General features: G+C 36.2%; 3 protein-coding genes across 5 annotated transcripts; 1 reads left to right on the plus strand and 2 right to left on the minus strand.

Moving 5' to 3' along the window:
- Window positions 1–10,836: 10,836 nt before the first annotated feature.
- LOC131034572 (short-chain dehydrogenase reductase 2a) lies at window positions 10,837–12,119 on the plus strand. Its single transcript, XM_057966110.2, has 2 exons — window positions 10,837–10,908; window positions 10,993–12,119. Exons 1-2 carry the CDS (start codon window positions 10,883–10,885, stop codon window positions 11,771–11,773), a joined length of 807 nt encoding a protein of 268 aa, XP_057822093.1. The 5' UTR covers window positions 10,837–10,882; the 3' UTR covers window positions 11,774–12,119.
- Window positions 12,120–27,589: 15,470 nt separating this feature from the next.
- On the minus strand, window positions 27,590–28,881 carry LOC131034570 (uncharacterized). Its single transcript, XM_057966106.2, has one exon. The coding sequence runs from the start codon at window positions 28,855–28,857 to the stop codon at window positions 27,913–27,915; it is 945 nt and encodes a 314-aa protein (XP_057822089.1). The 5' UTR covers window positions 28,858–28,881; the 3' UTR covers window positions 27,590–27,912.
- A 38,090-nt stretch (window positions 28,882–66,971) lies between these two features.
- On the minus strand, window positions 66,972–118,322 carry LOC131034550 (uncharacterized). Of its 3 annotated transcripts, XM_057966062.2 has the most exons (10): window positions 117,447–118,319; window positions 112,931–114,196; window positions 94,798–95,961; window positions 94,488–94,529; window positions 93,384–93,460; window positions 74,900–74,984; window positions 74,680–74,763; window positions 74,475–74,576; window positions 74,261–74,359; window positions 66,972–67,421 (listed from the first exon to the last, which is right to left on the minus strand). In XM_057966062.2, exons 1-10 carry the CDS (start codon window positions 118,152–118,154, stop codon window positions 67,314–67,316), a joined length of 3,735 nt encoding a protein of 1,244 aa, XP_057822045.2. In that variant the 5' UTR covers window positions 118,155–118,319; the 3' UTR covers window positions 66,972–67,313. The 3 variants fall into 3 exon arrangements, 2 of the variants coding, with proteins under 2 accessions (XP_057822045.2, XP_059077492.1); XM_059221509.1 differs by lacking the exons at window positions 66,972–67,421; window positions 74,261–74,359; window positions 74,475–74,576; window positions 74,680–74,763 and having other exon boundaries at window positions 93,373–93,460; window positions 117,447–118,322; XR_009103808.2 differs by lacking the exons at window positions 66,972–67,421; window positions 74,261–74,359; window positions 74,475–74,576; window positions 74,680–74,763; window positions 74,900–74,984 and having other exon boundaries at window positions 94,488–94,583; window positions 117,447–118,321.
- Window positions 118,323–142,377: the final 24,055 nt, after the last annotated feature.

The following is a 142,377-nucleotide window of genomic DNA, read 5'->3' on the forward strand; positions in this document are numbered from 1 at the left end:
GTTTTTGTATTTTCTACTTTTTCACTATTTTTGGATTTTCTATTTTTTCGTTGTTTTTGGATTTTCTTCTTTTAGACATAAAACTTTTTTAGATGCATGCTATTGATGGGTTCCTCGAGTTGATCCCCGTCTAGCATTGATAGCTGATAGGCTCCTAACCCAAATGTTGTTGTGACCACAAATGGACCCAACCAATTTGGTTCAAATTTCCCTTTCTTTTCTCGATCTAACTGGTTGCGTGGACTTTCCTTTAGCACTAGTTCCCCAACTTGAAAGGCTCTTGGTTTGACCTTCTGATTATAACTCTGACACATTGTTTGTTGATACACCTTCAAATGATCAAAGGCATTTTGTCATCGTTCATGGATCAATTCTAGCTCTTGCAACCTAGATACTCGTTGTTCTTCATCTAGGATAAGGCCTTTTAATGATACTCGTAGAGAAGGTATCTCTACTTCTATTGGCAGTATTGCTTTTGATCCATAGACAAGAGAGAAAGGTGTGGCTCTTGTTGGTGTACGGATATTAGTATGGTATGACCATAGAGAAGGGTTCAATTGAATATGTCAATCTCTGTCAGCATCATTTACTGTCTTTTTGAGGATTTTTAAAATTATTTTGTTTAATGCTTCTGCTTGTTCATTCCCTTATGGTTAGTAGGGTCTGCAGAATCTACGATGGATCTAAAATTTCTCACAAAGCTCTTGTACATCCCGGTTCTTGAACGGTCGCCCATTATTAGTGATAATGGTCATGGGTATGCCATAGAGACATATGATGTAGTTCAAGATAAATGCAGCAATTTGTTTTCATGTGATATTTGTGAGCGGTACCGCCTCAATCCATTTTGTAAAATATTTTGTAGCTACAAGGATGAATCTGTGACCATTGGATGAAGGGGGATTTATCTTTCCTACTAGATCAAGACCCCATTGGCAAAAAGGCCAAGAGGTTGCCAAAGAATGAAGCTCTTGTGCTGGTACATGAATTAAACTACCATGGATCTGACATTGTTTGCATGTTTTAGCTATCTAAAAAGAATCTCATTCCATAGTTGGCCAATAATAGCTCAAGCGTATGAGTTTTTTCGAAAGGGTAAGACCACTTGAATGAGTGCCACAAATGTCGTTATGGACTTCATTTAAAGCCTTCTCATATTCTTCTTACTCGAGACATCTTAAGAGAGTACCATCCAGACCTCGTTTAAAAAGGGTATCCGCGACAAGAGTATAATGGGAAGATTAGAGAATGAAATTTCTCTTTTGGTTCTTTGAAAAGTCAAGAGGGAGGGTGTTATCTTTCAGGTATGTATAAATTTGGCCATAGCGGGAGGAATCATGCCCAACAAGGTGATAGATCAACTCTTCCACCAGGAATTTGTAACACTCTTGATTTTCCTGTGTCTGAAGTAGAGAAGCAAGTGTTGCCATGGCATCTGCTGCTTTGTTGTCATTTCTCATAATCTGCTCAAAAGTAATTTCTACAAAATACTTCTTGAAATTATCTACCATCTTTTTATAAGGCATTAGTTTGTCATCCTTGGTTTGATAATAGTCATTAATTTGATTGATGATGAGTTGAGAGTCTCCAAAAACTTGTAATTGTGTGATGTTCCATTCTATGGCCATCCTGATTCCTATGACCAAAGCTTCATATTCTATTATATTGTTGGTGCATGGAAAACTCAATTTATATGTCTTTGGAATTGTGTGACCTTGTGGTGTGATGAATAAAATGCATGCTCCTAATCCATGCTAGGTATGTGAACCATCAAAGTAGAACCGCCATGTCTGTTTGATGACTGTGAGTATATCAGCATCTGGATATTCAATGTTTAAGGGATGATCATCTTGAAGTGGTGCTTCAGCCAGCTGGTCTGCAATAACTTGTCCCTTGATAGCTTTTCAGTCCACATATTCAATATCAAATTCACCCAGGATCATGACCCATTTTGCTAATCTTCCTGTTAATGTCGCCTTACCAAGCAAATACTTTAATGGATCTATTTTAGCAATTAGTTTGATGGAGTGAGAGAGTAGATAGTATCACAACTTTTGGGAAACGAATACTACTACTAAGCATGCTTTGTCAGTTGGTGAATAATTGAGTTCGTATCCCATTAATGTTCTGCTGATGTAGTAAATAGCTTGTTCTTTTCCTTCATTATCTCGTTGTGCGAGCAGAACTCCTAATGATACTCGTGTGGTTGATACATATAGTAACAACAACTTTCCTTGAATTGGTGACATTAGAACTGGTGGTTGCATGAGATATTCCTTGATTTTGTTGAATGCTTCTTCACATTGATTGTCCCATTTGAAATGAATATTCTTATGCAATAGATGTGTAAATGGTTGACACTTATCTGCTAACTGAGCAACAAATCTTCTAATTGATTGAAATATTCCTTGAAGTGATCTGAGTTGACTAATATTCTTGGGAGATGTCATTTTCATGATTGCTTTAACTTTAGCCGGATCTACTTCTATATCTCTAGTTGAAACAATGTATCCCAATAGCTTACTTGAAGTGACACCAAAGGCACATTTCTTAGGATTGAGCCTTAGCTTTTATTTTTATAATTGATCAAAGATCTTTTCTAGTATTTCTATAGGTTCCTCTCCATTGAATGATTTTTCCAATATGTCATCCACATAGTCTTCCATGAATGTATGCATCATGTCATGGAATATTGTTGTCATGGCTCTCTGATATGTAGCACCTGCATTCTTTAATCCAAATGACATGACGTTCCAGCAAAAAGTACCCCATGGACACATGAAAGCTATCTTTTCTTGATCTTCTAGAGCTATTTTAATCTGATTATATCCCGAGAAACCATCCATTAGAGAAAACATGGAATGTCCAGCAATTAAATCGACAATGATGTCAATATTAGGCAAAGGAAAGTCATCCTTTGGACATGCATTATTGATATCTCTGAAGTCTATGCATACTCTGATACTTTTATTTGGTTTAGAAACATGAACTATGTTTGATACCCATTGAGGATATGCTACAGGTCTGATGAATCCCATGTCCAGTAATTTCTTCAGTTTTGTTTTGACAAGGAGAGCTATATGAGGATGCATCTTTCTCAATTTTTGTTTTACGGGTTTATATCCTGGAGTGACATTTAGGTGATGCATTATAAGATCTAGATCCAACCCTGGCATGTATGCATATGACCAGACGAAATCAATTTGTCGTCTTTTGAAAAATTCTAAATATTTCTGCTTTTCTTGTTCTGATAGAGAGTTTGTCGGATGTAGAACCTTTGGTTTATCTGGTGTGCCAATGTTAACTGCCTCTGTTGGTTCAATTAGTATAGATGATCTCTCTTGATATTACTTAGGTGAGGTTTCAAATCTCCCATCTTCTAGCACCTCAAGGAGGTTTTCACCATTAGATGTGTCCTTTCTTTTTAGTTTTCTTTGGTCTAATGTTGCCAATAAATGGTTTTTAGCATTAGACCTGATATTTTTTTTCTCTATTTTTACTTTTGCGATTGGGAGATTCGGCACCCACTTGACTGGAAGATGTGTTGGTGAAATCCTTGGTGGAAGTTGTTGTAGGTTCAATTCCATTGAGGTGTAAGGCTATAGTGTGGTCATTAGGAAAGGTATCAATTTCAGTATGTCCTTCATTATCCTAGTCAATAAGTTTAGGATGTATTAAAGGTAAGGGGTCTTCAAGTTGAGATGTTTCAAAGGCATTAAGGGTCATGATAGAAACATTAAAGTCTTCAATATGTATTTCAATGTCTAGGATGATACTCTTGTCAGAATGGCCTCTCGCAAGTAGTTCCCGGTCGTCCTCGATTAAATCCAAGTTGACCGAATGTGATTCTAATTCAAGTGATCTAGTTCCTAACATTTGTCCTACATACGCATGGCCTACATCTTCTTCATAGCAGGTTTCTTCAGCTAATTGTTCAGAATGATAGGAATCCCATTCCCATTCATTGGAATCTGTCTCACTAGCATCCTGTAATTTGCAGATTTGTTCATATAGCTTTTGGTTTGTTTCTTTTGTTTTCCTTGCTATCTCTTTTCTTCTCTCATATTCAGCTTCCTCTAGGCTGGTATTTAGTTATGTTAGTCTTGATGTTAGTTATCCTTTCTTTATAGTACCTTCTTGTCTATTTTAATTGGGAGTTGACTCTACTTGGGAAGTGCCTTTATTTTGTCTTTCTTGCTGATTAGAAGCTCTCTCTTTTTGTGATCTTATGTTTTCTTGTTCTTGTTGTTTAGCAGAGGCTTCTTCTCTTTCGATTGCAAGTTGCTCTTGTCTTTTGTCATGTTCATCTTTTTGCTGCCTACAAGATGTTTCTTCTTGTGGAGTAATTTGTCCATACCCTAAGCCTGATTTTTCTATAGCCTATTGAGTATGAGGTTGTATGGGTTCTGAGATACCTTCTTTTCTTTTTCCTACAAGACCTATTCCAGTGTATCCCATTTTCTGAAATATGTTAAACCCTTTTCCAAATTTGTTTGTGGGTATTCTGACATTATTGTTGTTTTGTTGAACTTGTTCATCTTTATATAGTCATTGTAGCACATCTTTGTCATGTGTTTCCTCAGATAATGTCCCAGCACTAACAAATGCTCCATCAAATATTGGAAGAGGTTTTACAACTGGTTGTTGTTTTGAGTTTGGTTGTTTACCATAAGATTTAGGAGAAAGTGGTAACTGTGACAGTGAATATTCCCCATTCCCTCGATCCCTTAGGTGTATCTATTTTTCAAAACTTGACAAGATTAAGGAAAATGATTTTTCCTTAGATTGTGTGCTTGAAGACGATGCCTCTCTATTATGCAAAACAGTGACCTCTTGTGCTAGTTTCAAATTACTACAATATTGGAAAGGATTTGATTCTGCTCAAATTGTGATTTCTTTCCCATTGTACGGAAACTTCAGGAACTGGTGATAAGTTGAAGGAATAGCTTGTATGTCATGAATCCATGGTCTTCCCAAAAGTATGTTGTATGATAAATCCAGGTCTAGGACTTGGCATGTTGTATCTTTCTGCAAGGGTCCTACTCTGATGGGTAGTACCACAATTCCTTTGGAGGAACGTTCTTCTTCATCATATGCTTTGATTGCGATCTTTTTACGGGGATCAACTGCATCTTCAAAATAACCTAAAGCACGAACAAGACTTAATGAGCAAATATTCAAGCCAGCTCCTCCATCTATTAGGATAGGTTTAACGTGAGTTTTATGAATAAGGACTTCAATATGCAATGGAGGGTTATGGGGATGTTACAAAGACAAGTCATCTTCTTCTGTGAATGATAAGCAATGAGGAGTTGTGAGGTGTCCCACCATGATTTGGAATTGATCTACATCAAGATCTTTGGATACCGTTGTATCTACTAGCGCTCTTTCTAAGATTTCTTTATGTGCAGGTGAAAGTTTTAAAAGTTCTAAAATTGATATTTGTGCAGGAGTTTTCTATAATTGATCCACTAGACTATATTATTTTGAAGTGCATGACGTGTCAGTTGTAGGACCCAGCAAAACAAATTTAGCTTTACTTCTCGTGATAGCATGAGCGGGTTCTTGTTGTTGCTTCACTTTGACCACAATCACATTAACCACATTATCATAAGTATAAGCATAGTTCACATTTTTTTTACCTTTGCCATTATGTGTTGTTGATGATTCACCCTTCTCATAATTAGGAAGTGGAGTTTGAAAGTTATGTGTGATTCGTTTGTCTTATGCCCATCCACAGTTATGATGCCATTGTCAATCAAATCTTGGATGACATGTTTTAACCACTGACAATCATCTGTTTGGTGTCCTTTGTTTTGATGGAACTCACAATAATGGTTGTCATTCCACCAAGTGGATTTTACCTTGGGTTCAAAGTTTCTTGCTTCTGGCAAGGTAATCAATTTGTTTGCAAGAAGTGTTTTTAAGGCTGACCCAAGTGGTTCACCAATGTTAGTAAATTTCCTGCAAAAGAAATTGTTAAAAGATGATTTTTGTTTATTATTATCTTATTGAACTGTTGTTGTGTGATTTGATAGATTGAAAACCGGTTGCTTTGGTTTCACATTATTATTTACCACTATCCCATCATTGACGATGTTTCGATTTCTATTCCAAAATTTGGGTTTATCATTGTTGGTATTGTTGTTGGGAGGAGGATTAACTCCTTCTTTGTATATCTTTAACTCCCCCTTCTTTACCATAGCTTCCTCCATCCTGATTCCATTATCAATCATCTTTTCAAAACTTGAATGACAGTGCATTTTTAGGTTATAACTCTTTTGTGTGTTTAGATTGTCAATGAATATGTCCATCTTTTAATATTCTGGCACCGTACGAGGATATCGTGCAGCTAATCGTCTCCATCTCTGTAAAAATGTCATGAAAGGTTATCCACTCTTTTGTTTGGTGTTACACAAGTCTAGCATTGTGACCTCATGTTGTATATTGTAAGAGTGTTGTGAAAAAAACTTGTCCACCAATTTTGAGAATGATCTAATTTTGGGTGGAAGTTTCGAGAACCATTCCATAGCTTGTCCACTTAAGCTCTTTGGAAATAACCTCATTAAGTATGTGTCCTCATGTTCAAACACCATGCTCATCGTGCAAAATTCTCTTATATAATCTTGGGGATCAGAGCTTCCATTATATTGTCATATCTAGGAGTTTCACAATTTGTAGGAAAAGGTATCACGTTGATACTTCTGTCAAACGGATAAGGACAAATTTCTTGAAGCAAATACCTCTTAGTAGTTCCCCTTTGTATATCTTGAATTTAAGTTTGAAGCATTTGTATCTACTGCGTGAGAGCTAAGAGAGGATCGTCAACATGATTTCTTCTTGTATCATCACGATCCCTCCTTGTGTCATCATTAGGTCTTCGTGTGTACTCATTAGTTCTTGTGTCATCATGATTCCTTCTTGTGTCATCATTAGTTCTTTGTGCATCCTCATTAGTTCTTCTCATGTCCTCATGAGTTCTTGTATCATCAGGAATTCTTGTGTCATCCTTTTTACGACTAAAAATTTCTTCGTTTTGTTCATTGTCATCGTAAGTGTCACTTGATCCTCCCCTTGGTCTTAAATTGTTTACGTCAAAATCTTGGGGGATCGTAGCACCAGATTTTGCTAACATTAGGAAGTATTATTCTTTTTCACCCTCCAATATTTTCTCCATGAATTTATCAAATTTAGGATCTAGTTTGATTTCTCTGATGTGTTGATCTATTATCTCTTCTTCTTGTATTTCATTTTTGTGTGTCATTCCCTCATGATCTTCTGCCATTTCAAGCGTTTCTATTTATGTTTCTTCGATCTTTCGTCTCTGAGCCCTAGTTAAAACAGGCATACACGTGTTCTGAATGTTTTGTGAGGTTTCAATTTTTTATAATGTGCCCCAATAAGTGATCAATTGTTGAGGTAAATATGATAGATTGATAAGACACGAAATGGTCACCAAAGTATTTGCGAGTTTGCAAGTTTTTCTATCTTAGTTTGGAGTGTGAATTATGTGATTGTTTATATGACCAAGTTCAATAGGAACGATATATCCTATGATAGAGAATGAAGTCGTGCAATCGCGATTGAGGCCTATAGCCCGACAAGGTACCGAAACAAGATGTAGTCACGCAAGCATGATTGAGACCGTGAGGCCCTACAAAATGCCCGATATGAGAGATCTCAAAGAGAGAACTCAAATAACTCCGTCCTCTGAGACTTTAATCCTGAGAGGCGTATTTATTATAGTGGGTCGGAATGCTTAGGTCTAGCTATAGTCACTTGGGTCATTCTCACAAGGTGATTACTTTTTCCCACTGTGATAGGCCCGCTAAAGGAACACAAATCTCAAACTCGAAAAGCTTCAAGGGTCGAGATTTATGATTGTCTATAAAGACAAGAGCATACTCTTCTACCTTTTAGACTCTTCTCAAACATGAAAAACAGATTTTTTCATTTACCATATCGCAATTTAAGTGCCTAGAAAACTTAAGAATACACAAAGTTTAGTTGAATCTCATCAGGCAACCTGCAAAAACAATGAATCAGTAGTCATATATTTTTTTAGCGACAAGCGTGTTCTTGGACAAACATCCTGCAAAAACTAGTTAGGCTGTGAAAAATCTCAAAACAGATCAGGGTTAGCATTAGCATCATCAAAATTCAATCAAGAAAAACCCTAAAATGTAATCTATTTCTGATACGAGAAAGCAGAAACTCATATGATCTTTCTCACCTAGCCATACGAGAATTCTCACCTAATCGTACGACAAAGAAAATAATATCGTACTGTGAAGAAAATAATGTCGTACGAGATTCTGTAGAATGTATGGACAGAATCTCGAAGATGAGAATTTGATGATCTGCAAGGCCAAAAATTGAGTTTCGGGCCCCACTGTGGCCGCCAATTAATGTTTGCGTGAAATCTGGAATCTGCATCTGCAACACAGACACTCAATAGATCATTACATGCATGGTTAGTTGATCAAAATCAATAAATGTAAAACCATGACAAATCGACCTATTGCCTCCTAAAAGATGTGAGTATAGATATGCTCTCAGATTTGTCTAGGCAATACCAGTGACTTGACTACACCAAGATGGAGGATTAACAAAATAAGCTACATGATTAATCTAAGATGCTAATTACATTGGATGATTGAGATAAAATTGCCTATAGTACTGATGCTAAAACTATGAATGCAAGGGATCTTTATTACTCCAAAATGAGCGGTATTTATAGGAATTCCAAGCCCAAAGTTGAGGTGGCAGGAATCGACAGTCCATATTTGATCTGAAGATATCAAGGGTTAAGATTGAAGAAGTTGGAGAAGAGGTTGGAGGAAGGGATACTTGTCATCTCTATGGTTACAAGTGTCAAGGAACCTTTCTCATGAGAGGGCAAGTGTCCAAGGGAGGAGACATGTGGTAAAAGTGTCATGTGTCTCAAGGGGAGAATATCCAACCCTTAAGAGGTTATGATGCGCAAGATAGGATAGGGTTAGTTAAACCCAGGATTAGATAGAATGGGTTAGCTTAAAGGGTGGTTAGAAGTTAGGAGCCATGTGCTCATATTTGAATTTAGAAATTCAAATATTAGGAAAAGATAATTAATTTCAACAAATCATGATTTGATTTGTTTTAACTAATTATGAGATTAGAAGAGTGAATTAAAAATGGGGGGAATTATTGAAATGAACTTAATGAATAAATCCTTAGATTTATTTATAAGTAGACTGAATGTGGAAATTAATCAAATTATTTGTGAATTCAATGAACTATTTTCAAACCATTTTTAGGTGTATACAATAATAATATTAAAATTTTGACAATGTTAAATACTAATTTAAAAATCTTTAAATAATATAGTAAATCTTTTGACGAGTAGTGTTGAGAAAAGTTTAACCTTGAAGCATCTATATTTAAATGTTAAAACATAAAATGTTTTTCGTTAATAAGGAAAAAAAAAAAATGTATTGCATCTAATTCATGTCAATCAGTAAAATATATAACACAATGCTTAGTTAAACAATATTGTAACAATAATAATTTTTGCATTTAATAAAAACTAGATATGCAGAGTAAAGATTTTGCAAGAAATAGAATATATCAAAATAGAATTAAACTCAATTTTATACGTTTGATATTTATAATTTAATAATATGTTTGGTATTTATAATCTTATGTATATGTATGATATTTACAATTTTATGTATATGTTTAATATTTATAAAAAATCAAGTAACTTTATTATCCATTGCATTGTCAAACGATAGAAGGAAAAACTAGTCACTATTATATAATAGTAAAATGAGTCAACCTATTTTAATTCTTCTCAATAGAATAATATATAAAGCAATTTATGTACTTTGAAATAAATTTGAAAAAATATAAACATTAGAAAATTTGAATAGTTAATTCTAATTGATTGATACTTTGACATTTAATAAATCTAAATGAATACATTCGTGTCAATAGATTTGAGTGGACAAGTCCTTTTCGTCAAGTGAAGGAGAAACGTGCAATCTTTTCATAATTGAAGGTACTCAGTAGGCCATGTGCACTTGTTTAACATTTTTAATGCACCACAGCGGCTCAATTCATTCTTGTTTGCCCAAATTTAGTTAAAAATCAACCAATCTTCTTTGATTGGGGGCATTAGCTTTTTACACTCTATCTTACTGAAGTTTTTCCAAGTCCTTAGTATATGGCTGATAGCTACGATAGACTGCTAAAATTTTGCCTCCTAGTCTATACGGATGTATAGTGGAATTTGTTATGCTGATGTGATTTCTTTTATAACTCCACCGTCCACTCAGTCACCCACTTCACTCTTTTTTTTTCAATATTTTCCTATTGTTTTCTTCAAATAATATAAGTCATTTTAGTGACTGAGATACTTAAAAGTAGTTTTAACCAGTTTAGGGGACTGTTTTGGCTATGAAGTCTTTATGTTTAATCTTTAATCAATATTCCATTTTATGTCTTTATCATCAAGCTATGGTGTAATCTGAAAATACATTTGCTGGCTCTATCACATTTTAACATTTTTCAATCTGAATTTAAGTTTATTCATATCCACAAGCATCTCTTCATATCTGAAGATATTTTACAATGATAATAAAAGAATGGAGTGTTGAAAAAAACTCTTATCTTTTATCTTAAATTTAATAGTCATTTAAAGTCAACAATAAATAAATGTATTTAAGATATTTATACTAACTTTTTCCCTTCTTTCTTAAAAAATCCCACCAAACTTGGTTTGCTTTTAATGGAAATTTTGGTGAGTGATCATACTATAAGTAAGTATGATACCTTACAGTTAACTTCATCCCATCTCAAATTCTAAAGCTTACTCACTCATAAGCTTATCAGAGGAAGAACAATGGCTACCTCTGCTCTAAAGGGAAGGTAATAGCTTAATTTTTTTTTCCTTTTACTTCAATTCATCTTATTTCATGATAACAGTGAAGTCTGTCTGGTTTCAAAATGCAGATTGGAGGGAAAAGTTGCAATAATAACAGGAGGAGCAGCAGGCATTGGAGAAGCCACGGTTCGGCTGTTCACCCAAAATGGAGGCAAAGTGATAATAGCAGACATTAAAGACAATGAAGGTCAAAAGCTTGCTGAATCTGTGTCTGAGTGGGCAACTTATATTCACTGTGATGTGAGCAAAGAGGAGGACGTGAGAGCAGCAGTGGATTTGGCCATGCAAAAGCATGGGCAATTAGACATTATGTTCAACAATGCAGGTAAGGGAGATGGGCATAAAAGCAGTGTTGCAGATTATGAGATGGAGCAGTTTGAAGCCACCATGAATGTGAACGTAAAAGGAGTGATGCATGGCATTAAACATGCAGCTCGTGTGATGATACCCAACAGAAAAGGGTGCATAATTTCCACAGCCAGTATTGCAGGGATGATGGGAGGCATTGCACCATATGCTTACACTGCCTCAAAACATGCAATAATTGGGCTGACTAAGAATGGTGCAGCAGAGCTTGGGAAGTATGGTATCAGAGTGAATTGTGTTTCTCCTTCTCTGATTGCAACTGGGATTTTAATGGAGTTTGTAGGGACAGAAGATAAGGGTGCAGTGGAGGCTTGGGGTACAAGTGTAGGCAACTTGAAGGGAGTGGTTCTTAAGGCAGAGGATGTTGCAGAGGCTGCTATGTTTTTGGCCAGTGATGAATCTAGATATGTCAGTGGCCATAATCTTCTTGTGGATGGAGGTTTCACAGTTGTCAACCATGACTGGGGATTGTATAGGATATAAGGGATTTGGATGGATATTCAGTTCTTAGGATTTTATAGCAGTGGATTACAAGTCTGTGGATCAATAATACGATTACATTTATATGTTTTAATGTTTTTTTAAGTATGCTTTGGAATTGTTATCAGCCAGCTAAAACCCTCATCCCCCAGGTTCAGGGTGTCTGTTTTTGGGATAGTATCTTGCTATCTTTTTTCTTGTGTTGGTCAGGGTTGCTGATGTTTTATGTCTATCTATTTGGGCAGCCTTATCTGTTGGGTTCCAGTCCCTGGTTCTCTTTTGTAAGGGGTTTCGGGTCCCCTCAAAACCTGTTTTTACCTTAATCGAAAACAATAGTAATTAAATGATCTATATGCTGAATTCTTATTTTTATTGATTTTTCATTAAACAAAAATGACTATTTTTGTCAATTAGTCAGTTATATGTGTGGATGGTTTTAAAAAATAGAAATAAAAATCATCATATGATAAGGTGGATTTAACTTTCTCAAAATTATTTGATCTTCTTTTGAGGTGTAAATATTGGGCAATGAGGAGGTATATACTCACATTGAAAAAGAAATATCTCACATCACCATAATTCTTGTGTTTTTGCCTCGTGACTTGAAGGGTATACTTAGAACCAATTTTATTGAAATGTATTGTAAAATTTTTCTTTTAGTTTTCTAGTTATAAGGATAACAAGTTTGTTCTTTTTCTTTGACTTAGCAACAACATAGGTTTAAGGCTTCTACTATCCATAATAATATCAGATTAAATCAATTGATTGTGTTCATCTAAATTGTTCATCTTATTGAAAGTCAAATTGTCAACCTTAAACTTGTAAAGAATTGGTAACTCTATTGGTAGATCAATTAAGGAACCTAGAATAACATTTAGAAAGGTCTTGGTTCAAGCCCTAACAAGTCTATTGTAGGTATACATGTGTATAAACGGCTAGCAATTGGCCTTATGCGAGCAAAATTTATAGTCAAGTTTTAGATGTTACATTTTACTAGGGATGGTGTACATAAACGAATCAATTGTGTGCTATTTTTTTTAATTATAAATATTTATGTTGAGTTGTTGCTAAAGAGGTTTTGAGAATTGAACTGGCAATGTAAGGATCTGTGATCTAGCATACCATCAAGATGGGCATTTCTCTTGTTAAGTGAGGTCATTTTTAGATTGTTAAATAAGGTGATCGAGCTCTTCTTTCTAGGAATTCATGGGATCTTCAAACCCCTATTCTCTTTGCATTCTCTCTTTTTGATTGCTTGATTTTGAATTTTTTTAATGTCGATTTAAATTTTTTTATTTAAAGGCTTCTCATTTGGTGGGAGATTCTTGTAGTTTTTACTAGAAAGACATTAGTTGTTGGTTTATAGGGGGAGTCTAGAGTCACGTGTCACCCGTGCTTCTATCCTCGTTGATCATCCTTGTTCTTTAGAGGAGGTTGATGTTCTAGCTTGAGGATATGATCTTAGAGGGGTTTATTCAATTTCTAGTTGATATCAATTATTAGAAGAGAAAATGGTTTCAAGGATTTCCCATGGTGGAAAACTTTTGGAATTGGCCCAAGTGTAATTTATCTCTTTGGTTACTTTGTCAAAATAGTTTTCTTACTTGAGATAATATAAAAGAGAGAGGATTTCAAGACTCTATAAATGTGGTCTTTGTGGGATTAGAAGAAATGTGTTCTTTGTGAGATTATGAGGAATGTGTCTCATCTTTTCTTTTAGTGTCCCTTCTTTGAGGGTCTTTGGAGGTGCTAAAATTTCTCTTAGTGTCCTAAAATTTCTCTTGATTAATTACTTCTAGGTTCAATAGAGTTGTTCCAAGCTCATTTAGTGAATATAGTGGTGAAAAAGGAGATAATATTGAGTGGGTAGCAACAATAATGATAAGATGGTAGATTAGGGTATGCAAGCAAAGATAACATGGTGGGTAATGATGATGACAAATATCTACAAAGAAGGTAAGGATAGGAAAGAAAAAATTTGATTGTTCAAAGAGAGTCAACATTCAAGAATTATCCATATCATCCTTCCCCTTGATGCTTAATGGAGGATGAGTTCCCAATGAGTGGCATGACACACCCTCTAGCTCCACATGAAACGCTTTTGACCCAGAGCTATGAACCGATGAGCATAGTGGCCCAATAAGGGTTTGAACCTTGGTGGCCGCTTCACCAACGAAGTGTTTTAACCACAACACTACACGTCCAAAGATGATTTCATGTTTGACTTGATTTTTGCTTGACTATATTGATTGTTCTTTTTTTTCTTGGTTTTCCTTGCCTTGTTAATAATGACTTGTGAATTGAAAATTAATGATTTAGATGAAATTTAAACAAATAAATGGATGGACAAATTAAATATAAGAAATAAATAATTAATTGATGTTTGTATATTTTCCCAAGTGAAAATGTCATCCAATTAGCTAATTGAAAATAACAAGAATGATCATAAATATATTATGAGCAAACTAATATTTTCTAGTTGAATTGTGTTGATTGAAAATAATTGTGTTGTTGATACCATTCGTGGTGTTTGATTAAAAAATAAATCACTACTAAAATGAATCTAAGATATATAATTAATCTATGCTAATCTAATTAACAAAATAAATAAATTCTATCTAATTGATACTAAATCTATAATTTGTAGTAGTGAATGAATGTTATAGAATTGAACAAATAGAAGATAGCTTTTCTACTCTATTTGCTATTCCAATTTAACCTTACCAAAGAAATTTTTTAATAATTTGAAAGCAAAGAATAGATATTCTAACTTAACTTTTCCATTTAGCAAACTAGTTTAATAATTTAAAAGAAATAATTGAAACTTCACACCTAGGATCTATTGACAATCCAAGTTGTTGCTTGTGGCATATATGTTAGAGATTCAAATTTTATAATCTTACCTCCTATACGACTTTGGGTAATCCACTTGATGGAAGAAGCAAGGGAGGATGGGAAACGAAACAACTAGGTAAATGGTCTAGAGTGTTGTAGATGTTGTGAAAAAAACTTTTAAGCTACAAGGTAACTATGGAGAAAGCCTAAAGGTTGTGTAGAGCATGGATGTAGTAAGAAAATTGTGGAATTTAAATTTAAAGATAAATCAAGAATTAACCTTCTCAAACAATTATTAATAGGTTAATTAATGAAAGCTAGAAAATAAGGAGAAGGGACATCTCGCCTCCATTAGCTTACTCTAATAGATTAATCAATGAAAGCTAGAAAATAAGGAGAGGAGCATGTCGCCTCCATTAGCTTACTCTAATAGGTTAATTAGGTTAATTAATGAAGGGTAGAAAGTAAGGAGCAGTTCGCTATTCCTCCCACCAACTTTACATTAACCCCCCACCCATCCTAGGTATATTGCGTTACCAGATTGTAGAGTGGCTATCACGTTATATTAAACTCTTTTGTTTTTTTCTACTCACCCACGCACACATACCTTGTGCTGCCTTTCTTTTCATTGCTTCACGCATTCTACCTAGTGGCTTCTTACAAGCAATAGATTGACGTATGAGAATGATAGGTGTAAATGTGTAACGGACAAGAATTATTAAGTGTACTCTTACAAACCTTTTGCATTGAGTTGGCCTGAGCTACAGGTGTGGTATGCTGCCTTAAATCAGAGCATTGGGAGGGAAATGTTGCTAAGTTACAGGTACTTGGGAATGCAAAATTTCTTCCTTAGCTTGCATCTATTGTTATTCCAGAGTTGGATCAATCAATCAATCAATCGCCTGCTTCTCTATGTCAAAAAACTAAAAAACTTTCATAACGTTGCCTATTGTTCATCATTCTTCGGATTTGGTTTCCATAAGTTTTTTTTTTTCAATATCTTTGCAGAAAATATCAATCGTGAAACACAACTTGTAACCTTAGTAAAGCTCAAGCATCATGTCATCATGTGTTGTTTTCTTTGTTATGCCTAAATTCATGTGGTATCATATTGAGTTAGAATAGAGGACATCTAAGATTAGTCACATTAAAGATAATCTATGAGACAACAGATTTTGTTATTTTTGCATTGTGAAATGTCGATCTTTCTGTAATTTAGTTTAATAATAAGCTCTCCCATTTTCTCCATCTAATCTCCTTTAATAAATCTTAAAAAGTGATTGTCTGTCAATCACTTCTACAGCTAAAATAAAGTGCATTTCAGTTTTATACCAAAGAGATGTGAATTGGTGTCAATTGTACATCCCTCTCTTCCCAAACTTTTTTTTTAACCTTTATTTCACACCAAAAGAATGTTAAAATAACATTCTCCAGCTCTATCAGCTCATCTTAAAATTGATTATGAAATTTGTGCTGCTTAGCATTGTCCTGGCCTGTCATATTCTCAAGCTTCAAGCAGTGATGTTTTCCCAATGTTATCACCACCTGCACACATAAATTAGTTTAAGATTTAGATTTTTTGGGTAGCAGCGGCACAATTTTTGACAAGGATTGTAGGCCATCTAAAACTTTCTTTGTAATTTGTTTAGTTTATATAATATTTTAGATTATATTTTGTAATTTATTTTTAGTATTCAATATCAGTATAGCATTTGTTAACTACTTTTTTTTAAAAAGTGTTAATTAGCATACTATCATCTTATTATGGTCAATGAATTTCACATCTATAACATAAAAGAAATGGAAAATTAGTGTAGGCTAATCTAACAACATGTATATACATAAGCATAATTAATTTAGATTAATAAATATTTAGAGACATGTAATTTGGTTATTATTTTCTGATTATTGTAATAGTTAAAATGTAGAAAGTAAATACAAAATAATGATCTTTTTAATAATTTGTGATCAAAGCATGAAAGAAAATTGAAAAGACATATGACATTCAAATATCTCAAGGTCTAAAATGGAAGTTCTCAATTTGTTATTCACCTTGAGATCAAAATATTTTACTTCTTTTGTGTAGGGTTGAGCCTAAGCATTAGGGTCAAATACATGATCATGAATGCCTTGTACCTATAGACTTGATTCTGCAACATATCAATCTTTTTTTTTCTTGCGTGGTTCACTTTTGCTTCTTCTACCTTTCTTGATATTTGAAGAGGACCGATATTTAAAAATATTTTGGAAGAGCTATTGTCATTTCATAAATGAACAAGTTCTCTTTAGTCAACACACAAAAATATCCCTATAAGACTGAAAAAACACTCTTGCAATATACATATACTCCTTGAATGTTCATGCAAATCTAGTTTTTTTATTGCATCAATTGAATTTTGTAATGCAAATGAATGCTTAGAGGAGAAAGGAGAGCATTGGTTAATTACATGAATGCATTGAATGCCTTTAAATACAAGAATATAAAACAAAAAATCACACAGCAAATTTGTGTTCAAATAGTTCTTGGAAGGAAAGGATTTGATATGAATCAATTAAATTTGATTTTGTTCTTTGAATTTGAAAGGGTCAAGTTTAGGAGTCAAGGTTAAACTCATGACCACAAACTTGATTTGGGACCAAAAATGAGACAAATCAAGGTGGATAACATACATACATATGTGGGGACTGAATTGGGTTTTCCCTGAGGAGATTCGGGATTGTTTCAGAAGCTAGCATTATTCTACCAACAACATCACCATAAGAAATCTTTGGAAGTTTTTTTTTGCCCATATCCTTTGGGGGATATGGAAAAAGAGGAATAATAGAATATTTAGGAATGATATTAACACCTCTGAAGTGATGTGGGCCAAGATAAAAAATAATTGTGTAGAGAATGTGATGGCCAGGGGGGTGCATTGTTGTAGCAATAAGGAGAATTTTGAAGTTCTCAAAAGCTGGAATATCCCAGCCTCCATGGACACCAATATCAACCAAATCAATAGAAGAATGAGTTGCTGGTCTTTTCCCCCTGATGATTGGTTTAAGGCCAACTTTGACGGTGCGACGAAAGGGAACCAGGGACCTGCTAGTTGTGGTGGTGTTATCAGGAATGGGGCTGGCTTTTGTACTGGGGCGGTCGCCTATCCCTTGGGAATTCAAACCAATCATTTGGCGGAAGCTATGGGCACCCTTCAATCAATTAAATTAGCCTATAATATGGGGGTCAACAAGTTATGGTTAGAAGGTGACTCAAAAAACATTATTAACTGCCTCCTAGGTAAACACCAACCTTCATGGACGATTAAAAACATCATTGAGTCCGCCAGGGAGTTGCTTCAGGGGTTTAAAAAATGCCATATCTCCCATGTTTACAGAGAGGCCAATAGGTGTGTTGATTGGGCTGCCAATGAGGCAGTACGGAGCAAGCAAATTATAACCTGGAATGGCGAAGGGGAGCTACCATGTGCGGCACGTGATATCTTAACTTATGAGAGATTGCATGGTAAGCAGGGTCAGATTTGAAATCATTTCCCATGGTGTAAGGAGAGGTCGTGGCAGTAGGAGCTGGTTTTGTATGTAGTCGAGAAGGAGGTACAGTTATCATTGCAAGATCACTTCTTATGCTTTATGGGTATTTTTCTCCCTCTCAAGCAAAAGTATTAGAAACTCCCACAGAATTCTTGTGGTTACTCACAAAAATTTTATTGCGGAGAAAGGCATCTGTTGGAAATTACAGACGATGGATATCAATAACATAATGGGTGGAAAACAAAAGAGAACGGAGGCTACCACCATTGATAAATGGAGGAATCATCCACAGGTCCGGGCGGTACTTCAAGCTGCCAAGATGACTGATTTCATGGGGCGCATGCAGGAGAAATGACCCGAAATTACGAGAATCTTCAAGAAGGGCTAGAATAAAGGCACTTTAACCATAGGCAACAGAAAGGTCAAGGTGACTAAAACTATGATCGTGGAGGCAACAGGTCTTCTGATGGACGGCATCAAGTTCTACACGGATAGAAATATTTCAGACACTGCCGTGAAAAAAATTCCGAAGGATGAGGAGGAGAAAGCTAGACTAGTGAAGGGCAGCCATACCTACTTCTCGCCAAAGGTAATTAAATTAATTTGTCGAAGGGTTTTGCTTGCTATAATGGAATTTATCACTCTCAATGGTAGATACACTAGGGTTTACAGCTACCATTTTGTCTGTCTTAATCACTTTAGGTATAAAGATAAAATTTATATTCCATATTATCTTTTTTGCGCCCTTAATACTGGGATCAAGGATGCAATATCCAATCCCAATATCGACCCAGCAATGCATGAAGGTTTGATGGTGATTCTGTATAATCACATCAAGAACACTATCATCCAACTGAATATAGTTGAGGTCTCTGAGTTGGAAGAGGATCTCGATGACTCTGATGATGAAGAAGGCGAAGGCTATGACATGGAGGCAGAGACAAAGGACGACCTCCAAATTGTTGGGTCGAGCAGAAAAAAAAGAAAAATAGAGCATGGGAAACAGAACAAAGGGTCAGCCAAAAAGAAGCAGAGAGGGGAGGATGAGGATAGCTGGTATGAGGAGGATAATGAGACTGATATCGACATGGATACTGAAAGCGACGAGGTCCAAACCCTCATGAGCTAGAATTAGAAAAGGAAGACTCCTAAAACAAAGGATGTGGGAATCAAGAATCGATCGCCTCTCACGACTAATTCTAAGGATAAGGGCTTGATGGGGGAGGATACGACCATGAAAGAAGCTCAGAGCTCTGATGTTAGGGAGGTGGGACTGGAAGTGAATCTTGAGACGACAGGTGACAAGACCCAGGAAGAGCATCACCTGGATATTGACCTTTGTATCAACAATGGCATGGATAGCTTCAAACAGGTGTTCCTATGGATGAAAAAGGAAATCACTGGCATTAAAACCAAGCAAGCCCAGGAAGTAGGAAAAATTGAGATTCTACAAGCTTTAGGCTTGGGTAAATTCAATTCCCTCTGTGATTGTCTCAGCGATCATCAATTCCCTCCGGGTGTTCCTATTGGTAATGCAAAGGAGATCATCAATGCTAATCGCAATAGTTTTCTTAGCCTGCAGAAAAGAGCAGGGGCCACTGAAAAAAGACTTGATGGAGTTGAGAACACACTAAAAAAAATTGGTGAGCAAAGTCATAAGATTCTTAAGGCTACCTCGGCTAGTATGAAGGCTCTTATCAGTAAGCTTGAGAATGACCATGGGGATAAGGCTTCGGCGGGCATTATTGAAGTGAAGGAAGATACCCCAGAAGATAAGGAGATAGGGCTTGGGAGAAGAACGCGGGCAAGCACTAGAAAGATGCAAAGTCATAGCAAGGAAATTGAGGAAATCAAGCAAGTGGCTAATAAAATGGAACGGCTGGAGTTGGAAGCTATTGAAATGCTTCAGAACTTAACCTAAATTTGTGCTCTTTTTGTTAGTCCTTTTGATTTTTTATTAGCTAACTCTAGTTTGCTAGCGTTATGCTCGTCAGCTGTCTTTTTCTTTGGTGTTGTCTTTTGTGTTTTGTTGCGCTTTAATGTAAATCTTTTGGTTCTAATGGGTTTCAGGGGCCCATCAAAACCTGTTTTCCCATATTCAAAAACATACATACATGGACATGTGTGCATCCATGAGTGTAATAAATGTATGGATAAGGAGAATCTATGGGAATTGGTGCAATATTTAGATAAGTAGCATGGGTAAGTGCACAAAGATGGTGGTCAAAAAGGGGGGGTATAAGTGGACACTTTTTTTTCTGAAATCAGGTGAACCTGAACTTGGAGGCAAAATTTGAAAGTCATCCACTCAAGATATGAAGATAATCAAACAACAAATATTGTAGTAATCTAAATCTAGTTTCCAAACTACTAAATTTTTTCAAAATTGGATAAGATTAAGGGGGTCAAATCCTTCACGCACGAAAAACAGACCCTGATTTTTTCAGAAAAACATAACATAGTGTTTGACATGCGCATCAAAAAAGTCATATTTAGATTTAGTATTTTGACAAATCCTTTGGTAGAAAGATAGTTAAGAGTGAGCACTAGAAGATGTGTAATTTTTTGTAATTTTTTGTTGAGTATTTGTTTTTATGATTTTTTCGATCGAGCACATCTTGAAAATTAGGTACCTGTTCATGCGTGAAGCATAAGTTGCACTAAAAAAATCGAAAATGCAAATTTATTTTTTTTAAATTTTAAAGAATCAAGTTCACTATAATAATATATAATTTTTTTAAAATTTGGATAATTATATCAAAAGTTATTAAAAAAATGGTGCACGTATGTCTGTGACAAGTATGGAGACACTGGTAAAAGAAATTCAATAATAATATGTTATTGTTGTTCAAATTTTAAAAAAATTATATGGTTAGAAATCTCAGAAGATGGGTGAAAATATGGTGGAAATTTTAGGAATACCCACTTGATGATGTGTAAACCTGATGATGCCAAAGTCGAGAAACCAAGTTGATAAAATAAAAACGCCAAAAAGGAGGGAAATGGAGGGAAATCAAACTTCCAAACTGTAGCTTTGTCATCCAGGCCTATTTCCAAGCCTAAACAGACAAAAGTGTGTACGTGGTACCTATGGTATAAAAAGCCCATACGAGGTACTTATGGTGTAAGAAGCGCGTACGTTCTATCTTAACTATAAAAAGCGCATACACGCTATTTTTACTATAAAAAGCGTGTACGCGCTATTTTTACTATAAAAAGCGCGTACACACTATTTTTACTATAAAAAGCGCGTACGCGCTATTTGTACTATAAAAAGCGCGTACGCACTATTTTTACTATAAATAGCGTGTACAGGCTAAGTTTGTTTAAATTTTGGGAGTGTGTATAATATATATATATATATATATATATAATATGTGTATATACATATAATATATAATTTGTATATAATATAAAAAATAAAAAATATATAATATATATATATATATGTATATAATAATATATAATATATTAAATATATATACACACATATGTGTGTATGTATGTGTATTGTCTCCCTCTCTCCCCCTCTCAAGCGTGTACAAGGTCTCTCTCTCTCTCTCTCTCTCTCTCTCTCTCTCTCTCTCTCTCTCTCTCTCTCTCTCTCTCTCTCCAATATATCTTCTTCTTGTTTGCATATATATAAGGTGATAAGAAGATTGACAAGGTGGTCGGTTTTCTTTTTTTTTTTAAAGAAGATAGGATATAAAATAGAACGTTTGAAGAAAATGAACGTATTGGTTTCTTTGGATCATGTGGATGTATTGGTTGGATAATATTTATGGGTCGTATGGTGTACTAAGGGGTCATATGGTGTATTATGATCCCTTAAGTATCGTTATGAGTCATATGGTGTTCTATGATCCCTTAGGACACCATATGACCCCTTAGGACTCGATATGGTGTCGTTATGGGTCATATGGTATTCTATGACCCCTTAGGATACCATATGATCCCTTACATGTCATTAGAGGTCATATTGTTTCCTAAGAGGTCATATGGTGTCCTATGACCCCTTAAAACACCATATGACCCCTTAACACACCATAGAACCCATAAAGACACCATATGGTGTCCTAAGGGTTCATAGAATGCCATATGACCCCTCAGGACACCATACAACCCATAACAACACCATATGGTATCCTAAAGGGTCATTTGGTGTTTTATGACCCCTTAGGACACTATTTGGTGTCATTATAGGTCCTATGGTGTGCTAAGGGATCATATAGTGTCCTATGACCCCTTAGGATACCATATGACCCCTTAGATGTTGTTAGGGATCGTATTGCGTTCTAAGTATCATATGGTGTCCTATGACCCATTAGGACACCATATGGTATCGTTATGTGTCTTATGTTATCGTATGACCTCTAGGACACCTTATGACCACTTAGGACACCATATGGTGTCATTAGGGGTCATATGGTGTCCTAAGGGGTCATATGGTCTCCTACGACCCCTTAGGACACTATTTGACCCCTAAGGACTCCATATGGTGTCATTATGGATCGTATGGTGTCCTAAGAGATCATATAGTGTTTTATGACCCCTTAGGACACCATTTGGTGTCATTATGGGTTGTATGGTGTGCTAAGGGGTCATATGGTGTCTTATGACCCCTTGCGACTCCATATGACCTCTTACGTGTTGTTATGGGTCATATGGTGTCCTAACGGGTCATATGGTGTTCTATGATCCCTTAAGACTCCATATGGTGTCATTATGGGTCATATGGTGTCCTAAAGGGTCATATGGTATTCTATGACCTCCTAGGACACCATATGATCCATTAGGTGTCATTAGAGGTCATATTGTTTCCTAAGAGGTCATATGGTGTCTTATGACCCCTTATGACACCATATGACCCCTTAAGACACCATACGACCCATAACGACATCATATGGTGTCCTAAGGGGTCATAGGATGCCATATGATCCCTCAAGATACCATATGACCCATAACACCACCATATGGTGCCCAAAAGGGTTGTATGGTGTTATATGACCCCTTAAGACACTATTTGGCATCATTATAGGTCCTATGGTATTCTAAGGGATCATATAGTGTCCTATGACCCCTTAGATGTTGTTAGGCGTCGTATTGTGTTCTAAGGGTCATATGGTGTCCAATGACCCATTGGACACCATATGGTATCGTTATGTGTCTTATGGTGTCGTATGACCCCTAGGACACCTTGTGACCACTTAGGACACCATATGGTGTCATTAGGGGTCATATGGTGTCCTAAGGGGTCATATGGTCTCCTACAACCCCTTAGGACACTATTTGACCCCTTAGGACTCCATATGGTGTCGTTATCAGTCGTATGGTGTCCTAAGAGGTCATATAGTGTTTTATGACCCCTTAGGATACCAATTGGTGTCATTATGGGTCGTATGGTGTGCTAAGGGGTCATATGGTGTCTTATGACCCCTTAGGACTCCATATGACCTCTTATGTGTTGTTATGGGTCATATGGTGTCCTATGACCCCTTAGGACACATGCATGGATCCCTAGGATACCATATGACCCCTGAGAATACCTTTTGACCCTAGAGAGGGAGAGAGGGGGAGGAGAGGGAGGCAATGGGAGAGAGATACACCTAAGAGAGAAGGAGAGTGAGATAGAGGCTGAGAGGGAGAGACAAGAGATAAATGAGAGAGAGAGAGAGAGGGAAATAGAGGGAGAGATAGAGATAGAGAGAAACATAGAGAAGGGGAGAGAGAGGGAGAGAGAGAGAGAGAGAGAGAGAGAGAGAGAGAGAGAGAGGGGGGGGGGGGGGTGGATAGAGGGATTGGGAGAGAAAGAGAGACCTAAGAGGTGAAGGGAGGAAAGGTGAGAGAGAGAGATAGAGAGGGTGAGAGATAGAGAGAGTCTGAGTGAGAGGGAGGAAGGGGTGGAAGGATATTACAAGAGACTAGAGAGAGAGAGGTGCGAAGAGAGGGAGAGAGGGAGAGAGTGAGAAAGAGAGGTAATGAGAAAGGGAGAGAGGAGGGGAGAGGGAGAGAATGACAGAGAGACACCTGAGAGAGAGAGAGAGTTAACTGAAAAATAGAAAGGGAGGTGGGGAAGTAGGGAGAGAGTGGGAAAGAGACACACTTGACAGAGGAGGAGAGTGAGATAGAGAGATAGAGGCAGATAGGGAGAGAGACTTAAGAGAAAAAGAATGGGAGAGAGAGAGAGAGAGAGAGAGAGAGAGAGAGAGAGAGAGGTAAAGGTTGATAGCGAGAGATGTGATAGAGAGAAGGAGAGAGACAAGAGAAAAAGAAATGGAGTGAGAGGGGGAGAGAGAAAGAGAGTTAGAGGGAAAGAAATACTTGACAAAGGAAGAGAAAGGGAGGGGGAGGGAGAGGGAGAGAAGAGAGAGAGACACTTAAGAGAGGGGGAGAGAGTGAGAGATAGAGATATTTGAGAGAGGGAGAGAAAGAGAGGGATATATGAAAGAGAGAAAGAGGGTGAGGGAGATGAGAAAGAGACGGAGAGATACCCGAGAGAGGGAAGAAAGCAGAGAGGGAGATGCCTAAGAGACAAAAAGGTAGCGGTTAAGGAAGAGAGAGGGGGAATGTAGGGAAGAGATGAGAGACATAATGTTGATATGAGCATGCTGATTACTGAAATTTGACTAAGTCTGAAATTTATAAGAATACTCAAAAAACTAGAATCTGCATTATAACTCTTAGAGATCTGGAACCTCTCTCAAACATCCTGACAGAACCACGTACGCGGTTAGTATGCTTTAAACCGCGTGCATGGTTAGTATGTTTCAAACTGCGCACGCGGTTTAGCTTTGGTTAGGCTCGGCAAAACGAGCCTAAACGCGTACGAGGTTCTTTAAATTTGAAATACCACGTGCGTGTTTTGGTGTTTTTCATTTTTTTTTTTGGTGTGTCCACCTTTCTGACCACCATCTTTGTGCACTTACCCGCATAGGATGAGAGATTTAACTTTTATATAAAAATATACATTATTATTCAATATAATTTAATTTATCAAAATAATCTCCCCAAAATAAATTAGAAATTAAACAAAAAATACATGACGATAATTTATATTCTAATTTTTGTGTATTATTTTCTTATTTATTTATAATTCTAATTTTATATTTGTTATGATAGTTAGTATTTAGTTAAAATATTATTATTTATATTTATCTTTTACTTAATTTTCTAGTATTTTAAAGATTTAGATAATAATTTAATAACATACAGTTTTTATTATTTTAAATATGATTTAGTTTTGAAAATTTTATTATTGATTTATAAATTTATTATAAAAAATATAGATTTTTCATTTTTATTTATAATTCTAATTTTATATTATTTTAATATATATTTTATTGTAATTCATGTTTTATTAAAATAAGTTATGCAGATTTTGAATATTCAATCATATTCAATATATTTTTTGTTACATGTTTCAAATTGTTTTTTTTTTATACTTGAGACAATTATATTTTCGTCACATGAGACAAAATATTTTGGTCATAGATTGATTATTCTTGTTGGTAATCTCACATTATTATCTCACGTGAAATACATATTATCATATACAAGTATCTCATTTGATTTCTATGCTTGGTAATAATTTGTACATTTTTATAATCATATACAATTTTTATATGAAATCTATGTACTTTGGGTATTTGTAGGAAAGACTTATGGTAAAGCATTATGCACTACATTCCATAAAATTGTGAATTTCAACATGATTTCTTATCAAAAGATATAATCTTTAAAAAAGTAGGAAAGAATTATGGTAAAACATTATGTACTACATTTCAAAAAATTGTGAATTTCAACATGATTTCTTATCAAAAAGATATTATCTTAAAAAAAAGGTTAGATTCAAACAATTTTTAACAAACTTTAGGAATACAATTACATCATATGAGAACAAGTGGATTCTCATGGGTCAAACAATTATTTAACTGAGTGTTGAGGATTGTGCAATATTTGATATATATTTATATTTCATAAATAATATAGTCATGCTTCACAGTATAAAATATTGAATTCATTGACCACAATAATTATACATACATGACATACAAAATCACATATGTAAATGATAATCACGTGAACAAATTGATTATTAAATTGGACATCATGTAATGTTGAAACACAAATTTGAGTTCGGTGTTGGCTTAGTAACATTAAGATAATTGATTGCTAGAGTTGTTATCTGATTTTGTTGTCAGACATTAATAATCCAAGGTTTGTCCATATTATACACATATTACAAGAGGCAATCATACGCAAATCCCCATCATGTTAACCATTTATAAGTCAAAAGCATCAATATTGGAAAGGGTCACAATAGATATGTCATGGAGAGATGGCTAGTTTGACATTAATTATTATCTATTAAGTTAAATCTCTCCAACTCATTGATAATATCATGACTATTCTTATTTGAACAAACTCTAAGATCAAAATGAAAACTATATTAATAGAAAAAATGAAAAATTCTTACTTGTAGTCCTTGTCTCTAAACCAACACTTAAAAGGAAATATCTAAAACATGATTGTTTTGCTTGTGATTGGTTGTGATAAATTAACATGATATTATTAACATAATGTGGTAATCTTTGTACTTGTAATTAAATATCTCTTTTACTTGTTTTAAATTATTGTATTTATGTAAAAAATATTACTAATATGATACTTTGTTCACACAATTAATTATAATTTGATTTCTCAATATGATCTCTTCTAAGGCATGATCACAAGATTCAAATATTTTCATGTTGTTAGAAAATATGTTTTGGTTGTCATTTGAATATCTTGAACATTTTTTATGGATCCATGTTTATATTGTATACATTGTTCATATTGAAATTGCATAAAAGTAAATTGTGATGATAAGAAATCATTAAATATTTAAATACATTTAAGAAGTGACCATGCATCTAACAATATGTATAGCATATAGAATAGACAAATATAATTTGTTTTAATTTCTAAGAATAATACATTTTTAACATGACATATTATAGAATGTATCTATAAAACTAGTGTTATTAGAAATATATATGTCTTAAAAAGAAATTTATGAATTAATCATTTTTATGATCAATAATTATTACATCACTTTTAAGTATCTTTAAAAATGACTATCAATATTAAAAAGAAATTTATGAATTGATCAAACATTTTTATAATCAATAATTATTATATCACTTTTAAATATCTTTAAAAATGACTATCAATATTAATAAATTATCATATATTTCAAATTACTTCATTCTTAGAGAATCATTAAAAAACTCAAAACATTTTCCTTGAATCATGAAAAACTTTTAATAACACTTGAAAATACTATCAAATAATTGATATGCACAAAAATCTGTAACCTTATTGACCAAAAACTATATGAAATAACTCTACTAAAAATAAAACATATAATATTTAACCAACATAATAATAAATATTTATATTGATAAAAGACTGTTTTTAAGTATTTTACAACTCCATTACAAACCAAGTGAACTAGTTGTTTGGACCACCAAACAACAAAACATAGCCACCAATTAAATCAAAATAAATTGATTTGAGACTCACTTATTGTTGTTTTCAAATTCTCATATTGCTGAGCTAATGAAAAATTTACTGCACAAATACAAAGAAGCCCTCCATTGCAAAAGTATACACAAAAACATTTTCCAAAGTTCCAAACAAACAAAGAATCCTGAAACACCATCCAAATGATCGTACAAACTATGTACACACCAAATAAAACTACAAACAACTGATGAATGATTGTAAACCAGCAAACATCATCTTTCTATACCCAAATTCTCTTCATCATGGTCAATCACCAAATCCATAGAGCTCTGTGAATGTCCCCCCTGCTCCTCACCCATCTCAAACACCTTATTATCAACTCCATTAACAGGCTTATAAATACCATTTTCACCATAGAATCTCAACATGCTGATATACATGCCCATTGTGAACATAAGCAGGAAGGCCAAATACCAACTGAACTGCAAATTAGCCAGAGCTTTAGCCCTGAGGGTGGCCTTTTCATCCAAACAGAAGACAGCACCATGACCCAAATCCCAATCATGCTGCATTTCACAGCCCTCTGGAATACAGGCAGGAATCCAGAGCATAAAAGCCATGTGTAAGAGCCACAATCCCTGAAATAGAATTGACACAGACCTCACCATGGAAGCCACAAAACTATAGGGGAGCTGAAGCTCCAAAACAATAGACAAGAGACCCACCATGATAATAAGCTGTAGAAGCCAGTGATAGTGGCCCTCTAGTCCCATGTGATCAGTGGAGTGCTGGTGGAATATGAACAACTCCTGACTAAAGACGAGGGCTGCTATGACATGGAGCATTCCCTCTGCCATGTGTAACTTGTGGGTTTCCATGTAGATAGCCACAGTGGCATAGAGGATGAAAAAAAATGATATGGTGGAGTGCTCAAAGTTCTTAAGGTGTACTACAGGGATGGACCAGTCCTCTGCTAGAGGCTGGTGTTTTGCTGGCATTATGAACAGCTCTAAGGAAATGGATAGGCATGAGCCTGCTATGATGCCTAGCAGCTCCAGATACTTGAGGAATCTGCCTTTAAATCTGGTTGGAAACCATGTTCTTGTTCTAAAGTCCCATGGGCATGTCACATAGTTTCTGATTGTGTTGAACAGATGCCACAGTCCTATGAACATAAACCCTAATCCAGGATACACATGCCCTAAGAAAGAACCCATGACAGGAATCCTAAGAATCTGATACTGTACAGTGACTTTAGCTATACACCCACAAATTTATTCATTCTTGGGCGATAATTCCAAGTGGGTATGTGATCATAGAGTGAACTTCTGAATCAGGTGATGGAAGGAAGCGTGACGAAATCTTGATATAGGTTTTAAGATTTTGTTTTGTTTATTCCAGCACTCAAATTCTTTTAGCTTCATACTTGTTTATATTTCTCAAAGAGTTCAGGGTGAATATATCAAATGCACAGGCTGTTTATAACGATGCCCACAGATTATGGTAAATAAACTAGTTTGTAGAAATCACCAGAGTCAAATTCGTTTCACTTCAACAGACCCAATAAGCTTATCTATAAGTCTTTCTTTCTCATCCACTCTGCAACTCACCAACTAACCTAAACATCTTTTCTATACGCATTAATTGGATTATTAGCTTTCCAAGGAAATAAGTAATATAATATTGTTTACTTAATATAAGATAACATTGTATATGCGAGGAAGGTGACATGGACCATCATTCAAGTTGAATTTATTAACAATAAACAATTTTAATACATGCAAATACAATTGCTTGCTAGTTTTCATTTCCTGCTAACTTTTAAAATATTTATGAAATAGATAACTTAAAAATGATTATTATTTTTGGTGAAGAAACTTTCAATCTTGTCATTTTATTTTCTTAGTTTGCATTTATTTTGGCTTTGTCATTTATATATATTCATTTTGTCTTATTTTATTTATGATATGGTGTGATCTTGAAATCTATTTAATAGTTTTTGCTATAGTTTTGATTAAGTAAAAACAGGTTTTTGAAAGGAACCCGAACCTTTTACATAGCAAGAGAGCCAAAGAACTAAAAAAAACCGTGCCTGATCACTTCAAAAACAAAAAAGGATCTCAACACACATAACATGAAGAACTAGAAAAAGACAACGAAAGGAAAACAAAAAGACAGCACTAAGACAGCGACCGAGACTGAGACCGAGACCGAGACAGCTAGATATTTTTCATGATATCTTCAGCGTGGACCACCATCTGTTTCATGTTGTCTGCAAAGGTCTTCACATCATCCAACTCTCGACCTTTGATGTCGCCCTTATTCCTGGTATTGGCTCTGGTCCTCTTCTCGTGACCTTTTTTGTCCAGCTAATCCTTGTCGCCTTCTTTCTCTTTGATGTTATCAAATCTGATAATCAAAATGTTCATGTTGTCCACCAAGGCTTTGAGAATCTGGAAGTTCTGTTCAACTATCTTCTTTACAGTGAGTTCCATCCTGTCAATTCTGCTACCCAAATTGTTCATAGCAATTTCCATCCCTTTCACCTCCTTATTTTCTGCCATCTCCTTAACCTTATTTTCAATTGCAATAATTTTACTCACCATGCTTTCAATGGCTTCAGCATTATTAATTGCCATTGCCAACTCTTTAACATTTTCAGTCAGGGGTTTGTCGCCTATCGTGGCTCTTTTGACAACATTCATATCTTTCTTCAGACTGCCAATGTCTTTCACCATTGTGTTGACGGTATCACAGAAACCCTTAATACTCTCATCTTCTCCAACACAATCCCTAGATTTACCCCTTTTGTCCTCTTTATCCTCTTTCTACAGACCTTGAGTGTTCAAATCCTCATTGTTGCCCACAACCGGCATCTCTTCCCCCTCTTTACCATGCCCATCATCATTTTTATTCTCCTCTGCCTCTTCATCAGAATTAATCAAAATTTGATTAATATCTTTGTTCCCTCGCTTGTTGATGTTCTTCTTCCTCTGGGTTTGCTTTCCGATGCCTTTCCCTTTCTTATTTTTGATGAATTTACCTTCAAAGGACTCGGCCTCAGACTCCGAAATATCTGAATCCACCACAATCCTTTTCCTCTTAGCCTTGTTCCTCCCCTTTTTACTTGGCTCCTCTGAATCACCTTCAGTCTCCGAGTCGAAGTTAAAACCACTAACCTCACTCTCTGTGTCCTCATCTCTTGCATTTTTACCTTTAATAGGTTTTTCAATGCATTTACCTTTCAGCACTTTATAAACAAGAGCCATAAGACCCTGGTGAAGAGCATGGTCACCCTTGGGATCTTTCTGTATCTCTTTGATAGTATGGTCCATGGAGCATGCAAGATAATATGGCAAGCTCACCTTTTCCCCATGGCGAAAATGGTTGAGCAAAACAAAGTGGTGTCTGTAAGCTCTCGTGAACCTGCCATCCAAAGTTATATAGGTAATTGTAGCAAATAAAACGAACCTCCATGGCATGCATATACGTTTTGGGGAGTGATAGGAGTTGTCGACCTTCACCATTTTCTTCTTCTCACCTTCCGTGATAGGAAATTTGTTCGCTGCCTTATCAGAGATGCTACGGTCTCTATAAAATTTTATACCCTCTGTCATCATCCTTGTGGCTTCAGGAATAATCTCCTCATCCACAGTCATCATCTGGGTCCCCATCAAAATTTTGCCATTCTTCCAATTCTGGATAAAGTGTTTAGTGACCGTAGGATCTTTCCCACTAAGCCTCTCCATAAACACACTTAGACCCCCCTCCTGAAGAATTTCCCAAACTTCCCTATTCTTCCTCCATTCCAAGCAAGAGGTAGGTTCGAACCTTTTTTTATTCCCTCCCATTTTTCCTTCACAATCCCTGAATTTCCTTCTCTCGGCTCTGATTCTTCTTCTCTGGTTTTTGTAGTTGCCCTAAAAAACAGCCCTGAATCCATGCCAAGCAATTATGAAAAGACACTTAAATAAATGCACATCACCTCAGTTGTAAACTTGCTTCCAAATAAGTGGAAGAGGCATTTATAAATTATGGTTGATGGTGCCACGTTGCCTCGTCTGGATATGGTCCAAATAGAGCAAGGATTTCGCTTCACATGCGAGTTCGCTCTCACCATTAATAGTTATGATTTCCTCTGTTTGACAAGCCAGGTTAGCGGCCCAGTCAGCACACGAGTTTGCTTCCCTGTACACGTGTGTAAAAACACACATTTCAAATGTCTCACTTATTTTCTTTTTTGCTTTAATAGCATTTTTTATTGACCATGATGGCGGGAACTTCTTGTTCAAATAGTTGATTATATTCAATGAGTCTCCTTCACACCAGACTCTGGTGCAATTAACTTCCTTTGCTAGGACCATCCCGTGATAAGCTGCCATAGCCTCAACAACATGATTTGTCGGATTTCCTATAGGTATGCATTTAATAATTTTGCATTTTCCCTGTTCGTCCCTTAGGACCACACCACATCCCGCAATACCAGGATTACCCTTCGAGGCTCCATCAAAGTTGATTTTCATCCAACCATTGGGAGGACATTCTCATATCACACCCTCTCTATGAACATGATCACTACCTTTTAATCTCCACTTCTTGAAGATTATTTGATCATTCTTGTCTTGAGGCTTAGCAATACCACCTATGATATTCATATTTTCCAATATACTTCTTTTTATTTTCTCAAACACAATTTGATCCTTAGACATCTTCTCTCTGAATACTCTTCCATTTCTCTCTTTCCATATACCCCAGCACATATGGGGTAAAGCCAATTTCCACAACAAAATAGTGGATTTATTCCTTGATGGGTGTTGCCAAGAATTAAAAACCTCTTGAACTGAATCCGGGAAACTCCAACTGATATTGAAGTGATCTAGACATCTTCCCCAGACAACAGTAGAGAAGGAACAATGAAAGAGCGGGTGGTTGATGGTCTCCTCATTCTGCATACAAAGAAAACAAACACTAGGCATGCACATACCTCTTTTCCTGAGGTTATCAATAGTTAGAATTTTATCTTGAAGGGTTGTCCAGAAGAAAATATTAATTTTAGGGGTTAGGCCTTTCACCCAAACCTTATCCCAACAAGGACTCTCCATTTTAGAAAACTGCTGATAATAAAGAGAGGCCACAGTGAATTTACCATTTGCTGTGAGTTTCCAAATTAATTGATCTCCATCTTCCACCACCACCATGGAATTCATAATTTTGTTCAAACTTCCCAAGGAAGGATCAACTTGAGATAAATCCTTCCACTGTCCATCTTGCCAGTAGTCACCCACCATAGATCCATATTTTTCCTTGCACTGGTTCTGAAATCTACTCCACTTAGGACTTTCACTCAAAGGCGACTCGAGCAACCAGGAGTCTTCCCAGAATTTGATAAGGTTCTTTTTCCCCATCTTCCATTTCACACTTTTGGCAATTAGATCTCTTGCTCTAGACACATTTTTCCAGATATTGGATCCAATTGGGATATCTTCCGCATTGAGGAAGCTTAAAAGTGTAGGATAATGCCTTTTGTACTTGTTGTCCCATATCAATTTCCATTCTCCCTGGTTGTTATACCCTCTCCAAATCTGCTTGTCCATAAGGAATTCATTCATGTCTCTTATTCTTCTTAGACCCAGACCTCCCTTTCTTATTGGCTTGCAAACCTTGTCCCACACAATCAAATTCATTCTCTTCTTCTCCTCAACCCATGTCCACAAAAAAGTTCTTTGGATCTTTTCAATAGCCTCTGCATACTTGGCAGGAATTCTAAAAAGACTGATGGCATAAAAAGGAATACTTTGAAGAGTTGATTTCAACAGTTGAACCTTACCAGCTTTGCTAAGGAGAGAGCCCCTCCAACCAGCTAACTTCTTGTGGAATTTGTCCACCAAAGCTCCCCAAAAAGTATCAGGAGGATCTTGGCATAAGGGGAGCCCCAAATAGGAAGCAGGAAGACTCCCTAGTTGACACCCCAATATATTGTTTATTTTTATCTTTCTTCTCTCCGGAGTATTGATGAAATAAACAAAGCTTTTAGACCAATTAATAAGTTGCCCAGTAGCTTACCCATAATTGTCCAATGCTTTCTTTAAACTCTTAGAATCCTGCACTGAAGCCTTCTCCATAATTATAGATTCATCCACAAACTGTTGATGGGCGAAAACTTGATCCGCTGAAGATGGTTTCAATCCATAAAACTCCCCCTTCTCAATCAGTTTTCCAATGCATCTCCCCAAACATTCCACCATGATAATAAAAATAACCAGAGATAGAGGATCTCCCTGTCTAAGTCCTCTTGAGGACTTGAAAAAAGGAGAAGGAGACCCATTAATTAAGACAGAAAAAGAAGCCGAATAGACTAATTGCCTAACAAGACTAATACTTCTAGAGCAAAAACCAAAAGCTGAGAGAACTTTCATCATTAAATCCCAGTCCACTCTATCGTAGGCTTTGGATAAGTCAAGCTTCAGAAGAAAGCCTTCTTTTTTAGCACTAGACAAAGAATGAATGTTTTCATGGACCGAAATTATCGAATCCAAGATTTGTCTTCCAGGGACAAAACCACTTTGCTCAGGAGAAATGATAGAGGGAAGCAACTTCAGGATTCTAGAGGTCAGAACCTTAGAGATAATCTTGTATAGAGAGTTGCACAGGCTTATAGGTCTGAAAAGATCCATGGAATCGGCTCCAATCTTTTTGGGGATAAGAGCAATAAAAGTGCCATTTATCTCTTTCAAAATTCTTTTAGCGCCAAAGAACTCTTTCACAGCCCTGGAAACATCGTCTCCAACAATATGTCAATACATTTGAAAAAAGACAATGGGAAAACCATCTGGTCCTGGTGCCTTGTTACCTTCAAAGGAGTTGACAGCTTTCAGAATCTCATTATTGGAAGGGATAGCAATCAGGTAAGAGTTCTGATCAGCCTCCAGGATAGTTGGAATACAATCCATTAGGTTCTTTTGAGACTGCAGATCCAAATTCTGATCCTTAGCAAGGAGGTTGGAGAAGAACTCCATGGCAACCTTTCTCATAGATTCTTCCTCTTCAACACTTCTACCATTAACTTTAATCTATGATATCCTATTGATGGCCTTATGTTTTAAAGTGGACATATGAAAGTATTTAGTGTTTCTGTCCCCTTCCTTCAACCATACATTTCTAGACCTTTTTTTCCAGAAAGTTTCTTCTTTTGCAATTATATCATGATATCTCATAAGAATTTCATCTTCAGCTTCTCTTGAAGTATTAGTATATCCATTATTCTGAATCTCATCCTGAAAATATTTAAGCTCAAAAAGAATAGTATCTTTCGAAGCAAAGATATTTCCGAAGCATTCCTTATTCCACCTTTTAATATTTTCTTTCACAAACTTCAACTTTTTTACCACTTTATACATAGCGTTACCTTCAATTCTGACCTACCACCATTCCTTGATTTTGCTTTCCATATCTGGGTGTTTAGTCCACATTCTCTCAAATCTGTAAGGGAAGTGTCTTCTTCTATTCTTGGCATCAGCCGTGAAGGATATAGGATAGTGATCTGATCCTGCCCTTATGTGAGCAGATAAAGAACAAAAGTAAAGATTAAACCAATCCATAGAGATAAGAGCTCTATCAAGTCTGACCTGAATTAAGTCCTCACCGCTCCTTCTATTAGTCCAGGTGTATTTAACTCCTTGCAAATCCAGGTCATGCAGTACATTATTATTGATAAAGTCCATTAAATCCAATCTGTTGTCCAGATTGGTTTGGCTCCCTCCCTTTTTCTCGTTTTCCTTCAAAGGGGTATTGAAGTCCCCCATAATCATCCAACCATCTTCAGCAAACCTACTTCTTAACAAGGTTAATTTTTTCCAAAAATCACTTCTGCCAGTCTTAGTGTTAGGAGAATACACATTAGTTAAGACCCATGATGTTCTATCTTTCAAATGCTTAAATATGATACAAGCCAGATTGTTGTCCTGAATCAGCACTTCTCCCTCTACAGTGTTTTTATTCCAGAAAGTAACAATACCTCCCGAGGCACCTTCTGAACTACCACCGCTAACTCCTCCATTACTAAATATTTTCAATCCATCTACCTTATCTTTTGACATTTTGGTTTCTTGAATCAAAAAAATATCCGGGTTTTTCTCTCTAATCATACTTTTTATTAAATCATGTTTGTGAGGATTATTCAATCCTCGAATATTCCAAGAGATGATCTTCATGATTTTTTAGAAATACCTGCCTCAAAGATGGTTCTTTGAGTCCCATCTGCTATGTTCTTGCTTGTTTCCACAGTCCTCTTCTTTGCATTTGAATATCTTCCTGGAGAATTATGTTGAGCTCCCACATCCCCAAGTCCGCTTCTGGTATTTCTGGTTGATGTACTATTGTTGTTGTTGTTGTTGTTATTCTTTTTTTTGTTCTTAATCTTTCTTTTATCCTCCATTACTTCTTCTTCCTGCTTTGATTGAGTGCTTAGAATCTTTTGTTTAAGACCAAGACCTAGGACAATGGCATGAGATTAGTAATCATTCATGTTTCACTTGAAATCATATCAACACACATTATCTACATTAAAGTGTGTGAACTACAACATTCTCATGTACTATACTATGCATTGTGTCTTTGATCTTGTGTGTCTTCATTCTTATTATATAAACAAATGGAACTTGACTACTATCAAGGAAGCAAACGTATTTCCCTCTACCATATAAATTCTCTTAATTTTTTATTTAGTACCACAATCTTCTAAGAGTAGTTACAAACAAAGATGAATAGGTCTCAACTAGCTCATATTAGAAAAGAACATAAATGTGTAGAGGAAAAACATTAAGAGACTAAATTGGAAGCATGCCCTAGTACTAAATAGGGCTAGATTCATCATAGTTGGACAAGTACTAGTACAATTTGAAGAATCTAAATATGATCATTATGCATGCTTTAGTTTAGGGTAATTATACAATGATGGTGGACCAAAAAGTGGCTAGTTATGTATTTTAAGTTATAAAGAATTTACACTTCTAAAATGTTATTGAGCCTTAACACACATGCATTTGTTATGGTGTGTACACATTATAATGAATACATATTTTGTTAAATTAAAACTCTATTTTAGCTTGTCTTCATGTTCTATATATTGTGCACACATTATATAACTTTGTAATGCATGTTCTTTATGCACGTTATAATTCAAATTATAAAAATCTTGTTCATTATGATTTGATTTTCAAACATGAGCCTCGGGCTACATATTGAGCTCCCAAATCCATATTTTGTATATAAAAACATGTACAAATTTCCCCATCATCAAGTTTACTTATTTAAGAATGAAATTCCATGAAACCCCACCATAACATCAATCTACTGTGTCACAACAATGAAAAGTGTGATGATGTTGTAGATTATTTTTGGATAATTCACAAAGCTCTGCAACTCTCCCGCTCTGCAACTCTCCCGCCCGTTTTGAGTTTGATTTTGTGTGCCTGGATGTCCGCCCCTCTGGGGAGGCCCCCCCTCCTCTACTAGATCCAATGCCCGATTCCACAGTCGGAGCGCATGCCTCTGGGCCTGTTGTGGGGTCCCCACGTTCTGCGGACCATACGAAAGAAAATGACAATCTTCACACCCTTTCCACTTCTCCAAGTCTGATTGATTCTGGATCGAAAGGGGAGGAAAGGAATATACCCCATCCCGGACCGAAAACTTCTACTGGTCAAACAGATAAGGATACTGTGGAGGCGAATCCCAAGTCTAGCTGGAAGAATGCCCTCCTTGGGTCAACAAATTTGATCCCTCTTGATGTTGTGGCCTCCTTCTCCCAAACGGAAGACGGAATGGAAATCAAACTCCCGGACAACCTAATGGACAGAATCGCCACCTCCCTTCACTTGGCAATAGTTGGTCATTTCTTCTCCTTCCGACCTTCTATCGACATGGTCAGGCGTTGGGCAAAATCACGCTGGAAGCTTAAAGGAAGCCTGGAGGTTTCAGCCATGTCAGGGGGACTCTTTCTATTCAAATTTATCACTGAGGAGGATCTGATTTATGTCCTGTCAGGGTCCTGGGCTTATGGAAATCACTTCCTAACCATGGCTAAATGGAAAGCTGGTTTTGACCCCTCTGCAGAACTAAACCACATGGCCCCAGTGTGGGTTAGGCTACCTGGACTCCCTCTGGAGTTCTGGGACGAACAAATCTTCCGCTGGATGGGAAACTCGTTTTGCTACTTTGTTGCAGCAGACTCGGTCACTCTCAACAAGTCCAAGTTGGTGTATGCTCGCTTTTGTGTCAATGTTATGATTAACAAAGGCCTCCCAAACTTTATCTCCCTAAAGTCCAAATGGGGAAAATGGTCCCAAGCCATTGTTTACAAAAATGCCACCCTGTACTACTAGAAGTGTAATACTCAAGGGCATTCCTATACTAATTGTAAAGCCCCTGTGGTAGCAGAACCCAAGATCAAGAATAAAGCCATCTGGGCTGAACCCATCAACCCTGGTGACCCGTCATCCTCGGCCCCTCCTGAGTCGACTACTGAGAATGTTATTCCTGAAGATTACCAGCACACAGACAAGATCCTTGAGATCTTAAAATCCCCATTGGACCCAGTCAAAAACCCTAACTACCCGCTAGAAGAGGGGGAGATCCCTCAGGCAATAGCCCTCATCATGTCCCCCATCCCCCACCCTTCTGCTTCCCCCTCACCCCATGCCCTCCTTGACCCCACCCCAGCTGTGGTTAAACCTCTCAAGATTGGAAGTATCTTACCCACCACTTCAACCCCTTCCTCCCCTACAGCTGGGGATGGAGAGGAGTACTCTGGAAACTCCCTGGCAACTCCACTGAAAGTATCCCCCCTGTGTTCTCCTCGGATGGATAATGAAGAATGGATAACCTAGAAGAAGAAAGTCAAAGCCAAGAAAGTTGATGTAGGGGGAAATGAAAGCAAAGTTGGGAGACCTATAGTAAGAGTCCTGAGACACAAGGTTATGGCAAGGGACATTGCAAAGGGCAGACAACTGACCCTGGATGGACTTAGCAAAAGTAAGAAATGAGGTTCCTCTCTTAGAACATAAGGGGTCTGAACAACCCCCAGAAGCAGTTCGCCATAAAACAACTCATTTTTTAGATGAAAATCGACATCTGTCTAATTCAAGAAGTTAAGATGCCTTCCCAAACCTTCGCTGCGATTGCTGGCAAACCTTGGCCTGGAGCGGACTACCTGTATGTTGACGCCTTGGCTGCGTCTGGAGATATTGCTACCCTATGGAATCCCATTAAAATAAAAGGCAAGCTATTCGCTAGCTCCCAAAATTTCCTAGCGGTTTCTCTCCACTATGGTGATCTTTGCTGGCAGATGTTCAACATCTATGCTCCCAACTCTAGGGCGGGAAGACGGATCCTGTGGGAGGAAATCTCTAATATCATTATGACTAATCAGAAGGACCGGTTTATGCTCACTGGGGATTTCAATACCCCCCTCTACCCTTCCGAGAAGTGTGGTGGCCTCGAGGATTTCTCTAACAGCATGAGCGATCTAGCCAGCTTCATCAATGCTTCAAACCTAGTGGATATTGACCTTCAGGGTGCCCCCTTCACTTGGTCGAATAATAGGAAAGGCAAACACCTCATCCAAGTCAGGTTGGATAGATTCCTGATCTCCACCAACTGGGATTTGGGAATGAGCTCCTTCCTGAAAACCCTCCCAAGGATGGCGTCTAATCACAACCCCCTTCTTCTCCATTGGAAAGACAGACCCTACCAGGGTCCCCCCCCTTCCGCTATGAAATCATGTGGGCATCCCATCCTGACTTCAGGGATTTGGTTAGAGGTTGGTGGTCCAAGCCGTTCCAAGGGACTGCCATGTTCGGGATTATGGAGAAACTAAAGTTAATCAACAGGGAAGTCAAAGGGTGGAATAGGAACACCTTTGGAGACATCTTTAAAAGAAAAAAGGACCTGGGATCCAGACTGGAACAACTTCAAATTTTAATGGCTACTAGTAACCCCCTGGACCCCATTTTGAAGGAGGAGGAAGATTGTCGCAGAAGATGGAAAAACATCCTTGCAAGGGAGGAAGTGTACTAGAAACAAAGATCCAGGATCCAGTGGTTGAAAGAAGGGGACAGAAATTCTGCTTTCTTCCATAGATCGGCTTCTAACCACAAGAGGAGGAACTACATCAAAAGTATTAAAGATGAAACTGGCCAGGAGATTTCTGATGACTCTCTAATTGGACAGAACGCGGTGGACTTTTCCACCAGTCTGTATGTGGACGATGGAACGGCTTCACCGCTCTAGGACTGCCTCATTAGTGAACTGTCGATGGCCATTGAGGAGGATGACAACCGGCAACTCCTATCCCCCATCTCTACTGAGGAAGTTCACAGGGCGGTCTTTGCTATGGGAGCTTATAAAACACCGGGCCCAGATGGTTTCCCCCCGGCCTTCTTCCAGGACTTTTGGGATATTGTTAGCTATGATGTTACTAAATCTGTCCAAGATTTCTTCTAAACTGGGAGATTGCTAAAAAAGATCAACAACACTTTCATTGTCCTCGTCCCCAAGACCACCACTCCCAGCTGCCTGAAGGAGTATCAGCCCATAAGCCTCTGCAATACCATTTACAAGATTCTCTCCAAGGTCCTTGTAAACAGAATTAAACCCTTCCTGGAAAAATTTATCAGTGCGTCTCAGAAAGGCTTTGTCCCGAGACAGCAAATTCAAGATGCTGCCATTACAACTCATGAGATAATCCATTCCATGGATAGGAGCAAATTACCAAGTATGGCCTTTAAACTTGATATATCAAAAGCTTATGACAAGGTTAATTGGGAATTTCTTTTCAAAGTGCTCCTAAAACTGGGATTCAACCAAAAAATGGTGAGTATGATTTGTGAATGTGTTACCACGGTCCAATTCTCAGTCCTGATTATTGGGACTCCTAGGGGAGGCTTCAAAGCTAAGAAGGGTATCCGATAGGGCGACCCCTTATCCCCTTATCTTTTTATCATGATAGCTGAAGTCCTAAACAGAAATGTGACTTATCTAGTCACCAACGGTAGGCTCCAAGGATTCAAAGCGGCCTCCACGCTCCCCCCTACTAATATCCAGCAGTTCGTGGATGACACTTTCCTTTTTGGTAGAACTTTTGTCATTGAGGCTAAAGGATGGAAGACTCTTCTGAAGGACTATGCCAAGGCGTCGGGACAATGCATCAACTATGAGAAGAGTAATCTCTACTTCTTCAACACTCCAAATGACCTCCAACTCAAAATCCTCTCCATCCTCGGATGCAAAATAGCTACTCTCGCGGGGACCTACCTGGGGCTCCCTCTCACGGTCAAGGAAGTCACCCCCACCTTCTGGAACTCTATCTTGGAAAGAATGTAGAAAAAGCTAGCGAGATGGAAAGGGAAATTTCTCAGTAGCGCGGGGAAGCTCCAGCTCCTCACAGCCTCCCTATAGGAAATTCCGGTCTACTTCCTCTCCATGTTCAAAATATCAGGGACCATGGGTGAAAAACTTGAAAAAATTCAAAAAAACTTTTTATGGACTGGCTTAGAGGAAAAAAAACGCTTGGCTCTGGTCAACTGGGATACTGTTTGTTTACCCAAATCTCTGGGAGGTTTGGGTATACGAAAGATCAATACCCTCAATAAGGCGCTAATTGCCAAGGTGGGATGGACCTTGGCTAAAGGGGAGGCGGACTAGTGCAACATCATCAAAGCTAAGTATCTGGACCGGGAGCATTTCTGTTATAATAAGAATACTACTGACCTTCCCCAAGGCTCCAAATTATGGAACAACATCCTAAAGAATAGAGTGATGGTCAGAGAAGGTTTGAAGTGGCAACTTGGAGATGGCAAAAAGGTGAGATTCTGGGAGGAATTTTGGACGGAGGATAGACCGTTAATCAACACTCACTTCCATCAAATCAGGAACCATTTCAAGGCTATCCTGGGGGATTATGTTGCGGATTATTTGGTCCCAGGAAGTGGCTGGAAGGACTTAGTCCCCACCTGCAGCAATCAACCGAACCTGGTCCCCCTAGCTCAGGAGTTGCAACTCTTATTGCTAAAAGCTAGAATTCTCATGACCACGATCGAAGACAACTTCATCTGGAAAGAGACACAATCGGGCCAGTTCTCAATCAAATCTGGTTACTCTCAGCTCCTAAAACACCCTGTGGATGCGGAAGGTTGGAAGAAAGTCTGGAACCCTCAGTTAATTCCCAAAATTAATTTCTTTTGGTGGTCCCTCATGCATGGTAAAATCCTCACGCTTGATAACTTGAAAAAGAGGGGATTCCATCTCCCCAATAGATGCAGCTTATGCAAAAAGGATGAGGAATCTATTGAGCAACTTTTTATTCTATGTCCCTTTGCGGCTCACATTTGGTCTATCACTCTTCAGAAATGTGGTCTGTGTTGGGTCTTCCACAAGAATATAAAAAAATTTGTGTTTGACTGGACCCCCCCTTCCCATCATCCCCTCATCATTCAACTTTGGAAACAAATTCCTCCGTACATCTGCTGGGCTTTGTGGAAGGAGAGAAACAACAGAATTTTCAGAGACACTGAGACCCCTCCGGACTCTGTTGCCCTCACCTGCTTTAAGTTGTTGTCTAAGAATCTAGAAGCTACAAAATGGAAAATCCCCCCCTATCCTCCTGATGAGACGGATAAGAAGATCACTGGCGGTTGGAAGCTCCCCCTGGCTTCGATCGTTTCAACAACAGCACCAAGAAAAAGAGACAGATGACTAGGTGGTCTTCCCCCAGAATTCACTGGTTTAAATTGAATTTTGATGGCTCTACTCAATGCAACAGTCAGGTTGGTGGTGGAGTCATCAGGGATCATCTAGGGAACATGGTTGCAGCTTATGCTGGCAACCTCAGTGAAAGTTCGGTCACTCAAGTTGAGGGAATGGCCCTCCTCTAGGGGCTGAAAATGGCTAACGACATAGGAATAAAGCATCAAGAAATCGAAGGAGACTCTCAAGTTATTATCAACTCTATCAAAGGGAATGCTTCAGCTGGATGGAGAGTGGAACCCATTCTGAGGGATATCAGGCACTTGCTGGTCAAAATGGAGGACTTCACCATAGAAAACATCTTCAGAGAAGGAAATAGAGCGGTGGATTCCATGGCGGCTGAAGGAAGGCTGCAGATGGGCTTACGATGCTGGAGGGACCCCAATCTGCTGCCAATCACTATTAAGGAAATCCTGGATAAGGAAAAAGCCTTGTGCTAGGAAAGGACTAACCCTTCCGCCCAATGATGAAGGAAAATGTGTTAATTTTTTCAAATTGGCGCAGAGATCCCGCCAATTTCTACCACAGATGGACACATAGCAGAGGTATGCGGAGTCATTACTACCACAGGGGACGAATTTATAAAAAAAGGGCTGACATCGGGAATGATTACCATTCAATTATGACTCGGACGGTGCCAACTGGCGACAGCAAAGGTGGCGCTGGGGAGCTGTCAACTCACATTGGCCCGAGTAAAGGCTCACACACTCCGAGTAGATCTCCGGCCAGAGATATCTACGAGACCTTAAAGGATAATAATCACTATGATTATTACGACCATTTAACCCAAGTCTGGCACATTTTCCCTAACTATTTCGTCTTGAGTTTGCTTCAGCTCTGCATTCTGGCTTTCTGTCATTTTCAAACAGAGAAGCTGGAGGATTCTAAAATGGGGGGGACAGGCTTAGACTGGAACCCAACAAAGTTGAGGAGTTCAAAGCCAAACTAGCGGCCTGGTTCATGTGCACCGAAGGAGGCATTGACAAATTCATGGAGAATATGAAGGACAACGACGAGAGACTCTCTAAATAATTTGTGTCCTCCTGGGAGGATAGAAGGGTGACTGTGGGGGGAATCTCCTTCGAAATAAACGAAGAGGTTATAGCCCAGGCTACGGGCCTCTCAATGGAGGGCAGAAAATGGAAAAAACAGAGCCGCATTGCGAACTCCACCAGCCTTAACCAGTTTTTCTGCCACGGCAAGAACCCTATCAAGAGGGTCAAAGGCTTTAACAGAGAGGAACTCCCGCACCCTTGGGACGAAGTCTGCTACATAGTGATGAAGTATTTTATGCTCGAAGGCAGGTATGGCATTTTCTACTACTACCACCTCCCCTTCCTGAACCATTTGAGGAACAAAGACCTCATTTCTATTCTGTTCTTTTTATTGCACTCGATGGATGCTAACATTAAAGATATAGCTGATGCTAAAAAGAAAGGAAAAGACTTTCCTATCCTGCACCAGGGCCTTATGCTCTGCCTTTTCAACTTCCACCTCGCCCTCTGCCTGCCCCGTTCCATTTTTGTGCAGAATGTCGGCCCCTCGACCCAACCTCTGGCCATTAATAATTCAAGCCCCCATTGCACGAAACTTGGCTCCTCCAGCAAGAAAACCAAGAATCACTCCCCGGAGGAGGTTAGAACCCCTAAAAAAGTTAAAATCCAAGAAATTGATTCGGACCTGAACATTACCGAAGACGCCAACACGCCCCGCCGCTCTAGCAGATTGGCCTCTAAACCCTCTGATAAATACCTAAGAGACCCCTCCTCCTCGCACGACATGGGCAACTTCATTCTAACTGATAAAACCCCTCAAGCCCAGCACAAACATTCCCCCCTTTCTGTGAGCTCAACCCATGTTTCCGAAAGCCCGGCCGCCTCTATGAGTCCGGAACCAGCCAATTTCCCTTCTCCGACCTTCAGGATTGAGAAAATGTTGGTTGTTGAAGAGGCCAGTAGTGTGAAGGAAGAAGATCCCAACCTGGCAAAGCTCGGGAAAAAGATAGAAGCCCTCTCTGACAACCTGCAGGTGATTACTAGCAGACTAGAGGCGACGGAGTCCAAGATGCATGATGTGTCTAAATTCGCTTTGAATGTCATGAGATGCTCGGCCACTACTCTGTGCCTTTTGCAGGATAGCGCGGACAAAGGTAAAGGCAAGGAGGACGAGGACTTTAAAGGCCTGTTCAAGTTCCTCACTAAGGAATGGGCTAAGAAGTTGCTCCCTAAGAAGAGTCGTGGGAAAAAGAATTAATTTTCTGCATGTGGAGAATTTTTTTGTCTATGCGGTGTAGTAGGCTAGATAGGTCTAGTTTCGGCTTATGTTTATATTTTAATGCTTATAGCCCTGCGTGGAACTGGAAGTATACTCTGACTGGTAGTATTTTATTGCTGATAAACTCTCGTAAGATGGTTTTTGTTTTTGATAGAGGTAAAAGGCTGCTTCTGTGCTGATTGTTTGCAGACAATGGTCCTTCCATTGTTCTCTTAATTGTACCCATGGGTCAGCCCCCTCGTTTTTGGCTGCTTTTATTATCAAAAACATCAATCTACTTCTTAACTAAATTCGAACCATATAATTTTTTTATAGTCTAGATAAATATAGATATTTATATTTATTTAATTTTAGTGATGTTTCATTACCCCTCTCCCCCTCCCCTCTACCCACATATTTTTTAAATAAATTTATTTAATTTAAAAATATATATATTCTACACTTTATTTTCTATATATTAAAAAAAAAAAATCATTGTTTTCGTGAAGTTAGGTGATGTGCACATTTAGTGATTAATATTAGGATGCATCCACTTTGAAATCGCAATAAAAATCAATACAAATAGATACTTTATAACTTTTCATAGTTTTAGTATCTTTACACCTATTGGTTTTAAAAAATACTTAATAAAACAAAAAATGGGGGAGATGCACACTATATCCTATATTTTATTTCAAGGATAAAAACATGACCAATTTTGTGTGAATCGTTTATTTAGATCCTCTTAATCTTAAAACCATAATAAGAATTTATAATACTTTAGGTTAGCATTTGTTTTTGGTTAACGCCAAGTCCTAAGGCTCCTACCTAGACAAGGATAAAGTAACCAAATTATCACATAGGATAAAGTAACCAAATTATCACATAGGTAAACCTATGCTCAAATTTGGGATTTGAAAGGCTAATGGACAAGAGGGATAGTAGATCTCTTCTCCACTTTGAGCCCTACCAAGCTTGGGAGGGCATTCCTAGAGTTATTTAAATAAGATACAACAAATTGAAAGAACTCTCTCACAAAGATGACTTTGTGGTTTTCCTTCATAACAATTCTTTGCAAAGAGTTCTTATACATATGATTTCTAGATCTTTTTTATTGGGAAACTAAATTTAATAATAAAATAAATAATATAAATGGTTAAAGATTCTTATAGCTAAAATAATTTTAAGAACTTCCAACATCTTACAACCACCCTCTAATGACCTAATCAATTACAAATTCATAATATTTTGGGTATAAATTTATAATGACTATGCACAATTGTGGACACCTAAAAATGTCTTATTGATCATGTACTAATTATTCGTCCTATTAGTTAAATAATTCTTAAATTATTTAATTAATCTAATTAATCTTATTCTTTTGACTTAATCATCATCATCCATCTCATTAATTAATCAATTTCTATCATTTAATCAATTCATCATTAACCTCCTTCTCAAATATTAATTAAATATTAATTATGATTTATTCCTTAATTAAATATTTTTTATTATTTAATTAATCTCATTTCTAAATGATTAAATAATTTCATTTAAATTATTTAATTAATTAACTTATTCCTCCAATTCCCCAGATTCAAATTTCAACTCATTTCATCTAATTCCAATTTCCCAAATTCACATTTCACCAAATCTGAATTTCAATGAATTTCAATAAATCTCATTTGCATTTCGTCATTTGAAAATCAAAATGAAAATGAATTCCAATTCAATCTCCTACAGCACATGTTGAAAATCATGATTGATTGATCAAATCGGTTAACTAATCAGTTAACTCAGTTAACTCTCCAATCTCCCCTTTTCATTCCAAATCACCTTTTCTGACTAATCAATCAATTCAATCTTCTCCTCAATCAATTTAGTCAACTGGATAATCAATTCAGTCATCTCCCTAATCAATTGAGTCAACTATCCAATCAATTGAGTTACCTTTTCAATCAATCCACTTAACTGATCAATCAAAATCAATTATCTATCAATCAATACTTCAGATCTATTTCTACCCCCATCTCACCTGAAAATCTATAAATTCAACCTCACTTCACATCAATTTTGGCTAGAATCACATAATCACTATCTTCAAAATAATTGTCTATCTTATGTAGGAAATCCCAATGCAACACCTGAGAGCCACCTACATACACAATTTGGAGAAGAGAAATGGAAGCTTTGTTGAATCAATTGAGGGAGTTTAATTAGAATTTTGTTATTCAATTGATTTAAGCATTATTTCATTGTCATTTAGGAGTATTTCTAATTATATTAGAGTTGTGATTCGCTCTTATAATCTGATTATTTTATGATTAATTTTACCCCTCAAAACAACAATAATAGGACAAGTGAAACTAAAACAAATAAAATGTTTTAAAATGACTTTTTGTTGCAAATATGAGTTTGTGTTGTCATTAATGTCAAACTTGTTGGTTTGATGTCAGACTTGTTGATCTAGATTTGTAACTTGGAAATATTCCTTGGTCTAGATGTGGTTTAGTATAATGCAATTACAGTGGGTGAGTATTGTGAGCATGCGGATGTGTGGAGCCTATTTGTAAATTTTGTAGAAGGTATGTAAGGTGTATAATGAGATTTTTAGAGTGTTTGTGATGACCTCCGAGGTCCAAAGTTGTTATTCAACTAAGTGTGACTATTCTAGTGAACACTCTGTTAAGTCGGTTTTTTATTCAGATTGTGGTAGATAAGTTTCATGTGTTCATCTAGTTGTAATATGATGTCAATTAATGTAAATTTCAATTATATCTTAATTTTTAAGTGCTCATGTGATCTATAGTTGAAAACATTTCTGATCTGAGGACCGGTTGGTACTATAATAGAGTAATAGTGAACATGAATGTGTTGCATTCCTATGCTTGCTAGTATTTGGTGATGTGGCTCAATGATTTAGTATTCTGGGTATTTGTCGATGCCATCTTGGACATTTGTAGGTATCTCTAGTGGTTCACATTGTATTTGGAGTCAATTGGGTGGGTATGCTTTAACCATGTTATCTTTTAGAGCCGACATATGATGTTTTGGTCTGTGTGGTTGAATAGGAGTTATTGTAGAATGGTCTGGAAGGTGTGTCAACATGGTGTGATACCTCACACATTTCATTTGTCTTCCACGTTTCCTTGGAGGTTATTTTTGGGCCAATTGTTCTTGATTTACACACTACATCTAGTTAGGCCAACCTAATTGATGTTATTTTGATTCTGGATGGTATATAAAGGATGGAATCATTTTGGAGATTGAGGTATGAGTTGAATGTGTAGTGTGAAGTGTTTGTGAAGCAGTGCAATGTTTTGCAAGTACAGTTGTCCGACAATGAAGGGAGTTTTAGAATTGTTTTAATAGAGAACTTTAATTAGCATATTAGTGGCAAATGCCACCCGAGTATATGGAACCCTTATATCCAACCCACTTTTCATGTGGAGATAGTCACATGGCTCAAACACTCAAATAATGAAGAGACACGGGGAAGGGCTTACACATATTCCAAACATAGAGTGTACACACAATACATGAATAACACTCACCATACATGAATCACACATGTCATACATGATCATAGAGAAACATCAACGTAGAAAGGTGCCCAACAAAAATAAGTAACCAACAAATGAAAGAGATCAATATCAAGGGGCGACACTAAACAAGAAGAGGACACCATACCAATGAGCAACATGAAATTTCCAAGAATCATAATATCAAGAAGCCAATATGAAAATGAGGAGGCCAATAAACTATGCATTTTATTCAAATACTATGACTTAGATACTAGAGTTCAAAGTATAGGGAGTCTCATCATATGTGATTGAATGGATGGAACCACATGAAATGGAGTAGTTCTCTCATATAGATGAGGAGACTCGATCATGTTAGATAAACGCCCCACAAATGGCTAGGCCTTCTCAATACATCCTTAGCCTATACAAGAACTCAAGGATGAAAGGGGAATCCAATTATCTTATTTATTATTTTTTCCTAGTGTTATAATTAAGTTTTCACTTGAATTAGTCTCACTCTCTAATGAATTTCCCTGGTGACCACTTTGGCCCCAACCCATATTGAGAACCACCCCCATGACCCATTCTAGTACCTAATCCTAAGTCTCATCTTGTTCTACACGAATGACGAAAGTAAATCAAACTCAACAACAATGAAATATCATATGATCTTCCAATCCAAAACTCAAGGCACAATTGCCCAATGTATCACCGATATTGGCATTTGATGCTCAAAAGACCATTACATCATGTAAATGAATTTGATTCCATCCAAATTTGAAATCTCATATATGATTTCTAATATTCCACATAAGAATATCACATTAACAATATCAAATTTCACCTTTCATCATATCATAGAAGTTCCAATAACCAAGAAATAATGTGCATTCAACATTAATGGACCTTCAAGAACACTCAAAAATCAAAATGTAAGAGACCAAATTCCAAGGATACATTTTGGTTCCTATGCACCCAATAACATAAATCCGTATTTCATGCATTCAATCTAAATTTTGATAGCGTAACATTTTCTAGGGAAAGTTTTTGAGAAATTCATCAAAATAATTGTTTAAATCACTAAAATAATTTGTTTTAAACTAAAGAAATAATTCAACAAAATACAAAAGTCAATGAATCTATTTTGCATTAAAAAAATGAGAGAATATGGAGAAAATGATTTCCTTGCCTCAAACTTGATCAAAAACTTCAAAGGTGTAGACCTTTTCACAAAGAAACTGATAGAATAAATCCTTTGGATAACAAGGAGAATCCACCAAAAAAATCCATTGATATCCTACCCGCAAAAATTGTCCCAATAGATCTCCCATAATAACAAAACCAAATTGGAAAGATAGGAGGGTTTTGGGAGAGAAAAAGCTAAGTCTAAAACTGACTCTCTTTTTCCCAATTTAAAACTCAATTTACTATTCATGCCACTTAAAACAATTAAAATTAAATAACACTTCTAAATTCTCATAAGGCACATTTTAACACTTAAATATCAAATCATAACTAAAAACCATTTAAACTCATTTATATATTAAAATCAACAATAAAATGCAACTTGAGCCTATATGCACAAGCAAACTTTACGAGTTGACCACACAAGATGATTGGGTTTAACAACCATTACCAACTATGATAACTGAGGTTTAGACTAATTAACGCATGGAAATCACCCTTAATATGGTACAATAGTTATGCTCTGGGGATATTTTGGCTAGTGTGTTATCTCATGCTAACCACCGTTAGGGAAGGGTGTACTCAGACCAAGCTAAACACAAACTAAGGTAGTCACTTCAACAGTTAATAGTCCAACACATCATCCACTCTCAAGGTCCTACTCAAGAACCAGTAATGGTTCTAGAAGAGTCTACTAGCCACCAATTTTAACCAAGAACAACATAAAAGCTTTAAAACCTTACCTCACCATGAGTTAGCAAAACAAAAAATTGAGTTATCTACGGTCTCTTCTTTGTTAGAGGCACTAAACCTTTATGGCTATAACTAAAAAGTAAGGGAATTGGATTATCCCACAAGGCTAAGAAGTGTCACCATACTCATCCTAAGCATGCTAAGCATGCTTCACTTCCAAAAAAAGTCTCATTTCCTCAACATCGTTCTAGAATAGTAAGAATTTCCTTAACATATGATATTGGGAAATAGGGTTCACTAGTTTATGCATGCAAACTAGGAATCAAACCTATTTCATAACAATCACATTTAAAAGGAGAATGGACTCAATAGGCTCAACCTCAAAATTATTAAGAAAGGGTTGAGCACAAGGTGAATTCAGTACTCCTTGATTGAGTTGAATGTGATTATTGAAATGATATGAATCGAATGCAAGAACTAGGGCTGATAATGAAAATTCGACAATGATCAACATGCACAGATTGTTTTAAAATAGATATGAAGACATGAAGTACATATTTGGAAATGGGAAGCAAAGAGGAACCTATGGCTGAAATTTAGACTCGAAAATCTGGGATAGAGATTCTAGGGGCTCCTATCCCAAAATTGTCAAATGCGGACCCAAAAAAATAGTTTTAGAATTAGAATGTCGCTCTAAGTATCCCCTAAAATTTGGTCAAATATGTGTTGGACAAGGATGCTAGCAACCCTGTCCAAGTGTTTTTGCTTCTTCAAAATTAGGTCATGTGTGTCTCAATTTTCTCTTTTCAGATCTATATTTATTGTCTCCAGATATTGTCACCTACAAACATAAGAGGAAAAAATATTGTTGGGTTGATGGAGTCTGCCTAGGTCAAACCTTAGGTTTGGAATTAACCCTATGATGAATTGAAATGAAATGGAAAGTGTGGCTTATTAGGGCAAAGGTTAGATCTTATATTGAAATTCTTGAATAGAAATTCTTGATTGAAATGATTATACCTTAAATTGATGATGTGATGCTCTTAGGATAAGTCCTTCATGTGTTGATAGAATAACACAATAAATCATCATGAAATCCATCATGAAATCATAATTAAAGATTACTTGTTGTAGATAGTTGCTCCTTGAATCATAATCATTTCACTTTGGAATTATAGCATCATGATGAGAGGTGATGAGAGAAATGAAGATGATGAAATGAATTAGGAGTAATATCTTATATAGGAATCTCAAAGTAAAAACACATTTTCGCAGACTAAAAATAATCATTTTTTTGCATTAGGGATAGTTATAGAAGTGGAAAGATCGGCTCTTTGACCTCTCAAAATTTGAGCCAAAAATTGTCGGACATGGATGCTAAGCATCCCCGTCCTAACAAAATAGGCCCAAATTTTTATGGTTCCGAGATAATACAATCCTGATTTTAAAACTATAATTTATATGAAAAGTTAATGTGTTTAAGTGGGAGGAAGAGTGCATCAAACTTTAAAATGATATAGGAGCCATATAAGAAGAAAATGGAATAAGATAAAGAGCATACTTAAAATAAGGGCCCAAATAATAAAGTGTTGATGTAATAAAGTGAAATAGGAGTCAATATTGAATTAAATATTAATTCAAAGTAATAAAAGGTCCTATAATGCATAGAGGAATGGGAAATACTAAAATAGGTGCTACAACAATGTGAAATTGGACTCCATAATTAAAGGAGTACAATTTACAATACTACATTTAACCCCCACTTTAGCGGAGTATGATCTTATACCCATACTCACAGTAAAGTAGAAATGAAGAGAAAGGGCATCTGAGAGAAAGACAATCTAGGGATATGAGAATACTAAGTTTGAGAGGTGATCAAGCCCCCAAGCATATAATCCTATCAATTTGTGCAAGTAATCTTCATATATACACAAAGCAGACAACTTTAGTACTATTTAACAAAAGGTTCCAAGTCAACTAGTTGAAGAGACCTCAATTTTAAAATGTCTCAACTTCTAATATCATTCTCAGCATGTTATTACAAGAGCACAAGTGGTCTTATAGAAAGAACAAGGATGTACACATATTGAGAAGACAAGAAACCATGATTCGACAACTAGAAAGGTATTTTACGCTACAAGTTCATGGAGAAGAGAGAAAGAAAGGAAATATGGATTCCATTGGCTAGCAAGTGTGTTATGCTAGGTGATCCATGGAAGGACAATTTCCATAGGACAACAAGTTGTGTTATGTTGTGTGATCCATGTGAAAAAGGAAGGAGATTCAAAAAGTCTAGCACGTTGTGTTATGCTCGTCACATTCTCGTTGACCATCTTAAAAAAGAAAGATTGCCAAACAAAACATGTTGTTTGTAAGTAAATATACTGCAAAATGGGTGTTGTAGTGACACCAGGATGAGGGTCCATAAAATTGGACAAGGATAACCAAACAAAGCATTGTTTCTAAGGAAATACTACTATAAAATGGGTGCTACAGTGACACTAGGACAAGGGTTTGCAAGATTGAACAAGGATTGGGGAGGCCAAACATATCCCCCCCATTAGGATGTCAACATAGTATTATGTTGATGTCTTAAGGTAGAAAAGAACAAGGATAAACACCTTCATCACCGAGGAGATATCCTTTAAGAAACCATGTACATACACTCCAAGCTAAAGAGGCCTCAACTCTTTGTGAACTCTTTTAAGCAAGGAAGATATAACTGTAAAAGAGATATCTAACAACAAGTGTAAAGGGGTCTTTTTTAGGGATGCATGGTTAGAGGAGGAAGATATATACCTCTAAAAAGAAAGGAGATCCTAAATAAAGATGACATCTTTGAAAGGTGAAGGAGAGCAAGAATGCACACCTTCCCTATTGCAAGGAAAAAGTGTATTCCTAGTGAAATATTGCACACATTCTATCACTAAGGAGAGATGATCATAAAAGACATATAATTTCAAGAAACGAATAAGTCCTAACCAAGGAGCGCGCATGTACTCACATGAAGGATAATTCTATGCAAGAAAGGACATACTATTATAAAAGATGCAACTCAACAAAGGAAAAGTGAATTCTTAGAAAGAAGGAATGATTGAAAAACTATTCTTGACCCCCAAGCGTAGAGACAAGAATAAATAGGCTATTGCATTGTTCACTAGATCTTATTGCACCAAAAATTGAACCACCATGAATGACAATGAGCCCCCAAAAGATAAGCTTCCAATGTCACATATTAAGGAGCAACATAATAAGAACTTAGATGTTTTTAGAATGGTCATGAAAAAGATTCCACTTATTGTTACTTGTAATTTTACGAGTACCAGAATGAATGAATTGTTGAATGTTAGTATGCAAAGCGAGGAGGTTGTTGGTGAAGGTCATGGGGTTCAACTTTACAATCAATCAATTTTATGAATATCCTGTAATCAATAGTCACTGTGAGGAAATATCCCTTCACGGCATTTCTACAAACAGTTTCCATGCATCGAACATTCCTCCACATTGAGATAATTAAAAATGTTGTATCCTTCATGCTTTAAATCATGTTTACATTTGCCCCAATTGGCACAGACAAGGAGTACTACTCATTTATCTTTGAAATTTTTAACTCAGCTTATCTCATATTCAATTTTTAACTTTCACAATTTACTGGCATCGGATTTTTAGAATCCACAACTTCTGGCATTCACTTTTCAAAACTCACAACTAGTTAAGAGTTGTGGATTTCAATTTCACAATACATAATCGCTTCTACATTCATAATTTGCAATTCACAACCTCTTAACATTTGATTTTTCAAGGTCACAACTAGTTGTGAATTGTGATTTTGGATTGCACAATGTTTTGTTTTTTTAATTTTAAAGTTTTTTAAGAAATGAACTTATTAATTTTAATTTTAATTTTACTCACTTCTTTTTACCCTCTTTCTGAAACTTGTCATAATTTTTTACTGAAAGGGAGTTTGGGCTTGAAATTTTTACCAGGCATCAAAGGGATTCAGACAATCATAAGACAAGAGAATTTATTCATGATGAGGTATTAAATAATGAGCTGTTTTTAAAAAATATTAAAATTAAAATCGCGTGAATGGTGAGGTGGCAAGTTGCGAAAATTGGTCTCGTAAATCAAAATGATAAAGTCACACATTGGATTCAATACAAAAGCTCAAAATTTGAGTGTTTTAAAACTAGGGCAACAATCACAAAAGCCATCTTTTGATCTAATCATTATTCTAACTAATCAACATTCAAATATAGTACATTCCCTGTGATGTACTCCTTGCACATACTATTAGGGATTCGCAATGAACATGATAGAGAACAAAACTTAACACAAAATATAAGCAGTAATATAAACAATCTAAATAGCCACCATGAAATTTAAAAAGAAAAACCCAATTGGGAGAATCATCAATTCTAACATTAAGTCATAAAATGTTGACAATTTCAACAATAAATAAAGTGTGACAAGGGTCACAAAATAGATCTGGATTGAAGATTTTGGTGACTAGACCACATATAAGGTTTAAAAATTTAATGCTAGCCCAAAAAATGCATGTAACAATTCATAAATAAACAAAATAAACCATCAAACATGAAACATATCACATAACAAAGTGACTAGCATTAGCCATATTTGAGGGAGTAACCGTTATGTGACACCCAAAAAAGTAGCATCCCAAATGTGTTAGAGAACATACCCAAGCACGCCAAACAAATGAGTCATCTACAACTCCAATACTATGCAACAATACATGCAGTTATGCATTCATTTCAATTTGTAAACATTCATGTTTTTCAATGCAATGCAACCACTTCATTATGCAAGGAGACATATGCAGGGATTTTCTATCACATCCACAGGGAATATTCTTACTGCATGGATCAGGTTCACTTAGAGTACTACATTTACAAGCAAAATTATGATCACAATGATATGATACACACAGACACCTTTAGCACATGCTTGCAACACAAAGCCAATACCAGACATCTTATGGTTCTAATATAAGGGCATTTTTCACATTAACAAATAAAAGGGGTGACTAACATTCAGCCACATAGAGACTTCCCACACAAGGAACATGCTTATACTCACATCACGAATCACTATTACAAGGACTGTGATATAATGATATTCACATCAACAAGGACAACTCAACAAATGAACTTTGCCACATCAACACAACGCCACTATGATGAAAAATACTCCTTAGAACATTATATTGTACACTATGCAAGGTAGGAGCTACACAAGACCATGGACCACAATTAGAAGATATACATGATCCAAATGTCTAACCACAACTAACTTCTTTACAATGTTGTAATTTTTTGAATCCCTCAGACACTCAAAGAAGTGCAACAAAGAAAAATGCAAATCGGAGACATAAGTCACTAACCCAATTGATTTATTATGATGATTCACACATTTTCACTTATTAACATTTCATTTCACATATACAACAATGCATTATCACCAAAATTGATGCATTGTGCACTTGATGCAAGTACCACAAACATGAGTCAATTAAATCTCTTTCACATTTAAATATAACACTTACAATACAATACACAATTCTCTATTAGGAGCCAATCAATAGGCACTCAAGTCAAATTAGATAGAATAATCAACCACATCATCCCAAAAGGGAACACAAAAGCAAATATACCACTCAAGGGCCACTAGGCATCTATGCTAAGCAAGAATTGAACATTAAGGTGACTGTCACGCTAGAGGACACTCGTCAACACATGTGAGGGCCTAATGACCCTTAACAACATACACTCATCAAACATATTATGCTAGGTCAAACAAGGAAACAAAACAATTATCACCAAAAGCAACCAAACACTTCCAACCACACAAAGACGCAACGAGAGCTCGCACACAAGGATAAATGCACCAATAATTAGTCATTAGCCATCTCAAGAGGCTCTCATAGGGGATATCCATCCTTATTTGTTAAGTACAAAAGGATATACAAAGTACCTTCCCTCCACCACAAGCTACTTGGGTTAGTTCATATTGAACTCACAAAATGCCACGTAAGGCACCCAAGCAACAAGCTAAATAATCAACTTACAACATGAACATTGTGCAACTATGTGTCAACAACTTCAAGGGCAATGACATAGCCAGAGATCCCAATGCTACAACCTACACTCTGATACTAGATGTAATGCCCTGCAAAGGAACCCCTGAGGATTTGAGCTAAAATAAATAAGAATGCATGGAATAATTTTGTTTGAAACATTTAAGTTTAACACGTGTCACATAGAAGAACAATACCCCAAATCTCGAACATATGACAACTTGTTGACATGCAAAAATGCACAAGTGGAAGACTTAAACTATGAAACATCTATTGATCATAGGGAAAGGTCTCCAAACACATGAAGAAAGGTCTATAAGATGATTCAACACATGCAAGGCCTTCCACAAACATACAAGACTCTACTTTGTAAATGAGACCTTCTCCTAGGTCCTAGGTGTTACGAATAAGCTTTAAAAAGTATCAACTCACACATGAACACCATCGATGATGAATCCTATAGTTGTCACTATTTCACTTATTTACTTCTAGTTTTATCAGATTTTTTATATCCTTTAACTACATCTCGAACCATACTTTTATCCAAATAATGATATATATGACATGTGAATATATGAATAAGCTATGATAATTTCTATGGTTGATATACTGTCAATATGTCATAAATGATGAGTAATGTGGATAAATGGTTATTTTGAGAAGCTAAAATGCATCTCAATGGATCTCAGTCAATTCACAACCAAAGGAGATCTTGTAGGGTTGCCTGCATGGGCGATGTCAAAGGCATCACAAATCATAATGTGGTTGAAATGAAGATTATGTTGACTTTGCCTTGTCAAATAAATGCAAGGAAGGATAGTAGGAGTCTTTAGAATAATGAAGTTATGCTTCATAAATATGCATAAATCATTTCTTGCAAGTTGTTAATTTTCCATTGTCATTTGAATAAGGGGGGCGATTTAGAATAGGCGACTCATGGTAGAAATAGTTGTTATTTCAGTTTTCATTGGAATAAGTTGTCCTTATCATTAGGAGGGATTGAATCGTGTCTTAGTTAGTTTTGGATAATTAATTTTTTTACTCCCATATATTATTACAAAAAATAAATTATGCTTCAGTTAACCTCCCCTCTCTTATTTAGTTTTATCATCGGTGATCAAACACATATGTAATACAAATGATATATGTACCTAAAAATTTGTGTTGTTAAGAACATTATTGTTGCTATTATTATGCATTAATTGGTATGAATAAAGTATTGCATTCTGATTCAAAAAGTATGATTATTTCTCGAGGTTATACCCACCTTAAAAGAAAGGGCCACTTGAGGTAGTGTTACTCTATCTTTCTCTTCTTCATTAATTTCATTAATGCAAGCATTAGTTATAATATTGAATCATTAATAAGGCTTATTTAGTTCATATGTTCTATTAATATAGTTAATGATTAAGAATCCAGGTTCCAGACGATTCATTACATTGTTACCCATAACCACTGCTAAGTCGTTTATCAAGTTACCTACAGCAACTATTGTATAGATATAATTTCAATTATAAATCTCTTTATGCTTTCATTAGTTAGTATTTTCCTTTATGCAATCGATAGACAGCTCAAGAGTCCTTTGTTGCACATATAGTGCCAACATCATCCAAACATATACATCCCTGGTCGATAATTAAATGAGCCTCTACTTAAGACACTAGGTTACTTTGTGTGGGATTAGTTGCCTAATTGAGCTGAGTGTATTGATTTATTGCACCAATTGTTTGTACCTAGTAGAGACTAGATAACCGATATAACTACCAATTAATAGACACAGCTCAACTCACTTGAAACACAAGGACACCTCAGAGGTTCCCTAGACACACCAAGCTATAACTCACATCTTCAGTGAGGTCAAATTAACCCTATGGGACTCCAAAACCTTATTTGACAACCTAACTGGATAGGGGCACCCACAAGTGACTAGGATGCCTTGTTGGGACACTAACACATGAGGGGGACACTACCACAACATGCCTTATTCCTTTGGACATTCCACATACCAAAATATGCGGCATAGTCCAATTTCTACATTGCAGTCCTTTGTTACTAGTTTATTGCATTTTAGTCCTCTTGACTGGTGTGAAAGGTGGTGAAAAAATTGGATACATAGTACGGTTCCCTAGACATCATAGGCACATTGGTGTGATCAAAATACCTTTACGACACCTAAGCAACACAAAAATGGCAAAGGGTGTGAAGATGAAGTGTCAAACAACATCTTTAGTCACTACCTGACACCTATGCACAAAGAAGATGATGGGGAAGACCCTAATCGCCTCCAATACAACCTAATCTCCTCTAACAAGATCCTAGCACACTCAAACATGTCTCCACTACACTTACACATCCCTACAAGGCTTTATAAGACTTTCTAGAATGTATTAAATTGACCCAGATTGACTCTAATCCATTCTAAACTTCACAAAACTAGGCAAGACTTCATGACAACTTTGAGAGGAAAATAAATCACCATTCTAGACTACACATGACACCTCTAGATTCATTTTAACCACCAATTAAAGTGTTCCTTAGCCAAGATAAAACATTGAGCATAAGTAAGATAGCATAACTAATCATGTTTGATACCAACACTGACATACGTAATTTATTCTAATCGTTTCCAATATCTATGATTACAGCTATCTCCATAAGGAGTGTTCAATTATACAATGTCATGATATCAATATACATATGTTACATTTTCTTGCAAGGATGGATACAAAATCATGAGAAAGGGAGAGAGATGGAATCCACTTGAAGTCAATCCTCAAAGCCAAATACTCTGGTCCCCAATAATGGTTTGCAAGGCCACTCAACTATGTGGAACCCTTAGGTCTACTCAATCGTGCTCATGGATATAATCACACAACCCAAATACTCTAAAAATGAAGACATATGGGAAAAGGCTTACATATATTCCAAACATGGAGCATACATGTAGTACATGAATAACACTCATCATACATGAATCACACATGTCATACATGATCATAGAGAAACATCAAGGTATAAAGGTGCCCAACAAAAATAACTCACCATCAAATGAAAGAGGTCAACATCGAGGAGAAACACTAAACAAGAAGGCACCATATCATTGAGAAACACCAAAATTGCCATGAAGTACAATATTAAGAAGCCAACATTGAAATGAGGCTCGGGTCAATAAACCATAGGTGCTAATCAACTACTAGGACTTAGACACTAGAATGACAAGAATAGGGAGTGTCACCATGTGCGCTCGAAGGGATCGAACCACATGAAACTAAGTAGTCCTCTCATACAGATGAGGAGACTCGGTCATGCCAAATCAATACCCCATGGACAACTAGGCCTTCCTAGTGAATCCTTAGCCTATACATATGCTCAAGGAATTCAATGGGAATCCAATTATATATATTTTTTTTTTACCCCAATGTTTTAATTAATTTTTAACTTGAATTACGCTCACTCTCCAAAGAGTTACCCTAGTAGCCAGTTTGGGACCTAGCTCCCATTGAGAGCCACTCTCATGACCCATTCTAGTACCTAATCCTAAGGCTAATCTCATTTTGCAAGAATGAGAACAGTAAATCAAAGTCAACAACAATGAAATATAGTATGATATTCCAATCCAATACTCAATGCGCAATTCCCCAATATATCATCACTATTCGCATTTTTTGCCCAAAAGATCAAACTATCATATAACATCATGTAAACAAATCCAATTCAATTTGAATTCAAAATTTCATATAAAATTTCCAATATGCCACATAAGAATATCACATTAACAATATCAAATTTCACCTTTCATCATATCATAGAAGTACCAATAACCAAGGAGTAATGCACATTCACCATTAATAGACCTTCAAGAACGCTCAAAAATCAAAATGCAAAAGTCCAAAATCCAAGGATACGCTTTTGGTTCCTATGCATCCAATAAGAGACATACTTTCAAATCCATATTTCATACATTCAATCTAAATTTTGACAATATAACATTTCCTAGGGCACACTTTTAAAAAATTCATCAAAACAATTGTTTAAATCACTAAAAAGAATTGGTTTAAACTAAAAAAATGATTCAGCACATCATACAAGTCAAATGAATCCATTTTGTATAAAAAAGAATACGTAAATATGGAGAAGTCTATTTCCTTACCTCGAACTTGAGCAAAAACTTCAAAGATGAAGATCTTTTTACAAAAAAAAATAATAGCATGAATCCTTTGAACAACAAGGAGAATCCATCAAAACAAATCAATTGAGCTCCTATCCATAAAAATCTTCCCAATAGATCTCCCATAATGACAAAACCAAAATGGAAAGATATGAGGGTTTTGGGAGAGTAAAAATTGAAAAATAAGCTAAGTCTAAAAATGACTCAATTTACTATTCACCTCACTTAAAATAATTAAAAAATATATAATTAAATAACATTTCTAAATTCCCAAAAGGCTCCATTAGCCTAATTATACATTTGCCAACACGATGAATACACATAATGCATGTTTTAACATTGAAATGTTAAATTATAACTAAAAACCATTTAAACTCATTTATGTATTAAAATTGGCGATAAAATGAAACTTAAGCCTATATCCACAAACAAACTTTACAAGTTGATCGCACAAGACAATTGGGTTTTTCGGCCATTACCAACTTCGATAGACTGGGTTGATACTAATAAACATATGGAAATCACCCTTAATAAGGTATGATGGGTATGTTTTGGGGGCATTTTCACTAGTGTGTTATCTCCTATTAACCAATATTAGGAAAAGCTATGCATAGATCTAGGGGGCCAGGTGGACTCAACACCCAATACTTGCATCACTCAACAAATGTCACAGGAACCAATACATATACAGCATAGCCGAAGTGCATATAAATATTCCTTGATTAGAGTTAACATCATTAACATAGTTAGTACATCATAACATTATCATCCCATCATGAGCAAAATCAATCACTAAATCTAACATGTGTAATCAACTACGACGATGAGCATATAATATCTAGAACAAAATAAAATATCATAATATAAGACTTGTTACATTTTAGTAACTTATCAAGTTAATATTTCAACATTAACATTAATACTTCAAATTATGATAATTCAAAACACAATATTAATCTATCTCAACACACATCTCAAAGCCAAAATCACAATTAATCGCATTTAACCAATACTTATAGATTTAATATCAAAATTAGGTACAATACCACACCACATTAGTCTCATGAGTATCATCATCATGGAATACATTATTTCCCCACATGCACTTGACCCAATAATACATCCATGCAAACCAAGGTAAGACATAAAACACCCAAAACAAATTGAAGTAGATCACAAGTCAAGCTCTCCAAAGAAAGGCACACATGCACAACATAGCGTCTCTAAAAACATGATCACATCATAACAAGATATCCACATCTTTAAACTGCAATGAAAGGGGCACTACACTTGCCTACATTTCCCTCCAAAATAGGAAATTTAAATTCTCTCATTTCTTTTATATGTAACCTCATTTACCTCATTTGATAAACTAAATCAATCATTTCTTTATTAGCCATCAATTTGCATTTGATTGTTGTTTCAATTTTCTCCCTAGCAAATCATACACTTGTGAAGTCAATAATTATTTGTGCTTGTGGATAATGTGAGGACCATAAGATTTAGTTTTACAATTAATTGCATTCCCTGGAATGCTAGCTTGTTTAGTACAAGGACAAGTGGAAAGAAATATGTTAATTTGTATCAAAATTTAGAACTTAGGAATCCAAGGGTCTTACGGATAACTTTTGCAAACAATGATACATCAAAATGTAAATGGATAAAAGGAGTAAAATATGATTTTTGTGATCTAGAAGTATGATCTTGTAACCACCAAGTGGTAGAAAGGATTAGTAATGCTAGCTCCTAAATATTTATATATATCTAGAAACTATTGTCACTTCACCAAAATTGTTAAAAAAAAATCAATGTAACCAAAAAAAATTTGTTGGATTAGATTATATGATGAGGGGAGATTATTACAATAGGTGGTAGGAGAATACACTTTCTATGGTTATAAATTGGAAAAGGAAAAATCATGATCCAAGCAATTTCAATATGTCAAGGTTAGGGACTTCAAAGGAGTAAGTTGCAAATCAATAGAACTAAAGACATATTTCTTTATGTTTTTTTAATCAAGAAAACAACAAAACAAGGGTGTTGGCCCTCAAGACAAGAGCCCATAGGCAACAAGAGAGATAAAAAAAAGGGGGTGCAAACCTCGAATAAAACAAGGTCGAACAAGCCAAGAGAAAAACTAGCTAGACCATCAACAACCCAAAACCCAAATCAAGGATGGGGGGAAACACCTTAGCCTTATCAAGGAGGGATTTGGGGGAGGGGAGAAGACTCCCCTTCTGCCTATGACAAACCATAGTCCAATAAATACTGTTATTTGGACCATCAAAGGAAAGATCAAGCGGAGAGGACCTCGCAAGGTTGCACTCAACAACACCAGCAGGCTGCTATTGTAGTAGAACAACATTAGGAGTAGAATTAGTAGGAGTAGATCAAAGCTGCAAAATAGGAGCAATAGGAGTTGGATCCACATGGACGGAAGAATCCATAATAGGAGAAGCAAGAGGATTGACAGCAGCTTCAACAATAGAAGGACACACAACATCATCCTCGGAGGAGACCTCATCCTCTTGAGAGGAGCCAACAAAATCAGAATCAACAATATAGACAAGCAAATGAGCAGTTGTAGCATCCTTTCATCAAGTAGAAACACCCTTGTGACGCGAAAGAGAGCAATCCAAAGTTAAATAACCCATTGAGAAGCATTTCCAACAGCAAAAAGGGAGGCCCTCAAAATCCAATGGTTAAGTCCAAGGCCTATCCCCAACCATTAGAACCACATCACCAGGAAGAGGTGAAGAGATGTCAATATCGATTAAGATGCGGGCAAAGGTGGAGTGGCCCATGGAAAATGTGGCATCATCAGCCTTCAAGAAATGGCCAATAGAGTTACCAATGGCTTCGCAGCAAGAATGCTCCCAAAAATGAAGTGGAAGATTAGGGAGGCAAACCCATACTAGATGAACATTAATTGGTTTAGTAAGAGGGTTAAAAGAAGTTGTCCAGGGCTTAACAAAGAGAGAGTGAACTCCCCAAGACCACAACTTGCCCAATACCAACTCACAATCAGAAGAAGAAGCAAAAGAAGCAATGAAAAAGCCTTTAGCACAAGAAAAAAGCTCAATGATATGAGCAACCAAAAGCTTCTAGAAATCACTCACCCAATGATGGAGGTCCAAGAGAGAAGGCCAAAACCCATTGAATCTACACACTAATGCATAGCTTTGATAGAAACTTGTATTTTTGTATTTATAAATTAAAATGACTTAATAAATGACCTTTTATTTATAGCTTAAAAGTTATAAAAATAATAAACTTTTAAAACTTTATTAAGTTATAAACTAAATAAATAATTTAAAGAATTAGCTAGAGATGATAAAGCATATATGTTTAAGGCAAGATTATAGTGCAAAAGGATACTTTTCCTAGGGACTTCTCATTCTAAGTATCTCTATAGAAGTAGAGAGACTTTGGGCTTTCCTTTTGATTTTTAATGAAAAATAATATTATAGAATAGGAGCCAATGTATTTATTATTTATGTTGTAGGATTTTCTTATGATTAATTTATAGTTATTCTCTAATATATTGTAATCTGATGAATAAAAAAAGTCTCATTGAAATAGTGAATGTAACATTAGGTGTTTTTAGATTTATGAATGTGAAAAATCTAAGCAATTTTTTATTTTCTTATGTCAAAAAGCATTTACTCATTCAAGCCTATTCAAATCATATCTATGTTTTTCTTTTCTTTTATTTCAATTTGAGTCTATGTGTCTTTTATACTTTTTAGTTAATATTATAACTCTACGACATAAAATTATATCATATTAGGGAGCTACCTCTCTCAAATGTAGAGGAACATCACTAATCCATTAGCAATTCCTTGAACTATTAGAATGCTTGTTGCAGTAAAATGTCACAATGACAATTTTTTTTACCAAGTTACCTCTTGCACACTTACAAGACAAAAGAAAGAAAGAAAAAAAAAATAGTATAAACCATGTAAAGGTTCTCTTGCAATATTTGTAGGAGATAATCTACAATTTCATTTAATTGAGTTTTGTGTTATTTAGGGCAATAAATTTGAGTTTCAAAAGAAAGAGAACAAGAATACATGAAATTTAGAAGAGCTACAACATATTGAGAATGAAAATAGCAGAACCAATAATTGTTTTCACATACATAAGTAGGACTGTATGCATGTCATACATAACGAAAAAAAATGAAAAGATACTTTGTGAAAGATTCGCAAAGTTTTTAAATGTCTATGTCGTTAAACTAATAAACCACAACACTCAAGTTAGCAAGTGTAATTATAGGAATACATTCCATCCCTAAAATTTAATCAAATCTCATATCAATAGTCATAGCAGTGATTAATTTAAGAATGCCAAACATAATGTAACATGATATCATAGCATCAAAAATAAAACATGCTTCAATAATTCATGAAAAATCAATATATTTTCTATATTTTGATGAAAAGATACTTTGTAAAAGATTTGCAAAAGAAATTCAAATCTATGTTAATCAACTAATCAAACATGATCCTCAATTTAAAAGTGTAACTAAAAGAATACATTACATTCATAAAAATGCATCTAAAAATCATGTAAGAAATCATAGCATTAATGACTATACATAACAAATTTTCCTTCATTGAATCCCAAGAATACACTTATAAGTAGAATAAAAGCCCTAAATTATAGTTTTACATTTACCCTAGCTTCGACACAAAATGAATGACAACCTAGATTCTAACTTTTTTCAATTTCCTATTCATGTATCTAAGTCACCCATGATCATTGCATTACAAACCATTAGGACTTATGCATAGTTAAAAGGGAGGCACACATTACTTACATGTTTTGAAATTCTTCCTACGTCTAATCACTTTCATATGAAAGAATTAATGGCCTATAAATATTAGCATGATAGGAGATAGGTGCATCTAGATAGCACAAGCTTTTCATTACTACTTGCAACTCATTTAGCTTCTCCCTAATCTCTTTGGTGTCCCTTTTAATCTTTGCAAGGTTCACATGCTCGCTATTAAAAGCATTGGAAAAAATAAGATCTATTACACCTTGATATTTTAGTAAATTGACACTTAAAAGCAAGATATTAGAGGTTGTGTGCAATCCTTCAACTTAGATTATGCTTAACTATGAAGAACTAGTCTATAAGAAAGCCTATTTCCTTTTAGCTCTTAGATTCATTTACAGATATCATATCATACTACCACATGTTCTAATAAATCCTCACGTAAATCAATACTTTAGAACCTGTTGAATCGCCAATAACTTGCAGTAGTTATGCTTTGATTTTACTTTGATCTTATAGGACATTCAAATGTACTCTTGGAAGAATTAATGAATAAAGAATCAGATAATATTAAATATAGATACTATTTCATGATTCCATTCTTGACTTAGTCAACATTAGTAGTCATGATTTAATAAAACATGGAATTCGTCAAGTTTTTCTTTGAGGCATCTACCCATTTTCTCACATTATTTGTTGTTGAAATCTCCAAGCATAATATACTTTGTATTAATGGTATACTTGCTTCATTTGGTAGACCCAATGAATCCATTTGTCTCTAATCTCAAGTATTATTTCCCTCTTTACTTGTTCTCTTCTAATAGATTTATTACTGATCTTCTTAAGAAACATCTGTAAGTTTTCACACATCTTGAAAATGCTTTCGAGTCTTACAATAGAAGATGCCATAAATGATTTATGTTAATTTAGCCTTGGAAGCTTTAACTTATGCCTTACCTTCTTCCTTCTCTTCCTTAGCATCCTACAACGACAATTCTAATTCCCTTGTCATCATTTCATTGATAGGGGATAGTAATTGGGAATAAGTGTTAAAAAGTAGAAAGCTCTTCTATGAGAACCTATAATTTTTCATTTAACTTGTCATGAGAAAATCCAATCTTATTAACTCAAGTTTTAATCTCATGCTTTCTTCTTCTCTTCTATTATAGTTGGTGGTTTCATAACTAAATTGGGTAAGTGTGGACTGCCCAAATTACATTCGAATTCAATGAGTCGATACATGCACAAATATTAACTCAAGTTTTAATCTCCTGCCTTCTTCTTCTCTTCTATTATAGTTGGTGGTTTCATGCACTACCCAATTTAGTTATGATTCAATGAGTCGATACATACCCAAACTACCCTCGTTGGCCCATAATGATTGTTTATACCAGTGTGTTACTACCTTATTGTCACGGGTGCCGGCACTTTGTCATTGGCAACCCATTTTGGCAAAAGTTTGTACTACATTTGTCTTGACATCATAGCTGTCAGCATTTTCAATGAACAGACGTTAGTGACTCGGTTGTAGAGCAATTGAATATGGTTCAACGAATACGAGACGATATAAGGTTTCCCTCCATCAACATCAGACGTTCATTGCCGATGCCTCTGGTTGTGGATGTGAACATTTATTTTATTGCCTCATTCAAAAGCCATAAAAACTAATATTTATTTTTTCAATTTATGTTATTTGTTACAGCAATAAGACTCTCTTAAAAAGAAAAATACTCTTAAAATCCAATCATAATGCATTTAAACAATGTTTGTTGAAATGGAATGTTTGTTTGAAAAAGGAATAATACAATTTCACAGAGAAAACTTCATGGAGTAGAATTAATTCTTTATTTTGATTGTGCAAAATAAGTTAAGTAATTGAAATACATGAGAGCCATATGGTATACCTGCCTGCCGACAGGAACAAAAAAAGATCATAGAATAGATGGTCAAATATCTGTATTTTTAGTTTGGTTGATAACGAATTTGTCAGACATCATATATGGAATGTTACACTGTTTCCCATTGCAACAATTGCCTATACAAATACTCAGGTGGCCCAAAAAAATGTGGCTTCAATCTGAACAAACACGGTATATATTTTGAAAAGATTCACAAATGACACTTATAGCAAATGTCCACTGCTTTAGAGTGTGACATATTGAGTAGAGCTAGAGATCTTTCTGTATTTTTTGCAAAAAATGAAGTGTTTCAGTATATGCTGAATCTGTACGACTAATGGGCTTGCATGAGTTAACATGATCTGTTCCGTCTAGCACCTGCAACATACAACAAAAACATGAGATCAAAACATATAATTCTCAAATCTGCTGTATTTTTTGTTCTATTGGTCACATCCTTAGATATGGCAATTCACTTCCACTCAATTTTTTTCATACAGTAAGCCACGTAATTCTTGATTCAATTTTTCGAGCAACAAAAGTTTAACGCATTTGATAAAATTCATGTGATTCAAGACCTGTCTACTTCAAACTATGTCAAAGTCCTAGCTACTGAAAATATGCTTCCTAAAGTTAAACTTACAAGTATCAAAATGCAACCCTGCACAACTAAATTTCCTGCTCCATGTTATATCCCAGTCTAAAAATGTTACAAGAGAGGTTAAACCAAGACCGTGAAAATAAAACAAAAAATGCACTTTCTGGACAACTTGGCCTTCAGTAATAACAAGAAATTTGAACATATACATAAGTAAAATTCCACCGTAAAATGAACAATACAGTCTAGAAACCGCTTTAATTTGCTGAAGCTCAGATGTCCTCCACCAAAGAAGCCAATTAGTGGCAAGCAAATTATTGCAGAACATAAGCAAAAGAAAAGAAAGGAGAATGTACATGGAAACTATTTTGTATTTATATTATGTTGCACAAACAGATATTGTGTATCCTTGCACTCGAGGGTTATGAATGAACTCCCTTAAAGCATGATTGAGCTGCACTATATTGTTATTGAATCTCAAGAACAATACAAGGAAAACTGAATTCAAACAATCTATCAGAATTATGCATATTTAATCGTACAAGACATGTCAAATGGTAGCACAAATGAGGTAATTTTATTGATAATTGATGGTCAAAATTAAAAATGCTTTGATGTCAGGCATGCAACCGCTGTGTTACTACCTTATTCAACTTCACTTACCATCTAAGGAAAGGCATTATTCATTAATAACTTAATAAACTCCAATTAAGAAGCGAAATGAACATGGGCACTGATATTGTTACACCCCACTTTTTGGCTTGCAGTTACTTTTAACCTTTATGTTACTATGTAAGTAATCATGCATGCAAGGATGATTTTGCTTAAAACTGATGTGAAGATATAAACATAATGTAATTGGAACGTCTTTTATTAAAGATCAGAGAATCATGATGTTTATTATTATTGATTAATATGGATGATGTCATGGCTAACGATGGATTAACTATCGTCATGGTTTTCCTGAGTTCACCACACACATACATGTAGCTTTTACATTGAATTGGGGTATGTGGTTAAGTTTACTACGTTGTTGTAGAGGTGACCTTGATTTTTGTGTGCAAGTCGTAAGTCTAGGTTATATTCTTAGTACGTTTATGACTTGACCCTAGTTTTGTCTAATGATGATTTCCTTATCATGGTCTTTATTTTTGTTATTTTATGAAATATCAAATTTGATATTATTATTATTTATTGCTTATGTATTCAAAATAAAATGAAATATATATTTAATTTACAATGGCATTGATGTCAAACCTAAAATGTTCTAAGTTACTCAAATTACAGATTATAATAGAGCCAAAAATTACAACTTTCTATATGCATAGGCATAGCTAACCATATGAGCATATCATTTGAATTTATTTTTGCAGTTTCTTATTGCTCATCTTCGTGCCATTGAATAATGTCAACGCGTTTATAGCAGTTGCTATAATCTTGAGCAATTTATGACCAAACCGTTTTCAGATTATGGGAGGTTATTTTGTTTTGATAAGCTTCCACGTTGGGCATTAATGAACACAGTATGAGCTGTGTGGGGACAGAGTGGTGTGGGAATTTTGGGGAAGTTTTTTTGTTTCCTTTGTTATATACCAATCTCATGTTGGTATTGTTATCACGTTTTTTCCTTTGAGTTTACTGTTTTTCTCTTTTGAGCGTTTAAGAGAGGTTTTGGGAGTATTTCCAATTGGTGTGTGAGGACTTCCAGCTTGCAACAGATAAGATTTTCCCTTTGACTTTCTGTCATAAGAGTATACTCCACGTGGGTGTTTCGGAGCAGTCTTTTTTGTGATGTTTTGAGTTTTAACAAAGAAAGCTGCATGAGATAATGAGAAAGGTTTTTAGTTTTCTTTAAAATAAGTTGATGCGCTGGTATACATGCACAAGAGCATTAAGGGCTTAATCAGTTATGATTTTGCTATCAGGATTCAACTGTGTAGTTTTAGAGTCAAACTCATTGGCCTATGTTTCATTAGTACTGGATCACAAGAACCCATCTCTCATGAGAATGTATGGTACACTTAGCACTCATTGCACCTAGCTGATGCTCACAGAGGTGAAGCATTGGGCCTTCCCAGGAGGACACCCATCCCAGTACTACTCCAACTTGAACGTTCTTAACCTTGGGTGGAGTTTCCCCCCAAGGTTAAGCACACTTAGCTTGCTAACCCATTTGCAAAACCTTCCGCAAGTGTTGTGCCTTATGAACCATTCATTATAGAACCTCGTTAGTTTAGTCGGTGTTAATTTGCAGGAATGGATGCTCAAATCGTGAGTAGAATACTTTTTGTCAGTTGTGGGGCTGTGCATAGAAGCCAACAGGCATGTATGTTGCTTGGTGCTGAGCAACCTGCATTGTGGGTTTAGTCAACTAGCTCGTGGAACAGAAGTAGCTGTGCGTGGGAGATTGTTGCTTGTTTTCCAGTGCAATCCTTCATCTCTGCTAGCAATTACCAGGCATGTACTCTATTGGTTTCCCTGTCAATAACTTGGTAACATTATTATGACTGCAAGAATTTATTTTCAGAAGCTATATATATAAGAAATCCATTTAGTCAGTCTTATTTTTATGATATTATTGACATCAGGTTCCTAAAAGAGTGAATGAATTTCATGAGGAATAGCTGTATAAAACTTCATTGTTTTCATTTACTCAGCTAGTTTAAAATGAGTGATAATATTCTCATATAACTAAAGTATAGAAACCTGACTATTATTTATATATTTATATGTATGTGTGTGTGTATGTGTGGATATATAAACATGAATAGAGTTTATTATGGTCTACTGTGAATAAAAAATGCATGAGAATCATAAACACTTGAATGGTTTATGGCCGCGAGTAAACTGTTTATAATTAGAGTTTAATTTTATGGCATAGCATCCGTATTAACATGGTTTTTGTTGGCAGAAGAATTAGTTAAAGTATTATACATTTAATGGCTTTGTAAGATATAATCTTTTATAAAATCAGTAAGAAAACATATGAGAAACCAAAGTTGCATGGATACGGATACGACCCCCATTATGGATACGACTGGATACGCCATTCTTAAAAAAGACATACACATCTATTCAACACAATTTTCTAAGTTATTCGAGGAGATTTTCATTACTTTAAAAGCAATATAGACACATAATTGCAACATAAATAATGATAAGTTGATTTAACATTTTACAATATGCAAAAATTGTAGAGTTGCATTGGAAGATAACCCAAAAAATGGGTCACTGAAATAGAAAAACATTTCATTTGTCTTTCTCATTTTGTGTAGGTTTTGTTTATACCATTTTTTTTTGTAGGTTTTGTTTGTACCATTTTTTTTAAATGCATGAATGAAGTTTTTTAAAATTAAATTTAGGAAGATCTATGTCAAATTTTGAAAAAATCAAATCACATAGTATCCAGCATGGTTGGAAATCAAGGTTTTTTGGCCAAGCTTGGGTACAATATTTGACATGTATTCAGGCGTATCCGGGCTGTATTAGATACGTATCCGTTTCGGATACAGGGATACGCGTGCCCAGGGAGAGACAAAGGAGTTTCCGGCTACTCTGTGAGAAACCAGAAATGTTTAACAAAGTTATTGTTAATTCACTTTGAAAAAGATTGAAGCTCCTAGCTATTAGCTTCTACAAGTTGTGAAAATCCACCAGAGTTGGTCGCAAATCATGAGTCCTTGATCGGAAGGTGAATTCGCCTGAATATAATATAACCTACAAATGAGATTAAATGCTTTTATGTTTTGATACTTGGGAGCTTATTACACTTTGAGACTTTGAGTCAATAATGAGGACATAAATGTGTGGCAGTGACCAAGACCCATAAGATGCGAGTATGCATAATGGGAGTTCTTTGTCACTAGTATGAATTCATTGACTTGATCGTTTACCGACTTACGGACAAAATAATGTTTAGTCTAAATTCTATTTAAAAGATAGACGAATAGTCAAATGAGTCAACTATTTGACAAACCTTAAGATGATTGTTGTTTCCAAGTCAAGTCAGAGGTGTGTGAACATATGACTACATTTCTTTTAGAAGTTCATTTATTTTGAAGCTTTGGCCAAAGTGATGCAATAGTATCTGCTTGCATTTAGTTGGTTCGCTATGTCCCAAAGTGCATAATCTAGCCAAATTGGTCATACTAAGTTAGAGGATTGTCTAAGGTTGTATGGTCGATTGGGTTATGTAGGGCATAGCATTAGGACTCAAATGGCATGTACTTGTCGGTTCCTTTGTTTATACTCTTTGTGAAGGGTAGGGGCACTTCTAAATGGAAGGCATGCAAGGGACCACCAGTTTGTGGTCGGAGGAGAAGCGCTTTGGTGATGCTCTCCCTCCTACAAATGACTCACCAAGACTTGTAAAACAGAACAAAATTCCAGATACAGTAGTTTCTAAAACACTTTCTTATGTAATTGTGAGCATATTGCTTAATGCAAAGTATGTATGTAATTTGAAAGAAAAGAAAATGATATTTATTTTATTGTTGAAATGTTGTATATCATTTCCTTGTAACAAATGTCTTTCCATTTTTATATTGATCATGTGAAATAAATGATATATGAAAGGAAAAAAAAAATTCTCTTAATTTTCTTAGAATATGATTATTTACTTTTCCGATAAGTAATTTTCAAGTTGGTAGATGTTGTTACAGATATACTATTACAAAACCCCCTCTGCTCTGCTATGCCATAAGCGATATATGTATAGATGTATAGAGAATAAGCATGCCACTATGAAAGATTCAAAAATTTCTCTTTGATGTATAATCATTTGTCTTCTAACTTAATGTATGAGTAAGATTAGATCAATTGGATCATCTGACCTAGCTTATGGTTTAGGTTTTCCATTGTGATCACATCTTACTAGGTGGCCAAGCCAATAAAGATGCTTGAACCACTTTGGATTGTGATTTATTTAAATTTTGACAACACAAATTGTCTTCGAACTTTGTTTTGATGTTTGTGACAGCCGAAAATGTGTTTAAGACTAGATGCTGGTTGGGACCCTGTGGTAAGGTTTGAGGTGTTCGCAACTAATTTGCCCAATGTTGATGCCAACTTAAAGAGTGTGTATGGACCATTACAGAAATTAATCATTTAAGAAGCAGGTAAATTTGTACAAGAGTTAAGTGATAATTCAGGCAAAAGCTTGTAGCTCCATCCAGTTAAAAAAAACACTTCTACCCTTCTGCAATTTCATCTTCTTCACTAGTTTGTTCTTCTCCACACAACCAACATTTTATTTTTGTTCTAATATCCAAACATAAGTTTCTTCAACCCTCAATCATTCAATCGAAAAAAATCAAAAGAAAAAGAACAATAAAAAATCTGAGCTATGGGAAAATGAAAAAGAAAGGAGGAACTTTCATTACAAATTGGAGCATTCTTCCTCTGAATGATTGCTAGTACTTCTTTTGTGTAGCTCTTTACAAACTCAAATTTTGCACCTAAAGTTCTTGTTTTGGCACCATGAACTCATCATTCCCATGCTGCATGGGTTGGGTTGGATGTTAGTTTAGTGAGAATTAGGTATCCATGTTATATGGTTTTTTGGGGGAAAAAAAGAAACTTAAAATTGCAAAATAATCTTATAAGCCAACAGGGACCTTGCCCAAACTATTCCCATTCATTCTGAGTAAAGCCTAATGCCTGTGACAGAAATCAGGAGCATTCCCCATCAATCCATGTCTTAGATGTCCATGAAGAATAAAAACACACATCCCAAAACGCTGGGAATATGTTCTGTTGACAACTATTTGGCACTTTCCCAATGATGTTTACAAAATGACTTTTCTACAAAATGGAGAATCTCCACAAGCATTAAGTAATTTTGAATATTTAGTCCATCAAATTTATTTCACGTGTCCTACAAGTGAGTTCTCTTATACTTCGGTTTTACTCATAAAAGTTGGGGGACCTCAAACTTAATCACTTTCTAGACTATATGTTACAAAAATACTTTCCCACTGACATGAAATGGCCTTGACATTTTTGTAGCCTTGTTTTTTATATCTACATTATTGTATCATTTTCCAATCAGCAACTTTCCTGCAGTTGAAGCCAAGTTGTTTCAGAGTTTCTCCTTGCAGTGATGTATTCAGCTCTATAGTTTCTCTAGTTATTCATGGGATACACGATACTAAGTCAAACTTGTTAGTGAAATTTGAGGCTGACCTCTTAGCAAACCTGAATTCATTTGCAACAAGATTTGAAGTCATATCAAACACACCTGTTTCCATATGCAGTTAATAATTAAACTGATATCCATTCCTGTAGAATAATCTAAAATTTTAAGAATATAAAGCGCAAATACTTTTCCTCTGTTTTCTTTATAGCTGAATAACAATTTCAAACTTAATGACTTGGATTTGTAGCAAGTATTGCACCTTTATAAGTGGGAACATCATATTTATCATTGATACCCATTGCAGAAAAGGATATTTAGTGTATAATTTATAAACTATAAATACTTCGATCTCTGGTGAAATTTTAAATATTAATCCATTCTTGAGCATAATACATCATCTTTATTTTACCTTCGTACAAATAGCTGCACCTACATTTAAGTACAACCTGCAATTTCAATAACAAGTAAAGTTCTATGACATACCACAAGTTCACCAAATCCAGGATATGCAGATTCAATTGGTACAACTTCCATACGAAAGGCCCATCCTCCATATCCCTCGACTAGAGGAGTTACTTTAGTCTAGAAAGAAATCAAATATTGAACACAAACATCAGAGCAGAATTCCTATACTTTCAAACCTGTGAAAATTACAGATACAACAGAAGAATATACAGGAAGAGCGTTATTAAGTCACCTCACTAAAACTCAGAACTTGAAGACCACTTTTGTTATGAAGCTGGCGGACAAAGCGGTTAAGCTCTTCTAATCTTGGAGATCCACTCCTTAACTCTACTATCTGAAGCATTCATGTCAGCACAATGAATGATAATTTCAGATATATAGCATGTGTCACATAAGCCTACCACCAAACACCAAAAAAGTTAAGAAACAATGCTGACCGAAGGAGCTGGGCGAAGAACAAGGCCCATCCGCCATGGCATATCTGCAAGCTTACTACCAAAATGTGGACAGCTGTAAAATACCTGACAAGGTAAAGAAAATTTAGCTTCTTTACATCTCAGCCTCGAAAAGTAAATTATATGGAATTCAATAGTATAATCAACACAACACACTCTTAACCCTAAACACAGCCAGTCATCAGGATTTGGTGCCACTCACAATTCCAGAGGTGTTGTTAACAAGCTTTGTAAGATTCTGCTTTCCCGCTTGAAATAGCATCTGTTTAACAACTAAGCCTCCCATGCTACAGCCAACATGACACAATACATCAATAATTTAACAAATGGATAGGCGAACAAAATCACTTAAGTAAGAACCAATCAGAGGCCAAATTATCTACTGAAGTGCTACTGAGCTACACACTAGGGAAAAAAATAAATATGCATAAAATGTTTGTGAAAGAAATATTACACAGAAATGATGGCAGAAAAAGGGAAGCGATTAATTATATGTCCTACTAAAGTTGTGTAGATAAAATTGTGACCCAAAAAGACAATGCTAGGCACTGATACTAATTAGGTTCAGGTTAATGATAAGACTGATTCCTCTTGAAGCACATGAAGATACGTGACACTATGAATGTCACAAATATTTATTATTTAAACCCATTGATCAAGATGGATTATCCGGTATCAAATCTATATACAAGTTCCAAATAAAACTAATTTTGTCTTGATTAGTTGTGTCTTCAATAATGTACATGTGACAATAAGTGTGTTTCAGAAAGTGTAAAAATCTGGTGACTTCCATAAATAATGTAGGTGTCAATAAACTGAGTTTTCAAAACAATTTGCATTATTAGACAATGGATACAATCAACAGATGTGTTTACATATTATATTTCAGTTGGTAGCTTTGAACCCTCCTTAAAAGGTTTGACTTTCTCCTTGTGAGCAAAACTTAGCTTTTAATTATTTTAGCATTTAAACTTTCATTGAAATATTTCTTCAACCATCTAAATAGGAAAATATCTAGGTTATTTTGTTCCAATACAACCCTGCCTACACTCCTCCATAGGATACATTAAATATGTCAGGTATCTTAGATGTCACTATTCATCTTTATCCTATTTTTTCCACATAATCGTATGTATTCCTCATTATATATATTAGGTACCTATAGCCTGCAAATCTTGAATGCATGCATGACTATCCAAATTAGTTTGAGTTTTAACAACCTTGAAAATGATTTTGTCCACTCTGAGAAGTGCTTACAAGTCGAACAGTATTCCTCAACTTTATGAACTTCCTACATCAAGCTCAATCTAGTAAGTTATCAATACCAGTAAATCAGCTACAGTTGCTCTAACATATATCTTAAGAACCAAAAATACAGTTCCAAAGATATTATAAACTTCTGTTTTCCCATTTGAAATAGCATTTATTTAAAGTCTAGACATCCCATGCTGCATCACAACTTGATCTGTCAGCGGGGTTAAAAAAAAACAAACGGGACAACTGAACCAAGAAGGGCAATCAAAAAAAAATTAACCTAAAAAATTTGGTAAGATGGCTCCCAAAACTCCATCTTCTCCTGGACATGATCAGATTTGTTGCAGTCCTCTGGCAATTCCTTCCACTGAACTCAGTCTCCCTTGTCCCCTTTCTGCAGAGACTGTCAATAAGAATGCTTCTGAGTTTTCCACACTTGCAGTGTGGGACTTGAAGAAAGACACACACTTATACCAAGAGAGGGGGTGAATCAGTATAAGACAACTTTTCACTTATTAAAACTTTAGCAATCACAGAGCAGTGATCAAAAACATCCACACAAGTAAGATCTAATAATAGAGAACACAAGATGCACAAACTATTTACATGGAAACCCTTGAAGGAGAAAACCACAGCAAAATACTGCTTATATTTGAATCTTCTTACAACTTTGTAGGCACCAACCCACAAGAGACACCGATCCCCTCCACTAAGCAGCTCAGCAAGAGACACCAATCTCTTTGAATGAGAGGCGCCAACCTCCCGATCTCTCAAAATAGAAAGCACCAACCTTCAAAATGCAATATAATAATATGTTTGTGACTTCTTGGATCTACCCCAAGTCACCTTAAAAAACTGCTCACAAGTTCATCAAAATCGATTTTAAAGGTCTGCTCTCAAATCTGCAAAATATCTCCACTCAGATCTGCAATATGATCTTCAATAAATGCTCATGAATGTGAAATAAATCTTCACAGAAACCTGCACTAAACACTCTCCAAGTCTTCACAACGTACACTTACAAATCTTGCATATTTTCACTATAGAATCTTCACAAAATGAGATCAAATTAATCTCATAAATCTGCTCACATAAGTAATGTAGATCTGCTGTTATATTCTCTTGACTCTGCCTTTCATACATCTGAAAAATATGCTTGAACACTATGTTTTTGTCCACCAAAAGACCTCTATTTAAACCCCACACTATGCCTCTTCATCCAATGGTCATGCCTCCTCAATGAGGTTGGCCAGCAGCACTTAATTTATATTTATATTTTTATTGCCTTATTCCCTTTCACAAGGTGAGTGCTAGGCTCTAGGGAGGTTGTCCCTCTTTTGGGACTATTCAAAAATATTAAAAAAATAATAATTTACACCCTTTCAAAAGGAGCAGCACCTATGAAGGGGTCGTCCTAAATTATAATATAATTTTTGCATCTTTTATTTAATCATTTCATTTTGGACATTACACTTTGATAATTAAATTTCCTATCTTGATTAATGAAATCTCGATTTTGGTGCGCACCATAAATTTGGCACAATACCTCCATCTACTATGCCACTGATTTTGCCCTTTGACATCAATGACAATAATCCAACAGGACCATCCAAACCTACTGAATTCACATTTTCTTAGTTACCAGGACACAATATGGGAGGTGGCTATGGGTACCAATACATCGTTTTTAGAAAAAAATATATATGGGTCCTTGGATACGCCAATTTTTTGTAGAATATGTAATTTGCTGTAATTAAAAAATAATGCCTTTAACTCTTATAACTCAAAACAGTTAAAGTTCCAAACATTGACCTTTCAAGTTTAAATACACAATCTAATATTAAAAATAGTGTCAACTTTCAAGACTCTTTGACTCAAGAGTTCATACTACATATTCAAATATTGATACACACAAAAAAAACACAAATCGGAAATCTAAATTATCATATTATGCCATTTAATGGATGAAGTTCCAATCCTACTCAGCTATGAAGTGAGCTATGAATGTAGACTAGATTCTCCACCATCTTTGACCCTAATCATTTCCTCTCCAACAAATGAATGAAACCATAAGTATCCAATTCCTCTCACAAGATGAAGAGCGGACTACTTGTGAGAACAATCTTATTGCAATTTGGGCGTTTCACCTCCATGGCTCCACCACCACTCTAAAGGGTCTTTCTCTGCACATATATCATATAAGGCTTCCATAGGAAAAATACACCTTGTCTGTAATGTCCCCCTATCTAATCTATTTCAATATACTAAAATTGATTGATATTCTTCAATTAGTTATTTAACAAGTTCTTATTTATTTTCTTCATTAAATGATTAATTTCATTACTCATGGTTCTTAATATAGATATCAGAACCTGCTACTACTTCAGTTTTAAGGGAGAAAGGTCTATGTATGTTACCAAAGCGCTAAGAGACCAAATACAATAGGTTCCCTCAAAGTTTACAGATCCAAGCCCTTACCTATCTTGGGTCTATACCCTCAAGGCTTATGGGTCGCTGGTCCCCACCCTATCTTGGGACTTAACCTATTGCTTGGATTTAGACTGCCCCTCCTTGGAACATCTCATCCCCATCTTCTTAAATACTGACAGTAATAACATGAATGAAACTATAAGTATACTAACTTCTCATGTATAATAAATAGATATGAAATTAAGTATGACTGTCATACATATTGCAGTCTATATTAGTATTAGTATTACTATTAAATTCTGCATAAGAACATTATCAAGCATCATATATTAAGCACATCCTCATGCATGCCACCAAAAGTAAGGATGTTACTGCCTATAACTTAATAACAATTCTGAACTGATTTGATCTGATCTAATCGATGGTGATCTCACTGGATCCTTTTGAATCCTTTCCTTTATATCTCTCAATGTGAGGGAGAGGTCACACCTCTTCATCATGTATGCCCTTTGGCAAGAGACACACTCTTGCACCATTAGCACCCTTTGAAAGAGTGCAACTCTTTATTATTTCTGCCTTTTGAAAGGGACACAACCTTTCATAATCAGATCTGCACTTCTTATTTAAATCAGATCTGCACTTCTGATTTTCAAATTGTCCCCCTCTCAAATGAGGTTCTCTTCTCCCTTTTATATCTCATTGTTGAGGGAGTCGCAACTTTTCCTTCCATGTCTTTTGACCATTCATTAACTTAATTAAATTTAATTATATTCTTTTATATTTTACTTTAATTTTTTTTATTCTTTTGTATTTTAATTTTATTATTATTATTGTTAAATTATATTTCAAAGTAGGGACATTACATTGTCCTAATAATTGAAGCATCCTCACCTTAGCCATAAACCTCTTCATTACCTATCTATCCTCACATGGAGACCTCTTCTTGGTCACTTTGTATCATTCCACTCAGAATTTAAGACATAGGCAACCAAATGAAGGGGCTTCTTAAGTTTGTTCCATCTTCCATGTACCCTTTCTTCTATCAAAAACAATATAGAGAAAGGTCCCCGACATCTGTTATTTTCTTAATTGTTTCACACATTGAATCCACTTCCTAAATTTCTCCCAAACATGGCTTGTCTAAAATTTTATTGCCTCACAAATGGTTTGATAAAGTCAATAAATTTAACATTGGCCCAAAAATGGTAATCAAGGACCATTTCTCTCACCTCAACTTGCCTATCTAATGTAGATTATCCTTGAGCTGCCTATGCATCACTGACTAACATGGAACTTAAAGCTCTTTTGACTACATAAAGACCATCAAGAATCATAAAATAAGAAGCAAATCATGTACTATTATGGTTTGAGGAGTTCCACCTTGGCAAATTTTCAATAAACGGGTCATGTATAGTGATGATTACATATGAACATTTATATTTTTATGCCCTTTTCAATAACTTTTGAGATTCATTGAAACTTACCAATATCTTTGAGTGCATTGATTAATGATTGCATAAAACATGGTGTCTAATATATATGTCTGTACCTTTTTGTACCAACAAAACTCATTTCTTTACAAATAGGGGCAGCATCTATAACAATATAGACTAAATGTAAGGCCTCGCCTCCCAAATGGCCTCACATAGTTGTTCTTAAGAAACTCTAAATGTTTTTCTTAAATTGAACAATCAATTCCCATAAAAAAATGATACTATTTGCTGCATGTTAGCCTAATATTAATTAGTGCGCAATTTCTAGCATTGGTCCACCATCCATCACAATGTTCCATCGCTATTTAGACCGCACTCTTTTCATTGGTGTAGTTTATTGCTCTAGTCACATTTTTATTTATCAATCAAAGTAGAATGAAGCTTCTCATACCCACGTGGGCTATAACCTATTGACACATTGTTAATGCCTTGGAACATCTCCTCACAATAAAGTGAGCGAATAACATTACACAATATTCCATTTGCATAAAAGACGTGCAATTGATGCATCAATTAAATCTTGACCATGTAAATCAGATAATTTTCCAATGGGGTTTGTGCTACCCATAGTTCGAGGACTCGCCGAGTACTCTACAAACTCAAAAATCTTATTTTCTGGATGAGCTGAATCGACCAAACTCACAAGCCAAGTCTGGACGTGTATTCAGCCGAATGTTGGTCCAAGTCTCAAGCTTGAACCCCCAAATCCTGAACTATGCCAAAACACCCAGCCGCAATTTTTAAGTCAAAGATCATTATTTTTTTATCATTTTGCTCTTATTTGCCCATTTCACCCAGCAAAACATCAACCTAGCAAGAAGACAATTTGACGAGAATTTTCAAGTATCAAAAGTTGATCAAATCATCAAACAAGTATCTAGTATTCTCTTCTTTTTTTGTTCACTTGATTTGAAAATCATAAAAAACTTGAAAATTAGGAGAAAAGCAGTCAAAAGTGAGCGAATAACATCTCCTCACAATAAAGTGAGCGAATAACATTACACAATATTCCATTTGCGTAAAAGACGTGCAATTGATGCATCAATTAAATCTTGACCATGTAAATCAGATAATTTTCCAATGGGGTTTGTGCTACCCATAGTTCGAGGGCTCGCCGAGTACTCTACAAACTCAAAAATCTTTTTTTCTGGATGAGCTGAATCGACCAAACTCACAAGCCAAGTCTGGACGAGTATTCAGCCGAATGTTGGTCCAAGTCTCAAGCTTGAACCCCCAAATCCTGAGCTATGCCAAAACACCCAGCCGCGATTTTTAAGTCAAATATCATTATTTTTTTATCATTTTGCTCTTATTTGCCCATTTCACCCAGCAAAACATCAACCTAGCAAGAAGACAATTTGACAAGAGAATTTTCAAGTATCAAAAGTTGATCAAATCATCAAACAAGTATCTAGTATTCTCTTCTTTTTTTGTTCACTTGATTTGAAAATCATAAAAAACTTGAAAATTAGGAGAAAAGCTGTCAAAAAAAAATTCATTTCCCCTCATCCCTTATTTCTTAACACTTAGAGCTTCTAATTGGATTCCTTTTTTTTTTTTTAATGCTTATCATTTTTCTGCTTGCCATTTTTTTGCAAACCCCCACTGATTTTTTTTCTATGTTGAAACAACAATGTCAAGTTCAACACAAATGAATGGTAAAAAAGTTCTTACATAAAGTATGGGACACTGGGAGTTATCAAGGGCCAAGTCACTTGTAACGAATGCAAGCAGCCTATGACGAGGAATTAATAGATTTAAATACCAACTTGCTAAAATACCTGGACAAAATGTAAGGCATGCCCTAAGGTGTCTATTTTTTTAAATAAATGCTTATCATTTTACTTGTTGCTGATTTTTTGCAAAACTCTAATAATTTTTTTTTCTATGTTAAAACAGAAATGTCAAGTTCAACACAAATGAATGGTAAAAAAGATCCTGCATGGAAGTTTGGGACACTGGGAGCAATCAAGAGCCAAGTCACTTGTGGTGAATGCAAGCAACCTATTGGGGACAAAGTAATAGATTAAAATACCACCTTGCTTAAATACCTAGACAAAATGTGAAGGCATGTTCTAAGGAGTACGAAGAGGTTACTAGAGAAATGAATTCCCTACTTGCTGAGTACAGAATAAAAAAGATGTAAAAGCAAAAAAGACAAAGGAAGCAATAGCAATAGTGATGAAGCAAAATATATCTACACCTACAGATTCCTTTGTTACCCCAATTCCAAGCAATCACCACCCACATTCCTCTATTGGTGAGAGTCTCGAGGGTTCTATTCCTTCTTCTAGCCAAATTCCTTCATCATCACCAAATTTCTTTGTTCCATGCAGTTTTCTAGGAGCACAACCCTCACTTGAAGATACTGCTTGGAATAAAGAAAAACACCATGAGGCCAGGATGGCAGTAGCAAACTTTTGGTACTATAATAATTAAACCTTCAATGTGGCGAGCAGCTTATATTGGGTAGGGTTGGTGAATGCATTAACAGTTCTCAGTAAGGGGTTTATGACTCCAACAACTAAACAATTGAGTGTGCAATTGCTAGAAGAGGCCATAAAAAATACAAGGCTTGTAGTTGATGATCAAAAGAAAGTATGGCAGAAAAAAGGCTACAGCATCTTATTAGAGGGATGAATGTATGGACAAGATAACTCTCCTTAACATTTTAGTGGGCATCTAATGGCACATTGGTCTTTAAGTCTATAGATGCCTCCATGAAGTCAAAAATGCTGAGACTTCAAGCAAATGTTTGCATCTGATGCTTGTTTGGAGTCTCCATTTTCCAAAAACATTGAAGAGGAGAAAAGTGCGAGAAAAAAATTTGTAAACTTATTCATCAAAATTGGAGAGGCGCCGACAACAAATACAAACATAAACGTTATACAAAGTAATCTATTTGCTGTTTTTTTGAGAGGTTAATTTTGTAATAATTTCAAATTTGTTTTCAATTTCTTAGGTGACACAACCTTTGGTTAGGATTCTTTGAACAGTGAATGGAGACGACGTGCTGATAGGTTTCCATTATGAGGCATGGATAAGGCCATTATGCATTACTATGGTTGAAACAAAAAAAAGAATCATTTGACACATCATTGATCACAGATGGACAAACCAACTCCACTAGCCGATACATGCCTTGGCCTACTACCTAAACCCAAAGTTCTTCTTTGATACATTTAAAGCTAATTAGGAGGTCATGGCAGATGTTTTTTCATGCATTGGTAAGATGGTGCCAAATGTTGAGATAAGACACAAAGTTCTTGATGAGATGGAGGTGATATTTATTGAATCTGATTTACTATATCTTATTTATGAATTTGGCAATATTGACACTCTAGAAACATCCATTTTACATACATAATAATTAAATTGATATATTTCAAGGTCTACAAATGTGTGATGGGGAGACTCTTTTCGTCAACTCAAGCTATTCAAAAAGAGAATAAAAGAATCTTTTAATTTTTAGTTCAATAATACAAGTATAAAATAGAAACTTGATCATTATATTTTTTATAATTTACTTAATTCTTTATTCTTAAAATGCTTTTGTAGATTTATAGTGCTATCACACCAAATGTTCAAAGGCTAGCCATTTGTGCTTTGTCCCGGCCTTACAATGTGTCTAGGTGTGAACACAATTGGAGCCTATTTGAGAAACAAATTGATCAAAGAGTGCCTCAATACTATTATATTCATTTGGTACAACTTTCGCCTTAGAACTAGAAAGGTGGAGAGCACTTCACATGATTCCATCAACTTGGATGACATTGATCCTTATGGTGAAAGGATTGTTGATGAACAAGATGATGTCTTCCTTACTGATGAAGATCTTGCAAATTGGAGAAAACAACAAAAGCAGCGAAAATTGGATACAGTGGAGAAAATGAAGACATTTTTTAAAAAACAATCTATAATCACATATTGACTTATTTTCTAGTTGAAGGCTTGAAAAATTAAGTTATACTAGGAGGGGAAAGAGGGAGATGTATTTTATTTTTATTTTTTTTTCATATTGACATGTCATCGTATTTAAACAATTATAAGTTTATAATGCCATTTTATACATTTGAAACTATGAAATTTCAAAATTTGAGAGTTTGAGGATCATATGACGAGTAATGTTTGAATTGAGACTAATTGTTAGTCAAATTAGACTTTTATATTATCGTAATGCATTAAAAAAAAATTGTGTAATTATAAGGGTTTTTTTTTTGCCACACCCATGTGAAGTCCCGCTCTGAGTCAAAATTTTGGGCTACCGAGTTGAGTCCGAGACTGATTTTTTGAACTGTGGTGCTACCAATGTGCAGTGTCTTGTGAGAAAAACCTACATCTTGTTGTCACATCTCTAGAAGACACATCCATCTTTCTCTTGATGTTAAGTCTCACTTTTCCCTATGATAAAGCATGAGTGTTCAAATAAGGCACTTTCTTGTAAATCCTTTTCTTTGTTTTTGAAAGAGGGGTAAAAATTTATTGAATCAGGAAAAACGGTACAAAACAAAGGCCCAAAAGCCCAACAGAGAGAACAGAGTTAAAAAAACCACTAAAAAGCGACCCCAAAAGGGACCCCACTAATCCGCCATGTCTTCCCTAACAATCTTCTCCAGATCTCGAGTATACTTCGAGGACAATTGGCCCCAATTTCCAACATTCCAACCATCTAACCCTTTCGAAGCCTACTTAGCCAAACAATCTACAACCCTATTCCACTCATGTGGAACATAACAAAAGGAAACAGATTCCACAGAGTCTTTCAACCAAAGGATCTAACGTCCCACCACTACCAAATGCCAATCAACATCATCCATCCTCTGGTTGTTCAACACATCCACAACAATTTGGGAATCAGACTCACAAATGATCTTGCCCCATCCCAAAGCACATCCTCTTTCAAGAGCCAAAAGAACAGCAAGAGCTTCCATGTAGTTGTTGTTTTGATGGCCCTTATACATCGAAAAGAAAAAAAATGACATTGCCAAAACTATCCTGACCAACTCCTCCAACTCCTGCGTGCCCCAGATTTCCTCTAGAAGATCCATTAGTATTGATTTTAAGGGTCCCCGTAGGAGGACAGTACCACTTACCATTTTGTTGGGCCTTCTGCTTAGCACGACGACATCTAACTTTTTGTCTCCTAGAAAGGCCATCACTAAAATTCTCACCAAAAATATTCAAATTTTGAACATGCAAATCTTCAAGATCTGCATGCTCAAAAGATCACATTTAGCCATCATAGTTTTGTGTGCTCCACCAACATCCTCTTATCTTGAAAAAACTATGGTTTCTTTCTAACCACATTTGCCAAATAATGAAACAAAGCCCAATATCCCATGCCACCTAAAGGAAGGAAGGAAGTCTTAGCAAGAGGTCAGCCCAAACTTTTCCAAAAATCAACCAAAAAGTTGGCATGGACATAGGCATATTTCCAAACTCCCACCACTAGTGCCACATATCCCTGGAAAAAGAATACTAGAAAAAGAGATGCGAGCAAGTCTCCTCACCTTTTCTACACAAAACACAAACAGAAGGCCCCTAAAATCCTCTCTTCCGAAGATTCTCCCAAGTGAGACATTTGTTCTAAGCAACTAAACCACAAGAAAAAATTACACTTAGGCCAAGCCATATCATACCAAACATGCTTCCCCCAAGACACATTTGCCCTGCCAAAAGCCAAATTATCCAGTTCCTGATAACCCGAAGCCATTACAAACATACCCTTCGAGTTGGGGGCCCAGGCAAGAAGATTCGCTCCATTGACAGAATTACACGTTCTATTAGCCAAGATACCAAAGAGCTCCTGTCGATCTTCAACTGAGCCTCCAAGAGGCCACTCATGCGGTTCTTTCCATCTAGCCACTTCTCCTTGCCCCACTCTCATGACCACTTTAAAATCCTCAACTCTACTCCATCCAGGTTCAAGAAAGCTATTGCAAAGAGCCCGCAAATGAGGAAATTGAGATAGGCTAGGAGGAATCCATCCCATGAACCCATCTAGCCACTTCTCCTTGCCCCACTCTCATGACCACTTTAAAATCCTCAACTCTACTCCATCCAGGTTCAAGAAAGCTATTGCAAAGAGCCCGCAAATGAGGAAATTGAGATAGGCTAGGAGGAATCCATCCCATGAACCCTTCCATAACAAAACATCAGCGCCCTTGTTACAAATCCAAAACAGCCCTTGCTTAATTAATTGTGCTCTTCTCATAAGAGTATGCTAGATCATAGATCCACTTCCCTGCATATCATACTGAGGAACTGCCTTTCCCTCCACTCCCCCCAAATATTTTATATTGAGGATTTTAGCCTATCGTTGATCCTGATTGATACACCATGTCCAAAAAAGTTTAGCAGCCAAAGCACAACCATTCATACCAACATGCCGCAAACCTCGACCACTCTACCAGCAATTGAGAGCCACCTATTAGTCCAATGATTAAACTTACACTGAAAACTATTCAAAAGTTCTTGCCAAAGCCCCCAAGCAAACGACTTGTTAAAAGAGGAACTCCAAGGTAGACAAAAGGAAGAGCACCAATTTGAAATCTCAAAATTCTAGCAATCCTAGCCTAAATGGGAACGGAGGAATTTTAAAAAAGAAGATAAAGGATTTCCCTTCATTAATTTTCTGACCAAAGGCTTTCAAAAAAATATCTAGAGTCTTTCTAAAATTGGCAGCCTCACTGATTTTGGCAACACCTATTAAAGCAGTATCATCCACAAATTGAAGATGAGAAGAATGAGGAAGACCATGACCCCAGTTCCAACCCTAATTCAAGCCTTGTCTGACCATACATTTGATAAATTTTCCCAACCCTTCAGCCATTAAGATGAAAAGGTGCAGGGAGAGAGGGTCACCATATCGAAGACCTCTTGTAGCCCCAAATAACTCTGTGGGCTCACTATTAATGAGAACTGCAAAAGAGGTGGAAGTGATGCAACTCATCACCCAACTAATCCATTCAATTCCAAAACCAAAGGTAGTGAGCACTTTATGCAAAAAGCTCCAATTGACTCTATCACAATCTTTGGCCATGTCCAATTTTATAAATATAGCCTTCTCCTTAGAGATGGCCATAGAATGCAAAGTTTTTGCTGCTATTATAATCCCATCTAAAATTTGTCTTCCAGCCACAAAACCCCCTTGCTCTTCGGAGACCAATTTATTCAGCCATGGCTTGAGTCTTGCTGCAATCAACTTCGTGATTATTTTATGTCACATTACAAAGAGCTATAAGTCTAAAAGAATCAAGCGAATTTGCTCCTTCCTTTTTTGGAATAAGTGCAAGAAAAGTAGCATTCAAAGCTTTGAGCATCTATTTGTTCCTAAAAGACTCCTGAATTACCTCAAAGAGATCCATCTTAATCATATTCTACAATTCTTGATAAAATTATATGGCAAATCCATCAGGCCCTAGAGCTTTACCCTTCTTCAAGCCAAAAACCACCACTTCAACTTCATTTAAAGAAATAGGACGAATGAGATCAACATTCGTCTCATTGGAAACTACAGAAGTAATACAGCCCAGCACAAGCTCTTCTCCTCCCTGGTAGGCATAGAATCCTCAGTAAACAAACCCATAAAGAATCCAGTGGCTTCTTGAATAACCTCCGATGAAATGAGTGAAGTAATTGAGCTCCCATGTCTTCTATCCTTAGCAATATTATAAAAAAACTTTGCATTTTTTGTCACCTTCCTGTAATCAATACACCCAAGCCTTTTGCTTCCAATAAATCTCTTCTCGAAGCACCCTTTCCTCCAACTCTTTAACCGTTGCAGCTTCGTATGTAAAGCATCCGAGAGACCTTGATCTCTAATTTGGTGAGTGATAAAATCAACCCGAGCCTGAGCATTCCTTTTAGCCAAGAAAATATTGTCAAAGCTCACCCTATTCCACCTTTTGAGCTTATACTTAATATATTGCAATTGCTTAACAAAGGAATACATTGCAGTTCTGTAGGCAGGCTTCCCCTCATTCCACCAGACAAACATTAGATCCTAAAGGGATGGCTCACAGAGCCACATAAGTTGAAACTTGAAAAAGTGATTCATTGACACTTGGAATCTAGTAGCAGAGAACATGATCGGCCAATGGTCACATCCTCTCCAATCCAAAATCTTTGAGCAAGTATTCCAGCTATCCTCAACCCAAAAGCAAGAGAACAAAAATCTGTCCAATCTTTCAACTATACCCTCCACTCCACATCTTCTATTAATCCAAGTAAACACTGCATTGGTGGGTCTAACATCAAATACCCTCAAGAATTCAATATTGCTCCTCAAAAGCCCTACCGAAGGATCCAACCTAGGATTTCCTCGCCTTTCCTCTTCCAAACTTGAAATAGCATTAAAATCTCCTGCCAAAATCCAAGGGAAAAGAGGCACAAGAGAGAGAACAAATCTTATATGTGACCAAAGCAAAGACTTTCCCATAAAATCAATTGGGGCATAAACATTAGAGAAAAGAAGAGTCTCGCCAAATTCATAGCTTCTAGCCACCAAAGAGATAGAAGACCTGCTAATAATCCACCAAAGTGGGACAATCTTACGTGGATCCCACAAGAAAGCCATACCTCTAGAATTTCCTTGAGCCCCAATGCACTAACAATGACGTTTAGGCCAAATTTTAGGCACCTTACCAAACATACCTTACTAAAAACCACATCGGGAGGATAAGAAAACAATCAATTCTCAAATAGCCTTTTGTTTAGGGATGCTATTCAACTCCCTATCATTCTATGAAAGAATGATCATTTCTAGGATGGAGAAAAGTGGGAATCAATGGGCTTAACAGAACCAGATTCCACTAAGGTCTCACCTACTAACTTCACCTTTTCTTGATCCTTCTTCCTCCCCACCTTCTGGGTCCTCTCAGGAATGCCTTTTTTGAGGGCTTTTTGATGAATTTCCCACCCAAGAGGGGTACCCTTACTTTTACTACTCACTTGTAAATCCTTCTCCATAGTAGATTCAATACATATTAGACTTAAGCCTTCTTTGCTCACGAATTCCCCATTTACCCCCACAACACCTAAGTTCCCCAAAGGTAAATCAATGTCCATTTGTCCACCTAGAGCTTCCTCATGCGGACCGGCCTGAGAATTATTTCCATGTTCCCCAACTAAATCCCCTGCCTCCAAAAGTTCCTGACCCATGGGAAGATTTGCTATAGCCCCATCAAACTGATCAAGTTCATCCGAGCATCAAATCTATTGAAAACCTCATTAGATTGCCTATCATGTAGGGTTCTCTTCTAACCTCTTCCCCCATTACCAGTTTTAACCGGGACGAAACCCATCTTGTCCTCGAACATAAAACCTTCATCTACCAATCATGTGAGTTTGAAGCCCCTAGCATTGAATGTTGGGGATGGCCCTAGTAAGTGTGCCATGTGGACCCAAATTTCATTGGCTAATTAATAGATTCATCCTTATCACCACTCTAGCAATAATTTTCTGAAAGCCTTACTACAACTTACCCAAAATCTATAAGTAGGAGCCTTCCTCCCTCATTCAAACCACCCACAATTAAGCTTTCAATCTTGATTCAATTGTTTATTGTGTCATATCATCTTGTTGGTGCTTTCAGAGTGCTTGTTGAAGCTTGGAATCCTAGCTTTGAAGTGCTTTCTTGGAGTCTAGTTCTTTCCCTCTTGTAGCTCCCTCTTTGTTACCCTTGCCATATCGTTAAGTTGATGTCTTTTCTCTTCCATAACAATAGAATCCAATTTCCCTTTCCATTGTTGCATACTCTCCCTTTCTATCCCCCATAGCTTTCATTTTGATTCCCACTCCCTCCTTTCCTTCTCCTTGATCTTTTCTCTTCATTTCCATACCCTAAGGTTTTAGCTTTGTCACTTGGTTTTACATATTTCCATTCTCCTTAGACAACTTATTGTCTTGTTTCCATTGCCCTAACAACGTTACATTTGTTTCACCAAAGTTAGTTAATGTGGACTTGTGTTGAAAAACCCACTAAGTTACTAAGGAAGGCAAACTCCCCCATAATGCTTTCTTTTACAAACTTTGTGGTTTTGCAAGTATTTCTAAAGCTAATTAATGACAAGTACCTACAAATGAAATGTATTGCAAATCATACGAAGCTGCAATGAAAATTTTGTAGTTGGAGTCATTTGCTAACCCCCTCCGCCCCGCCTAACAAGAAACACTAGCACTCCCCAGCCATAAATCAACTCATGGGAGCCGCTTTCTCTCTCAGAAAATCCCTCACTATCTCTTGATCGTTTCTACTTTTGACCATTTCTACATATTGCATCCTCTTTATGTTTTTTTGTCAATTTAGGTTGACTTCCCTAGTCCATTTTCAGTCAAATTGTCTTCTTTTCTAATCAATTCCTCACTATTTTTGCAGATTCTGTGCAAAAAACCTGCAGGATATGATACCGCTCTGTCTGCTCTTCATTCCCGATTTGTGTGTTATTCAGGAGCCTCAAAACCAGGTCTGCCCCATTAGGGTACATTAGCTACCCCCTATAGCAAAATAGTATTTGTAGCTCCCACATTTAGCCTATAGACCAATTAAAGTTTGGTATTGCAAGTATTTCAAGTTTTCTATTTGTGTTGTCAGAGAGTGTTGACATAGAGGCCACATCACTCATGGGATTTCTCTCCTTGTAATATAAACTTTATTTTGTAGTAATAAAATGAGATCTACATTTGGGGCTGAGCTTTTTAATTTACAGAAGTTTTTCCAGGAAATGTTGTCATATATCTTCTTTCTTCTGTTCTTTGTTTCAGTTTTATAAGTCTGATTTCTGATTTAGATCAGCAGGTTACAATGTGATTTTATATATCTATTTGCAGATCAAACAAGTTAAAATCAACAGTCTGTCACCTCCTTTGCATTTGTCTTTTCTGACTTGTCTATGGGTTATTCAAATTGGATTTCATCCCCTAGTTTAATTTATCTTAGCTAGTTGTTGGAGTTACGTTTAAGACTCCAACTTGCAATTGTAGCATGTTGTGCCTTCCACACCCATTGACCTATTTTGCTATGTTGCCAGATCTGTAATGTCCCCTAATATTTTAATACATTCCTAGTCGAAAGTAAGACTAGAATATTAATTATTTTATATTAGAATCCATCAACTAATATAAATTAATTAATAATTTATTAATATTAAAATTAATTACTTTATATTAGAGTTTTCACATAACTAATATAAATTAATTAATAAATAATTAAAACTTATACTAATAAGTTTTTCGGTGGCGTAAGTTTCTTTACAGGGATCATACCTGTATTTGCACCTACTTGAACGAGGATGCGGGAGGAAGGAGCATGGGGTTTTTTTTTGGAAATTGAAAGTAAGTGATTTGTAAGAAAGAAATTTGAATTATTTTCCTTTCGACAGTTCATACTGTCCTATTGGATTAATTGTTTCATAGTATGCATTCGCAGAGGCATGGAAGTATAATATCCAGTTGAAATGTTCTCAAAGCCGAATACAAACTAAGATGTGAAGGTTGCCGTATATGGAAATAATAAACCGAAGGAATAATAAACCGAAGGCTTTGCCAGTAACCACTTTGCTGTATTGGAGTTGCCACGATGTATGAGATGGCATCAGAAATTCATGTTCAAAGACTCCACAAAACGGCGACGACATCCCTTCATTATTTCACTGTATCATCAGGATTCTATGAGACCACACGGGAAATGTTCTGAAAACTCCGTTGGAACAATCGGATAGCAAGTTCACATTCGATTGGGATCAATATTACTTGTTTTTGTGCGTATCATCCTCTGCTGTTTCCAGGCACAGACGAATGGTCTTACTCAAGATTGTATGGAACTGAATGAAATGATATTGGGAAAGTTGTGTAACAGAAAAGCATATTACATATAAACCGTTGACATGCCTACAGGTGCAATAACGATCCTTTACTCTGTTATTCTGAAACTTTGTGTCTAATTTAAATTTTCCATTGTTTCGAGTATTGAGTATATAAATTCCAGTCTGGTTCAATTTTCTGAGCAGTATTTTCTTCGAATAGAATTGGATAATAGTTTTGAACAAATCAGATAAGAATTATTGTACATCAATGGGAATAATTGAAGTATTTAATTATTACCACATCTGGAGTGTATTGATTGTTTGAAGTCTAAATATTGAGGAATAATGGCCTGTGAAATTAACTTGGATTAAGTTTCTGAATCGGTTGTATCACATTTAAATTGGTTACATAATTTCTCATTGTCAGTCTGAAATAGATTGGTTCAGGAAGGGTTCTTTACAAAATCAGAATCGGGTACATGGGTATGATATGGCAGTACAGCACAAAAAAAAATTGGGAGACAAGGACACTTGGATACATTTGTACAAAAATCATATAAAAATCATAAATATTTATATTAAAAAATAAAAAATATTAACTATATATATATATATATATATATATATATGAAAATATTACAATATAAATTTTATATTATCTTTAAATTATAATTTTATTATATAATTTTTAATATATACTAATATATAATAGTTTAAATGAGCAGGATTGAAGCTTATATGAGACAGAAGATGTTGGTAAATTTTAATTCAATGACATCAATACCTGCTCATATCAAGATGATGGCATTGCATTTGCAACAATAACTGTATGTTATGGGTGCATCATAGACAAAGTTCAGTTGAACTTGAACTAGGGCGATTAAGCGTCATCCCAACTTTTTGTTCAAAGAATGTAAATAGAAATTATATTATGAATCTTCTTCTGTATCATTCTGAATGAAAAACATAATAAATATGAACATACAATTCCTAATTGTAATTCAACACTAATTGTATTCTGTCTACGAAGTTCTACGTGTACAGCTTGGGTCATTTCTGACATTGGATCTTCCCATTAGCATTCAAGAATCAGGAAGACCAACCCACAACGGGCGAAATCTGAAAATAGGTGTTTCATGGTTTAGGTGGATCACACAGCTCAGTTTACTCCTGATCTTGGTAATGAGATCAAATCCTGAAGGTGTACAAACTTTTAACAGTAGCTACAAGATAAACGTAGCAAAGTCTACTCATTCCCACATAAAGTCACATACACAGAAGAAACATGCTGCGAGGGCTAGGAACTAAAAAATTAACATTACAATACTATAATTTGTGCAGTATAATTATTCACAACAATTAACAGTAACACTATATAAAAAGTATTTTTAACTTAGAATATTTCCTTCAAATATGCACTTGTGTTTGCCAATCAAACAAGTCTTGCCCAGCAATACACTCTGTTTTGAACTTTTAACCTTTTTTTTGCAAATTACCTATTTTCTAGGAACAGAAAAAAAAAAAAAGTTAATGAAGATTTGCCCTAGTGAAGCAAATATTTATTAGAGTTTATGCCAAAGCAAGCATGATTATCACATTCTTCTAGATGTAAAGCACCACTAATGCAATAAGCATACAAATCTGAAAATACAACGAGAACATAAAGGAGAGAATCTATAGACTGAAAATAAGACCTTAAGACAACCTGTGAGTGACAAATACGACAGGCCGTTCTCCAATACCAGCTGCAACCAATTTCTTCAGCAACATTAGGCTCACTTCCTGTTGACACCAGAAAGCAAATGAAGTGAGATTGTATTTTATGTTGTGTCAATTTTCTCTACTGATATCCATTTATTATAGACATTGATACATCTCATGAACACCTAATATATATCATAGGTAATATCTTTCACTACCTTGAACACTACATGGGAAAATATGCCACAATCCAACTGCAATTTAATGTAGATTAAGCCTTTCAAATCACAAGTCAATCCTTAATTGCAATATTGAAGACACTACACAACATTTAAATTTAAAAGAAAGTAATGTAGCAATAACATTTGATAAGATACAAAATGTCTCAAATAGGAAGGGTAAATCCAGTCTAGAATTGTTAAAAACAAACCTTGTTTTTCATACTAACCATTTTATAGGATCTGTTGCCTGGGAAACCCCCGAAGTCTATATCCTCCTACAATGTGCAGGCATGATGATCTACGAGGTAGTCTAGAAGTAAATGTAATATTATAATCTTCTGTGAATATGTTTTTATTGACAGGATTTCAAAACCCCACTGCAAGGCTACCCAACCCACTGTCTAACGATTAAAGAAAGATTTCAAGATATTTTTTTGGTAAACAAAAAAAATTGTACTAAACATTCATCAACCCCAAAAACATAAATTCAGATTTCCTATTATGCATCTCAACTGACAGACCTATGACCAAGACATATAGGGTATCAAGAAACTTTTTGTGTCTAGTTTCATTGCCCTGAAGGAATGCCTTCAACTCAGTTCAAAACTTCAAAAAAAATTGAAAGAGAAGAATGTCTTTACAGCATTATACTTGTTTCCCATTACATAGATAGAAAACAATGACAAACCATGACAAAAAGCTCTTGGGAGGACAATACAAGATTAATCTTCTTTACATGACAGGAGGATTAAACAAGAGTAATTATAAAAATTAACAACTAAAGATCAAAGCCCTAAGTGTGACTATCAGTATCATAACTCATATTATCCAGCCAAAAACTATTTAGATAAGCAATGTACTCAAAGAAAGTTTAAATTTATACTCACCTCAAGCGGTAACGTAGCTCCCGACCACTGAGATAGATTTGTCTGCATGCAGCATTCAATCAGATGGTACCATGCACATCAGAGGAAGGCCCAAACCTGAAGTCCAGCTTCAAAATTAAAACAACTGCTAGCATCTGGACAGACACTTGATAAAGAAACATATCATGCAGCCCAAACAAGAAAACCAATGCAGACAAGAGAATTCTAAGTATTCTAATCAACTACCCAGATTTATAAAATTAATCTCACAACTACCATGAAGACTACAAATGCAAATAAAAATCAAACTCCTCAGTAATAAAGTTATAACCTTGTATTTGACAGTAAGCAAGCGAGTTCGAGGAAGATCAGCTGCAAGCCATTCCCTAGGCCAACAAGTTCCTTCTCTTCCAGAATCCTCATCTATCTTCTCAACAAGGCCAGATTTACTTGTAGTAGAAGCTTTATTGTCTGACAGACGCCATGTATTGAAAGGCCCTCCACGTAATCCATGCACAAAAACAACATCAAGAAGAGGATCTGCTTCTTCTTGCATCTCTTGAAATGTATCCTGAGGAATTTTGGAATGAACGCCAGGTTTTGAATCTTCCTCAAATCCACCAATTCCCTGATCAACATTGTTTGCTGAATAATCCGTGTTAGTCACATTTACTGCACTATTTTGAGGCATGTTTTGGGCCTGAAATGCTTGACATTTATGGTAAGATGCCTCAGGATTTATAAGAAAAATCATATCCTCATACCGAGGGCACATGTTTCTCTGAAAAACCATGTTTTCTGCCTTCCCACTGTCAAAGGCATGGTTATTCCCATTGTAATTTGTATTTGATATATTTAATAGAGTTGATCGAGCATAACTGCGAATTTTTGGATCATTACACCCAGAGATTTTCCCATTTGCACAGTCTTCAAGCCATTTGCACCAAGCTTCATCTTTTGCAATTAATTTTGAAGCTTCAGATTGAAGTGAAAGAATGGTTAGGAGCCTAGCAGCATGCTTTCTAATGTGTGCAGTAGGTGGCACTCTCACAGTAGATGAGTTGTTTTCTTTTGAAATAGCACTTTTATCTACAGGAGTGGAAACTTGATCTTGTCCCTCAAGCAACCTAGATGCATCATATACTTCAGTTGCAGCTAGTTGCTCATAATCATCACTGAGCATAAAACGTCGCAGTAAACAAAGTCCACCAGATTCAATTATTCTTTTCTGGTAAGTGTGGTTCTCTGAACATAATTCTGTCAATGCCTTGATGCCTTTGAGGGTTGCTAATGCAGAATCAGCTGCATCAATATTAATCGGCCTATCCTTCTTTTTGGGGGTGATATATTCAGAAAATGTAGTTAACATGAGTAGGTCATCTGTGGGTTGGCTTTCAGTACTGTCGGGACTTGCAACCCCATTTTTCTCAGCTGTGTATGCAATTATGCCTACTAACTGTGTAGCAGATTGTACAGCTGATTGAATAATCTGACTCTGCAAAACAAAATGCACCATTGAATTCATTTATCTATCAGTATATTAAGGTGATACCATATTCCTTTATCAACAAAACATGAATATTCATGCACAAGGGAACGCTTGTCCATACACAATTAGAACTAAATTTTCTCACTGACCTTACATTTACAAATACAAAAAACATTATTATAAAGCAAACTGAATTATTTCTTCAATGAAATATAAACCTTAATTGTGCCAGCACAACCATACTTCACAATGTATGGAAATTTGATATTATAAATCAACTGCAGAGTACCAAATGGCATTTGTACTGAAAGTAAGTATTAATAACCCAAACCACATTTAACACAATTAACATATCCTATAGAGGAAATGAAGATCATGTGAGTGACATGTGGATGCAGCTTCATGATGGCTGGGTGGGCAGAAATTAGGCATCACCCACTCATCAATGTGATAGTCACATGTAAGGAAAGCCCTTACTTCCTGTGGCAATTGATTGTTAAGGAAAGCAGAACATCACGAAGTTCCAATTTCAGAAGTTGAGAGATGAAATTGAGAAGGATGGTACTTCTAAGGTAGTGCATATGGTCACAGATGCCACATATGTGTTCAGGTAACAGGGAAGTTGGTGAAGGCCAATTACATGCACATCTTCTGGACCCCACGTTATGTGCAATGAGTGAATAATGCACTCAAGGACATTGGCAACATTGATTGGATCAAACATGTCATAGTGGATGCTAGACAAGTGCAGATGTTTATATGTAGTTACCACACATCATTGGCTCTCTTTCAATTATTTTCAAAGAAAAAATACCTGAAGCCAACAGAGCAATGGAGAAATGTCTTGAGTTGCAGTTGTCACTAAGAATGGACAAGCTGGGAAAACTCCAAGACAGATCAAGGCATAAAGGTGAAGGCTATGTTACCAGACTCCTCTACCCCCCATGTACTCGTGTGGGTTCAGTTCAAGTTTGGTTCCCAGGTCAGTTCCCCATTGGGTTCACCCAAGGTCCCTCTTGGGCACCCTGAGTTCCATGGGCAAACCTGGGCTGCCCAAAAAAACAGAAAAGAAGTTATTTTTTTAAAACACTTTTATAAACAAAAAAATGTCCGTGTACATAATTTTTCCCTTAAGAGATAAAATTGTGAAAATGGTTTCATGGATGTTAGATGTGAGTCATGTGACTCTCGTGAGAGTACCCCTCCCAGCCCTCAGCACTCCGACTGAGCATTATCCGATCTTGCATTGATCCCTTCAAATTGATCTACAATGGCACTAGCGACTTCACCATTTCTAGTTCAAACAACGTTACTTGATCTTGAATTTTCCTCTGTGGCTGTTCTTTGCTTTTCAAGGTTGTTGTTCCCCTCTCTTGTGTTTTTCTACCTATTTCTTAACCACCTGTTTTGGTGGTCCCCTATCATTTTGTATTGTTTATCTTTGTTCTTCCCCTTGGCAGGACCTTTTGTAGGTTTCTCTTTCTACAACTTTCTAGTGAATATTGCAGTTCTCTTCAGTCCCATTGGCCCACTTTTAGTCATTTGTGGACTTCAATATAATTTATTTTCTTTCTTTCTAGAGTTTAACTCTAATTTTGATTCAATGAGCATTATTATTTGTTGACAAGTGACCTGTGTTCTGATTGCTTTCTCAATCATATGGAACTAAAGAATTTCAATTGATTCTGTAATATTTATGACCATGATATTCAGTAAATCAATTTCTCAATTCTAGGTCATGCCTCTGAGTTCATTAGGTACCCATTCTTGGTTTTTGCATTGATCTAAAGTTTCTTGTACACACAAGATGAAATGGGTTGGAAATTTTGCTTCAATTAGACGGCTCTATCTGATGGCCTGCCTACATAAAAGATATTGCAAAATCAATATCATGTAATTCTCCTTGATGAACATTTGATTTGAACTGATCAGCTTTGATTAATTTTGCATCTTTAATCCAAACATGAGTTTATGTTACAATTCTAGGTTATAATTTGGCATGAATTCAATTTTGTTCATCACCTAATTTAATACTTCATTTTGTTCATTTCAACATCATAGTCATTACTTTTTGACAGTGCGGATTGTAAACAGTGTAACAAGTTCCTTATATATAGAAGCCCCTAAGTTATAGCCCAATTTCCCCTTCAAACATGATTTCATAGTTTTAAAGACTTATTGTAACTATGCTCTCAATAATAATTTGATACTCAAGTATTTCTTTTTTCCAATTGAAATTTATCATTTCATAAATAAGGATTATCATCCACTCTTGAAAAAAAAGGGTCGAACCCTAACTAGCAACATAGCAATTTTTCTAGAATGGGAAGACATGTGGCAATATTTTGAAGCACAAAAAAATTCTAATTTTTTGTGACAACATTAGACAAAAGATGTGTGTGTGTGTGTGTGTGTGTGTGTGTGTCTTTGTCTCCTTGACCTTTCCAAAAATTGGAAAATTTGTCATTTAAGTAACCATCATTTTCACTAAGTAAATGAACAATAAATGGATTTCACTTAAAAGCATAGATAGCAAAGTAAGTCTCAATGTCAAGCATAAGGGAACGGTAGAAAGCATTTGTACTAGAAATCTCCTTCGATCTACAGAATGTCTCGGTTAGTGTTCTTACAATTATCGCACCAGTGATGGCAGCACATCAAGACCATATGCAGCTGAGAGATCAGCATGGCAAGGATGCAATTATACAAGAAGTCTTCTTTGAGATTGGCACCTAGAGACTTGAGTGATTTGTGGACAAAATTTACACTCAACTACTCTGATTAGGTGTTATTAGTTGTTAGACTAAGTTAATTGATTAGCAGGACTAGTTAATTGATAGTCAAACTAAGTGTCACTGCACTGAGTTGCAATCTTAACAAGGAATTTTACTTGACCCCATCAAGTTTCTTAGTTATATACATAGTGCACTTTTCTATTTAAGGGTTATACTATAATTTTAATTATAATACAGTCTTTTTTCCTATAATTTTGTTCCAATACAATGTATTTCTTTTCAGATTTGAGAGTTCAGTATTGTGTATTCATTGTTCACTTTTTCAGTTATATGTGTTTGTAGATTAGCATTGTCAAAGATTATCATTTTAATTGAAGTTGTCGTGTTTTAAGGTACCTAATTTGAGGCCTAAATTTTATGAGTTACTAGTATGGTCTGCAAATTAACTTGGTATAAGAGCACACAATCTGAACCTATAAGACAGTTGTCAGAGAATGTAGGCAACTGTGATGCCCGTGCTTCTATGATTAAAGCAATATGGAGTTTCGTGAAGAGAAAGGTTGACGCTTATACAAACTCTATTCATTTGGCCAAACATCACAAAATGTTGGCTAAAGTGAAACAAACCATCCTAGATTTGGTGAAGCACCATTTGATCCCTCACAATGCAAAGAAGACATTAAATGAGATGTACATGCCTTGATTGTTCTATACAAAACTATGAACATTTCTCACAAGATGCTACCTTATGAAGATTGCTAAGCTTTAAGCTTAACTTGCTACTATCAAGATGAATCTGGAGGATCATGAGTTGGTGTTCATAGCTATAAATGAGGCTCGTTTGTTTAGCATTGTTATGCTTGTGAGATGTTTCCCACTTTTGAAAAGCTACGGGATGATATTATCCAAGAGAAGACCAGACTAGAGAGACCATTCCAGTGAAATTGGAAGATTGTCAAAACCTAGCCCTCATTGTGAAGACAAGGTGATAAGAAAGGACCTAGGAAGGGTTGACAGAGAATTCAAGTTATTCTCAAAAGGGAAAGAAAGACTTAAGCCATATCAAATGTTCAAATGCCACAAGAATGGCCACTATGCTATTCAATGCCCTAAAAAGAAGGTTTAGGGTAAGCAACAGCTATTTCCAAGAAGTGCAAAAGCTTTGACAAATGGATGGGCTTTCATCCAGACTTGAGTTAGCCTTCTTCATGGTATCATACCTATCCACTAACACCATTTATGGTGCAGGGTGGTACATGGACAATGAAGCATTGAGACACATGACTTTGAATAAGAAGCCTTTCATGTTTCAATACACTTCAAAAACATGATGCAGGCACATAGATGAAACTTGGTGATGCGCCACATATCCAATTACAATGACAAGATCCATCTCCTTACACATAATCTTAGGTGATCTTCGGGAGCTTTTTCATTGGTTAACTAGGAACTTGATTTCAATGTCAACTATGACGGATCTTAGGTTTGTGGCTGACTTTGACAATAAGCAAATTATAATTAAAGATTGCAACAAGATCCTAGTTGCATTTTGGCTAGAGGTATGCAAGAGGGTGGTCTATATAGGTTGAGTGCTGATCTGATCAAACCTAGAGCCCAGGTGCATAACAATGACCAATTGTGCAAGCTTTGGCACAAGAGACTTGGTCAACTATACTATGGAGCACTATGTCATGTCCCCTCCTTGATCGTTGTATATATCATAAATGAAGAAATTATTATTTATTGATATAATATTTATTTATGAAGTATAAATAAAAATTATTAAATACTTGTTTATTTATTAAGTATTATTATTTAATATTTATTAATAGTAATATTCTGAAAATATTCAAATAGAATAGATCAATACTATTATAAACATTACACATATGCTTATAACAACGTCTATATTAAAGGGAGACTTGAGCAGTCATTTGTTTCGAATGAACATTAAGCCATGAAGCAAACAACCACTATTTTGGAGCTTAACAATATGAAGACAGCAATCTAAATAAAAGTAATGATTTATAAATATTTTTGTTAATACACCAATGAAGAGATTATAATATCGACTAATCAGTAATTAATCTTAAATGTCAGTAATCGTCTCATCAATCACTTATCCTAAATTGAAGAGTAACTTTCGAGCAATGGATATCAATCTAAGAATACTAATCAAGCATATTAATATTTTTGGGCGATTGTCGAGCAAACATTTCACGGCAATCATATTTAGTTCGACATTATAATTAATTGACTATAGTGTTGACTGAATAATATATCATCTGTTCTATATTTTCCAACACGGCTCATCTATGGAACAATGGAGTTGCAGGCCGGACGTTGAGCAGAGTAAGGGATTACGGTGAATTTTGGCACGAGCTTCCTTCTACCCTCATGGCACTTAAAGCAAACAATCATTGAGCTCTTTATTTGTCTTTAACCGATTAAAACAATATCAATAATAATGGAAGTATATACGTAAACAGAATGAGATTGGTATTAATAATGATAGCAAGGATATCCACGATTATAGTAACTAAACACCGATTATGTATGAAGTCCATACGAAAGGTTGTTATTAGTAAAGAGGGTGGCATGCATAGGCATGAGTCATGTCTCTTGCCACGTGAATCCAACTCAAAGATATAGGAGGAGGATCATGGGACAGAAAAGGGGGATAGCATTAAGTACGATCTGAATAGAAGGAAGCAAATTCTTAAGCAACGAGCTATCTCATCAGCAATTCCCATTGACTCGGCCTATACCAGACAGCCATTGGACATATTCTTGTGAGTATTAAACAAGGAACCAGCATCATAACAATTGCAGGTAATATCTATTTCACCGTATTAACTTCATACCAATATAATCTCTGATTTGAAGTAATCATTCTATTTGGGACTACCACGAATCAGATAAATTCAGAACTGTTATTAAGTTACAGGCAGTAACATATTTGTTCTTGGGGGTAGTGATGTGCCTAATATCAATGATTAATATATGTAGCCCGATAATGTTTGTATGCAGAATTTAGTATTAATAATATTAACAAAAACTACCATATGTTTAATAGTAATTCTAATATAAAGGCATTCATACTTAATTCCACATAGTGTGGCAGACCAGATCTGACGCATGTCAGATCTGTCTGCCACTACAGTTACTAAGTGGAATAATGATTAGTGTCTTGGTAAATGGGCAGTGTTAGTAATTTATATTATACAGAATATAATCTGATTTATTTATTTATATATATGTATATATATATATAATATTTTATAAAGAACTACTCTGCAGTAAAACATATAGTGTAATACTATCTGAGCTTAAATATATATATTTATATACAGAAACAGTAATTTGAATGAACAAATAAATGTGAGATTATAAATCTGATTGAATTATCAATTCAAAATCAGGGAGAAGATTATGTTATCACTGATTGAATTCAGGTTAAGATGGTTTTGTCTCCTAGTCAATGTAAGTTTAAGTCATAAATATGTTGAGATGGATTAATTCTGGTTAAAACAGGCCTAAACCTAGCAGGGGACATTACACACTACCTCAATTAAAGGACATGGTATCGGGATTGCTGAACTTCAAGATAAAGAAGACAAGAGCATAAAGGCAACACACTCAACAAACATGCCAAGAATACTTTCCTTATTAGAGAGCATAGATCAAGAGGGATTCTTGATCTGATTCATTCAAATGTGTGCAAACTTATGCCAACAACTTCATTGGCAAGTAACATTTAATGTGTTTTATTTATTGACGATTCCTATTGGAAAACCTGAATTTACTTCACAAAGACCAAAAGAAGGTCTTTGGGAAGTTCCAAGAATTCAAAGCTCTTGTGGAGAACCAGACTAGTAGGAACACTAAGATTTTGAGGTTTGATGATGGAGGTGAATATACCTCCAATAGCTTCAATGCCTTTTGTAGGGATGCAATGATAAAGCATAAGTTGATTGTGAGTCACAACCCTCAACAAAATGAATTGCAAACAAGAACAACTCAATTATAAAGACAACAAGGCCATGATCAATGACCAAGATCTGCCGAATTTCTTTGGGTAGAAGCATGTATTTGTGTCATTTTGATTCTAAACAAGTGTGCTTGAAGTAAAAGACATCAAAGGAAGATTTCTCATGAGATAAACCTAATGTTTCTGGTTTTTAGATATTTGTGATTTCTCGTTTATAGGTATTTAGGAGTCCTATCTAGATTCATGTGCCGAAAGAGACAAGGACACAGCTTGAACCTATAGCAAAAGATATTAGTCAATCGAGATATGAAGTATCATTAGGATGCTTGGTCTTCTAAGTGTTAGGAGCCTCCTATACAAGTTGAGTGTGAATAGGTTGATGTCCCAAGTTCTTATCCGCAAAGTACTGCAATACTAGACACGATTCAACTAGGTTCCAATGCCAAAGCGAATATCTAATTACCTTCTAGCACAACCATGAAGCTTAGATGACTTACTCAAACATTACAAGAGGCACAAGAACAAATAGGAGCATCAAAAACTTCTTTATCGTTGAGTCCTCCCCCTTAGAAATTTGTCAATTATGTTGCATTGATATCTTCCATCATTTATGCAAAGCCTTCCAATTTTGTAAGGAAAATTCAGAACAAGGGGGGCAGGATGCCATGGTAAAGGAGTATCAATCCATTATGCAAAACAATGTTTGGGGCATTGTCTCAAGACTCAAAACGAAGTCATTAATTGATTCTAGGTGGTTGTACAAGGTGAACCATATGACAAATGGAAGCATAGAAAAGTACAAGGCCAAATTGATTGCACAAGGATTCATCTAGAGAGAGCATGTTGACCACAATGAGACAAGTGCTCCAATTATGAGATATAATTCCAACAAGGTAAGTATGCCTCTTGCACCTTATTTGGTATTTATGTTAGATAAATATATAAAAGGTTTTTCTTAATGGCAAAATAGAGGAAGAAGTGTATATCAATCAGCTTAAGGGGTTTGATGTGCATAAGCATGAGAACCATGTATGCAAGTTGAAGAAGGCCTTGTGCAAGTGGAAGCAAACACCTAATGCTTGATACTCACAAATTGATGAGACCTTGTTCAATTTGAGCTTCACCAAAACTCCTAAAAATACTAGCATTTACTGCCTATTTGATAAATCCAATTTGTGAATTTCAGTCCTAACAAGTAGCAATCAAAATTCTAGGATGGTACGAGTTGGATTTGGCCTCTTGGTTGAAGAACATCAACCTTATGCACTATTTTCTATGTCTTGAAGTGTGGTGGGGTACAAATAAGGTCTTCCTTGGTCAAAGAATACATAGCAGAGATTCTCAAGAGATTTCAAATAATGGATTGTAAGCCCCTATATACTCCCATGGTTGGATTCAATTTCAAATTTGGTGGAACCTTTGATGTATTTGCAGTTGATAGGTTCCCTCATGTATTTAGTGTATAGTGTATACCCACCCTAATATTTTCCTTGCAAATAAATCAATTCATGATCAAGCTAAGGTAGATGGAGAGTAATGGTGCATGGCTTTGAGGATTCAAACTCGGCAAGTGATGCTTGTGCCAAAAGAGCATTTAAGGGTTTTATTTTAGCATGGGATAAAGTATGATATCTTGGTTCAATAACAAGTAGACAGCAATAAGTTCAATGGAGACATAGTACATGTCAACCCCTTCTACTACTTGTGAGGCTACTTAGCTTTGCAAATTGATAGTAGATGTAACCAACCAAATACTGGAGCCAAAAAATGTGTCTTGTAACAATCAAAGTTGCTTCACTTTCTCTAAGAATCTTGTATTTCATGACCACTCTGAGCATATAGACATTCGATACCACTTCCTTAGGGTTAGAGTTTAGAAGGGAGTAGTGGTGTTTGTGTAAGTTCCCTCAAACTCACAAGTTGCACATAATATGATGAAGGCCCTAGCCATGGGGAAGACTAAGATGTTTAGGAAGAGAATTGCATTGGTGAATACTTTACTCATAAAGAGGGAATGTTAAGATTATTTACCTTGAATTGCTTGGGTACTATTCTCACACAAATGGCACAATAATGATAGCAACAAATCCAAATTATGTCCAATGGAGAGATTGGGATGGAGAGGATGCAATTTTGCAAGAAGTCTTCTTTGAAATTAGTGACGTGAATGCTTTGTGGATGCAACTTAATCTCAACTATTTTGATTAGGGGTTATTAGTCATTACACTAGGTTGATTGATTACTTAGACTAGTTAATCGATCAGTCAAATTAAGAGTCACTTGTGACTTGTAAGATTAACTTGGAGCTAGGCTTGACAATTTTAGTTTTCAAACCACAGTACGCAAATTTTGCACACAAGAAATTTAGCCCTAACTGCAACAAGCTTAAAATGAACAACTCCAATCAAAACAATAAATCCGAGTATGCTCATCTACAAACACATACTACTCAACATTGTAAGAGCCTTCTAAGTCAAGTAATTTTATTGCTGAAGTGTGATTTGCAAGTTGTCCAACACATGATGACTGCTATTACTATGCTTTATTCTCAATGCAATTTTGCATTTCTTGTTTTGGCAAATTTGAATTAGTTTTGATTCTTTGTTTGTAGCTTCATACTCAATGTTCATTAACACATGAAATGAATGTCATATTCTCAAATGGATCATTGGAGTGACACTCAATTTGACTGAACCATTGGTTAAAAACTCAAACTTGACAATTACTTGGCTGACCCAAAAAATTAAAAAACTCAAGACTCGACAAAAAATCAAAGAAGGATTTGGCAATATGTCAAAAAATTTATTGAAAATTACAGTACATAATTTTTCAGAAATATTTTTCAAAAATAAGCATATTACTAAATTCTCCAATTCTCACATCAATAACACTTTCAGTTGACTTTTGCCACCTGTACAAAAGAAACTTTCCACTTTTATGTTGAATTAGTGAAGGTTGATCTTCCCCACAAATGCAGCTATTGAAAGGTCTTTGTCGCACCTCATATTTATATTGGAAGCTTCAAGAACCTTGACCATTGACACTTTATCAGCAACACTACAGTTTTGAAGATTCCCTATTGTTTATTTACGACTCTAAATGTCATTAGAACACTCTTGACCATTCCAAATAGTTTGACATAACTAACAAATGAGCATTTTCATTTTGAACCCATCAAGTAGGGCACGGCTCCTCAATATCTCCAACCTCCAATAAGTGGACTTGATCATATACAAATTTCCAAGCATGCACAATTTCACATGGCATTGTGATGAGGTACTCATCTATGCGTGATTCTGCAAGGGTTCACTTTTTCTTTTACTTTGGCAAGAGTTAGCTTTAGCCTATGTGCCTCATGGGGCACTAATGGCAATGAATGACCTTTGTGCAGACCTTGTAGATTGCCCAAGCTGATAAACACATGCATTAAAAACCACAAAACAAATTTCAAAAAACACATTAAAAATCAAAAACATCACCAATATATTAAAAGGAACGGACATACATTTAGGGAATTGAAGAAGCTTAATGTTGTATACAACACCTTGCAAATCAAAAATTGGTTGACATGTGAATACAAGGAGAGTCCAACAACACAAAGGGATGTTGAGCATGAATAACCTAAATAGATTAATGAGGCCTAAGATGTACATATAGAATTTGATGAGTAGCATTGTAGAAGCCTATTAAGATGTGTGTCCAAAATTGGTTAAGTCGCAATGTAAGAGACTTCTAAGTCGAATAATTTTATTCCTAAGGTGTTATTTGCAAGATGTCCAACACATGATGACTTCTATTACTATGCTTTATTCTCAATGCAACTTTGCATTTCTTGTTTTGACAATTTTGAATTAGTTTTGAATGTTTGTTTGTAGATTTATTCTCAATAATCATTAACTCATGAAATGAATGTCATTTTCTCAAATGGGTCATTAGATCAATGTATTGTCATTGAATTATCTGTAAATTTGTCAAGTTAATTATCGATTATTGCCATGTGATTGCTCAAAATAAACTTAATATGTGCAGTTGTTAATGTTTCCAAACTTGTAACCATGGGACAAAGCAATCAAAAACAAGAAACAACATTGAGAAAAAATAAACAATGACTGACAAATTACTTGACCTATAGAAACCCTAAAAAGGGAGAAAAAACCAATTGAGGGTCAAATTACTCCACGTCTGAACCATGCAACAAGCAAGTACAATGTACAAAGGTCTAAACACGAATTACAACGCTTCACAAGTTTCATAAGCTCAAACATCAAATTATTGCTTTGTTCATCAAGCATTGCTCAAATGGTGTCTCTAGTATGCAAACCACTTGCTCCCATGTTAGACATGAGTTCTAACCCATGTGCAATCATCAAAACTAGTTAAGTAATCTACTACACATTAACCAAGGACATGAGCACATATACCAATGTTTAAAAGTGGAAATGAACATTTAAAATGCTTCAATTTCGTGTTTTGCATACACATGAAAAGTCCATTGGTTGCTTAGAGAAATAGTTCACCGCTTTTGACAAGTTTGTTAAGGCAAATGGTTGTTTACTACAAGGTTTCAAAGTCCACCATGACATTTTTTCTAGTTTGCTAGGATAAACACATGTCTACCACCTATGTAAGCAACAAACTCTTCACAATTAGAAAAACACTTAAGTTTTCCAGCCTATATGCAATCCCGCTTTCTTTAGTTGGATCCTCTAGATCAACCTCAGTCTTCAACACATCTACATACAAGTCCTTGATTCTCCAAAACCAACAGAAACCAACTAGTGTTCACAAAATAAATCAACTACTCTTTCTTGATTGAAATAGAAAAAAAAAACAGCCTCTCAATTATAGCCAAGATCCAATTCCTTTGGTTGATAGTTGCCTTGTCATCCCCACCAACCGATCTTCTTCTTTACTTCACCTGATCTTCTTCTTTAGGACCACATCTGGTTCCAACTCTTCCAAAGGTCCTAGATCGAGATCCTCCATTGATGACAACATCAACTCTTCTTCTTTATCCATCATTGAATGTTCAAACAACTATAGGTTTTCTGCATTGACCACCAAATAAACTTCCATATATGGTGGCAAATCAAGCCAACATACATTCTCACCGATTTGTTCCAAAGTAAAATGAAGCCTTCCCTCAATGTTTTCATTTTCCTTGCCCACGTGTAACAAATCTCTATCACCTAGCTTAAAATTGTTCTCAATGTAGCATTGTTCATGTCTGAATTTTTGTTCCAAAGTAAAAAGAGGCATTCCCTCAATGGTTTCATTTTCCTTGCCCATGTACAACCAACCTCTTATCACCCAACTTAAAATTGTTCTCTATGTAGCATGCTTCTCTTAGTTGTCCTTCAGCTTTTCTTGAACTTGGAACTGCACTTGCCAGATTTATATTTTAACCTTAACTCAATTGAACCAGAATTCCTATTGACTAATTCAATTTATCCATCCATTTGAGGGTGGAAAACTGAGCTTCTCTTCAATCATGTAAGAATCTTTTCCCATAAGATACACCAAAACTTGCCAAGCAATATGGAATCTCAATCTAAATAATGAGGAAAACCATAGTGTATCCACACATTTGAAAAGCAAAGTTCAATTGCAGCCTTACACATTGGAGTCTTCTTTCATGGAATTAAGATGAACATTTTGCTAAATCGATCAACCACCATGAACAGATAGGCACACCATTTATGTGTCATGGGTAAAGCACTTACAAAAATCACGAAATACACTTCCACGGGTGTGATGGAACTAGAAGTGGCTGATACAATCCTAGTTTCAGATTATCAGGCTTTCTCACACGACAAACCTTACAACTTCAAACAAACTTGGCAACAAAGTACTGCTGCAAATTTGGAACTATCTTCGTGACACCAAAATGTCTAGTCACTTTTTAAGTATATGCTTCTCTGAAGAACCCTAATCTCCTCTCTTGTGGAAAACATGACAAATTACACTTAAAGGGAAATCTAACTTTAACTTGAAAATAAGACAAAGTAGAATAGCTGATAATAATGGTGACCTAGACAACAAATCAGCCTACTCATTGGTTACACTAACAAAGTGGAACAACTAATGGAAACCCATCCGCTTGTAATGATGAGCTTATTTAGTGCTTCATTTGAGCTTGCAGATATTCTAACGGTTGATAGTATATGCTCTATGGTCTCTTTACCCAACAATTAATGTTTCTATGTTTTAACCACTCGCATTAAAGCATAGGGCTCTTTGTCATAGGTGCAATAACCAAGAACAAAGCCATAAAATAACTTTGATTAAACACGGGCCTAACTTGTTGCGTTAGAACAGACCTATTGCATAATTGTTTGCATTTGTTTCCACTTCAAACAGTTGTTGCAAATTGGGAAAAAACAACACAGGTGCATAGCTAACTTGTTTCTTTAACTCCTCGATGGCCTTTAGTTGCATGCTATCCCATTTAAAAGTCCTTCCATGACCCATTATGGCATGCAAGGGAGATGCTATGATTTAACAAAGTTTCTTAGTAAAGAATTGATGTTTATATTTTTTAACCACTTGCAATAAAGCATAGAGCTCTTTGTCATAGGTGCAATAACCAAGAACAATGCCATAAAATAACTTTGATAACACGCAGGCCTGACTTGTTGCATTAGGACAGACCTATTACATAATTGTTTGCATTTGTTTCCACTTCAAACGGTTGTTGCAAATTGGGAAGAGTCAAAACGGGTGCATTACGAACTTGTTTCTTTAACTCCTCAATGGCCTTTAGTTGCATGTTGTCCCATTTAAAAGTCCTTCCAAGCAAGCTTGCTGCGATGAAAGAAAATGATTTAACAAAATTTATTGGGTATTGGGCAGCCCCCACAAAGCTCCTTGTTTTGGTTATGCTGGTAGACTTGGTTAATTCATCATTGCCTCAAATTTTGTTAGGTCTATTTGAACCACACTATCTCCTACAACATGCCCAGGGTAAACTAAAATTTCTTTATAAAATCCACACTTCTTACCATTCAACCAAAGCTTGTTCTGTTGGCGTGAATAAGTTGTTTTTTCTAACTAGTTCACCTAATAGTTCCTCTTCACAAGTTAATTTTACTTAGGTCCTAGGAATCTTACTATAAGTCTTAGTTGGCATGAGAGCTTATCTTATGTCATTTACTTCTTGTGTCCAAGGTAATTTAATGTTTGTTGTCTCATGTCATAAGATCAATACACATGTCACAATCTTCTCTAATCCTATCTCTCACCTTGCCTTTATAATATGTACATTTTTATCCATCTAATCCATTGTGCCCATAATCAAGCAATCTTTTTCTCTAGCTGCTCTCTTGTGGAAGGCATCTTTTGGTCTTGGAGGCAAGTCCATTGGTAACTCTAACATAGCATCAAAGCTTCAGACTTGCAAGCCCCTTCTCAAATCTTGGTGGATCTTGAAAAGTTGAGAATGCTATCCTCTGGCATTAAATGATGACATGAAGAATCAAAAAAACTTGACAGAAATACCAGATTTTGGGGGGTTCCAAGTTATTTTGGTGCATGCTAATGAAAATTTGAGCTCATTATTGAGTTAAATGTATTCAAGAAACTCACTTTTATTTTTGTTTTGTCCAAATCAAAATTGTGAGGACAGATTTATGAGGGTTTGAAGTAGGGATGTAGTTGCCAAATCCAAAAGGTAACTGTAATTTTGAAGTATTTTGGGCCAAAACAGACCCTACCATTGCATGCAAAAGGCCCAAAAACCCTAAGATTGACTATGAAATCATAAAAATCGGAGACTTTTGCCCCAAGCTCTTAGAGGAGTTTTTCAAGCCCCCACCATTAATTTTGTCAATACGCTTGTGTGGAATCCCTACAGGTTGTACCATCTTTAGGCACCAGCAATTCATCAATAGAATCCATCACAAGAAAAAAATCTTTATTCTACGACATATTCCTTCTGCAGTACGATGTCTGCATTACCCTATGTCAATTGTCATTAAGTTTGCACTATCAAATAGTATGTTATCAGATTTAAGTTTGGTTCTTGGTACCTATGAGCAATCCCGTAGACTACAACTAAGGCTTCAACCCCAAGCGACGAGGGAAACCCAACACCTAGTCGACACCCCATCATCACTGCAGCCAAAACATCATCATCTATAGCAACATTAGTGTTTTCAAATCTCTATAGCAACTAGTCATATTGGCGCCCAAGGGTCGAGCATCTTGGGGCCCTAAATTTGCCTCCTATGCTCTAATTTAGAAACTTTTTTCCAAACGCAATTACTTTCCACCAAGGTGTCAAAATTTTGCAAGCTATTTTGCCAAATTTTGTTGTAGGTGTAACTAATTGATGGTTGAAGTAAAATATTTCTTTTTGGCTCTTGAGCTCATAACTTGTTGCCTAGATATTCATTTTTTGTGATTCTTGTGACACTGGAAAGATATTGAGGAGTTGTATCAAGCCATTCATGTACTTTTTCAAAATTCAACTCCAAGTACATTTTATTCAAAACAATTCTATATTTGCATTATGAAGAATTGCTTGGACATGCTAGCACTTGGGAAGGTTCTATTTGGATCAAATTATTTCATTTCAGATGCATAATATTTATTGATCTCTAGTTTTATCACTTGAGGAGGTATCATTGTTATAAATCATGGGTTATGCAACTCATCCTTCTGTAATCATTTTGACTAAGGACAATTATGAGTCTTATCAAAAAGCCTTCCTAACACATTGCAGATGGCTCAATATTTTGCCTCATCTTTATGGACTTATGCCTAAGCCAGAGACACTATGGAAGAAATTGGTTTTGAGTAATAAGAATGAACATATCATAGGATTGATTGCAACAAGCATTAGTGCAAGCATCTTTTCAGATACTATTATCAAATCTCAAGAATTAGGTGCCCAAACACACTTTGGACCAAGATTTGGGAGATCTATGGATATACACATAATCCTCCATATCATGTATCAGACTGCCTCAATCCACTTGATGAAGTTGATAATATACCCTTTGATGATGATACATTAGAGGAGCTTGAACATGATGGAGCACTTGAGCATCTTGAACCTGGATTTTTCCTATGCTTCAGAAAAATGTAAGCATGTTTGAAAAATAGGCTTCACAAATAAAATGTCAGTTCAAATATAACCCATTTGCAGATCTTCCTTACAGAAATTTCCAATACTTAGACAATGAAAAGGCCAACAAAAATATAGTCAAACTTGGAGCTAGATATGGTTTCAAGTTTTTGATATCACACAAATCAACATGAGCAATAGACAGTAACATTTTGAGTAAAAAATCAATGTATTTTCAGAAATATAATAATTTGAGTTGTTGATACACAATGCATCACTGCGAAATCATAATTTTATGATCTATAATTTATTTTTTTAGTTTTTAAAAAACAAACTTTACCAAAAGGATCATTAGCGAAATTAGAAAACAGGCTTTGCATTTCTCCCTCAACAGCATTGAAAGAAACACATTTCATCAAGAAAATCTGAAAAAGGAGGTTAGGTTCTTTGACAATAGCAGATCTTCATTTACAGTCACTCACTCTCGAAAGAAATATCTTGAACATTCCTATGAACCTGGATTTTTCCTATGCTTCAGAATAATGTAAGCATGTTTGAAATATAGGCTTCACAAATAAAATGTCAGTTCAAATATAACTCATTTGCAGATCTTCCCTACAGAAATTTTCAATACTTAAACAATGAAAAGGCCCACAAAAATATAGTCAAACTTGGAGCTAGATATGGTTTCAAGCTTTTGAAATCACACGAATCAACATGAGCAATAGACAGTAACATTTTGAGTAAAAAATCAATGTATTTTCAGAAATATAATAATTTGAGTTGTTGATACACAATGCATCACTGTGAAATCATGATTTCATGATCTATAATTTATTTTTAAAGTTTTTAAAAAACAAACAATAAGTGTTAAAAACCTTTCTCTCTTGCAAATCATACATTTCAATTCCTCAACCTTTCTTTTTTATGAGATATTTTTCTAAAAGGGAAGACCTTTAAACGCACATACTCTCTCTTCTACTTTAAAATTCAGGACATAGAATTTAAGAAAAAACAAATTTCAATCAAAAATTAGGAATGAAACTGACCACACTTAACATTTGACTTTTCAGTTTTTAAATGCAGTTTAATATTTTCTTTAAGGGAAATGAAGGTGTCCTACTCTTAACAACTGTAAGATAATAGATTTTATGTTTATCAAAAAATGAGCAGAAAACTCACCTGCACATTGCTACTTGCCTTGACTTCTGTAGAATTTGATGAAGTAGTAGTCCTCTTTGCAGGTGTGATTTTGCAAAGACCAATGAGTTCAGATAGTAATAAAGTCAGCCATGCTTGAGAAATGATAATGGCATTCGGCCCATGCTCTTCAAGAATTTGTGTAAGAACAGTTGCAGCTGAGGACCTTGTGCCTTCAACAGAGTGTCTTCCAGAAACCCAACGTAAGAGAATTCCAGACCATTGTTTGCTTTCTTCAAGAGAAAGAGGGGATCCTGTGGTCCATAGCAATTCTATTGCTTTTGCTAGAACTTCTTGAATCTCCTGATCTGTCTGTGTCTGTTTGGAGATTTCCCTGATCAACTTAAGGCCTTTGTCCATTACTACCTTTTGTGCATTAGTGCTTCTTTCTATAGTCACGAAAAATGAAGAAAGTGCCACACGTACAAGAGGGATATCTTGAGCTTTACAAGCTTGAACAGCCATAGCAAGAAGAGATGAACTCCATTCAGCTCCAAAGTCAACTACAGGCACACTTTTATCCTCCATAAGTAGTCGTGCAATCAATGCTCCATGCCACTTCACAGTTCGCTCAGGTGCTGCTAATGAAGTCATAACAGCATGACCATCTCTGTCTAGCTCTGCAATCTTAGATCGATTAGAACCAGATACCGAGGCCCAACTAGCAAGTGCCCATGCAGCCAATGGCACTGCAACATGCCTACTTTGCAAATCATCCCAAAGACCAGGATAATCAAACTTTTCATTTGAGGCAACAGTGTTGGTAGAGCCTGATGGAATTGAAACATAGGAACTGCCACCTTTTGCAGATAAATTTTTAATAATGTCATGGTCTGACAGGTGGTTACTAGAGAAAGAACAATGAGTGAAATATGAATGAGGTAATATATAGTTATTCCAATGCCTTAAAAATGGAAACTCTAGCCTAGAGAAATCATGGAATCTCAATAACCCAATGACAGCTGTGCCCCCAAGAACCTTAATACCAATACCCCGCATCCCCTTCCTGTCATCATTATCATCATCATCACCATCATGTGGCTCATCTAACTCTAGTCCACCCTCCTCAATGACCTGAAGAGCTGCAGCAATGTCTCTCAAGTCTGCACATTCAGGAAGCCTGGGCCTGAATACTTTCTTGCTGGGATTATCACAGCTGGTTGTAACAATATCCATGATGGCAGCAACAAGCATGCTTTTGCCTTGTAAAACTTCCCCATTGACATGTAAGAGATTTGTCCTTTTTGGCTACATAAAAAACAAATGCAGATTTAGAATGAAAACTTCAAAGGCTTTCTAGTAATTTGCCAAATAAGGGATTTTTCTTCATTATGAAGATTAAAGCATAATTATCAACATATATGTACAATAATTCATTAGCAACAATAAATCAGAAAATGTTTTAAAGCTTCAATGACATCTACTTTGATGTATGAAAGAATGTGCTAAAAAGTAGAAGAATGGCAGATATTTTATACATAATGTTTTCAAAGTTGATATTACTGCGACTGAAAATTCAGCAGAATGACTCTAGACATTTAATTTGAGCAAATTTTAAGACTGCCATGTCCTGACAAACTTAAATTTCTAATGAAGAACAATCCCAAACATCCACTATATACAATAGGAGATACAAGTAGATCAATATATCAGTATAATTTTATGTAAGGGTGGGTGTGGGTGGGTGGGTGCACGTGTGTGTGTGCATGTGTGTGGGTGTGTGCATGCACGTGTGGGCATGTGTGTGCGCGCGTGTACAAAATTGTGTTTGGGTGTGGATACGTGTGTGCATGAGTGTGTGTGTGTGTGTGGGTGGGTGAGTGGGTGTGGGTGTGTGCTCGTGTGTATTCATGCATGTGGGTGTGTGTGCATATGTGTGTGTGCACGTGTGGGCATGTGTGTGCGCGTGTGTGTACAAAATTGTAAAACTCAATACATTTGATAGTATGATACTTCACAATCAATCAATGCCAAAATAATAGTGATGAAGATAGATATTAAATGCCAATTGATACTTAAATATTTAATATCTATCTTTATCAACTGGCATTTAATACTGATAATTTTAGTTGTCTAAGTTCTTGATTCTGGTCTCCACTCCCAGACCCCCTCATTGTAATCAAATTTCTTATATGACAAGAGATCCCAATAACTAGTGGGAGTTTGGGAATGGAGACCCTAATGGGTTTGAGGAGCAGCAATGATAAGCTGCACAAGGTGTTAGATGTGAGAAAAACCCAATTACTTTTGAGAGAAAATAAGCTTAGAGAGTGAAGAGAGTAAAATGATCTTTGTATTGGGCAAAATGATGCTTTCAGGGGCATTTTAGGGATTTTCGATGCAAAAAAAAAAGGTGAATTTTACATTAAGGAAATGAGAATAAAAGTATAATAAATAGGGTCTCAAGTAAAGTTAAAATATTGCATAAGGTCTCAAATAATTAAAATTTACCTTAAATGATTCCTCTCAAGTATCAATCAAAGGTCATGAAGGAGATTTCAAGAATTCTGTCTTTTGGAGGAAAACTCTATTTAAGAGAAACCAAGTACAAAGGAGGCATATTGATCAACCATTCTATTTCTGATTTCTATTTCTTGTTTGAGCATTGAATTTTGGTTCAATTAACCCGAGGACGAAAAAACTTGTCTAAAATTAGATGTGAAAAGCCCCTAATTTCCATCTTGAATTAGTTGATGAAAACCCCTAATTCAAACTTGGGGTGATCTCATCTAATGATTGTATATGAGCTTCATGTTGATAGGCGTATCCAATTCATTGTAAAATCATTGTTGAGACTGCAAAGAAGATATTCTTGATAATATTATGGCTGCTCACAAAGAGTAATTAAATTGTCTATAATTGTAGCAGCATATTTTGTCAATAGCACAGTATTGGCAAGCAAAAATTGGCCTATTTTGACAGCAATTCCTAATCTGCATAAGACGGCAATATCCAAGAATCATGGTGATGCAATTCATTCATTGCAAGGTCTAAAGTGGTGGTGATTCATAGTCGAGCTGCAATTTTTATTCCTTCCTGTGAGGCAATAGCTATATGACTATGAACCTGCAATTCTAACACTAATGTGTTTTATCTTGAGATGGTGCAATGATCTTCATGTTGCATAGCTAACACTAATGTGTTGCACTTATTTACTCATCTCAAGAATACTTGTCAAAATACACACACGTGCCACATAACACTCAAACTATGACCAGGAACTACTATGTTTTCTTTCCTCTTTGGAGAAAAGAATGTAACAATTTTCATTTCAATGTTTTGGATCACAATCCATGATCCATCATCACGATGGTTTCAAGTAATACTAAACTTTAAAGTAAAAATTGTTACATGGTTTTTGCAACAACAAAAAAAACTTGAAAAACTATATTTTATGTTATTTGAAAAAAAAAATTGTATAATTTAGCCATATTATATTATTTTTGAAAAACCCTCGTATAATTCTAACCATAATTTGCATCATTTGAAACAGTCGTATGATTCTAGTCATATTAAATTATTTTGGAAAAACAATAATACCATTCTAGCCATAATTTAGATATTATATTATTTTGAAAAATCATATGATTCTAGCACCTTCGCCACGGCCATCTCCACACATTGTCACCGTTGAAAACTTTGTTATGAATTTAACTAACATTTTGGGAGGGAAGATGACTAGTATACCGTCTGCAAATAAGTATATTCACTACTCTTGGCAGAAGGAAGCATTTGAAGCAATTTGCAATTATTACTATATAGCTACGCATATGCCATTGGTGAGATTTTTTCATACAAGGGCCGTGAGTTTCATGCTGACCCGAGGAACTATCTATGGCTTTTTCTGAAAGAGATCACTAAAAGCAATATGGATGAGTACATGAAGTTCTTGACTGGTAAGCCGGAACTCCAAATCCCACGACAGGTTGGGAGACTTGAATAACTTAAGGAATGGATAATGTGTGGTTTAATACAAACTAAATAGAAAAAAGGATACTTTCGCCTTGGCTTGAGACATGTATTATTTTCTTCAATGTTAATGAAAGGGAGCTATCCCCTACCGCAGAAACTTGATAAAATATATGTAAAGAGAGAGAAGATGATATGTGTACACATCTATATATATAATGTGAACTCACATATATAGGGTTATATAGATATGTATATAGATTATATACTTTCTCTGTGTGTATGTACATGTAACATGGATGCATAAACCATGTATGCATGCATATATATGACACGTATGTGTGTCTGTATATACAATTGATCCTCTGATGTTCCTAATTCACAATTTATTTCTAATGAAAAAAAAAAATGTTTGTTAAATAAACAAAACAAAAAGATATTTTTAATACATCTAATTGAGAACAGCTGTGTTATATTTAAGATCTGATGTCTGTTTCAAGCTTGTAGTAGAAGTCTCTCCAGGAGAGTAATTTAATATGAAAAAACATAATTAGGAATTGCGGAAGCGTAAACTGTATCAAATCCTTACATTTTTGGCAGAGTGAGGATGTATGGAGTAGATAAAGCGAAAAAGATGAGAAATGGCAAGCGGTCTGGCAAGAACCGCTTCGCATGTAACGGAATCCGAAATCAAAAAGGAAAGCGCCCTGGCCGCCTCAGCTTGCGTGAGCGGTGGCGTGGAAGGAGAAGAAAGCGTATCAAACAACCAATCGACCACCGCCCCTCCACCAGCAGCCACAATTGCCCTCCTCCTACTCTCATTTGCCCCCGCCAGGTCCGCCAGCAGCGCCGCCACTCTCATCTTCAGCCCTAACTTGGCCTCCTCGTTAGCTGACGACAGCATCGACCGCAGCGACTTCAGCAGCACCGCCGCCGCCACTCCCGTCTCCACGCACCGCCTATACAAAGACGCTGCTCTCTCCGAAACCTTCTCCTTCGCTTCCTCCAGCCTGTGAAAACCTTCCTCCATTTTCGTCCTCACCTTCGCCTCCGCCTCCTCGTCCGTCAATACAAATGCTCCTCCCACGGCTGCCGTGGAGAGCAGCCCGGCGGAGAAATAAAGCATTGCCTTGCTTGGCGGATTTGGAGGCGGTTGCGCCAAAATGGCAGGAGTTTTGTGAACGACCACAGTGCTGGTCGCCGCTTCATTTTTGGTTCCCCCTGAAAAATTTCGATTTCTGGTGACGAATTCTTTAATTGGCTTATAGCGCGCTCTTCCGATCTTCCACCACTGCATTTTTTAACTCGTACTATGCGAAATTCATATTTATTTGAGCTTCAATGGAGTTGTGGCAGGGTGCTTCGCTTTCAAATCCGGGCCAGGCGCCTTTTCAGAGAGTACAGGGATTTTATAGCGTTAGAGCAGCAGAAATAATTTGGCACCCCCTTCAGCTACTTTATATGCGATTCGTTCTTTTGAGTTTTAATTTTAGACAATCTTTCCGTAGCGTAAAGGTATCAAAAAGATATATTCGTCCTAAAGATCCTAGAACTAGAAATATTATTTTTACAATACAATCGATTACTTGCGCTGAGAGGCCTAATCTACAGGCGTAAAAAGGGGAGACGTAAAGTTCAAAGATCTTAATTTTAAAATAAACTAGCAATTGCATCTTGGTGTGTAATGGATATGTTAGGAAAATTTTTCCTCTATTAGTTCCAAGTATTTGTGTAGTACATGAGGTCAATTGGTAGGCCTTTTAGAAAATGATGTTTTCATGCAACAAAGATCTCAAATGGAAAAGTGAGTATCATAAGGGATAAGATTGGTATTTTGTCTAGAGTAACTTTGGTAGAATGGATAATCTTCAATCTTAGCCAAAGATGTTTTAATCTAAACTCATGATTCCTGTTATTCTCAAAATCTGATTCCCTTTAAAATCCTTTTAGTGATATGATAAACTATGTATGCAAATGAGAGATTAAAGAGAAGGAAACTTTTCAAGACAACATATGACAAGGTTTGATTAACCTTCTACACTTCGAACTTATCCAAAGTTCAGGCGGGTATACCTTTGTGAACTGAATTCACACTTTTAAAAGATAAATCCACAGCAAACCAGTCTGAAAACCAGTGGATCTTATGACCTTAAAACTGACTGAAACAAAGGAATGAAACTTGTACTCATGTTCAATATTGACCTACAAGATATGTAATAGACAACCTTGATCTACACCAGTGCCTTATCCAAGGTCACGGAGTCATCTAAGTTCAAACAATACTTTCACAATCAAATATCTCTACATATTCCATCAGTTCGGCTTTTGCAGATCCCTATACATGCCTGACATACATAAGAATTTATTCGTACCAAACTAAACTATGTTCATCAAAATTCAAAGTATCCCACAAAGAATTTACTGGTAAAAATGATTCCTGCGTATTTAATTTCCTTCCTAAAGAGAAAAGCTAAGAAGCATATTTACTGAAAATTGCCTTGCAATCCATATTCAAAAGGAATAACCCTAGATTACTCAGAATGAAACAGTAAACATTTGCAAACATACTTGAAGACAACACAAAGTTTAAACTCAAAACCAATGGTCTGTGTATTGATATTTAGTTCTGAAAAGTATTAGAAAAAACCTTTGAATATTCTCCATTAAAACTTGAAAAAAGCTTAGATAAATTTCTGCAGCGTTTTCTTACAATTCTTTGCGATCATTTTTTTACCATTTATAACAATATGGATGCACACATAGCTTCGGACTTTCCTATGAGAGTTTGTTACAATCATTACTTCTTAAGAAGAAGTTACAAAACCTTTTACAAATGCGGTTACAAGTCTCTTTCAACATCTACGGCTTCTTCCTCTTGTTGTTCTGTTGCAACATTTTCTAACTGCTCCACATCAAGCACTGCATATTTTCTTGTCCATTCCTGATACACCTCATCAGCAGGCCATGACAAGTTAATCACTCTTGCTTTTGTCTTAGCTAATCTTTTCCAAGAATTCTTCATTTCATTGACCTCTGAATTCAGGAAACCATAATGAGATTTGATTTTCTCAATCTCCTCAATTGCTTTGACAAATATGGAGGCATCCTCTGATTTAACAATTCCTTTTATTCTTAGTGACAATTTGGCTTCCAATTCCTTAAGCCATATTTGTTTGTCCTTTAATTGGGTTGGGCTAACAAAACCTCCTAGGAGTAATTCAAAAACTTGATCAGTGTACTCTTTCTTGTACAAGTTGATCTTTCTATCTGCATTATCCACTCCTTCTGCCAACTTTACTAAATCCTTTGTCATATCATTGGTGGATTTAATAATGGGGTCAACCCCTGCCTCATCATAGGATACACAAATAAGTTCTATATCCTACTCTCTAGGTCTCCATTTATCAAAAATAGGCATTAAAACAGCCTTGTCCCCATTTAACTCATTCCACATTTCCAAAATCTTACTCATGTTATTATACATTAGTGAAGACCCTATATTGTCAGCAAAACTGAAAATTGTAGCCCTTACTCTCTCTTCATATTTCTTTGCATATAGGGCCTGAGCCTGTTTTAAATTCTCCAACTCATGGGGAGTGATCTCAATCAACTGAGAACTAGAAGGTGCTGGAGATGGTGGGAATTCAATAATGGGGCTGGTAGGTGGAGGTCTTGCAGGAGAAGAGGAGATCATCAATGTTGAGGACTCACCTTGATGGTATTGTCCTGCCAACTGGCTTTGTAGCTTGGCGATGATGCTATCTTTACCCCTTACTTCTTCCTTGGCACTGTTGTAAGCTTTCAAAATTGTCTCCAACTTAACTTGGAGATCTGCTTTTTCTTTTGCTTCTCTTTCTGCTACTGCAACACTAAACTTTGTAGTCTCTAGCACAGTGCTAGCAGCTTCCACTACCCCAGTGCTCTGCACTCTTTTCACTATCATTCCTCCAAGGTAACTTAACCCTGGGGTGTCCTTATTCCTTTTATTTGCATCTCTTTTAAGAGACCACATGACCAGTGCAACATTATCCTTGCTGAAAGTGACTCCCTCCATAGGTTTGGTCTCCTTTCTTACTGCCTCTAAAACTAAGGCATCTGCTATGTCCCATTCAGGGAGAATGAGTACCCCAGCCTGTGCTACCATGTCTCTTCCTTGCTCGGGAGTGATGGTCTTAAACTCATCAACCATTTCTTGCTTTATCTCTTCCTCCACCACAACTCAATCCTTGTGGGGCTACTCACCTTTCCTCTTTTCACATCTAGCATTAAATTTATCAATATTCTGCTTCCACACAAATTGCATGAAAGCTCCTGATATGACAAAGTTATTATCAACCAAGAAATCCTCACTGGCTTGCTTGATCTCAGGATCCCACTCCTGGCCTTTGAACTCATTAGTAGTAATGTTCATCTCAGCAGTAAGGGGCTCTTCTGACATTCCCTCTTCCACTTCATCATATGTGTATGCTATCTCTCCAAGACTGCCTAACTGTAATAGTTGCTCAGTTGCTGCCTGTTCATCTCCTATATGAATAGGGGATTGAGATGGGGAATACAAGGGTTCATCAGATTGTACTTCCTTTCCCACTCTTTGTTTCTTTGGGCTATCCTGAATGTCAATGACATCCTATATCTTCCTCTTCCCTTTTGAGGTAGAAGGCTCCCCTGTTGTTGGCATCAACACATTGTAGTTGGACTTCTTATGCAACATGTAATCACCAGGAGGGATTACTCTGGCAGATGCAGACCTATTTAGAACTAGTCTTGCTTTTTCAGGGTTGTTCTTAATTACAACCTCCCTCTTTTCTTTCAATGTCTGCATCACATCCTCAAAACAAAGAATTAAGAATTTTATCTTCTCTTCAAAGGGGTGAAAGCTAGACAAAGGGTCATAGCTAGTGTCAAACTGGTGCACAAAGTCTAAAGCCTTCCTGTAGGCCACCCACTTTTCCTTCCTCAGCTCTTGCTCGTCTAAATCAAACTCATTCCTAATGAGGTCTTCAGAAAACTGGAATTGGTGGGGTCTACCTCTGCATATTGCCCTCTTTCTGAACATGTCGTTGAAGAAATCTTCAGGGTTAGCACACTTGGATACTACAGTTGATAAGTGGTATGGTTGAAGGAAATATTCAAAATACTTCCAACCTCCTTTAATTATCACAAATTGATGTGCTATGGTAACTATAGGGAAAATGGTCCCTTTACCTCTGCCTGTTAGCTCTGCCTCTTGCACACTACCAATCTGCCTGAGGATTTCTGCAATTCCCACTTTAAGAGGGACCTGATAGGGCAACAAAAATGGAGTGCCTTTGAAACCATATACTCTAAAAACTATGGAGACAGGGTATAAGTAGATATCACCCCAATTGTGGACAATTTTAATATTCTCAGCAAACTCTTTTGGTCTAATGAATTCCAAAAGAACCTTAGGGACTCTTGGATTCTCTGAACAGATAAGAGTCCTAATCTTAGATGCAAAACACTTATCAAACTTTAAGAAGCTTGCATCTTCTCTGTCCCATGACAACATTGTACTCCATAACTGCACTGGCATCTTCTCTCCATCTTTCTATTTCACAATATCCATTCCACTTGCAAAATAGTCACCACCCTTGAATAAAAATAAATGCATGAGGAGGGAGTACCATCCAGAAGGTCTATCCACTTTCCCATTCTTTATTCCTATCAAGCCTTCATGGATGGCATCAGTGATATAGGAAGCATAATCAAAGTTCACTGCCAAAGAAGGATTCAAAATTTGAGCAATCATTAACATGTAATGAGTTGGCATATTTGCCTCAGCATCCTCTCCTAAAATTTGGCAGAGTGACTAGTATAGTCCTTTGGCCCTAAGGGTGAACAGATTTAAAGAGAAAGGCTCCTCGGTGTTGGGTCCTACAACTGTTAATCCACCTATCTTCACAAATAATTCTTTAAGAGGCCCATTTCTAAGGTGGTTCCTCTGCACACTGTAAATCTGAGCTAGTGATTTAAAATTAATAGGTTATAAAAAATTGGTAAATTCACTAAGCCCAAAAGCATTTATGAACTCCTCATTATTTATTTCAATGAGGGTTTTCCCACTTATATCCTTAACACTTCTTGTGATTGGGTCATAGTTGTGTGCAATCTAAGTTAGGAGATCCATATCCATGAATACTCCAGGGACCACCAATTTGCCTACATCTAGCTCCCAGATACTGTTCATTGGGGCTGGGGAATTTCTCATACCAAATACAACCTTAAATAATCCCAACCCAGACAACCCAATTTGAGGGTCTCTTAGCCAGTTGCCCTTGTCATACAATCCTTCTTCTATTTTTAGGTGAGGAGCTCTTGGCACTAATTCCTTTACCTTTGCTGCCACATTAGTTGACATTGTCAATTGTTCTAGGAAATCATCACAAACAGCCCTCTCCTAGTAATTAACCTTTTCCTGAGAATTCTCTTTTAGGTGCCATCTTAAAAACTATGCAAGCAATTTAATTACTAGCCCCAGCTATTCTGTAATAAATCAAAACCCCAATTAAAACACACTGTCAAGTAATTGTCAAGCAAGAATACAAGAGAACCTATTTTTGGCTTGAAGAAATCCGCTCTGCAACTACTTCTCTGCAACAATTTTTCAAAATGACGCCTTCATTCAATTGATGCGAGATCATATATGGTAGTCGGGTTCTTAACTGCGACATTGATACCGCATGCTTCAGCCATCCTTTCAGAATTGAATTCATAGAAGAATTCAAAAAATTCACTCCAACGGGTCATAACATGCCTGTATATTTTCTTTTCACTCTTTCGCCATTTTGCAGAGCATAACATCCTAGCAATTTCGCCAAACGAAATCACGCCAGTCATCCGATCAGATGAGACTTGATCGGTCTTTACACTGTTTTAACCTCTTTGCCTTTACATCGGGCTCTACCTTCTTTTCGCCATTTCACAAGCTTTATCCCCCGAGCATTTTCCTTTCGCGAAGCTACGCCAAGCGTTAGATGGAACTCTAACCGCCCGGCCTTTAACTCCTACCGGGACCATCAACTTTTTCACTAACCGCGCCTCATCTTGACGGCTAACAGTTTTTCACTATTTCATAGGGGTTAATCCGCTTACATCTTCAGGCCACGAAACAACGAGAAGCGTTGGATCAATCTTGAGATGACCATCTTTTAAGTGAGACCTTTATCCGGACATTGCTTACCCCACTTATTCACTGGTTAACAAATGCCACGTGGCACTCGACCATTAGCCCTGGAAAACTCTTCGAGTTTAGTTCAGAGTCAACCACGTGTCTTATTTCCTGCATAACTGCCAGTTACACCTTGGTGGGCCCTTAATCACCTTTTGAAACTACGTGTCAATCGACACATCACCATCGAGCTTTGCAAGAAACAGCAGATGTCGTTCCACGTCATGCTAGATAAAACCTCTCTTTCTCTTTTGCCATTTCGCGGGCCTTAATCCTCGGTTGATTTGCAGCCACGAAACAACGAGAACCCTTGGATCAAAACAGAGTTGATCATCTTTTACCTTTATGCCTTGTCTGTTCTTGGGCCCACTAGCTCTTTCGCCATTTCGCGGACCTTAAAACACTAGCATCTTACCTTCACGAATTCACGCGAACCATTAGATCATATCAAACTTGCTTGATGCTTAACAACCTACTTGAATCTGGCAGACGTGGGTCTTCTAACTCAGCTTTATCCACTTGGCGTCTAGTCATTCCCGAACTGACATGTCAACTTTTTATTCGCTGAAAGAAATTAGTGGGATCCACCTCATCCTTGCCACCTGTATCTACCAGGTCACTTCTTATCCCGCAGGATGACTCATCTTCTTGGGCCCACCTGTTAGTCCTTAAATCCAATTTGCTGACCACTCTGATTTTCGGCCACATGTCATTTTCTTACTTGCCATCCCAACCCGCTGGACTGCTTACTTGGAACGCCATGTCATTTCGCTGTTTCGCGAAAGCTATCTTTTGAGCATCTTTCTCCTGCGAAACTGCGCTAACCGTTAGATTTAGAGGACCTGCGCATTTGTTATGCTTCTTATGAACCTCTTTTTCCCGGGCCCAAAAAACCTTTCGCTATTTCGCAAAGCATAACATGTGAGCATCTGTCAGCCGCGAAACAACGCGAGCCGTCGATTTCCTTTAAACTTGATCGCTTTTTAGCCATGGAAAAGTCTTCACCGCTGGGTCCCACCAAACCTTTTCACCATTTCGCGAAAGGTAATTTACTCGCTCATTTCGGTTGCGAATCAACGCCAGCCGTTAGATTCAAAGCAAGATGGAGTCTCGTTAAACTAGATCCAATACACACAGTCGAACATGCTTTTTCCTTTCGCTATTTCGCAGGGCATAACACACCCGCAACTTCGCCTAACGAAATAGCGAAAGTCGTAGATTCATCTGAAAGTTGCACGACGCTTACTGGACCCAACAACATTAGAAAGAAAAAGGCATAAGGCATAAATTTTTACAATTATTTAACGACTGCCTAGGCAAATAACAAGGGGGGACACTTCACACGACCCCAAGACCCATTACTTAAGTGAATAAAGTAACGTAGGAATAGAAGCCAGAGGGTTTTGATCAGACACTTGAGCGATTAAAAACTAAAAACCCTTAACCCTTAAAGACCTAACACAAATTTGAAGCAATTAAGAGCATACCTAACTCAAAATTTCAAAAACTTAGCCAATCGTGGGAAAAGAAAACCCATTTCTTAAACAACGATAACCATTCCTTTTTAGATACTAAAACAATCTTGTTAACGACATAAACTCTTTAGAAAAAAGATAAAGCGAGATTTTTATACTTAATTTTATTAAAGGAATTCACATGAAATAAAATCACTAGTTTCTTAGCTTATAATGAATGATATTTCAGCTGACCACAAGATGTGTTGTTGTAGATAGATCTTATATTTGTGCAGACTTACACTCGTTTTTGAATTTTTCATTCCCAACCATTAGAAATACATATAAAAATGAATAAAGGATCTAATTTTGGGTCATCCTTAAACCACACACACTAAGCAACATATTAAGTCTAGTGAATGTTAGTCAACTCTGAATGTTTAACACTTTTAAGCCTGGAAGTGTATTTTTATTGTGATCACACACCTTAAGCAACATATTAAGCCTAGAAATGTTAGTCAACTCTAGGTGTTTAACACTTTTAAGCATAAAAGTGTAAGCTTAGTGTGTGTGATTTAAGTCATTCCCTAATTTTGTGGTGTGTTGAATGGTGGGTGGAAGAGGTGTTATGTTAACATCGAACTGCTTGTATTGTGTTGACACTAAGAAGGAATGACTATTTTAGATGTCATGATGACTAAAGGAGAATTGAATCCTCTATTTTTATAGTCCACCGGCCTGACCATCCTTCAAGAATTCCATAGGAAATTAAATAGTTAGAAGTGTCACCTCATCATAAAATGGTAAACAAATTCTTCATGAGCACTTTAAATTATTACTCAAAACCAAATGTTTCCTATAAACACATCAAACACTATTGTGAATGGAGCATTCAAATATATTGTAATTGACCTTTTCGAACTTAACAACATCATTTTTCCCCAACCTCATTATTCAAACTCAATATTGCCACAAGGAGAAGTTGTTGTTACATCATCTGTTATCTATGCCAGTGAAGACACAGAGAAAGTTAGAGAGAAACTAAAATCTATCGTTAAAGCTTTTGTAGATGAAACAACATGACAGATTTGCTTGTGTAATGAATTGAAGGTGTACATTTGGAACTAGTATCGTAGTGATGGGGTTTTCTTTTATGGGAGAGGCAATGGCAGAACAAGCAAACACAATCGACAAGCTCGAGATAGCTATAAGGAGCAGCTGTCAGATCCATAGCTATCAAGATATCTATAACAGACATCTTGTTCTTCATCTCTACCACGAACAGGATATCTTTATATATGACAATACCGATCTAGTGCTACTGATGATTATGCCAATGAATCGCTCCCATATTCACCATTTTCTACCAAGCTTGATCTCTTTCCGCATTTTAGAAGAAATTAGTAATTAATGAGCCATGTGCAAAATGATATTAAATACAACTTGTTGTAAAATGCAAATTGCATTGCAATTCAATGAACATTACACCAATCATTGTACTTGCAATGACCTGAGGGTTAATTTAATTTGAGGGATACGTACAACTATTAGTACGTAGCTTCCAGGTAACTATTAGTACGTAGCTTCTTCTTTAAGTTTTAGACTGGCAGCAAAAAGAACCGTATTCAAAAGTAAATTCCGGTGAGAAGAATGGACGGAGGCGATTGATACAATGGTCTTGCATGAGATGAAATGCATTTTGCATCGTCGATGGGTAAAATCAGGTTGTCCATCTCATATAAGGAAACGCCTTCGGCATAATAAAATAATTTTATGTTAAAATTATTTAGTTTTAAAATAAAATAAAGGGATTTTTAATTTATTAGTAAATCTTATTGTTATTTTTCAAAACAAATAAAATAATTGTATGTTAAGATTAATTAGTTTTTCCTATTGTTCACTTTGTTGTCTTTTTGTGCTCCTTAGGGCAGGTCTCCATGCGGCTACTTAGCTTAGTTTGGCTAGCAGAAAAAATTAGAAACAAATAAAAAAAAGGGAATTTTTTTTTGGAGAGCCACATGTTAATCTTCTCAATAAGCAGTTGTTACTTATTTCCATCCCCCACTTTTTTTCAAAGCTTATTTTTATGTTTTAAGCAACTACTACTCCACTTAAATAGGAAAAGATTCCAATTTATCCTTTCCTCTTAATTAAAACTTTGCATGGGAACACTATAGCTGCTTAATTTTTGCATGGGAACACTATATCTTCTTAATTTTAAGCAGAAATTGCACTTAAGCAGCCACATGGGGACATGGGGTTATTCTTGTCTGTTGTTGGATATGGGCTTGTATCTGGCATTTATCCATTGACTCGAGTGGATGTTTATGGAATTTCTCTTATGTCTTATTTGGGGGATTCTTCTCTTATGGTGCTTAGGGTGGGGTCCCATGGAGGGAGGCTTCCTAAAAAAATCCAGCGGGTGTTGCTGAGGATTTTTAGGAGTATTTTAAATCTGGTGGTCCCATGAATTTAGTATGCAAATCTGCTTAAAAGTTTAAGCTCCGGAATTTACAGAAGTTGGTGGTCCCATGAATTTAGTATGCACGTCTGCTTAAAAATTTAAGCTCTAAAATTTAGTTTTGGTGGGACTTTTCTACTAGCGGGAATCTAAATTTTTAGATCTTTGACAAATCGCAGATAATAGTCCTAAGTTGGTGGGGCAATTTCTAGCCCCACCCCATTTTTACCTACTTAAATATGAATGCCTAAATTGTAGGAGCTCCTATTTTTGTGGAAAAGATTCCAAATAATCCTGTAGCAATTTTATTTTTTTTCCATGGGACCACCTCTTCCATAAAAATAGAAGCCCAAGCCCCCTCCATGGGACCCCACCCTTAATAATTGTTTCGAAATATGGTTGTTGAAAGGAATTTGTCTTTGTTAGTAACAGAACCATTTCTATACAAAGTTCTAACAAGTTTTTGCAGGGCAATGATAACTATCTAATGCTTTATTGCTAACAAAGATTGTTAGGGGGAAGGTGTCGATATGTTTTTTTAGGTGCTTGCAGGAGCAATGGAATTAATAGGATGAAAGGAACATACATCCAGTTAATAGTTGGCCGAATGAGAGTGGTTGAATGAGAGTTTTGAAATGACAAGATGCCCTTCTATTGTAGAGGATGATGTATCATTTTGTAATAATAAAGTTGTAATAGGCCATGTAAGAGGTGAACCATGTAAAATATTGTACTCAGAGCCATAAAAGGAAAATATGGTTGATGATAAGCAAAGGGCTTGCAAATGTAATATTTAATTATGTAAATGAGGATTAGACCTCATTTGTCACTGGACTGCATGACTAAAGTAGGATTTGTAAACTTGATTTACTGGACCTTATTGGTCCTGCGCAAGAGCGGAGGTTTTCTTTACTCCGTTCTTTCCTACCAGTGCACTGGAGATGTACTTTAAAACTTTTTAAATAATAAATTTTTGGTTTTGGCCTCTTACCCATAAAAAAAATTAAATAAATTAGTTTAAAAATAAAATAAAGGGATTTTTACTTTATTAGTATATGTTATTGTTATTTATTGTTATTATTTCAATCTAGGATAGTTATGGGAAAATTTATTTTTTTTGTATTAAGCATCATATAATATCAATAGAAAATTCAGAAGTCTTGGTTGGAGAACGCACAACCAGCTAGCGTTTTAGATCACATAGTGCAATAAAACCATGTCAGGAAGGACCGCGAGCCATATTATGAGGCCATATACAAAGGATGCGGCTGAAATACAAAATTAGAGAGATGGATGTCCCATAACCAAAATATAACATAGAGGATTGACAACTAACTGAATAGGAAGGAGGAGTTAGGATCATTATTGTCCCCCACGGGGGGGAGCCACACAGTCCATCCTAGCTCACCCTCACACCATACCAGCATATTTCCTTCGACGAACTGGTCTCTGAAGGGGTGGGAAGGCAGACCTTCCAGTTCCAGCTCGATAAAATCCTCTCTCTGTTGTCTTGCCTCCATCTCTTGCATAAATCTCATTAGCGCTTGCTCGAAGTGTGTCTTGTTGCTTCCCATATGGTCCTAGGTGAAGCCATGGGACAGTTCTCGGATGAAGACAAGAGTTGTTCCATTCTTCAGCCATCTATCAAACTTGTCCTCGTCTAACCATAGAACCACAGTGACCTGCATAGCAACAAGGTAACGAATGAGTCTCCTAAGAGACTGAGTGAGGTATCTACCCTTTCCAATAAACACATCATCATTCATAGATTTCCAAATCATCCAAAGAATTTCCAAAGAGAGAGCAAACCAAAAAAGATTAGCACATTTCTTGCCACCTCTAACATAACCAAGTACCACCTCTTCAATAGAAATACATTTATTATTAACTGAGATGCCAAACAATTTTCATACCTCTTTGGCAAAATGGCATTCAAAGAAAATATGAGGCACAGACTCAGGGAGACGATAGAGTTTAAACAGTAGGGGGTCACCATTACTATCTTTAAGTGGAAGCTTGTGAAGCAAGAGTTTCCAGGCAAAAAATTTATTTTTTGGTTTAGTTGGATTAGACCAGAATCTCAAGAGACTAGTGTGCCATTTTTTAGAATCCCAGGTGAGGTTCCATACATTGTTGAGATGGGCAAGAATATCTTCGGAGTCAGCAAGGGTAGAGTAGATCAGTTTGGCATTTATTAGAGTAAGGGGGGAGTCATCTTTCCAATTGAGGGAGGAGCTTGGGGAGAGCGAGGAAGGGGCAGGAGAGGAGAGGATGGGATCAAGTGCAGACTTGAGGACATTGTAGGTTCTGGCTTGGGAGATGGGGAGGCTGAATTTGGAGCTAAGGGCCTCTCAAGGGATCAGGGTACCATCTTTCAGGATGTGTTCAAAAGTAACCAGTCCTAAGTTGTGCCACTTCAAGGCAGAACACCCTTGAAGACGGGCCAATTGCTTTCCATTATGAAGAGTATTCCATCATATAGATCTGCCCAAGTTGAGAGATCCCTTATTATCAATAATGTTCCTGTTGCTGATGAATTATCTGACATGGTTCCAGGCCTTCCATATAGACTTGAAGACTTCTGATCCCGCAGGGGAGATCTCAAAATTACCAGCAATCAGGTCCCCCATGGGTAAGTTCTTCTAATTTTTTGCCTTTTTTGGGGTGGAGCATTGTATATTGTGTCTAATCAGAATTTTCCAAGGTTCGTAGCCATCAAGGGCTTTACAAATCTATTTGGCAGCCATGGCAATTCCCTGGGTTTTAAGGTCTTTGAGGCCCATACCCCCCTGTAGCTTAGATCTGACACACCAATCCCATTTGACAACATGTTGTTTCTTGTTCCCGTTCCCATCTGACCAAAGAAATTTTCTGATTTGTTTTTGAAGATAGTTGAACTGGTAATTACTGAATAGCCAAGTTGGGGAGCAATAGATGTTATATGATGACAAGATCTTTTGACAGACCTGGAAGTGACCTGCTAGGGAGAGGAAATTCCTGTTCCATTTGGTAAGTTTTTTATCCACCTTATTCTTGAGCCACTCCCACATTTCTTTCAGATTCAGGGAGACAGAGAAGGGAATACCCAGATATCTAGTGATAGTGTTCGGTCCTCCCCATTTCAAGTCAAATTTAGACATCCAGTTGGGAGGGGAATCAGTCCATCCTAGCAGGGTAGATTTGTGGAGAGCAATTTTGCTGCCTGAGGCCTTACAAAAAATTTCAATATTATGAAGGAGAGAGGATAAGTTTTCCTCATCCAGGGTGAATAGAATAGTTGTATCATCTGTGAACTGGACATTGATGATTTCTTCTTTATTAGGGAGAGAAATGCCTTTGACCCTGGGGGTTATACTGAAGTCCTTAAGAACATAGTGCATAGCATCAGCAACCAGAACAAATAGGGTCAAGCAAGTGGGCATCCCTGTCTTATTGACCCGGAAAGAACAATATTACCAGATCTATTCCCATTGACATCAACAACAACATTGGCATCATAGAGTAATGTTTGCACAACCTTACAAAATGTCTCCGGGAACCCCAGGCTTACTAACATCTGAATTATGAAGCTCCACTCTATTCTATCATATGCCTTTTCAAAATAAATCAACAACATGGCCCCATTCTGTCCTGAGACCTTAGCCCACTCAAGGGATTCCCAACAGGTCACCAAGTTCTCTAGGATATATCTGCCTTTCACAAAATCTGTTTGGGTGTGACTGATTATTTTTGGTAGAATTTTAATCAACCTGTTAGCTACCACTTTGGCCAATATCTTATAGGATACATTTAGTAGCATGATAGGCCTCCAGTTCTTAAGCAATGTCTTGTCCCCCTCCTTAGGGATGAGCTTGATGAGCCCTTGATTGATTTCTTTGCCCAGGGTTCCTTTGCTAATAGCTTCCGGATAAAGTTCATGGAGGTCACCTACAATCCACCTAATGTTTTTCTTATAAAATTCCACTGGAAAGTCATCCAGTCCAGGGGACCTATCATTGCCCATTGAAGAAATAACCTTTGCAATTTCCTCTCTTGAGATGGGTTTCCCTACAAACTCATAATCCCCATCATTAAGCTTGGTTGGGGTCAAATCCTTAATGAGCTCCCTAGCAGCCCTATAGTCATCATTTAACTCTTCTGTAGTGAATAGTTTTTGGTAGAAGTGGGCGAAGCACTTTAGGATCTCCTCTGAGCCTGTAATATGGGTATTGTTATCCCAGATAGCATTGATGTTCTCTTTTGCCTCTTTGACTTTAAGCAATTGGAAGAAGAATTTTGACCCCTTGTCTCCCGAGTCCAACAAATTTAATTTGGTCCTGGTTTTCAACCCTCTAATTTTCTCATTTTGTATCTTCTTAAGGTGGTCTTTGATTGACACCAGAGTGTTAGTAAGGTTTTCATCATTAGGGGAGTTCTAAAGGTTCATCTCTGCAATACAAAGGTCTTCCTGTAACAGCCTTTCTACCCGCCTGGCATCCTTGGCTTTCTTTTTACCCACTGTTTGACAAAGGGTGGTCCAGCTTTTAATGTTCAAGTTCCATTTATCAATCTTAGAGAGACAGTTCTGATCTTTCATATTAAACAGTCTGATGAAGGCCAGGGCAGAACAAAGATCCTCATCCTCCAAGAGTCTAGTGTTTAAGGTGAAGGAAGGAGGTCTTGAAGAGGGGAGGTGGTCAGAGAGGTTAATTCCCATTATTATGGGGTGGTGATCTGACAGTGTGTATGGGGAGACAGAGTAATGTTTTCCATTAGCACCTTTGCCAATATCAAAGTGGCATTTATTGAAGTAAAGTTTGTCTAGCCTACAATAGATCCTTTTATTCATTTGTTGGTAGTTGCACCAGGTGAACCATATAGTGTTCAATTGGTCTTTTCTTCCAGCAATAGGATCGGTAAGATGTAGTTTATTGATCATTATGTCCCATTGCAACCTTTCCATTCCCTTCCATTCAAATTTGTTGCCACCTTTTTTGTCATTGGCTGATTCATTCATATTGAAATCCCCCCTATAATCCAAGGGATGTCCTCTAGCCCTGTTAACCAGATCCACAGATCCCCCCGCTCTCTATAGTCATTAGGGGCATATACAGAGCAAATTCCAAACTTTTGGTCTTCCAATTGAATAGAAACCCATATAGTCCTGGCACAGGGGGATTGCCCCCAGTTGATCACTTTGCTAGCCCATCTAGGACTACGTAGTATGGATGTGCCTCCTTTACCCTTGGCATGGTTAGTATGAAAGGAAGTAGCTTCCCTCCAGACACATTTAAGGCCGATTTGCAGGGTGAAGCCCATAGCTTTTAGCTCTTGTAGGAGGAGGCAATCCATGTCCTTATGTCCATTAAGGAATCTTTTGATGATATATTTTCGATCAAGGACCTCAAGGCCTTTGATGTTCCAAGAGATTATTTTCAGCATGCCTCACTTAGTTGGGTAGGGTCCGTTTTGGATTTAAATCCCTCAAAACATTTAGGTCATTCCTCTTTATTTGTGTATTGCTAGCATCAAATGTAATAGAAGAGTAGGGTCTACCTCTCTTCTTCCTTGCCTCAGATATTTGTTCAGGGCCAAGGGATTCCTTCCTGGAGGCACTATCTTTACTATTCTTGGGGGACTCTTCCTTCTAGCTTTCCTGTTTTTAACCATAGTAAATCCTTCCTGTGTATCTGTCAAGCCTTGTTCAAAGTTAGTGTTTCAAGGAGTGAAGGGGTCCATGATGATCCCCAATTCTTGAGTGGTAGTTTGCTCTGCCTTCAGGGCATCAATAAGGGTGCTAGAAGTACAATAGGTATTACTAGCAGGGTCTCTCCTAGTGGCCTCTGAGTCAATGGATGCATCTAAAGGGACTACTAAGATCTCATCCATAGTAGGTCCACCAACTTCCCCTTCCAGGGAGGAATCTCATCAGTTTTGATTCTAGTGGGACCCTTACATGCAGACAATTCAGGGTCCTGGTCCGAGGCCCTGCTAATGGTATCTGTTATAATTAAAGTACCCCTATCCATGTCCTCTAGGTCAATTATCTGCCACTGGGAGGCTTCAATTTCCAATTTATGCTTAAGAAGGTCTTGCTCAAGAACTTTCCTAGCTTCGACTGCTCTTCTCAATTTTTCCATCACCAGCTGTTGTGCTTTCTGGGATCTTAGACCTGGTTGAAGTTCAGGGATACCAACAAATTCAGAGGGGTTAAAAGGTGGAGGATGGGTGGCGGAGAGGGCTTCCTTGATAGCATTGTTGTAGTTCAAGATGGAGTTAGACATTGAGGGGGCCAAGGAGGATGGGGGGGTCGGGTGGTTGAGGGGTAGGCGACAGCGGGGGAAAAAAAACCAGGCTGGGGGGAGGAAGGATCATGAGTAGGGACAGACGGAGGAGGTTCAGAGGGGATAGTCTAAGGCTTGGAGGGGGGAGGACCAGAAGGATGGGTCTTGACTCTATTGGTTTTTTAATTCAATAAAGGGCATTTGCTTCTAAAATGGCCACTTACCTTATAGTAATGACAAGCATCTATGCCACCCATGTATTCAATTGGACAAGAGAAGGTTTTATTGTCCAGACATATAGCAATTTCGGTGGGGTAAACAATACCCGGTTTGAGGGCTATGAGTAACCTAACATCAAGATGGAGAGAACCAAGGGGGAGGAGTCAATTTTTACAATTTTTCCCAACGGTTCTGCAATTCTATCTATACAAGACTAGAGAAATGAGGGGATATTTTTAATGGTTATCCATTTTGGACAAGACAGGGCGAGAATTTCATCATTACAAGCCTCAAGGTCCCAACGTACAACCCTGAAAGACGAGTTCCGCACCGACCAGAACTGTTTGTTTACAATCTTGCTTTGGCTTTCTTTATTATCAAAAAAAAATTAAAAATAGACCCTTTTGAATCATTCTGCAAAATGAAAAATGAAACCCTAGTTTATTGACTCACACATCTTGTAGCCATTTGTTCATGTATTATGAGATGGTACATTATTTACATCAAAGGTGGCAAAAAAATAGCCGAATCCCTAAGCCTCAAAATCTCAAAAGAAATGGCACAAAGCATTGAACCATTAGGTTTAATGATGATGCGCTCGAAGGGGGAGACCTCACCTTGTTTTCTCGTGAGATGGGCTTCATCTTCATGGTACTGCGCAGTCTCAAACTTTGCATCTTCAAGGAATAGAAACCGCTTGCCCTCCACCGCCTGGCTAAAGGTTTTCCGACTCGCACGATCTTTCTCGGAGGAAGGAATGACTAGTTTAACCTTGCTTTGGGCGTCTTTATTGGCCTCCATTAAAGGCAGTACGTGCGCAGTAAATGTTCGAGGGCTGCCCAGCAAAGCCAAGGAGCCCTCGCACGTAGTGGTGGCCTGCAACCAGCGACACCTTCGAAACTTGTGCCCTAGTTGCAGAGCACCCAAACTCGATTTTATGGAAAAATATTTTTTAGTAATGTGACTTTTAATTTTAATTTAAGTTATTAATATCTTTAAAATAAATAGAATATATAATTAAAAGTGCTATGCAGTGGCTATTACTTGTGTCATAATATTGTAATAAAAATATTTGTTGTAATTAATTATTATAAGTTTAAATTATTGTTATTTAAAACTAGCATACCTATATTTAGAGAAATAAGTGTAAAGAAAGATATCTCTAATACAAATATAAACTTAATTTAAATCTAATTATAATTAAACTAATGTAATCCAAATTAATTGATTTAAAATTCACTTAATCAATGTTCAAATGAAGCAAGACTAAAACACTACAAGTATCAAATTTAAATTTAAAATTTAAAATGATCACATATCAAATTGGTGAGTATATAACAAGTTCACAATAATAAGCTAGATCTAAAACAATGAAACACTCCAACACAAAGGATAAAAATGTTTTGATTTTGGTCCATACAATGATTATCTATGGTTCTCTTGATTTCAAGTTGTGTTAATCTAGCTATCAAGTCATTAATTAGAATTAATTTTTTAATCCTAAAATCAAGTAGCCTCTCTTAATTTGTTATTATTATTACTTGATCTAAATCATTTCACTCTAGCAGTACTATTAATCAAGATAAATTTATGTATAATTATTTACATTTCGAAAATATAAATTCTCCTTCCTTCCTCTCATTCAAAGTCATGCATTAGAATGCATTAGACTTTCTTCTTGCATTGCTTCTAAGTGTAGTTATTGATAAACAACAAAAAGAGTTATTTAGATTATAAATAAATAAAAAATACAAAACTTGAGTTAAGAGTAATAGACTAAGTGTTTGGAAATATGAAAGAAAGAACTTTATTGAATCATCCAACATTAGATAATTATGTGAAAATAGCAATTTCCTTTAATATCCTATAAAAAATACCTAAAGAAGCTCTAATTTCTTATTAGTTCTTTTCTATAGGATGTTGTACACATGCACTTCAAGCTCTATGGAATACAGTCCAAACTCCATGGAATGAATCTGCACTTGACAATAATTTTCTTTAAAATTTGTCTTGAGGTCCACCATTTGAATTACAAAGCATGTTGAGATAGCTTATCATTGACATTATAGGGAAAACAAAAATAATTAGAGGGCAAGTGAAATTTAAGAGACAAAACGTTTACAATAACTACATACTTGTGAACATCTTTATATACCCATTATTACATAAAATTATTATGTAAAAACAAAAGTAAATTAAACTATAAATTAATCTAAAAATAGAAAACAAACTGAAGAATCTTAAAACTATTTTAGTTATTTTATTTTATTTTATTTTAATTATTTAATTTACTTCATTTAAGTTTTTTTTTTGGTAAAAAATTGTATATTATATTTTAATACTAAAGTAAAAATTACATATTAGGCTATTGACTTAAACACAGGTAACAGTTTGTGCACAGAAGACCATCCTCCATAAAAACACTATCTACAAACTAATTGACCTACATACAACCATTTCAATTTACATACTATCATAACATGCTAATACCAATTGCCTATCCACCAACAAATCAAAAAACCTTGTCTACAAAAAACTACTATATTGTCACTTACTACTTCAACTCCTCCTTCTGATTTCCATAACTAATCCAATAGTCTTCATTGCTGAAGATAGGTTTTGATGTGTTTGCTCATGGTTGCATAGATACTCCTTGATGAGAGACCATCCCCCTTGTGCGTCAGCTCTCTTCTGCTCTCTATCACTGTCTATACCCCAAACCAAAAATGACCTCAATAGCGGAATGAATTTAGTGTCTTGAATCCATTCACCACCCTTGGTGATGAAACCCTCGCTAGGACACATCATTATCAACTGGGTCTCCAATCTGAATTTCCACTCCCCCCTAACACATTCTCTCATGGCCTATTTAACATCTGCTTTGGTGCCCAACTCCAAGCACTAGGAAAGAACACATGGATGCCATATCCACATTTGTCTAACATATGAACTCAAAACTCATGTATTATTTTGCCAAGAACTTGTCTACCATCCTCAAAAAATGAATATCTTCAATTTTAAATACGTTCATCCTTTCTTCGGATACCTTGTCCTTGAAGGCAAGTTGTTGCTTGTCTGTCCCAAGGGAAAAATTGGCCTCTATGACGCTCGTGGAGAATACATATACCCAAACTCACTGCACTTTACTACTATCACTTTTTGCAACTTCTTGCCAAACTAGATGAATGAAAAGTAATGGTCATGAACAATAGTGATGGAAGCCTACAAACTTGCCCCCCCACCCCAACTCGCGCATATCACTACCTCTTCATTAATGTCTTCATCCCTTGGAGAACCCAACAACTACGTACCTATATTTGTCATTAGACTCACGCCATCATCAAACACCCACTTAACACATTTGAAGGACTTTCATCCCATCTATCAATCAAATTATCTTGGCCTCATCAACAATTTGCAAGTTGTCCCACCATTCCTTCATATTGCCTTCTCTAGCAAGACACCCCCATTTTGATAAGACATTTGTTGGCAATTGATGCTCATCCAGTGACTTTTGATGCCTGATTTATGGTCTAGGATTGATGGAAACTCTTCTTGGTGATTCGATCCGGCGGTCATGATTCATCTTATCCGGAAGCTAGAGTTAAGCGGTAGGCAGTTAACCGGTAAAATAGGGTATTTCGGTAATGTTTTGGTCCATAATGATTTCTGATGATTGTGGTGTTTTTTGGTGATTGTTTTTGTGATCTCAGTGATTGGGAAGACCCTTAGGAAGCATGTGATTATAATATTTTGGTCTGGTGCTATGTTTTGTTTGAGATTGAAGCCAACTTGGAGCTACACGTTACACTTCTTGAAGCCGACTTGAAGGAGATTTCTTTTGTGTTAAGACCGGATATATAAGATCAATTTGGTGATTGATTTTTGGTGTGTTAGTGGTGTGGTGATCTGTTTTGGTGTGATTGAGCGCAGTTTCACGTGCGCACTTTGTTTTCAGACAACCGATAGCTGACTAAGACGGAAACAGAGTATTCGGCAGAGCAAAGATAGTCAGAGATTCAATGCTTAACCAGAACTCATTCTTGCATAGTCAGATGCTAATCGAGAGTTCATTTCATTATGTTTTCTCATTGTAATCAAATTGTAAGTCAATGAGACTTCCCTGAAGGTTGTAGCCTTCCGGGCAACTATATTTGAGCAGTGAGCTCTAGGCAGTGAACTTGAATGCAAGTGCATTCCCCATCTATGTAATATTTATGTACTCCTGGCCATGGTATATGAATATTGTGGGTTCCAGCCCCACCGTTTTTCCCTTTCTGGGTTTCCACGTAAAACTTCTGGTGTTGTGGATTTGTGTATTCTTTATTGCATGTTTGTGTTCTTTTGTTATGCATTGCTAACCGGTGGATAAAGAATAAGTTTGAGGATTTGATTTTCGGTAGATCACCGATTCACACCCCCCCTCCTCTCTGTGATCTCTAATTCTAACAACATTCAGGCCCTTGTTTCCCTATCGCTTAATTTGGGAGACTATGAAAATTTGAAACTAAATTAATTTTGAGATTATGAGCAAAACATATTTGTTTAGCTTCCATGTTTGAACTTCTCCCAAGCTTATGCGCACTCATCGCAAGGATGTTGCCCATTTTATCCCTTGTTGCGCATCTCACTCCTAACAGACCTAAGTTTCCTTTGGAAGCACCATCAAAATTTATCTTAATCCACCCTTTATCTGGCCTTTGCCACACCACTTCTACCTTAGCCTGTTTTATTGGATCAGCCTAGTGAGTCCCATTAGCAAGCTCACTGCATTTAAGTTATTTAATTTAATTTAATTTAATTTAAGCTATTTATTTTAATTTAAGTTATTTTATTTTATTTTTTAATTCTTAAATTTTAATGAGCTTAAATTTATTATGTTAAAGTTTTCATTTTTCAAAAAGGATTTATCCGAAGTAAGAGTTTATTATGAAAATTGAATTAAAATGACAAGCATTTAATTTAAATTATTTCATTTATTATCAAAATCGAATAAGAGTGATTGTACTTAATTTAAGTTATTTAATTTAATTCTAGTTGTTTAATTTCATTTCATTAATTTAGGTTATTTAATTTACTTTAATTAATTTAAATTATTTAAATTAATTTCATTTTACTTATTCTTTTTCTTTTTTATCGGTAAAAGGTCGTAGCCATAATTTTATTAATTTTTAAAACCTAATACAACCCATCTCACTAGGGGCACCGGTAGGAAAGAGTTGGGTGGAGAAAACCTCTGGTCTTGCCCCTTGAAAGAAAATACAGACAAAATTGTTACAATCACGAGGAATGTACTGTCCTCGTGCCAAGCCAATTTGGCTAGTGAGTTACAATCTATGTCTATGACCAAAATTTACATCCATTTAAACTCATGAAGCATCACAAGATTGAGCTCTTTTCCAATCTCCTCAATACGTACTATGCAATATTGCTTTGTCCTTCCTATTGAGATTGAACTCCTCGATCATTATTTCAAGGTCCACTAGTTAGTGCCCGCTGAGATCTCCTGCAAATCAGGCCAACAACTACATGCATTCCGAACCACCAAACCAGTTGTTAGACATAAACTAAATATTATGCAGATAACCTTCAATGATCATATAAATTATCAACAAATAGTATTAAAGTAATCACAACTCTGAGGAATTCCATGACCGCTAGCCCAAAACAATCTTGTGTGGCCCTATAAGAACCTATAATGCAAAATCTTCACTCAACAAAGGAGGTTAGGCTTATTAGAAATCACTGTACATCTTATCCATGATGTCCACTAACCTTAATTTGGCTGAAATTCCCAGATAATCAAAATGAATTTTAACCATCATAAAATATCAGACTACATTCAAAAAATGAAATCTTATTAGAGAAAAGCTATATCAATCTAAGACCATAGCAAATTGTCGCTATACGACTCCAACAAGCCCAAGAGACAAGAATATAACTTGAGAAGGAGTTGGCCTTAACTAGCTCATATTGACAAAAGAACTAGGCTAATTAAAATCCCATCTTTATTAAAAACCACGCCATAGGATTATAATGAACAAGAAATAGAAATGTCTGAAAAGAGCCATCTCCAACTGCCGAGAATCTACCACACTGATCATACTTTTACCATTGCTAAGAAACAAATAGATGTTGGAGTCTGTCATCATATCCATGCAATGGGGATAAATCTCTGTGAAAGCCAAAAGAGAGAAAGAAAAGAAAGCCTACAACTATATAAAAGAACATTACTATATATATATATATATATATATATATATATATATATATATATATATATATATATATATATATATCTGAGTAGATAAATAAAGCAGAAAAAATGGAACTCAAAACTACATACCAACTCACTAGATAGGAAAAGACACAACATTACCAAAAAAGGCATACAAGAAGAGCCATCAACTGAACCCCATAAGAATATAGATATTTCGTGATAAAATTAGCAAAAAATAATCCATAGGATAAGAGTTCACCACCATAGGATTCCTCATAGAAACCAAACAAACCATATGACCAAGTCCATAGAGAGATAAGTCCATATAACTATAACCACCGTGACGATAAGTATGAAACCAAAACAGATTAGATACTTAGTTTAGAGCGAGTCTAAAATCCAAAAGACCTCCCTCTACAGGGATTAAAACAACATATGACTTTTACCCTTACATTCTAGGTCCACAAGGCAAACGTTATTCCTTTCAGAACCGACAATTACTACCCTTCTTTTAAGGTCGCCCCCACACTCACGCATGGAAGTGCTCTTGCTTTTTCTAGCTACCTCTGAATTATCCTCCTCATCATTTAAGAAGGAAGCATTGGGTATGTTCAAAACTTCATCATACCTAGAAATTCCTTCCACCGTGAGGTATTGAGCAAACCAATGGCAGCAATTTGGTCTCTTGATGCGAAATAACCACAGCAGGAAATTTAGATTCTTGGTAATTTCAAGCATCCTCAATTCAAACCCATCCCAGTCCTTACTATCTAGTATAGGATATTTTGGAACTGATTTACCTCGCCAGACTATCCTATCATAATTCCTAGGCTTGGGGATAGTGAGTTCTTCATATATATTAATCAAAACTCTATCAAGATTACCCAGAATGCAATCTTTTAAAATGCTCTTGCAGATACCTTTAACCACCTCCCTATCTTTCTCGCAGTACATGGCTAATGCTGAAAACATGGATGCTATATCAGAGTTAGCCCTAGTTCTATCCTCATTCCCGACATAATCATCCTCAAATATTTTTTAAATGGCACCAATTACTAGATCATGGGGGAATTTAACAATCCCTACCAGGCGGTCCTGTGTGATCACATTCATAATTGTCATCTGCCTCTTACTGCAAGACAATTTTATCAGAGTGTCCATTTGAATTCAAGCTCCTGCTAATTCTGAGAATAGTTATGATAATGACAGAAACTGAAGGAGGTGGACGCCACACAAGTCACTTATAGAAACCTTCAAGAGAAAGGTTGTCATATTCATAATGATCTGACATCATAAAATAGAGTGCATTAAACACCCAAGCATTCTAAAGGCAAAGCTAGTGCAAGGTGACGTCATATAATATGCCTAAAGAACATATAAACTATAAAATCCAGACTTTGCACATATGGATATGAAAACCCTTCCCAACGCCACTAAAGGAGATCGTCTGATCATCCACGATCTTTCATATAGTGGCTCTTTAATGATTATAGATATTAGATGAGTACCGTTAAGATCTCACCGGAGGAATAAATGCCCAAACACGAGGAGGCAGAGAATGCATGTCCCCGCAAACTGACGTTGGTGACCTTGGTTAGTTTCCTTCTTAACCAAGATATGACCAAGTCCGGAAATAGCAACGTCATCATTATAAGGGCAGTGATAGTATCTCTATAAATAGATATATCTATAAGAGATTAATCTTTACTGCCAT

The sequence above is a fragment of the Cryptomeria japonica genome, chromosome 5 (genome assembly GCF_030272615.1).
Source record: "Cryptomeria japonica chromosome 5, Sugi_1.0, whole genome shotgun sequence".
Lineage (NCBI taxonomy): Eukaryota > Viridiplantae > Streptophyta > Pinopsida > Cupressales > Cupressaceae > Cryptomeria > Cryptomeria japonica.

What these genes read in the sequence shown, in the direction of transcription:
- LOC131034572 (XM_057966110.2), top strand. Translation starts at nt 10,883, where the DNA reads ATGGCTACCTCTGCTCTAAAGGGAAG. An exon ending in ACCTCTGCTCTAAAGGGAAG is followed by an intron (nt 10,909 to 10,992) that starts GTAATAGCTTAA and finishes TTCAAAATGCAG; the next exon opens with ATTGGAGGGAAAAGTTGCAA.
- LOC131034570 (XM_057966106.2), bottom strand. Translation starts at nt 28,857, where the DNA reads ATGGGTTCTTTCTTAGGGCATGTGTATCCTGGATTAGGGTTTATGTTC.
- LOC131034550 (XM_057966062.2), bottom strand. Translation starts at nt 118,154, where the DNA reads ATGCAGTGGTGGAAGATCGGAAGAGCGCGCTATAAGCCAATTAAAGAA. An exon ending in TTAACAACACCTCTGGAATT is followed by an intron (nt 74,764 to 74,899) that starts GTGAGTGGCACC and finishes TTACCTTGTCAG; the next exon opens with GTATTTTACAGCTGTCCACA. An exon ending in TTCTTCGCCCAGCTCCTTCG is followed by an intron (nt 74,577 to 74,679) that starts GTCAGCATTGTT and finishes TGAATGCTTCAG; the next exon opens with ATAGTAGAGTTAAGGAGTGG.